At 42.6% G+C, this 122,156-nt stretch overlaps 13 protein-coding genes across 16 annotated transcripts in view; 9 read left to right on the plus strand and 4 right to left on the minus strand.

Annotated features, from left to right (window-relative positions):
• Positions 1-4,998, plus strand: part of LOC128765912 (ly6/PLAUR domain-containing protein 1-like) — a 6,889-nt gene extending 1,891 nt beyond the window's left edge. The window contains exon 3 of the mRNA XM_053877151.1: positions 3,491-4,998. Coding sequence (XP_053733126.1) covers positions 3,491-3,717 — 227 coding nt within the window. The 3' untranslated portion in view covers positions 3,718-4,998. The remainder of the gene's footprint in view (positions 1-3,490) is intronic.
• On the minus strand, positions 4,449-12,624 carry gpr39 (G protein-coupled receptor 39). Its single transcript, XM_053877150.1, has 2 exons — positions 11,580-12,624; positions 4,449-5,894 (listed from the first exon to the last, which is right to left on the minus strand). Exons 1-2 carry the CDS (start codon positions 12,352-12,354, stop codon positions 5,422-5,424), a joined length of 1,248 nt encoding a protein of 415 aa, XP_053733125.1. The 5' UTR covers positions 12,355-12,624; the 3' UTR covers positions 4,449-5,421.
• A 725-nt stretch (positions 12,625-13,349) lies between these two features.
• LOC128766378 (solute carrier family 35 member F5-like) lies at positions 13,350-27,015 on the minus strand. Of its 2 annotated transcripts, none has more exons than XM_053877957.1 (16): positions 26,871-27,015; positions 24,181-24,265; positions 23,686-23,827; positions 23,468-23,617; positions 22,951-23,010; positions 22,326-22,407; positions 21,582-21,772; positions 21,261-21,342; positions 20,960-21,047; positions 18,576-18,640; positions 18,400-18,504; positions 18,163-18,322; positions 17,887-17,977; positions 17,577-17,731; positions 16,808-16,897; positions 13,350-16,008 (listed from the first exon to the last, which is right to left on the minus strand). In XM_053877957.1, the coding sequence occupies exons 3-15, from the start codon at positions 23,818-23,820 to the stop codon at positions 16,819-16,821; spliced, it is 1,443 nt and encodes a 480-aa protein (XP_053733932.1). In that variant the 5' UTR covers positions 23,821-23,827; positions 24,181-24,265; positions 26,871-27,015; the 3' UTR covers positions 13,350-16,008; positions 16,808-16,818. The 2 variants fall into 2 exon arrangements, with proteins under 2 accessions (XP_053733932.1, XP_053733931.1); XM_053877956.1 differs by having other exon boundaries at positions 16,808-16,900.
• A 2,698-nt stretch (positions 27,016-29,713) lies between these two features.
• On the plus strand, positions 29,714-42,432 carry LOC128766133 (alpha-tectorin-like). Its single transcript, XM_053877543.1, has 19 exons — positions 29,714-29,770; positions 31,928-31,999; positions 32,506-32,603; positions 34,100-34,327; positions 34,399-34,482; positions 35,283-35,388; positions 35,454-35,583; positions 35,722-35,965; positions 36,240-36,396; positions 37,401-37,485; positions 37,556-37,618; positions 37,681-37,883; positions 38,883-39,020; positions 39,109-39,296; positions 40,439-40,593; positions 40,658-40,903; positions 40,965-41,127; positions 41,204-41,290; positions 42,311-42,432. The coding sequence occupies exons 2-18, from the start codon at positions 31,954-31,956 to the stop codon at positions 41,288-41,290; spliced, it is 2,421 nt and encodes an 806-aa protein (XP_053733518.1). The 5' UTR covers positions 29,714-29,770; positions 31,928-31,953; the 3' UTR covers positions 42,311-42,432.
• Positions 42,433-47,153: 4,721 nt separating this feature from the next.
• Positions 47,154-54,123, plus strand: LOC128766260 (alpha-tectorin-like). Its single transcript, XM_053877781.1, has 16 exons — positions 47,154-47,199; positions 47,674-47,771; positions 48,641-48,746; positions 48,821-48,950; positions 49,458-49,701; positions 49,779-49,935; positions 50,070-50,145; positions 50,207-50,269; positions 50,369-50,571; positions 51,071-51,208; positions 51,280-51,467; positions 52,644-52,798; positions 52,857-53,102; positions 53,413-53,575; positions 53,649-53,735; positions 53,977-54,123. The coding sequence occupies exons 1-15, from the start codon at positions 47,154-47,156 to the stop codon at positions 53,733-53,735; spliced, it is 2,100 nt and encodes a 699-aa protein (XP_053733756.1). The 3' UTR covers positions 53,977-54,123.
• A 2,210-nt stretch (positions 54,124-56,333) lies between these two features.
• Positions 56,334-63,460, plus strand: LOC128766261 (alpha-tectorin-like). Its single transcript, XM_053877782.1, has 17 exons — positions 56,334-56,451; positions 56,927-57,024; positions 57,170-57,352; positions 57,429-57,512; positions 57,953-58,058; positions 58,128-58,257; positions 58,689-58,932; positions 59,010-59,166; positions 59,919-59,994; positions 60,056-60,118; positions 60,218-60,420; positions 60,939-61,076; positions 61,150-61,337; positions 62,371-62,519; positions 62,563-62,829; positions 63,143-63,305; positions 63,374-63,460. The coding sequence occupies exons 1-17, from the start codon at positions 56,406-56,408 to the stop codon at positions 63,458-63,460; spliced, it is 2,382 nt and encodes a 793-aa protein (XP_053733757.1). The 5' UTR covers positions 56,334-56,405.
• Positions 63,461-66,184: 2,724 nt separating this feature from the next.
• Positions 66,185-74,278, plus strand: LOC128766262 (alpha-tectorin-like). The gene is made up of 15 exons (XM_053877783.1): positions 66,185-66,197; positions 67,594-67,727; positions 67,915-68,058; positions 68,135-68,218; positions 68,639-68,744; positions 68,811-68,940; positions 69,380-69,623; positions 69,701-69,857; positions 70,599-70,674; positions 70,736-70,798; positions 70,898-71,100; positions 71,681-71,818; positions 71,892-72,079; positions 72,763-73,226; positions 74,107-74,278. Exons 1-15 carry the CDS (start codon positions 66,185-66,187, stop codon positions 74,276-74,278), a joined length of 2,316 nt encoding a protein of 771 aa, XP_053733758.1.
• Positions 74,279-79,176: 4,898 nt separating this feature from the next.
• On the plus strand, positions 79,177-80,227 carry LOC128766020 (trace amine-associated receptor 1-like). The gene is made up of 2 exons (XM_053877350.1): positions 79,177-79,352; positions 79,414-80,227. Exons 1-2 carry the CDS (start codon positions 79,177-79,179, stop codon positions 80,225-80,227), a joined length of 990 nt encoding a protein of 329 aa, XP_053733325.1.
• Positions 80,228-84,120: 3,893 nt separating this feature from the next.
• LOC128766263 (translation initiation factor IF-2-like) lies at positions 84,121-85,335 on the plus strand. Its single transcript, XM_053877785.1, has 7 exons — positions 84,121-84,223; positions 84,288-84,362; positions 84,420-84,609; positions 84,720-84,890; positions 84,956-85,097; positions 85,161-85,266; positions 85,322-85,335. The coding sequence occupies exons 1-7, from the start codon at positions 84,121-84,123 to the stop codon at positions 85,333-85,335; spliced, it is 801 nt and encodes a 266-aa protein (XP_053733760.1).
• An 89-nt stretch (positions 85,336-85,424) lies between these two features.
• LOC128766264 (uncharacterized) lies at positions 85,425-87,535 on the plus strand. Its single transcript, XM_053877786.1, has 5 exons — positions 85,425-85,511; positions 85,597-85,873; positions 86,925-87,097; positions 87,166-87,307; positions 87,376-87,535. Exons 2-5 carry the CDS (start codon positions 85,614-85,616, stop codon positions 87,533-87,535), a joined length of 735 nt encoding a protein of 244 aa, XP_053733761.1. The 5' UTR covers positions 85,425-85,511; positions 85,597-85,613.
• Positions 87,536-87,981: 446 nt separating this feature from the next.
• si:ch211-67e16.4 (uncharacterized) lies at positions 87,982-92,813 on the plus strand. Of its 2 annotated transcripts, none has more exons than XM_053877671.1 (10): positions 87,982-88,144; positions 88,453-88,930; positions 89,396-89,488; positions 89,557-89,756; positions 90,676-90,798; positions 90,877-90,964; positions 91,034-91,215; positions 91,282-91,362; positions 91,941-92,016; positions 92,102-92,813. In XM_053877671.1, the coding sequence occupies exons 2-10, from the start codon at positions 88,489-88,491 to the stop codon at positions 92,251-92,253; spliced, it is 1,437 nt and encodes a 478-aa protein (XP_053733646.1). In that variant the 5' UTR covers positions 87,982-88,144; positions 88,453-88,488; the 3' UTR covers positions 92,254-92,813. The 2 variants fall into 2 exon arrangements, with proteins under 2 accessions (XP_053733646.1, XP_053733645.1); XM_053877670.1 differs by having other exon boundaries at positions 87,982-88,140; positions 92,102-92,812.
• fer1l6 (fer-1 like family member 6) lies at positions 92,302-111,675 on the minus strand. The gene is made up of 45 exons (XM_053877669.1): positions 111,562-111,675; positions 108,291-108,376; positions 108,020-108,131; positions 107,846-107,900; positions 107,571-107,702; positions 107,436-107,498; positions 106,631-106,709; positions 106,407-106,563; positions 106,095-106,281; positions 105,880-105,981; positions 105,628-105,718; positions 105,446-105,563; positions 105,141-105,375; positions 104,596-104,704; positions 104,137-104,368; positions 102,857-102,977; positions 102,678-102,778; positions 102,508-102,610; positions 102,306-102,425; positions 102,086-102,238; positions 101,851-102,022; positions 101,228-101,352; positions 100,999-101,133; positions 100,294-100,443; positions 100,110-100,217; positions 99,232-99,294; positions 99,060-99,158; positions 98,787-98,997; positions 98,075-98,184; positions 97,840-97,965; positions 97,684-97,720; positions 96,059-96,153; positions 95,851-95,979; positions 95,617-95,751; positions 95,406-95,533; positions 94,925-95,095; positions 94,698-94,852; positions 94,490-94,632; positions 94,339-94,427; positions 94,182-94,280; positions 93,981-94,101; positions 93,796-93,916; positions 93,567-93,724; positions 93,073-93,173; positions 92,302-92,759 (listed from the first exon to the last, which is right to left on the minus strand). The coding sequence occupies exons 1-45, from the start codon at positions 111,576-111,578 to the stop codon at positions 92,579-92,581; spliced, it is 5,535 nt and encodes a 1,844-aa protein (XP_053733644.1). The 5' UTR covers positions 111,579-111,675; the 3' UTR covers positions 92,302-92,578.
• Positions 111,676-112,582: 907 nt separating this feature from the next.
• prkag3b (protein kinase, AMP-activated, gamma 3b non-catalytic subunit) lies at positions 112,583-120,202 on the minus strand. 2 transcript variants are annotated; one of them, XM_053877238.1, is made up of 13 exons: positions 119,994-120,202; positions 119,127-119,190; positions 118,902-119,050; positions 117,977-118,058; positions 117,310-117,368; positions 116,947-116,992; positions 116,330-116,381; positions 116,118-116,244; positions 115,891-116,056; positions 115,777-115,814; positions 113,988-114,134; positions 113,719-113,812; positions 112,583-112,807 (listed from the first exon to the last, which is right to left on the minus strand). In XM_053877238.1, the coding sequence occupies exons 1-13, from the start codon at positions 120,009-120,011 to the stop codon at positions 112,716-112,718; spliced, it is 1,134 nt and encodes a 377-aa protein (XP_053733213.1). In that variant the 5' UTR covers positions 120,012-120,202; the 3' UTR covers positions 112,583-112,715. The 2 variants fall into 2 exon arrangements, with proteins under 2 accessions (XP_053733213.1, XP_053733214.1); XM_053877239.1 differs by having other exon boundaries at positions 118,902-118,967; positions 119,994-120,026.
• Between the last annotated feature and the right edge of the window lie 1,954 nt (positions 120,203-122,156).

Here is a 122,156-nt window from a genome sequence, read left to right on the forward strand (position 1 = left end):
TGCAGCACAGGTGCCATGATGGTAGCAGGAACAGCAGCAGGTGCTGGTTGCAGACACAGTCCCAGGTGTGTGCCATAAGCAGAACAAGCTCAGGTGGACAGAGCACAGGAAATGTGCAGAGAAAAGAAAACCAAAATAAAAGTGGATGACGACCAAAAGCAGGAATTAAAAGAAATTAATAAAAGTTCATTTTAAAGTTAAGTTCATTTGTTGATTTTGTCGCCCATTTTTCAATTTAGGCTTGTGTCAAAGTTCATTTTTAGTCATAGTCACATTTATTCATTGGCATTTACTTTTTATTAATCATGTTTTAGGCGACTAAGAGTTGCAACGTATTACTCTAGTTTTAGTCAAGAAAACACAAGATGTTTCAGTCAAAACATTTCAGTCTGTTTCTTTTGATTCCAGAGATTTGTTTATTCATTCCAGTCTGGAATAAAAACATGAGTGTGTTTAATTGAATGATTCTTCAATTAAACTTTGCTAAAAGCGTCTTGCTTGTTGATTCAATACACATTTACAAATAATGTACTTCCTCCCAACAGTACACACAACTTTATTTATATAACTGTATATATATAAAACATATATATATATATATATATATATATATATATATATATATATATATATATATATATATATATATATATATTACTATGAGGGTTATTATTATTTCTTATTAATAATAATCGAGTGACAGCATGTAGCATGCGCTTATTGTAAGCAGCCCATAAAGGTTGAGATTGACATTCGGATGAGCAGAGTCATGAGCAGAGTTATAGCTTGTCGGAAGGCCATGACAGAAGCAGAGTCCAGATAGATGGATCTCAGCCATGTTTCTCTTCCTTCCTCAACTATTTGCAGCTCCAGTGTTGTCCGTGTTCTTCCTGCATGCAGTTTAGTTTGGAAGCCACAGGGGCGGCGCTAGAGGATGCGTGACGTAGCCTACAGTAGAAGAACTGCTGGCATTAACACATGAAAGCTTTCTTTTGTTTCTCCTTGTCAGGGGTTTTTATTCTTGCACATTTTATTCTTGTTTTTATTCCTCAACAGTAATAAATATTTAGTCAGTGTTTCATTACATTGGTGCTGTCTTGTCATCGTCTCGTCTTAGTCAGGGGAAAGGGTCGTTGAATTTGTTTCATTTCATCTGACAAAATGATCACAATGAACAATGTGGCTTTGTGACACAAGTGACACCACTACAAATAATTGTGACACGACTTGCTTGCACATGTCAACAACTGATGTTTTGGTGAAGCTTCAGGAAACTGTCCTCATTTTCAGAGCTCAGTAGGTGGCGCTCTTGGTTGAAAAATGTGTGGTTACCTTGTTACGTGGGTGTTCAAATCCATGGATTCTAGAGCAAAGAGCGCCATCTAGTGGCCTCTAAAAATGACGACACTATTTTCTTCTTCAGTCACAGCATCATAGAACATATACAGGTCAAGTTTACACCTCACGTTTTCGTAGTTTGGTCACCTTCATACTGAAATACACAGCACTGTATTTCAGTATGAAATACAGTATGCTCTCAGACATACTACATATTCAAGAAGTTACTCAAGTACTTGAGTGAGTGGAACAAGTTACTGCCCATCTCTTCATGTTGTAGTACTCAAGATTGTTTTCACTTTTTATGGTCTCAAATGCATTTTCACTTGGTCTTGTCTTGGTGTCAGACTGGGTGGACTTCTATTCAAGACCAGTCGAGACCGACAGAGAAAACTGCCATAATAGGTAATAATAATTGGTAAAAGAAGGATTATGGCTTTTTGTTCAGGTTCATTGTTTGTTTTCTTTGGCTTCAAACTGGTCCACCATGGGGCCACAGTGGGTGCAGGTTTTTTACCAAACCAAACACCAATAAGGAGCCTGAAGACTGTTGTTTGTCAGACTGGTGCAGCTTGTCTTAGTCATGTCTCCGCCTCGACCTCCAAATATCTTGGTGTCCTCTTGGTCTTGATCTCCAAATGCCACATCCACACAAAGGACCTGGATCCAAGAGATGCCTGAAGCAGGTCAGGTCAAACCCGGTCGGTTGCTGGAGCAATGTGTGTTGGCTCTGGACTTGACTATGAGGACTCACTCACTCACTCGTGTAGAAAGTGATTCCATTTAAGTGGAGCTCTCGAGTGAGTCACATCCACAGACTCGCCAGGCTGCACAGCGACTCCAGTCACTTGAGTTTCTTTAAAACAAGCTTGTTGTTGGACATGACTCACCACATCTCCTGCCCATAAATGAAGACGGTGTCCTCCTCCAGCACTGCTGCAGCTGCTGAGCAGGAAAAGCTGTCTGTGTCCAAGAAAGTTAAAGGGCAGACTTGATGAACTCTGAAGGCGACAGCTCTTTAATAGGAGTTCTGCCCGAGTTCTCATGAAGGTCTGCGCCCTTATATCATGCAGGTGATGATGGGGAGGAACAGGAAGAAAGACCCCAATGCTGTTTTGCTCATCTACAATGTAAATAGTCGTGGAAATGAAGAAAACTTTAAGAAACATTTGGCCTGTATTGTACATGCATCAAGCGCAGGGCCTGGGGGCCACATCTGGTCGGTCAAGTCATTTGAAGTGGCCCGCCAGAGCTAAAATACATGTCACTAACTTAGAATAACAATGTGCAGTAAGAACTGGCATGTTGACATTATGATCTGTAGAGATTTGCTACAGATGGAAAGGAATTCAAACTATACAAGACGATTTGAAGAGGTAAAACTGAATCAGCTTCCAAGGAGTCACAGAGATATTAACATTGGAGTTGGACAATTCAATATAAGTCAGGAAAATTGTCCCCTTTAAGTGAGAGACTGTGAGGCGTCTCAGATGTGGAGATGGATGTAACTTTCCAATGAAAAACATCAGCATGCTCAGGGTCCTCACGGCTCGGAACTTTTCCGAATAGTTCTCTCTTGTCGCTCACTTGTTACGTAATGCCAATGACATATTACCACATGTTTGTTGCCACGTAACATTCACATCTACTTGAGCTGAAGTTCAACGTTTGTTATGGCGGAAACACTGGGTCTCACCCCCCCGATGGGACCTTGCCATTTGGAAGAATCTGGCTCCTCATAAATATTCACGGAGAGAGGAGACTCTTTTGTTGATGTCACTTCAGCGGCTGACAGCGTGAGAGCGACGCGGCCGCAGCGGCGCTCTGATTTAACGGCTTATCTAAATTAGCCGGCGGATCCCATCACGGCTAATTCGCGGTATCAGGCCAGAAGAATGAGGTTGTGATTAGTCTCCAAAGTTTGTTTGGGGAGGTGACGATGAGTCACTGAGGTTCCGCTGGAGGTGAAGTCTAAAACTATGATGGTTATTTATCTAGTGCCACAATGCTATGAAGCTAAATGCTAAGAGATAATTTTGGATTCCCGATTATCAGATGTAGCCTTTAAATTTCAGGCTTTTTGAGACCAGCCAGTGGAGAGGCTGATGCTAAAAGAGTACCTGACAATGACAACATCTCCTCCTGGTTCCAGGGATCCACTACCGTAAGTCGTGTGCCTCGTCTGGAGCCTGCCTCATCGCCTCCTCCGGTTACCAGCAGTTCTGCACAGGGAAGCTCTACTCAGTCTGCATCACCTGCTGCAACACTCCCCTCTGCAATGGACCTCGCCAAAAGAAACGCGGCCACCCGTCCGTGGCCCTGACCCTGGGCGCCTCCCCGCTAGCTCTCCTGCTGCCGCTAGTGACGGCGCTCTGCTGACGAAGACAAACACGGACACCGGTGGGAGGTTCGTTCTCTTGAGTGACGGAGTTCGAACTTGATATCAAGCTTTCTTGCAGTCAAGGACGGCCTGAGAGCATGAACCGTACTCAGTGTCGCTCCCTGGTGGCTGACTGCGAACAAACAGAAGTGCATTATGAAATAATGCTTGTCTTTTATTGTGTTCAAAACAGAATGTGTGAAGTGAAGAGGCCTCTTTTCTAATGAGTCATGAGGGCAGTTCAAACGTTCATTTAAGGCTGTTCTTGAGTGTAGTTCATGAAGAGTATATGGTCAATCTGTCCGGGGGAAACCATTGTTGTGATTCATCTGCTGAAATATGACAAGAGACAAGTGAACTCTGATTTAAGTTAGAGGTCATCTTAAAGATTTAACTAGGCTGACGAGGCTTCATGAAACAGAGTCAATATTTTCCGAGTTCAGTAGGTGGCGCTGTTGATTCAAAAACAATGCGTTAGTTCATGATGGTGGAGTTTCTCTTGTTCTATGATGGTTAAATCTAAAGATTTTAGAGCAGAGAGTGGACACTGAAAACACTGTTTCATGAAGCCTCATAAACCCATCACTTGCTCTGGTCTAACATCTTATGGTTTCAACTTTCTCTCATGAAATGTCACACCAGTTTAAAACCAGGAGCGCCACCTCACTGTCTCATGACGCCCCGACAGATTTAACACTGACTGGATTAAAGAAGGGCGTAGTATCACCTGGCCAGACACCGAAACATTAAAACTGTATCTGATAACTTGTTTAATATCAAGTCAGAAACATGTATACGACAACAATTACGATTTCACTGATACACTTTAGATGGCAACGATTTAAAACAGCGCATAAAATGTTACTTGTTTTCATGAATCGCACACAGCAGCTCTCTAGTGTTGAAAGTTTATACGGCATTAATCACGTGACCCCATTGTGGCCTGGCGATAGTGTTATAACGGTGAATTGTACGATGGCGATGACGTCCAAAAATATTATTGTAACAAACTGATTACTGACCCCTGGTGGTTTGTATTGGTATCACGTCAATATTGTTTTATTCAGACCAGATAAAACAACGAAAACCATTATAATAAAGAGTAGTTTTCTGCCCCTGTTCATAAGTGGCAGGGAACTGTAAGTTGAACATACAGAAACAATGTTGACTTTATTACAACCGATGCAGAGGAGCAACGTCAAGATTCCCTCTGTATGGGACACAGCAGAAAATAAAAGCTGATTTCACTACAATGTGTTTCTTTTTTTGTCTTACCACCACTGTCAAAGCTGCATTGTGTGGACAACATCAAGATTGTTCAAGGAAATATTCCTGGTGAGTTCATGTTTGTTGTGTGACATCATATTCATTGATCCTAAATCGCTCATATGAGGTTGACAGAGACTCAAAAGGTCCCATGTGGCTCTGAAACCAAACCTTGCATTGTTAACTGGAGATTTTGGATTTCACCGTGCGTAACTTGGCCCACAGTTAATGCGAGACGTTCCCTGACAGTCGGGTGATCTGAGGGTTTTTCCTAATTAGACAAGTGTTCCCAGTGCAGAGAAGCTCTCCGCTTCAATTGTGAGGAATCTGTGAACTTTCAAAGGCTGAGCAACATCTTTGTTTTATTTGCGCTTCTTCAAAAACCACTGTGTTGAAGGGAAATGATTTCATTTTGCTTTATTGTTGCAAGTAACTCTTCAAATTTCGCTCTCAGAAAATCCATCCTTAATTTTAAGAGTCTGATTTGAGTCATCAGTCCGACTCATCTGAGACTCGATGCCAGAGTCGCTTTGAAAGGCGGTGATTTTTGGAGGTTCTTCTTGTTCGGCCTCCGTCGTTCTAGCTCTGCTGCGGCGTAAAGAGCGTAACAGCGGCCGCAGGGATTGTCCCGCAGGGCGCGAGCTGACCACTGTGCGCTTGTTGACGTGCTGGATGGTGAGACGGCAGCGCAGGACCTGGGTGAAGACCTGACGGAACTGCCTGGAGGAGATGTTGTACATGAAAGGGTTGAGGACGGAGCTGAGATAGAAGAAGCTGTCGGCCACCGGATGGAGGATGAGGAAGCCGCGAAAGTAGGAGACGGTCCAGAGATGCTTTGGGACGGCGGCTAACATCAGACGTCGGATCTGGTTGGGAAGCCAGCAAACCATCAGTGATCCCACGATCAGTCCTGAGGAGAGAAATGGAGCAGATATCAGAATCGCCGAGTCCACTTTATCGTGGGGTTCTAGAGCTGTAGTCTGCTCTGGGGTCGGACTGTTTCCGTCCTGTGGGAGTGCATCATCACGTGGTGGCTGAAGCTCGATGACATCGGGGGGGAAAACAAATGGTCATTCAACCACAGATAATCCCGGTTAATAGGTAGAATCTATCCTCGTGTTTAGCCCTAAAACTAACCAAATCCTGGCGATCCTGGGGTGCATGTGTGTTGGAGATGGATGGATGGACCATCGTGAAAAAAAGAAAAAAGAAGGCACAACACACACAAAAAAGCAATTGACTTATACTGCTGTATAAGTCACTTGAGGTAAAACATGAAGAGTCAAAATACATAGATAAATAAAGCTGCTGTATAAATCTGGAAGTCTACTTCACATTCATTATTTATAGCATGTATATTTAACATTAATATTTAGCTCGCAATTTCCCTTCATTTTTTTTATTTTATATTGTTTCATATCTCTTATATCTTTGATAACCTGTGAGCAGCTGAACTATCCATTGCTCCTGGAATTGTAGTCTCCCCGATCGAGTCTACCCTAAGGATAAATAAAGTTCCATCCATCGATCTTACAAAAAAGAAAAGACAAAAAAAATGTTAAAAAATCTTGACACTTAAATGATAAGACCACATTTTTGCTACTAAAAACAAAATGAAAAACTGAAAAAGAAAAAAGAAAAAAAAACAAAGAAAACTACAAAAGATGAAACAGAAATGTACAAAGCAATAAGACACAAAAAAAGAAAAATTTGAAGCCAAAGAAAATAAATTTGACCCTATACAAAATCGTCTCTCCATGAAATAGAAATTAATGAGTTATAATAAATAAAACATAAACCTGGATTTATGTAGGTCTAGACATAATATAAATAAAATCAATCATGGAGGAAACAAGTGAAAGTCAACACTGTATAGGAATATAGAAATTAAAATAATAATAATGAGATTTTATTGTCGAAATACCGTGAGGACTTACGTCCACCTGTACTTACGACCACGGCCAGCAGATGCTTTTTTTTTTCTTTTATTCAATGTCTGGCACCGCAGCACGTAGCAGCCCGGCAACGCTTACGACAGTTACAGCAGCACAGTATCCCAGCATCTCACTCTCACACAGCCATCTACCACTACAGTAGCAGCTATAACCCTCGCCGGTTGGTCGGGACCGATCCCGGTCGTAAGTTGGATGTAACTTGTATATGGATAAATGAAAAACACAGCAGTTAACAACCAAAATAATGCGACAAATTGTCTCGAGGCCTCTCAGTAATTCTGACTAGAGCTTTAACATTGTGTTCTCCAGGAGCTAAAAACAAGTTGGTGGTGGAGACGTGGGGCTGCAGAGGAGAACGTCCCTCTTTGATCGTGTTTCACGTGGGCAAACGTGTCAACGGCAACTTGGATCTCATCATGCTCATCAGCTGAACCCCAGGAAGTCCACCAAGACTGCTCAGCACAGTGTGGCGCTGCAGAGCAGGAGCACGTGTGGAGGTCTGGAAATGACGGATCGATCAGAGAGCTGCTCGGAGCCTCAGCACCGGAGATTGATTCCGCACGTACGGGCGTGTGTGAGAGTGATGAATCAGCTCATTGATCCCCGGCTAGCTGGGAGGCGACTGGACACGGGGACTCAGAGTATGGCAGGAAGCAGATTGTTCGTCTTCATGTTCTCTGACTCAGGCAGAACATGGAGGGGAAGCTCTTCAGACTCAGGAATCCAGTCATGCTTATGAGATGGCCATATCTCACAGGCCCTGGAGTTTCTTGTGCTCTTCACATCTGACATGAGGTCATATGCTGCATAGACAGTGCTCCCTCAACCCCAGACACATGATGCTGAATTACGATTCCTAAACTCCACCGTATCAGCTCAGATGACTCAACAACAAATAGACCTCAGTCAAGACCTCAACTGAAAATAAGTACGACTCATGGAACCAGTGATCAAATGCATGTTCATGTTTGAGTCTGAATATGGGCGAGAAAGTACCTAGACAATCCAGTTTGATCTGACCGTTCCATGACCACAATTCGACTTCTGCGGTGCCCGGTGTGAGCGTCAGCAACATGACTTGTTGTTCTGAAATACCTGCTTAGATACCTGCAAATAAGTGATGGAGCAACTCCATCCTGACATGGACCTGACCTTTCTGGGGTCCCATCCAGATAGTAGAAGTGCAAAACACATTAACATTTTGAAACAAATTTAAAAACTCAAATTTAAGTGTTTCAAACTTCAAAAGAGTTAAAACCCCACACATTTACAAATAGCAAAACACATCTACAACATTTCAAATACATTTTGTAAGTGTATTTCCAAGTTTGTGAATATGTTTTCACATTTTATACATTTGTTTTCAAAGTATGTACATTTGTTTTCTGAGTTTTTAAACATGAGTTTGTAAATGTGTTTCCAAAGAATCATATGGAAAGCGACCAAATAGTATGGAATTTTCCACTTGTACCAATTGTGGGGGATGGCCATGGGGATTGTTCAAACAAACTCTACAAACTCTGGAAATACACTTTCAAAGTCAAAAAACGTGAATTTTGCAATGTTGTTTGAAATGTAAATGCGTTTTGCTATTGTTTTGTTTTGTTTATGTTTTATTTTTGTGTTTATGCTTCATAAGGAGGAAACCATTCAGCTGAGGTCAAGAGTCACAGTCAGGTAACTAGACTTATTATTCCCATCACAGACCTGGTCTCCTACCGACAGACCCGAACACGTCCCAAGTCATTAGCCTTCATGTCCTGGATGTGATGGAATCTTAACAAGCGAGTCTTTAATTATCCTCCAGAGTTTCTGGGCACAGCCGGGATTTAGACTTGATCAGGGGGAAGAGGAGGAGGAGGAGGAGGAGGAGAAGCGGGGATCAGCGGTGACTCACATCAGCGCTTCGAATCACAGAGGAACTTTCTGACTCTCCAAGAGAATGAACTGGAACACAGGTCACGTGACCACACAGAAACTTCAGACCGTTTGAATCGAGTGATAAACAGAGACAGAGAAACTCCCAATGACCCCAAAAACGAATGACAAGGGATTCAGAAGTCACCACATTTACTCATTTGAAGTCTGAACCCAAACACGTCGACAGCTTCCACAACTCTTCGCAAATGTTAAAAGCATGAAGAGTTACACCCAGTTCGCTCGAGCAACTTGAGCATTCAACCTTTTCTGTCAAAAAACTAGGCGACAATCCAACAGTAACAAACAACAATGGCTGCTTTAAAAAAGAAAATTACATATAAAAAAATAAAGATTGAAAACAGTTAGTAAAGAACAACTAAGCATACCAGACGGGTAATAAAAATAAAACAACCAATAAATAAATAAACTGCAGCAAGGCCTTATCTGCTGGACCTAACATAACCAGAAATCATGAACATATTTATGACATTCATTTTTGAGTAAAAAAGAATGTACTTTCCCAAAATATATGATATATAGTATAAAAACAAATAATCATGCTCATGTCATAATATATCCCAGTGTTGTTTTTCTAGGTTAGAGTTTTTATCCAGCCAGAAGTCTAAAATAAATTTCACTTTTAAAAGTGTAAATCAAACGGATATGGATAATTGGAAGGGGAGAGCAGTCGACAGAAAAAAAAATCTTCAATTTACAAAAAATATTTTTTTAAAGATAAAAAAACAACTAAAATTCATCAGGTAAAACAAAATAAACTACACAACCTTGAGAGTCAGCATTTCAAAAATGTGGTGTGGGGGAGGGGGGTAGGAGTTTCACGATAAAAGAAACTCCAATATCAGGAAAAAAAGAACATGAAACAAAATAAATCATAGTGTGAGACTTCCAATATGAGACCAGATGCACATTTTTACGTGAGAAAATTGGACTGAAAAGTAGGGAAAAGCATTGAAAATCAAAAGAAACTTGACAGAAGAAAAGTTCTTCAAGCCAACACATGTCATGGAGTCTTTATACTTTCCTAAAAAAAAAAAATCATTTTAACCGCTCTTAGAAATATCAAAGCCAAAGTCAGATCCTTCACAGATTTGTTCCTGCGGGACAGGAAGATTAAATGTCTCGGCTTGATAGACGACTGACCCGAGGACCTGGAGTCAAACTTTCGATACCAGAAAGGTCCGACGTTATAGATTTTGTCTGCGGCGAAAACATCCTGAAGAGATGAACTTTCCAACATTGCAGGATTATTGATGTTGCAGTGGCCTTTAAGAGCAATTCTCTCTCTCTCTGTCTCCCTCTCTGATTCCAGTCGCACTGCTGCCGAGTCGGTCCAGGTCAGAGGGAAGTCATAGAAAAGACCGACAATAGTTCTGAGTTGGGGGGACGCTGCTTTGAGAATTAAGGATGAGTCATAACCAGTGGGTCAGGTCAGGCAGGCCGTACCTGCACAGGCTGCAGTGTCGAGGTTTCTCTTTTACCTCCAAGAGACTGGAAAAACAGAGTTTGTCTAACCACAGGCTTGAATCAACCATGACCAAATCGATTTCCTGAAAGTGTGAATAAGAGCTGAGAGGAATTCCAATGTGGTGAGTCGGGAGGTTTGTCTGTACCAGGCTCACATCACAGGAGGAAAGGTCTTGGGTGGTCCACCACTCACCCTGACACAAACAGTTCACCCCGGTTCATACAGTCATGGAGTCAAGTTGTGGTCACGGAAGAGCTGTGGAAAATTCAGGTCGGAGGTCAACACTGCGACGTATAAACGGATGCTCTCGTCCAGTGATGGGTAGATGAGGTATCGTGAAACAGTATTGCTTGGTTAATGAAACAGTGCCGTGATTCTCAGCGGTGACTAGATGGTGCTCTTGGGTTAGAAATAATGTGTTTCATTGAGACAATTATTCAAGACAAAACATTTTGCAGCAGACGGTGCCATCTGGTGGCCGCTGAAAATCAGGACACTGTTTCATGAAACCTCATCTACCCTTCAATACCGTGTCGTGCTTTGACTACAGCCAGATATTTTATATATATATATATATATATATATATATATATATATATATATATATATATATATAGAGCTAACTTGGTTTGAAGAACTATCCTGAGTCGTAGTCGCTCTAGACCTGACCATGAACACAACATCCGATACGTGCATGTCAATGAGCTCCTCCCGCTACACCTAAAAAAAAGTCATGCAACTGATGCTTGCTAACGCTAATACATACCATATGATATTGTCATGTTTCACTGGAGGCTTTTGCGAGCTCGGGAGTCGAACCTCTATCAAGAACGGAGGAGAGCATTTCCAAAAATAGCCCGACTTATCGCAGCCCACAAAACGGAATCATTCAATTTGTGAAGTTAGAGAAGAAGAGAGAGTCAGTCGATTGTCGCTGTTTAAATGGGTTTAACGCAATTGTTAGCATTAGCTTCTGCTGATGAAAAGCTAGCTTGGTGAAATTACCCTCAAACACTGGAACATTGTGGTGTGAAACATAGATCAGCTTTCACAATATTTCCAACTGAGATCAATTTCCGGAACTGTCACCATTGTTACCATCTTATGAAGGTAAAAGGAGAAACTGCACTTCATCACAACTTGAGAGGAAACTTGATTTAGATGTGAATAAGTTCCATGAAGAAGTAAATGGCATTTCTCAAACCTCAACAGAAAGAGACTCAGGTTGTCTTACCTAAAAAGATGATAGTCTGCTTCCGGGCCGTCTTGACCTTCACACTCTCGTGCTTGGGTTTTGCGTTGACCTGGTTGTCCGTGGGCGCCATAGGCCGTCGCAGCACCAAGATCATGGCTCGACACATGAAGGCAACGCCTACTAGCACCAGCATGTAGAGGATGAAGGACACGAAGATGCTGGCCTGGTACATCACCCAGCGCTCACGCAGGTTGGTGCAGAAGGTCAGATTCTGGACCGGGTGGTCGGACCGGTCTGTGAAGACGCCCTGCGTCCCTGTGGCGAAGAGCAACGGCAAGGCCACCAGCACCGACACCACCCAGGCGACCGTGATCAAAGCGGTGGCGCGTTTCCCGCCAAATGTTTTGTATTTGAAGGGGTGGCAAATGGCCATGTAGCGCTCAAAACTCAGCGTGGCGACGTTGAGGACGGTGGCATAGCTGCAGGCCTCGAAGAGAAAGTTGTAGATCTTACACGAGACGTTGCCGGAAGCTGAGGTGAACGGGAACCAGATCGCACTGGAGAGTTCCACAGGCATCCCAATGAGAAGCACCAGCAGGTCAGAACAGGCCAGACTGACCATGTGGTCAGTCACATTCTTCTGCAGGTAGCCGTTCTGCCGCAGAACCTGCGTGACCCTGATCGTGACGGAGTTCCCCACAATTCCCACCACCAGCATCAGGCTGTAGAGGATGGTCAGGAAGATTTTGATGGGGTACGAAGGTTCCAGCTCCGTCCAGTCTTTCTCCTCAGGGTTCTCCATGTCCTGGCTCATGATCGAGCAGCGGCGAGAACAAACTCACCAGGTGTGATTTTGACCGTTTGAGCTTATCAGATTCAGGGCGGTCCACACTGATAAATCCAGAACTCAGAGGTGAACCGTCGTCTTCGATGCTGACAAGCGTCTCCGGGTCAAGTCAGACATTCCAGAAATCGGTACTCCAAAAAGGTCCGCCGGAAAACCCTCCATCAACGTCCTGCATGAAAGCTCATGATCAGGTCCTGAAAAAGCATCCGGGATCTCCAGTGCTCCTCACAGTTCTGGTTCCAGACACCACTTGAGTCTGAAGCAGCGTTGGCCAACACTCCCTCCCACGAAGGGAAGGGCAGTTAAACATTAAACTGTCAAACAGTGAGGCAAGTTCTGGTTTCAGTCTTATCAGCAGGAAATTGTTGACTAATGGCCTCTGTGATAGAGTTTTCTTTTCGATCAGATTTACGGTAAAAATCCACTAATGAGGAAAGAAACCGTTTTGATATTTAACCACACGGGTGAAAGATGAGAAGATTGTTTTACCGGCGGCAGGTTTTGGTTGGACGGTTGTTTATTAGACAGCAGGAGCCACAAGACAATTAAAGTGCACTTTAGACAGGCTCAGTACCGTAAAGTGAAACAGGCTATTTCAAATTCACAATAGAAACAGTGGAATCTTGACTTACAATGGTGTCGCCTGGTTTTGTCTCTACCCGCTGACATCATGCCTTTACACAGGGATGTTGTTCAGAAAACAGAAAAAAATAGTTTGGTATCATCCACTCGTGCTCACAATAACAGCAGAAACATCCCACCTCTAAATTCGCTTTCAAGTTACAGGACACAACCAGGACGCCCACATCAATGACCTTTTTTTATCGTTTATTTATAAACATATTTATAAACTGTATAAACTATTGGTATGTTGTTTGAATTGCTTGTACACGCTAGTCACGTTGTAATGATGTGGCATATGCGTTTCAATTCTAAATGTTCACACATCTGATCATCAAAAAAAATAAAATAAAAAAGGCCCAGCCCTTCAGAATAAAATACATTTTATTGTGTAGTGTGACAAGAGTAAAAACAGACTTCAGGAAAAGAAATACAAAAGCTTAAAATGGCACAAATATTACAGCTTTTTTTGGTCACTTTCCACAACCTTTCACAAATTAAGGGGGACAACAGAACCAATGTTCTTTGTTATTTGCGATATGCACCTGAGAAGGAAAATAAAACAAAACCATATGAACACCCATGCACTGAAAAATGTTGTCTTAAGTTTCAACTTCCTGTTGAGCCATGTGAAGTTGATGAAAGAACTGACCTGAACTGTGAACTTCTCTGAGCTTCTTCAGAGCTTCATGATCAATATCCTTCTGAACTGGCTTCAGACTGGAAGCTGAGAAGGTCGACTGGAGACTATTTCACAGCATGGCGAGGCACTGAGTGCTGATGTCGGGACTTTGTTCTGACCTCTAGTGGGTTTGCCAGTCATGTATCATTGGCAATTTCTACACAGGAACATGATTTCCCTCAGAAACACATTTCAATGACACAAAAATGAGTCCTAGAAGCTGGAATCCCACTAAATGTGGGAAATTTCTGAAGCTGGGAAATGGAATCAGACTCTCTCTCTCAGGTCCAGTTGCAGAACAAACCAACTACTAATCCAGGAACTTGATCTGAGGAGCCAGAACTGAGAGTTGGGCCTTGCAAATAAAGCTCAGGACATAAGAAAGTCGTGGATCTTACGCTTTTAAGTCCTCGAAAATATAAGGACCTTGAATGACCTCTGAGTGTGAGAATGGAAATAGATTTATTTGGTCGATCTTTTAAGAACAGAGCAGTTTTTGGAAGGTAATCTTCAAGGATTACCCGCATCGTAATCCCTTGTGAAACCTAACAAAGAAAGGCTAATATTTACACAACCAAGAATGTACCATATTAATACAGTCCCAAAAACTAGATGGTACATAGCACAGGAGGCTTGTTAGGTAGTGAAGCAAGAAGACCAGGTCCAGCAGGCTCATGGTCCAAGTCAGTGGGCTCAGAAGACAGAATCAAAGTTGACACATCTCCTTACTAATGTATGGCACCGTCGCATCAGCTTCAATGACCAGGCAACAGAACAGGGCACGAGGTGGAGCGGATGAGGAATGATCCAGCGAGATCACTTCTCACTGCTGTCAGCTTTGTTTACAACCAGCATCATTAAATGAAAGATTCCAACTACTTTTCTTCAGCATGAACCAAATTCAAACAAGGCTACAAGTGGAACACAACTGTTAACCCCGGACAGTTCTTCCTTTGACTTAAAGTGCTGCACTGTTGAAATCTTCTTCATACCCGGCGCGAGTGTTCGAGACGCAAACCTAAGTCCACCTGTTTGAGACGGCCTGGAGCTGAAGAGGCTCCACTGCAAGAGCAAATGCACTGATGTCATTTCAAGCTTAGATGTGATGATCACAGTTTGTTGCCCGTGTTTAGTGTCCTTCCTTTTTTAGGGCGTCAGGTCAAGTCTGACTCTTGAACAGCATAAGCAGCATCTTTAATCTGGAGTTGCAAATAACCGCTTATTGAATGTGACTCAGCTGACACCCGCATTGACCAACTTCAATTCTTTCTTGCTCAATACTGTCACTTTGCATTATTTAATATGTAATGTCATAGATTTGCATCACGCAATTGCAACAGTAATGGAGCACTAAACACAACGCAACATTATTATGTCATATTGTCTGTAGTCCAAACACAACAGAAATGTTCAATAAGGATGAAGCTTTAAGTAACACATTTGCAGGTATGTAATGCAGAAGTATATGTAACTCGTTGCAAAAGCACTGAGAAGTGAAGAGACCATGTTGCGTAAACACAGCTGAAGGTCTCATCTTCAGTAATAACGTCTCAGAGATGCCTCTGAAAAATGTGTAATAACTGTAGAATGACTGACCAAGCCTACACAGAGTGAGCCAACGCTGTTGAAACAAATATTTTTTAGCACAGCATCATTATGAAATATTATTGTTATTATTATTATAGGCCTTTTGTCTGTGTAAAACATCAGATTATGCATGATAACTACAGGTTTATTACCCATTGTGGCGTATGATGCCTGAGGAATCGAACATGAGTCACATTCAGGAGCTGATTATTTGTAAATCCAGTTCAACTTCATGAAAACGACGACTACACAGATAAAAAAAACGGGAAAAGGAGCAGGCAACCATCAGATCATTAATGTTAAACATGCGTCTGGCTCCGCCCCCTTTCTTCCTTAAGCTTACTTTCCTTTTTCTACACACGGTGTCCGTAACGTAAACAAGTGTGCTCCTCAGCATGAGTGGCTTTTTAGTCAAGACAAGTTCAGCTCCAGTCCGGTGAGTTCAGTGTTTCTCTAAAAGTATTCACAAATGTTGACCTCTGATGATGAGGCGGTACAATTCTCTTGTGGCCAGGCAGGATGCCACGTTGCATCTGTGTCACATGGCCAGATGAAAATCTCAAAGCATTGTGGAGTACCGTAAAAGTGTTTTTTAAGACACAATAAATGAGAAAGTAGTCAATAAAAAAAAGTGGACGGCTGTCGGTGAACAATAAATACTTTCAACAGAAGGCACTAGGGGGCGCTCATTGTCTCTTCAAACGTCAATTCATTCAATGATATTCTTTCACCTGGATGGAGATATGAAAAAGAAAGCAAAAATTAGAAAGCCACTGTGAGTGAATTGATAGACACACAGCTGAAAGCAATAAGTAAAGTAGCTGTTAAGAGAATTTAAGACCTAAATTTAGGGCCTTGAGCTAATTCATTGTTCTCTTTTGGATTGTCATTCTTTAGCCTTGCTACTCATAGATATGGCAACAGCCTTGAGTGTGCAAATCTCAGCATCAAGTTGGTGCCACAGCATCTTGAAGTTCTTGTGTTCATCATACACAGGGATTGAGTGAAGATTCTCCGGCTGGTGAAGGGGCAATACAATATTTAGGTCCAAGGTTTTGGGGGAACCTTTAGTCAGACTGTTGTGTTGACATCAGTGACTCTCCCTGAGAAAATCCAAAAGGGATTTTTACCCATCCTTAAAGGGTCGGCATCAAGTCAACCAAGACACAAAAAGAATGCTTTGTTTCCGCTGTAAAAATGCAACCACGAATTACAATGTGATTCAGATGACTTTGATGCTGGAGCCTCAATACCGTCACCAGAGGAGGTCAGTTGTCACGGGCAATACCAGCAAAAATGTGAGTGATTTGGATTTCTTGAGAAGATATATAATGCATGTCATAAACAAAGGAATGAACTATTCTGTTGCGAGAAGGAAAATAAAGCAACCATCCTCAGAGTGTAATCTGAGCACTGCACACTTCTTTAGGTAAATATACATGACACAGGCACAGTGGTGAGTTTTAAATATTTCAGCGACGATCAGCCCCATTTCCTCATCTTGTACATCACAACAGAAACAATCATCACCTGGTTTTGGGTCATGAGAAGAAGTTCCCTTCGCTGGAGACAGTGTGGAGAGGAATGAGACTCTCACACAGCTCGCTGTCTTCTGGAAGTCTGCTGAGGAAGTCGTGTCTCAGTCACCATCAGAGTGCTCATCTCATTCATCACCATTGAAGTCAAGGGCTTCACAAACAACTGCACTAACTCAAACCAATAGTATTAATGAGGATTCATACACCAGTTCCCATGTCATATTCAAGCACTTTTCCCAGCATCGACTTCACTTCTCTCTACACATTTCATTTATGTCGTTTTACATATAGATTTATGAAATATCAGTCTAAAGAACTTACGCACTATATAATATATAATATATTGAAATTTGAAGGCTCTGGATATGAAGAACCTGAAATAACATAAATATTTATATAAACAGATGACTTAATATCATGAGATGTGGTCCTTTTGTTGAAATTCCTGAATTTCTGCCTGAATTTCAACATGTCTTCGCCAAGCCAGCGCTGGTTGTAACAGCAAACTCCTGGCATGTTTGCAGTCCTCCTCTTCTGATGGGGGACAGGGCAAACACATCAACAGACAGGTGTCGGTCAGACACACTGGGAGTGTGAGAAGCAGTGTAAGTGCTTCCACGTGCAAACTAAATGAACTGTTTGGACAGTCAGCTAACTATCCTCAGTGAAAGATTATCATTATTTCCAGCATTTCATGAGAAATTCAAGCACTTTCATACAAACGCTGTACTAAAGTATAGCACAGCTGTCAGCAAATGTACCTCTGGATACGGTGTTTTCTGCAAATGAAGGCGTACAGTCTCCTCAGTCCCACCATCACAGGGTCCCAGTTGTTATAGTGGCATAAAAGCGTTGTGATGAAGAAGGAGAAGAAGACGGGAATGGCACCAGCAAAAAACAGCCATGAGAACCGGACCTATAGTACAAAACATGTCTTAAGTTATGGACGGAGTTGTAAATCTCGAAGTGAAGATGAGGAAAAACAGCACGACAGTTGCAGGACTCGATCCCAGAAAGAAAAAAAGATTCTGGAATGCAGATTAGTTGCAGCGTGAAGCAGAGAAAACCCACCTTGTGCATACATATATCTGCCATGATGGACAGAGGGATGGTGAGGCTCAGAGCCAGAGTTCCGATCAGAGACGACGTCAGGAAACATCCCCTGTGGAGAGGCAAAGGGGGAGGAGGGATCAGTGACACTGAACTGAAAACCTTTTAGGTTCTAAAGTCGCCAGCGAAGTCACACAGCAGGTACAACACAAATATTCGATAACATTTCACTGACACTGCGGGTGAGTACTGTTTTGAATATCTCAACAAAAGGAAGAAGCTGAGTGAGTTCCCCACCACAGCCAGAGGAACTCTGAGAGGACAGTTCCGATGAGTCCATTGATGAGAATGTATGGCCACACCAGCTGACTGGGCAGCTCGAACGCCTCGAACCCGGTGTAGTGAAGCACCAAAAAGCCGGGCCACAGGAGCAGCAGGTTGAACAGGCCCACGAAACCTGGGAGCCAAAGCAAAGCAGTCCTTTAAAGACGCTCATAGCCTCTGTGCACCAGGAGTAAAGGTGGCTGCACCTACCGAAGAACATGGGAATGTCCAGCTTGTCCTCTCGGTCCACTCGTCTCTTGATCATGACGATGTAGATGGCGTAGAGAATGGCTCCAGCCAGCGACCACAGAGTTCCTACAGATGACCTCATTACGTTTAGACCATAAAAGAAGTGTTGAGGAGGAGCTCAAGAATCGATGGCTTACCTACGACGCCTTTCTCATCAGGGCTGTCCATTCTGGAGAAACTTACTAAAGCGACACCCCCCATGCTGCAGAGGGACAAACAGCATTAAGAAACAGAGGTTTATGCAGCTCAATTGTGTAGATTGTGTGGAGCAGTGAGGATCTGAGGATGATGTATAGCAGTGTTCATGACACCTCTGAGCAAGAATGTACTTCCACCCTGCTGTTTTCAGACATGTCAGTTAAAAGAAGTTATTTCATAGCAACAACGTCTGAGAACAAACTGAACAGTCGACCGAGTTCATTAATAGCTGGATTATTGACTCGAGGATGTGCCAAATAACAAACCATGTGTGTCAGTACTGAGTAAATAAACAATATATTTTGTTGGATAAAAAAAAAAAAAAAACATGGAGGTGATTGAAATAGCACTGAAATGCTCGGGGGGACGGAGCGCCGACAAAACAACATTTATTGAAGCCGAGTGAATCTTTCAATACAGAACTAAACGATTCAGACCGAGCGTGAAGTGGCTCATCGCTGATTATTGATGCGGGAAATTGTTGTGAGGAAACAAATCACAACATTTGGAACAAAGGTCTGATCAGCATGAGGGTTATGGAAATTCATTCTGCTCATGCTAGCAACACAACATGCCATCTGGCCGACAAACTTTTTGCAGCAAATCCTTGGTTTACAGCAGCAGGTGTTTCCCACACTGGTCGACTGCTGATGCTGAGTTTAATGAGGTGCATGAAGGCAAAGATATGAGAGATGGCAAGTCACCAGGGATGTGAACACACCCAGGTGTGACACAGGAATGATTTATGATAAATACAGTCACATATTTAACAGTACGATACTCATTATTATTTGATTGATCCCCTTTGGTCAAACACTGACTTGTAGTAAACACACTTCCTGTCATATTGAGAAGGGTAGCGCTGCTTAAATGATCGGAAACCATGCTGGTGGGAGGGAAGGGAGTCATGTAGGAAAGCAGCAGCGGAAAGTGAAAATGAACTGAAATGAGCGATATTAAGTTCTCTTGGCAAGATTTATGCGTAAATAATATTCACTTTTTACTGCAGGACACACATAAACAAACAACTACACACACACTAGCACTAGACACTTTGTAATGTGCATGTTTTTGGACAGTAGAAGGAAGCCAGATACATAAATGCCACACTGGAAGGATGAAGGTTCACTACAAACCAAAAAACGCAGGCTCAATTAAAATCCAGGACTTGGCTATGATAATGTTATAATTTAAAGAATTAAAAGTAGGGACCTTCCAATCAGCATTTTTGCTGCCGATCACTGATACCAATCACATAGATTGACAATGAATTTATAATTAAAATGATGGGATCTTCTGTGTACATGATGTGAAAAAACATGCTTTAATTCAGACACATTTTTATATACCTCTTCAAGGTGACAAAAAAAGAACAACCTTGCTGAATACAGCAATTATTCTGTCAGAAAGACAACTGAAAAATAATATATTAGATGTTATTATTATTATGTTATTGTAATATTTACATACTGTAGTGAAACAGAGAGCACTGCATTTCTGAAAATTTCCACCACAGATTTCACAAAAGTTTCAGATTCAGGTCGCTGACAAACGCTGACTCCAAAACGGGGATGGATCCGGTCGTTTCCGTTTCCATCTCCGCGTAAACAACACCTGAGAAAGGCTGCTCATCTAGCTCGGTGAAATTAATAAGTATTTCTAATCATTCGGAATGTCATGCTCGGACCCGCGGGTGTTGCTAAGTGTCAGCTGTGCTCACAGCCTGCTGCTGAGGAACCAGCCCAGAAAACTCTCCGTGCTCTGTCAAGTGCTGGTGCTTTAAATGGCGCGTTTAGTTTGAGGGCTCTTCCTTGCACAGCATTTTCCAGTGCATGTGCTGCAGGACACTTTCCAAACTTTAGATGACAGATTGAAAGACGCTCCACACCAGTCATGCGAGTAGTGAGGAGCAGACGGCTCACAACCCACAGGGCATCATCAGAGCGCCGGCTGTCACACGTGATCACTTGTTGTGAGCGGCAATGACAGGAAGTGATCCGCATTCATCAATCACGCTGAAATCGGCCGATCACGATGGGTGACCGATCGATCGGAGCATCGCTAATAAATGGACATCTTTGCGATACTTAAAAATAGGTCTCAGAACAAAACATCTCAGCAGTGCAGTCCAGGACCTGCTCAGGCGCTAGGAAGCGTGCACCCAACGCTGCTTTCACTAACATTAATGAAGATTACAGACCATTAATTGATCACTTGATCACTTTTTGTTTGACTGATCAACATGGAGTCTCCATCACAACCATTTCCTGGAGTCAGTGTAAACAAAAACCGAAGAGAGTGGCCCATGATGACACCCACTCACCTCAGAGCGACAGCTAACAACTTGGACAGGGTGAAGCGGTCGCTGCTGTTGCTGGGGAAAATGGCGGCCAAGATCAGCGTGAACAAGCCTGTGGAGGGAGAACAACTGAATTTCATTTAAACATCTAGTTGTTTTGAATTCTCAGTCCTTCAGCATTAACTCGGGATGTTGGGGGGATTCCTAACTCAGAGTTGAGGCGTAAACTCTTCACCTGGTCAGAGGTCTGTTGTGTCCCTTAAGCTTGTGAAGTAAACCACCAGACCCTTCAATGTGTAGACGTTTATCTTATGGGGCCACTGACCTGAAGTGGATGACAGGACATTGACGATGGCCACCTGCGTGTCGGACAGAGCCTCCTGATAGGACAGGTTAGCCAGGAACCACTGCAGGAAAGGAAGCGGGACGGGACATCGTAAACAAGAAGATAACTTATACGGTGAATAAAAAGGCTGGCTATACAGGCTAAAAGCTCTTCCACAGTATTTGTTTGTAAAGTTTCTCTGTACCACAATTTAAATTATAAAACAGTGAAATATTTATGAAGAGCATTAACGTTCCTTATACTACGTTTTTATTAAAGTTGAATATGAACAATGAGAAGCCCAAATAAAGTGACACTCACCACAAAGCAGAAGAAAAAGCTAATTTTGGCCACGTCGGTGATGGTCAGCTTGGCCACGGTGCGCAGCATGGCCTCATGGTCTTTGGCCGCCGGGTAGGACATTCGAGACAGTTTGGCCTCCAGAGCCTGAGTGGAAGGCAGGTGGCGCACCTCCATGACATTACTGAAGCGCACGCGGTGCTTTTTAGATGCTGCAGAGAGGTGCAGAAGCTGTAATGAAGTAACATGTACAAAGCCTGCACCATATATTAGAGCTGTTATTGCAACAGTTTAGTTAAATCTCAATGATTAAACAGGTTATGCTTACCATGTACACCGTACCATATAATGATATGAAAGTGAAAGACCATAAGAATAAAAATCACAAAATAATTAAATACATTTTTTATATTATTTTGTATTTTATTTTTATTATCTTTAATCATGTCATCAACTATAAAGTTGCAAAAACGGCAATAAATATTTGGCTGAATATACTGTACATGCATAAAACTTTATATTCACTTTTGTGCGCAAACTTTAATCAATTATTTTATAAAGTAATAAAGGATGGTGACTGTGGAACAGAAATCAAAAATGCTGTGCGAAACCTTTGCAGAGCCAAAGCGTTTCACTTTGAAGGTCGGCATGTGGGAGACATCCTCCACATGCGCGATATTAGACTGACACACCGCCAACTAGTGGACAGGGAGCAACATTACAAAAACAACATGATTTTCTGAACGTTTTCAGATTGCTACTCACTAGATTCACAGTCTGGGATTAAACAGTTGGCGGGATCGTCTGGAACATCCTGGAACTTGACAGGAACGTAGAGCGGTTCACTCTGCAAATGTGGGGATCACAGAAACACTACATAAGTTGGAGCAATTCAGATCTCAGTTTACCAGCTTGGGAGTTTGTACAATTGTTCAACATATGATTTAATTTAAAGGGTTAAAGGATGAAAAATGCAAATTAAAATACCACTTTTATGTTATTATTTATCTTCCTTTGAACTACTTTCAGTGATTCATTGTAGCACAACTATTTGTAAAATAATCTTTCAGTTAAAAAAAAAACATGGCAACCTTGGCAACATGGAGGACAGACTTAGCTGTCTGCACAGAACAGTATCAGAAAACACTGTTTCACGTTTTGTTTTGGTACTTCACCAACAGGATTAAAGAACAAACAAACCATTTATTGCTATTCTGTAACCAAAAAGGGAAACAATTTCAAAAAGTATGTATAATACATTATCACACTGCTCTTGCAAAACTGAGGAGAACACATTTGATGTTACGATTTAAGCAATTCTTCCTGCCGAATGAAAACAGAAAAAAAGCTGTTTCAAAATGTACACGCTGAATCCACATGTCGTACTTACCAAACAGTGGTTGATGTTGTCGTTGTTGCAGGGAGCTAGATAGGCCTCTGCATCTGCAAACTAAAAAAAGGAAAGGGGAAAAAAATGATGAAACTGTGTTTTTATTGAAAAAAATTGAAAATGATTGTAATATCAATGAGGAATTAAAGTAAAGTGGGTCTCCTTTTAACAACCAAGCAGCAAACAAACAACAAAAAAAGAATGATCATGGACTTATTTGGTTAGTATCATTTAAAAGGCCAAAAATTATGAGTAAAATAATGAATCAGTTAGAGCAGGAAAACACTTTATGTTGACATCTTTATTACATCACAAAAAACAGAGATGGCCTTGTAAAAAAGAGCATTAAAATGACTAATTCCTCAATGAAACAATAACAGGTTTAAAAGCATATTTACTCACATGCAAGTCATTATCAGAGAAATATAGAAATTCACAACTACAATTCATTTTTAGAGCCACATTAAGCAGCACTGGAAAATAACATCTCAGGCATGCACTCAAAGTTGCGACTCACAAAAGAGGAGCGTTGGCGTTGCCCAGTCCCAGTGCACTGCTGCCTCCATGGCCGCCACAGCAGGAAGCCCATCAAGTAGAGGACGAACATGGAGGTCTTGATGAAGGTGCTGAAGAACGGCTTGTTGTATTCCTGCTGTTTGAAAATGTACTGGGGAGCAGGGAGAGCAGACGCGGTTAGTAACCGACACGGAGCAGCAAGAGCCTGTCGCTCCTTACAGCTGTGAGCTCAGAGGAGACCACCCAGATGACGTCCACCAGCAGGAGGATCACAACTCCGAGGAACATGCGTCTGCGCTGAGACGCCGCACTGCCCTGAGAGCTCATCCGGTTCATGATGAACACACACTCCATCGGGACGCTGCCACCAAGAAATAAGCAAATACAGTTAACTTTCATTCATGACTGATCAGGTCACACTTGTTTCAGAAATGAATCTTTTTTTTTAAAGGCCACTGTAAAGTGTAGTCGATCAAATGTAAAGACTGAATTGGTTCTCACCAAACATAAAAACTTTATAGTAAATGTATCAATGTATCAATGAACAATATCAACAATCAATTCATTCAACGTCAGCTTTCATGTTGAATGCATTTTGAGCAATATTTGCATTATTTTAATTGTTTCTGAACTTACATAAGTGGAAGAAAGACTGGAGTGAGTCCAACAAATACATTTACATATAACTGAATATTTACGTAAGAACGCACACACCTCCTTTACCAACACAGTGAGCGCTCTTCAAATGTCAGCTCTGATTGACAGCAAGTGTCACCAGCCACGAGGCTTCGTCGTCAACCTGCAACAGACAGTCAAGGCTTCTTAATGCCATTTTAAGACAACATTTTGTAATGTTGGATCCTGAAAATACAAATTAATTATGTTTTGTTACTGTGTGATGAAGCCAGCAGAGAAGCATGTGAGGGTTGTTCGGGATATGTATGAGGTCAGCGGTGAGGTGCGCTGAGAGAATGACGAAAGGCTTCAAGGTGAGAGTGGGATCACATCAGGGATCTACTCTGAGCCCATTCTTCTTTGTCATTGTTAAGTTGGTGAGGAGTCTCTGTGGACCACGATGATGGTGGGCAATATCGTGAACTGCAGTAAGAGTAAGGAGGAGGTGGTAGACAGAGTAGATGTGAATAAGAGAGAGGCAGGGGGACCAGAGAAGATGAGGGGGTAGAGGTAGTGAAAACAGTGTAGTTTAGTGGGATTTTGGAGGGGAGTTAGTGAAGGGAGTGCAGGGCAGCTTTACATGGCAGAAGTGAGACCTGCCACATAGTTTAGACACAGTAGGTTTCAGCAATGTAACAAGTGACAAGTGATTTGTTGAAATTTATGACTTTATCATTATATACTGTTTTAATTCTTTTTCATTAAATACGTTGTCAAATAAAATGACGACAATAGTTTCCACAGGTTCAATTCCCACAATTATTTGGATTATTTGGATCAATGATTTTGATGGTAAAATACCAACTCAAATTGGGACAGAACATCAGATCAGCTACTTGCAGCTCTTACCATACGACTTTTCAATTCATTTAAGGAATAAATAAACACATGACAGTTGTGATCATTAATTCACTGTGACATCCTGCTCACCTCGCGTTCAGGTCCTGTTTGACAAACATGTCGACAAGTACACCTAGATCCAACCCCACAAAAGTGTTTATCTATGTGCAAATGTGTAGTCTCGCCGTCAAATCAATGAGTGTGACACACAAGCATTTCTTGAAGTTAAAAAAAAAGAGACTCTGGCAATACTTGAACTCCACCTTTCCTCAAAAACAACATGGCGACGCTATACAAGAGCAGGTGAACATCAACCCACTGATGCTTGCGTATCCTCAAAGGCAACAAAGGTGAGCTGTTGATCTTTGCTTTCCCTAAGTACGTTAACTTAGAGCTTTATACATCTTAACAGTTTCTGCCTGCAGACATGCTCCATTTCATTTACTACTCCAGCTACTCTTGACTTAAAGGACAAACAGCTTCTATCAACCATTTGTCTGGAATGTTGATATTGACTCTTTTGTTAAGCGACCATGTTTTAAGATACTGACATCACACTGGGCGAACAAGGAGATACTTTTGTCATCTAAAATTATAATTGCTTTACTTTTGTGCAAAACCCTGTGTTGGTACAACATTTTGTTCTGTTTTGAAATTTGAAATCAAAATTGTGGTTAACTGATCTACGCAATAGCTTCTTTTTCCACTCAAAAGTTAAAAAAATATCTATTTTATTATTACCATTCTGTTTTACATCTTTGGTTTGCTTTTTATGCTAGATATTTATCAGAAAAACAAGTCTGCACACAAACAGAAATAGATTTTTGTCAGAATGTTTTTTTCTTAAATTAATAAATTCAGCGACTGAAGGTAATGCAAGCTATTTTCTTGACATCCATGGAACCAGGTAAGAAATCACGGTGTTTTCAAACGACTCTACTTATTCTTCATTTTAACACAATGCACCGATGCCAGGCTTTTAGCTCGGAGGATGTCTGAGCGTCCGCAAAACATAAAAAAATGGACGCCTGATTCTCGACCGTAGTCTGGCCGCCAGATTACGCTGGTATATGCCGTCCATTTTTTCACGTTTTGCAGACGCCCCGACACCCTCCTTGCTAATAGCCTGACCGATACATATTAATTCACAGAGTGGAGATCGAAAATAACAGGCCACACTATTTTTTAATCCAATTTCCAGCTTTCTTTTGATGATTTATTTTTGTTTTTTAATAGATGAGCCTCAAATACGTCACAAATAAAACACAAACATTTGAGTTCACAATAAAACCACATGATGACACAAACAAACACAATATGGATAATATATTTGTGACTTAAGAGGAAGAAAAAAAAGTACTGGACGAGACTAGAAAACCTATCCTCAACCCTGTACTTGGTTCTAAACGTTTATTTGTAGAAGAACGTCTTCTGTAAATTCATATTCGGTGAACGTATAACAGTAGGACTTAATAGAAATAGTAAAGATAGAGATAGTAACGATGACTGTAATTACATCGTTGTCACATGGAGGTTTACTTTGCACACACAATGACACAAAGGCTCAGTGTTTAAATGTATAAGATACTTTTCAGCAGGTTATGACTCACGCCAGGCTATGATCATGTACAGGTGACGACTCCCTACACCCGGCTAGCACAAATGCAACCGCGTTGAATTAAAATGGAACAGTAAATGTTTTTCCATTTACAGTTTAGACTCGACCTTGCGTTGCGTCCCAAAGCTGTAAAGTGAAGCCAGCACAAGTCCATATCGCTGAGCAAAACTTGAGCGCTGTTAAAGATCTAACGCTGACGTGCTACAGTAGCTAACGAGTAACTGGCGCTCGGATAACGCTCGAAAAATGCCTAAAAACGGAATATAGTTACCTGACTGGGGCTTGGAGACCTCATTTACTTGCTTTCCGCATTGATGTGACTCTACCCGCGTTGAAATAAGTCCAAAATCCGCCGTTATCACGGTAAAGTTCTTGACAGTTTAACGTTGTAAACATGAGCACACCCTCCGACGGGTCAGGTGACACCACTTAAAGGGGCGCGAAGGATTGTGGGACATGTAGTTTAGGAGCATACACTGCGATAACATAAAATGAAATTAATGTCGGCGTGAAAATCGCGTCTTTATCTCATTGCATTTTCATATATAGTTTGGTATGTACGACGGACGGCCAAATATACACAAAAGAAATAAAAATAACATCACGTGATTACAATCGTGCTATAACGAGATTAATTCAGTAATATTACGACTTTAATAACGTAATATTGTGATTATTATTAATGTGTGGTCCAAATCCTCCGTCATGCATATGGTCAGCATGGGTTAGATTTATTTTTTTATTTTTTTAATTTGGCCATATCTTCAGCTTTATTGCCATGGTCAGTGAGGATCCCACCAACTAGGAAAGTGCTTTGGAATAACAACTAATTGCACAACAACAATAACAATAAAATGAAATGAAGATGAATACAAATAAACTGGAGTAAAAAGATGTAACTAATAAATAATCCACAATTATTAACAATTTCATTTAAGAAGCTCTGCCTCTGTCTGTTTTATTGAAAAAAAAAAGTGAAGTTATCATTTATTATGAATAAATATAAAGTGTATCGGACTTGATTTTTGTACTCTCGGCCAAAACTATGATGTAAATGGACAGAAGAGGGAGCCATCTTCCGTCTCGTTTTAATTTAAATTTGTCCCGTATTTATTTTATTTGATTCAGAAAAATCTAGATTTTACCGTTTTTATTCACATTTTACTGACATTGATTTCTCTATACTCGGAAACGATCTTGACCAGATCTATAAAGTTAATTCATTGAACTTATTCCACCCCTAAAAAAAAAAGGGTAATAAACACTCAATGGCAGGGAAAAAATTCTAACCTATCAGATAAAGGTTGAGCAAAAGACAGAAAAAATAACTAAAATAAATAACTAGATGAAAGAATTATACAACAATAATATACTAATAAAACAAAAAATATTCTGAAAAATCTGAAACTTTGAGATTTTAAAAACAAAACAAAACAACAAAAAAATATCGTCTGGATTGCGGTTAAAAAAAAAAGGGGATGGGTTTCTTCACACCTAATGTCTAATATACTGTAAATATACAAAGAAAATCCACATTCATCATCTAGCCCTTCCAGTTATTCTTGCTTTTCTTTTCTTAAACATTTGTTCACACACGCGATCAAAAAGCAGACGCCGCTGTATCTCACAGGGATTAAGAAAGATGTGCGGTTTGACAATGACAACAAAAGACAGAACCTGTAATCAGAGCTGAAGTGTTGATCTGAGAGATCAGAAACGCATGAGGCTGCTAGAGGGTGTCGATCATCGCATGACAGATTCGGCATGAAAACATTCCAGCTGTCATTTTTAAATACTTATTGTTCCGAGACCTTCAACATTTCTATTCATCTCCTTCAGCGAGCATAGAAGTCATGCTTCTCTGAATCCAGGCAGAGCAGCGAGCCAAACTTGATCTTCTGCAAAGGTCACTGAAATAAAGCATTTCACCTGTTTGAGAACTTCACTTGCCCATCTTCATTCTTCATTGAATTGGAATTTTCAGGTCCTTCATGTTTGACTATATTGTTTTGTTCTTGAAAGGTTTGATAGTTTTACGTTTCTGAAATTTCCTAATGGGGAGGTTTCCTTTTCTTGAGCCATAAAGTTTGCACAAAACTGGCCCAGACTCAAGTAGGACTGCAGCTTGAGAGAAGCCAGTTGACATGGGCCAGAGGTAAACGTCTCCCGGACGCCTCCCTAGTCAGATGTCCAACTGGGAAGAAGCCAGAGATCATTGGAATGAGATTGCTTCACAATTGATCCTGTGTTGAGGGAGGTTGTGGGGGAGATGGAAGGCTGGTTTCTGTTCAGTAGAAAAGCAAATGAAGCTCCTCTCCTAGGCTAAACAAGATGCACCAAAGTGGTGCAGACAGGGTGGAACAGGAGATGACTGACAGGAACAACATGTGACAGGAGAGGATCAGCAAGAGTGAAAAGGAAGCTTCATTTGGCAGCAGAGAGCTTTAAAGACTGACAAACAGAAAGGATGGAAAGTGAAGGCTTTGACACAGCATGACAATCCCAGTTCGACCTGGGTCATCCAGACACTTGGAATGTTCATTTCCATTGATGAACATGTGGCATGACCATAGTTCCACTTCTCTTGTGTATTAAAAACATTATTGGAACACACTGCAGCTGACAAACAAATAAGGGATAAAGACCTCACCTTTTATCATGCTGTGAGTTAAGCGCTTTCACTGAGAGGTCTAGTCCGTGCAGGAGAGATGGGGATGAGTGAGGGCCTGCCAGTCCTCTCACTTCTCATCCCAGTGATGCCATTAATAAATCAAATATGTGCGATAGAATTGTGGGAGGAAAGAGAAAGGACAACATCACAAATTAGTGTATCAGAGGGGCGACTCGTGTGGAGCTCTGGACACGATGTCACTGAGGCCAGCTCAGGTCATTCGGACCCGTGGGGAGGGTAACCTGGGGAAGCGTATTCTCTTCGTGCTTGTTCTTTTGTTAAATTTCCAAAATACTCTGTGTAATTATAGGGCTAATGGCAGCTGGAATGTTCTATTGCAAGATCCAGTTTGAAAAGAGAAGTGCTCTTCTCAGTAAGGGAGGGGACACCTGTAGGGGGTGTATAAATGTGACTTCACAAGGGTGAAGCAAACCAAACCGGCCCATGCAAAAGCTACCAACTGCTGTTTTCATACAGTAGAGCATCTTCAACCTGAGAGGGTAAGAGACCTTGAATCCTGTTTCATTGATCACCTGCTGCGCTTGTTGAAAATATTGAAAATACACCTGACTGACTCAAAAAATCATGGCTGCTCTATTTAACTCCCTTAGTCATAAAAAACTATCATCGATGAGCATATTTTGACTGCAGGGCCAGTGAAAATAATACTCCTTACTCACCCTGTCTTTCATACTTTTTGATTTTAACCCATATGTTAAAAATGTATTTTAACAACTGGAATGATAATTCTTAGTTTATAGATTTTTTTTTCCCTTCAGACTCCAAATCCAATTATTCTGTTTCTTAAAAATGAATATATTTTCCTCTATATTTTGACACTACATTTTTTATCTAATTTTTTTTCTTCTTCTTTTATTGAGACAAGTCATTAAACAGGACACATATGTATATTATAAATAAAAAAAACGTATTTACCTGGTAGTTTGCCCTTCACAGTTGTATGATCTGGCATATCGTCGTTGTATCACACCAGCAAGATTTGAAGCCATGACTTTCTTTTTAGAACTTGTTTTGTTCGCACAAGCTTAGATTATTATTATTATTCACTGTTTGATATTATACATACATATATATGATCCAAGTTTTGTGAAATGATATTATGTGCTCTTTTATTAATTGCAATTTAGTGAATTAGACTTTTTTTTATTTTAATTATTGAAGCATGATCAAAAATGACAGAAAAATATTTGCCAGTTGTCATTATTATGTTCTTTTATCATGGATGGATTTGATCAAGTTTTAAAGTCTTGAGTGACTGAGCAGGATCTGGTTCAGAATGCTGAGTGAATGGTTCTGTTTGGCTCAGCACTGTTATTGCTCTAGACTCCTCTAATACTGGATTCCAATACACACAGAGTGCTGCATCTTCTTGTTTCATATTGGAATAGTCGACAAGTGTAGAGGAAAAAGATCTGCATGCGTTCCAAATACTATTCTTTTGTAAGCTTCAGAACTCATACTACTCAGAATCTGTATCAAGCAAGAGGAATTGCATATCACTTAAAAAATATAAAGCTTAAAACAACGTTTTCCAATATTAGAACAATGCCATCACTACTTGCATAACTCGGCAGTGCTTTTATCTCAATTCCCCATCAGCAGCTGAAGGTTTCACACAATCCATTTTGAGGCAAAGTAGTTTTAAGTTGTCGCTAATGCCTGTCAGGAATTTAACAGCTGTCACTTTCAAAGCTGCAGCTCATGTGTAACAGGTAAATGGCAGCTTATAAATAGAACCCAACAGGTTTTCGCTTAGGAGTATCAGCGACAAAAAGGAAAAGAAAAAAAACATTCATTCTCATTTTTGGAATGGTAATTTGTTTAAAAAAAAAGGCCCAATTGTTTTGTAAATGATTCATTTCACGCAAAAAAAAAAATATTGCTGACATATCAAACAAATCAATGTTTACCATGACATGAGTGTATCTACGATAGGGATATTTCAAGGAATTTTCTTGGGCTCCAGGCAAAACGGCAAGCGTAGCAGAGAGCCCACGCCACTGACATCAAAAGCAAAGTTAACAACGTGAGGCTTGCGTTATTAGGAGTGAATCTGGAACACATCTGTATTATGCTTATAATTGATAACAGGAATGAGCTGAAATGAACATTTGTGGCTTTCACCAGTTTTATTTATTTATTTTCATATATGTTTAAGAAACATACTGGGATAAGTATTAAGTATAAATATAATATAAGTAAATAGTACTGAAAGGCATTTAATTTTTTGACATTTTATACAGTATATGTATTCCAGTAGCCTTTGCTTAAAAAAAAAAAAAAAGCACAACAGTTTTATTTATTTATTTATTTATGGTTACACCTTCAGACTAAACATGCATTCCAAAAATCTAGATTCCAGTTAGGTAGACACCAAATGATTGAATGAATTATTGTTCTTTTGGCAGATGTCTGATGAGCCACCGTAAATAGGCAAACAATGTAAACAGAAGGCTCTAGATAGTTTGGTTGAATACTTGTTGCAAACTGCAATGTTTCAAACCTTTGATCTTTATGTGAAAGTATTTGACGGAGCAAAACCTCTAAGACGATTCTTTTGTCCTGTAATAGGGTGGATACTAGGGTGTCTAATAATAAAAGCAACTTCACATCTTACAATTCTACTTGTCTTTCAGCTGTTCGCCAAGAGAGGACCTGTCAAATGTTATGGTGGCTGAACCTCCTGGCCGCTGCAGGCCTGCTGGCAGGTACAGTGATATAGCGCAGTCCATTTGAAGTTATTTTGACACTCTAATTTAAAGCCTTAAATTGAACAGTTAGCACATGAGCTGAAGTCAATATGTCTTTTTAAATTAATATTTAAGTTTTTTCTTCTGTTGATCTTGTTCGGCTGCAACTTTAATGCACACAAATACAAAGTGTTTGGTGTTTGGTAATGATCTTGTAAGTAAGGGACACCATGCCATTAGACACTAAAAAGGCTTCAATTATAACATGAGTGGTGGTTGGGCCAGAACAAGTATCATTTTTAAACGGAGAGCGCCACCTACTGACCTCTTGTAGACCCACCAATTCACCATTTTCTCAGTCTATTTCTCTATTGCGTTGTTTTTCTGCAAAAAAAAAAATCCTTAAATCTCAATTGGATTTCACTTTGACCCACATGCAGCAGCTCCAAAGTGTTCATAAGATGTTTTTTTTTTTTTTTTTTTAATTTTATCTTGACTGATGTAAAGTGTGGCTGCCTCTTCAGATTTGGGAGCAGAAAGTCTGGAATTCACCAATTTTGGAGTGAGGAACATCAACTCCTGTCCCATCACCTATTACGGAGAGAAATATGACACAATTTATGTGAGTGAACGTGGACTGTTTCATCCTGACTTTAGCGCTTACAATAAACAGTTGCAGCTGCTCAGTACTCTGTGTAAATCACTGTGTCATACCTGTCAACCTCTGCCCATAACTCCCCTTATAAAGCGGTGCAATTCCCCTTATTGAAAATAAACCTTACAAACACAATCACGGCGCATTTTAATATTTTAGCATTACTATTTACATCACAGCAAGACAGACAATCTACTGGAAACTGATAACAAAGACAACATATATAAAAGCTCTTGTGTTACATTTATCATGTGTAGCATGTTTTAAAATAAATAATTCTTCCTTGTACTCTTCTCTTCTTACTAGGTGGTAATTCCGATTCTTCCAGGCTTACTTCTACGATTTTTCTCTGAATGATTCCTCTTGCAACACAATTCAAAACAACAGATGTGGGCTGCAGTGCAACGCGCATGCGCTCACAACATAAATGCGCGATTGAGGATAACTTTTGCTAGTATGATTGTGCCGACCGTCGTCAGCTACCAGAGAGAAGAGATGATCAGTTTTGGATCTGAAATTGGCAAGTAGATATCGGTCTGCCGTGAAACATCAATGGGATTTTTTTTTTGGTTCTAATTTATTTTTCCATGTACAAAAGTCGTTATATGACGTACATCATTTCGAACGAAAATCCAGAACCCGAAAAAAGCCGGAAAAAACATAACGTGCGCGGACCGATCAGCTGACCCACAACACGCTTTGTTATTGTGTATAACGCAGCCTCTGTATGCAGACGTGTCCCGTTAGCTACCTTTACTGACTGTTTTTTCTTGAGGTGTAACGTTTCCTGTCTCCGCACTGGACCGTGGTAGAGTGTCACGGGGGAGGTGCAGGAGCGCGCACGCCAGGGTTTGATGTCCTGTTGTGGGCTGGAGCTGGGACAGGGATGAGGCGAGTCTGGGACAGAGCGTGACTTGGTTTATGACTTTGTCACAGCCAAACTGCACAGAAGCGCACATTCAGAGCTGGACACGCACCGGGCACCTCTTCACTTCTGGAGAGACGTCACTCACTCGGCAACCCCTCCCACATGCAGCGGCCACACACATAGAGGAACAGCCACCTGCAGCACACACTCTACATTCACTCCTACAAAAGACTGTTTTAAGGCTTGAAACGCATTATTTCTTTTTCCATTCATTGGAATGGGAATAATTTGCTTCTCGAACGGCCTTCTCGAATGGATTGTGGTAGAGAACCGAGGTACCTCTGTACTCGCCCAACACGTCTTATGGAATGGTGATGACGTCACGTATTCAAAAACGACTTCAATTGAGCGCTACTGTCTTGAGAACGGTTCACTTAGACGAAAAGAAGAATGAAGATGTCATTGATTAAGGTTAAAAAAAATATTTCAGAGGTGTGTTTCTTTTTCTGATAGCGTGTGAACCACGAACACTTGAGTCTGCGTGTGTGACTCAGCAGTGGGCGCTCTCATCTTCTCCTCTCTTGTTTGTGAGCAGGTCGACTTCCTGGGCTCCAAGCTGTCGGTCTGCTTCAAGGGCAGATACAAGCCTGCAACCAAGAACGACTGCATCATGATGTCCAGGGGAACGGCCAGCAGCGGAGACCTGACCGTGCTGACCAGGGAGATACCCACCAGCTCTGGCGTCCATAAAATGTTCCCCGACCTGAAATATCCCGGGAGATGTGTGAATGTGATTCCACTGGCCGACCATGCTCAGTCGCCAGTGAGTTTGAATTCAGTGTCAAAAGATCGAACTGAATTACGGCAGAAAAATAAGATTATAATCATTTGCAGATTAAACAAATTGAACTTGGCAACTTCGGGTCTCAAGCTATTCTGGCAATCAAGACCTTTTCTGGCTACACCAACAACTGGCTCGTGAGTATAAAAGAACATTTTTGAATTCATATGGGGGAGCACTTCACCCATCAAATATACTGTGCTTCACTTCAAACAGACTCGTGTTACTATCGTACATATGACACCTTTTGACGGTGCAGAAAACATGTGCTAACTCCTGTGACAGAAGACTGAAAGGCATTTAATGTTTTGACATCTAAATATATATATATATATATATATATATATATATATATATAGTGGCTGAACTGTCAAGCCTCAAATGTCTCAACTGTCAAGTCTCAAATTGAACAGTTATCACATGAGCTTAAGTCAATTTAGTCTTTTTTAATTGATATTTAAGTTTTTTCTTCTGTTGATCTTCTTCGGCTGCAACTTTTTCGGATATAAACACAAAGTGTTTGGTGTTTGGTAATGATCTAGTGAGTAAGGGACACCATGTCATAACAACTAGACTAGAACACTCCGGTTTAGGCTCCATAAGATTCGCCAGTTAGCAGCGTTGGAGATGGTACTCCAGCTTGCTTCAGACTGGTAAAATTGGACGCACAAACCCTATTCTCTCATTACCTCTGAGAGAACATTGTGTCCAAGTAGACTAGTCAATCCTGATAATCTTGTTCCAGATAATAATAAGTTTGTCGGCTTTAACCGATCGGACTTCATCATTCAATCTGTCTAGATCAGGGTGTGGAGAAGTAGTTGAAGAATGCATGAAATTATAAAATACTGTAAAATATTTATTGTGAAAATTGAAGGTATATCAACAATTGAGTTGAACTGAAAATCAACTCACTTTTTTGTTTCACTGATTTTAGATGGCAGACACTCTGGTTGATGGTCATTCGGTCGACACACACAGATTCCCGAGAAACGACACAAGTGTGGGAGTTATTGCTGACATGAGTGGTTGCCGACTGTCAGGTGAAGGTCGATAACGCCAGAAGCAGTCTGCAGTAGAAGCTGTAACCACACCGCTCTCCTGGCAGGTTTCGTATACAAGTCCAACACAACACTGTTTGACGCCAGAATCTGCTCCACGGTGAGCTGCGATGTGGACGGAAACGCTTCAGCTGTCAGTGGGTGTGGCCCGATGGAGAACTGTGACGGTGCCGGGAGGTGAGTGATGGGTCATGCTTCCAGTCTGCTGCAGAATTTAGTCGCTTCAGAACAGAAACGGAGGACAACAGATTTACTTTTTCCCAGTGTGCTAGCCAAAGTTAGTGGGTAACAAACGTTCTCTGTCTAACCATCCAGCTGCTTCCTGAACACCGTGTGCACCATCAGCGCCTCGAACGTGATAGACTTCAGCGGCCAGTCCCACTCGGCCCCTGACCGCTGCGGATACTCTCTCTTCCAGTCTCCTTCACTCCCCAACCTGCAGGTGTGGGGGGTTTTTAAGGAGCGTTGGCGCGCAGATGTCAGCATGTTGGACCATATCATCATCCACCTGGTTCAAGAAGATGTGGACATCACTCTGGAGCAAGGAGGAAGGGTTTTGGTGAGCAGCAAATGGAATCATGAATAAAAAGTAGTGAAGGGTAGGTGAGGTTTCATGAAACAGTGTGCAGGTTGGCACTGTCTGCTGTAAAATGTTTGGACTTGAACAACCAATGCCATGAAACCTCACATCATTTCTAAACCAAGAGCGCCATCTAGTGGCCTCTGAAAATTCATCAAACCTGCAGTACTGTTTCATGACACCTCATCTACTCATCTCGAATAAAAAAGCATTTCTGTCCTGATGACTCATCTTTGGTCTCTCTCTGATGAAGCTGGGTGACACTGAGCTGACCCTCAGCTCAGCTGCAACAGTCGTCCACGGGGTGGAGCTTTACAGGAACCAGTTCGGCGTGACCGCGATGGCCGCTACTGCCGATTATGACGTCTCCATTTTCTTTGATGGCAACACTGCGCAGATTAACATGGAAGGTAAACCCCAACAGATCATGGAACACAACAGCAAATGAAGGGAAGAAAAATACAAAACAACCAGCATATTGCTACATAAACCAGACCCATGAAAGTACTGAACACATGTATGAAGGATGACAAATGACATGATCGAAAAAAAAAATAGATGGAAAATATCATAATAACAAAAATGAATAAATGAAATCTCACTTTATTTTTTATTTCTTAATGCATTTATTCACTTAGCTTTTTATTTATTCCATTTTTTCTATCTGTCTGACCTCTGTCTGAGGTCTTACATAAGCAGAAAGAAAAGACAAAGCAAGTTTTTTGGAACAAACACCTACTCCACTCATAAATAATAGAACGCCAATTATTGACGCAACAAAGAAAAAAAAGTTTTTAAAAAAACTCTATCTCAACACAACCAGTGACAAGCATGAACACGAAATGTGAATTACAAGGAAATTGTCGAAAAAAATAAATTCAAAATAAATAAAAATACCTAACAACTAACTGCAAAAAAGTCAACAACAAATAAAAATATTTGTTGTGTGTGTGTGTATATATATATATATATATATATATATATATATATATACAAAAAAAAAACAATAATCATCAATTACTAGCTTCCAGACAAATAATGTTGGGGCATGAGTGGGAACTCAATGAACAACAATGTTATGGATGTAATGTAATCATTAAATAATAATAAGAATAATCAATGAATTATTAAAAAGAAAAAAAAAAACTAAAAACACAGTAATAAATACTTAGGCAAACTTAAAAAATACAATAAAATACAGCACAACAAAATACTAACAAAAATTAATGCACACATGCACCAAGGAAATTACTGTATATATACACAATAAATACAGATAAATCCCTGGATTCAACCACAAACCAACATCAATGAAACGCAAACTAATTGTAATAAAGGAAACACACAACAAATGGAGTATTTCTATGAAAAGCTCCCCGAATCTTCCACCGCATGGATCTTCTCTTCCACTCAGGGCCAAGTGGGGAACCAGAGATTCACGGATTATGTGCTGAAGGGAACTTTGTGGCGGAGAAAGTTGCTGCCCTCAGCGAGTCTGGGTAAGAAAACCATCATGGGACTTGGTGAATCCTTGTCTTCTGTTTTGTCATTCTGATATTCGACCGGCAGATGCGAGATCCAACACATGGAAGAGGACAACAGCACCATCGACTGTGCTGCCGGAACTGACTGGTAAACAACTTTGAAAAAGCTCTTTCTCCTCTGTGGAGGAGTGAACAATGTGCGTTCCTTAGGTGCAACCAACTGACTCGCGGCCCCTTCACTCCCTGCCACCGTCACGTTGATCCGACGCCGTTCGTCTCCATCTGCAAGGACACGCTGTGTTCGCACCCATCTGTAGGCAACCTGAAGTGTCAGTTCATGGAGGCCTACAGCCGGGCCTGCCAGCTCCGTGGCAACTTCACCGTCAACAACTGGAGGGCCGACACCATCTGCGGTGAGGGGTCAAGTTTGAGCAGCGCTGCGCCCGCTAGGTGGCACTATTGTCTCTTAAATCGTTTGCTCCAGACAACTATTTCCATGAAACCTCCTTTCATTTTTAAACAGAGTGCGCCACGTTCTGACCTCTAACCATGAGGAACACAAATAATGCGGTTACTCACTTTACAATTTTAGTATTTTGTCCTAAATTCATTCACATTTTACCATTTAAGTGATAAAAAAAAACATTTACTCTGCTTCATAACTTCATGAACTCACTGATTTAAATTTTTATTTTTTAAGTTTTCAAATTTAATCCCAAATTGTGTGTTCTTGAATTTCCATTCCATTAATTTCCTTTTGTTGTGATAATTGATAGGGTTCAGAAGCCTTCTTTTTTTTTTTTTTTACAGTTATAATAGTGTGCTTTAAATAAAACATAAGTGACAAATTCTCTCTGTCAATCAAGGCATTTATTAATAAAATATTAATGTAAAACAATAAATAAATGCCACTTGCTTTAACATATTTCATTTTAACTCTGGAGTACAAGAAATTATTGAAATTCCATTCTTTAGCATTTCATTCATCATCAACGCTGGTATTGGTGACAGGCGAACAGCCAATACAATGCTTCGGTTATAGAAGCTGTGTGATTGTTTTTATGAAGAGGTTTGCACTGAGTCTGTGCTCTTACCCTATTGAGGTATACTCAATGGTTATTTTATGTTTTGTTTTTACCTTGAGCTTATCATTGATTATTGTTGTATGTATTTTTCTCCCTTTATTATTCACTTTTTATCTTTAATATTTTGTCATTGCTGTCTTTGAAGCCAAATGTTGTCCATAATATTTCTAAATATTTTCTTGAATGGCATAGTTGTAACATCCAGAAAATATTTATTTGGACCCTAACTTCCACTCATTATTTTATGACTAATTATAGGCTATTTTTTCTGTGGGGAATAAAAGGGATTAAAGGCGATAATTCCTGACTTCCCACTGTAATCCACAGTTGCTGCTCCAGAGCCGTTCTGCCCGGACAAATACTGCAGTAGTCATGAGTTCTGTGGTGAGAGACACAGTGGCGATGAGAAGATCTGCCTCTGTCGAGCCATTTTCGCTTCCAAGTACAGACCAACCAGGTCCTTCGGTAAGATTCTGTTACACTGGCATCGAGGCTGATGCTAGTTTTGCAGTGTGGCAGAGATCATTGTTTTTTTCTGAACGTGTACTCTCAGGAGAACCGACAGAATGTGAGCGACAGTCTGGTCAGGTGAATATGGCGCGTTGTCTTCTGGAGGAGAGAAGCATCAACTTCAAAACTTTGCACCTCAACGACCAAAACTGCAGAGGAGTTTTGAACAAAAAGACCCACATGGTGACGTTTGGCTTCAATAGCAGCAACGCTTGCGGAACTGTTGTCAAGGTAGGTTCACTTGGAACTACTGCAGTCTATCTATACAATTCCATGGAAATAGGCTTCACTGGGGAGGCACTGTATCTTGTGTGTGCCAACAAGCAACCTTAGAATCCCTGGAAAAAAAAAGTCTTGCCAGATACAGACACATTCCAGTGAAGGCTGGAATAAGGATATGATCTTTTGGAAAACAGAAAAGAGCCATTGTTAAATGTAAAGGTCTCGTACACTGGACAATATTGCACTGCAAAGCCCACTCGCATATCTTGAGTGTGATTGGCTGAAAGCATGCCACATGACAACTGATGACTTCATGGTTCACAGGGAGTCAGATAGACTACTGGTCATTCTTAGTACTGAGGGCCAAATGACCGCACAAAGATGACAGTTACGGTACAGCTTCAACATTATTGCACCAACAACTTGGGCCACTGATTTCAAAAGAAGCGGCACAGAGGACCACACCATGGATTAAACTGCTCCATAGTGCCACTTCAATTTGATGTCCTCCAGCAAGGATATTCCAAATAGGACATTTGTTAGCAATGGGCTGGTGAGGCTTCATGAAACAGTGTCTTCACTTTCAGTGTACTTTCAGAAGGTGGCGCTCTTGGTTTAAAAAAGATGTGAGGTTTCGATGCAAACATCGCTCAAAAGAAGATTTTAGAGCAGACAGTACCATCTCGTGGGCTCAGAGAATGAGGACACTGTTTCATGGAGCCTCACCATTCCATCGCTACTATTTGTCATGACTGCCATCAAGCGTGTCAGTTTGTTTTTGACAATTAATGAGTTTTAATGAGTTTTACTATAGATCAGGCTTGTATAAAAGCATCGCCGACATAGGCTTATTATATGTTGTTATTGAAATATCTTTTTTTTTTACTTCGATAAATATTTATCTGTTCTTACGAATCCCTTGTAAGTGATACATATTTTTGTCCACTTGTGGCCGCTGCAGATGAAGGTATTAGTGCTGTCTGCTTGGGCTGATTAGGCTTAAAATAAACAACAAAAACACAGGGAGTATGGCTGAAAAGTGGTTGCTAGGATGGAGGTATTTCACCTTGTGAATATAACAGGACAAACTGAATTGTGTTTTCTTTTTTTTGTGCGTCGCTGACACACTTTTTGTATCACTGCACCTGAAGACCAAGGGCAATCAAATCATCTACAAGAATTCTATCATGACACGGAACGTCACGGCGCCCGGGAAAATCATCCGCCACAACTACTTAGAGGTGGACTTCTCCTGTTTCCTCACTCAGCCTGACGTCCAGACCTGGGCCATCAAAGTCAAAGAGAAGTGAGTGTTTGGATTCCTGATGGTTTACCCATGGCAGCTCATCCATGGTATTTGTCCCTCACAGCTCAGCCTTCCACATGCTCTCGGCTGGAGAGTTCGATTATTCTCTGACCATGACTTTGTACACCGACCCTCAAAGAAAGAAACCTTATCAGAAGGATGAGGATATTGGGCTGGATGAGAAGGTCTGGGTGGAGCTGAAAACCAACGGCCTGGATGAGAAACTGATTTCTGTGGTGACTGAGAACTGCTGGGCGACAGCTGAGCCTTTGTCAAACGCGACTCTGAGATACGACCTCATCATCCACGGGTAAGGGACATTGATGACTCTTCAATAGCAAATGAAGGACTTGCTGACCTTGGTTCAACAGCTGCCCAAATCCTGATGACTGGACTGTGAAGACGCATGGGAATGGAGACGGAACATCCAACTATTTCTCTTTCGATGTCTTCCGATTCACTGGCTATGACAGCGCTGTTTTCTTGCACTGTATCGTCGAGCTGTGTGTCAAGAGCGGCAACAACTGCATCCCGGTATTCAATTGCACAAGAACATAGGAGGACCTCGCTGAGTCGTCATGATAACACGTCAAACTGTTTTCTTTTCCAGCAATGCAACCATGGCAACAGGGAGCGCAGATCTGTCGATGAACCCAGTTATGATCCGGCTTTGATCACCATGGCCTTGATTCATTAGGTGAGTGTTGTCCTCAACCAAAGCGAACCTGTCCACACCTGTGTCCTGAGTCACTACAGCCATCTCTCCATTTGCACTGACATGGTTTCGTGAAGGATTTAGCCGCTCCATTTCAAAACAGTCTTCGGATATCACGTGTCACTCAAAACCTAAAGTGAATCGTCCCCCAAACAGACCCCCATGAATAAATCCCCCTGAACCACAAACAATGACAAATGGATATCCAAGAAGTCCAGCTCTTATTCTCGATAAAATAATCCAACAAAGGAAGCCGCCAGAACGCTTTTGTGATGCATCCATAATCCAAAAGAAAAAAAAAAAGGTTTATGCATCTCACTGGATCCGTGTGCATGACAGTCTTCCTTTGTTAATAATAAAGATTTTCCTGGACGCCAGATGCCACACACCGACCAGAATGAACGCCTGTAGGCTTACAATCCATCTTCTTAAAAGGAGATGATCACCCACATATAATGTGTAAATATACACATATACATACAACAATGCGGTGCTTTTTAATAATGGCTTCACAAGGCACGGATAAATAAGCGCACACATGTTGCCCAGGCAACAAAATAAACCCTGCGAACAAATATCTGTCAAGACGTGACAACTCCATCAGTCCATGAACGTATGGTTCCAGTAATGTTCAGAACTGGGAAGTTCCCAGCTTTGCCCCCGCTGATATCACATATCTACTGAAAACAGGAAGTAGAAGTTCTGAATGAATGAATATGGCAAAAGAAATAAACACTGTCAAATGCAAATGTTCATGCATGTTTCCTAGTTCCCAACAGAAGATATTTTTATTAGGAAGAATTTTTATTAAGAAGTTTCTTCATGCACACTATTGAATTTATTTTTGCGCTTACAATAAGCATTTAAAGTTATAATGGGCCACATAAAAAGACTTGCCCTGTTTCCCTGAACTTTGAGATTCACACCTGAGTTACACAACATAACATGTAATATATTTGCCCATCTGCCCATCCTCAATTGCTTCCTTGTTTCCTTCCATAGACGTTCGCAGATGGATGTGAAGCGAACCCACTGCTGCTGTCACTGGTGTTGGAATAAAATCATTCTCCTTCTGGAACGAAAGTGCTACTTTTCCTGTCAACAAAGCAAATAAACATTGACTTGTCAAGTAGTGCAGAATTCTTTTTGTGTCGTCCTACAAATGATATTTAAAGCATCAGTTTGTGACGTCTGTGAATGCAAGAGTTGAATGTGTTGGTCATAGTACATTGTGTGACAAAGTCATCATGTAATTATCTCCGATGTCAGCCTTGTGAAAATGTCACAATAAAATCTCATGCTTCAATTGTAAAGTATCTAATTATGATAGGTTTCTTTAAACAAGCTTTACGAGCTGTCAGTGCCTCTGTTGATAAAAACTTGTGAAAACTCAGTGTCACAGAATACTTTGAAAAAACTCAAGGTGCAGGTCATGAGAATGTTCAGACAGTGATGTCAGACTGGCCTCAGCCACAAGAGCTGCAGGACCATTCCATCATTCCAGACCTCTGTGGTGTGTCTGTAATGCAGACTCTTTGCTTTGGTTGCCGCTACTTAACAGTAATACTTTCCTGAGCTTAAACGTATTATCAAACTTCTGACCACTTTTACAGACTGAGGAAGGGAAGCGAGGCTGGTCGCAGTATCGGTCAGTGTGCAATGCATTGTACAGTGGTACGGTGGTGAATCCAGAATGTCGCAGATCAGCTCTGACATCATCACCGACACTGCCACCCACTGTTGAGAGATCACGATTATTCATCACAATTTTGCCATCACTGAACTTCCAAACTTTATTGAACAATGAACTTCAATAAAATGATGCATCACGTATAAATAACAATGTAAAAGTTTATTTAACCTTCATCTTGTAGGCTAAATGTTCCTCTCTGGAGACACCAATCTGTAGGGTCGCGCTTAAGAGTTGGAGACGATATTTCAAGCTGAGCAGACAAATGGCTTGAATGCATAGATTTTTTGTGGTTCTGTTGGAAGATGTGATTTCACATTCCAAGCTTTTTTTTTGTCAGTTTTCATGAGATCATGAGAGAACTAGTCACACCTTCAATTATAAAGTTTTATATATTTGCGCGGTCTTCTTGCGTGTCTGCAGCGTGATGAATGACAAGGAGCGCTTGATTTTTTCAGCCCTGTCTCAGGTTGAGCGCGAGCGATTGTTCTTATGCAATTACCCATTTCCAAATTGGTTTTCAAAACATCTCCAACAAGCAGCTAGCACTGCTGCTCTGACTCAGATCGCTGGATGAGCGTACACTCCTCGAAGGATCTCACACAGAAAACCTTGCCGCTGCTGAAAAGACGACCGAGTCGGTTGCTAATACTGGCTAATTTTAGCACCCCTGGCGCCTCATCCTCAGACTGCATAGAGTCCCTGAGACATCCACAAGTCGCAAAACTGTGAACTGGCTAAGCTGAAAATACGGTGCCTGGACACGTACTACTTTAGACAGCCAGATAGCAGACACCTGTCACTTCAATCTGAACTACATTTGTGGGTGTGCATCAAAGTCTTACAGCAAATCGAGTTTGAAAAACCACTCCTATTAGAGGAGAAGAGGGAGGTTGTAGTTACGTAGTAGTAGCATCACAACAGAGAGCAAGGGAGGGAAATTGACTGCCTCAGGATATGATGAACAATATGTATCCTCTGATGAAGACATTAAGTTGTATAGTGAGACAGAAGGTGAGCAAGTCCATGAAGAAGAGGATAGGTGTGACATGGGAGGATGAGCAAGATAGGCTCAGGTGGGAGGAAACTCACTTGCTGTGGCAACTAGCATGAGGTGAAGAACAAGGGTGTCCCCAGTGTGCTGCTCCAATAGCCAATAGACACGTGCTCACGGGTAGCAAAGACACCTACAATCAGTAGTGATGGGTTGGTGAGGTATCATGAAACAGTGACCCAGTGGCCCATCAGATGGCACTGTCTGCTATGTTTGGACTTGAACAACTAATTCACTGAAACCTCACATCATTTCTAAGAAATTCTAAGTGCGCCATCTAGTGGCCTCTGAAAAATAGGTCACAGTTTCATCAGCCCTGCAATACTGTTTCATGACACCTCATCTACCCATCATAAACACAAAACACCCAGGTTTTCATTACGGAGGTGGGCTGCAGAGGCTTTGTAGCTTGTTCTTGTTCTACTCTAAGGCTGGTAAAAAAAAAAAAATAAATAAATAAATAAATATATATATATTTATATATATATATATTTTTTTTTTTGTTTTTGTTTTGTTTGACTCGTCCACACACGAGTCAAACAAAGTAGTTACCATAGTAGTAGCAGTTGATCAAACGTTTTTCAAGTTAAAGTTTAAACAAAAAAAAAATATATATATATATATATATATATTAAAAATATATCACGTCCCGATTTTTCTCCTTCCCGACCAAGGATGGTCGTAATGTAGAGACTCATTGATGGGCGGTGTAGCGCACATGCGTCCCCTCTAAGCATTTTCACTTGATCACAGCAGATCAAACGTGATGCGCAAAAACCATTAACCAACATTGTAAGGTCCACACACGAGTCAAACAAAGTAGTTACCATAGTAGTAGCAGTTGATCAAACGTTTTTCAAGTTAAAGTTTAAACAAAAAAAAAAATATATATATATATATATTAAAAATATATCACGTCCCGATTTTTCTCCTTCCCGACCAAGGATGGTCGTAATGTAGAGACTCATTGATGGGCGGTGTAGCGCACATGCGTCCCCTCTAAGCATTTTCACTTGATCACAGCAGATCAAACGTGATGCGCAAAAACCATTAACCAACATTGTAAGGTCCACACACGAGTCAAACAAAGTAGTTACCATAGTAGTAGCAGTTGATCAAACGTTTTTCAAGTTAAAGTTTAAACAAAAAAAAAAAAATATATATATATATATATATATATTAAAAATATATAATATATAATATATAATATAAAAAAAATATATATATATATATATTAAAAATATATATATATATATATATTTTTTGTTTAAACTTTAACTTGAAAAACGTTTGATCAACTGCTACTACTATGGTAACTACTTTGTTTGACTCGTGTGTGGACCTTACAATGTTGGTTAATGGTTTTTGCGCATCACGTTTGATCTGCTGTGATCAAGTGAAAATGCTTAGAGGGGACGCATGTGCGCTACACCGCCCATCAATGAGTCTCTACATTACGACCATCCTTGGTCGGGAAGGAGAAAAATCGGGACGGAAACATACAGATTGTCATTACGTACCCTCAACAAAAGTTTGGATAGCAAGTTTGTATCACAATAGACTTGATGGTTACACATTCGAGGACTTGACTTTGACCTCTTCAGTCTTGCACTTGACTCGGCCTTGGTCTTGACTCGACCTCAGGTTTCAACTACAACACCACCCTAAGGTAAAGTACAAGACTTGGTTTTATCTAACGTGTGATCAACAAAAAGTAAGAAACTTTGTAAGAAACTTAATTATCACTGAAAAACAACTGTGAAATAAGTACGTTTTCAGGAGTGTTACGACACAAACACGTTTGTTTAGTTCTGTAAAATGTATGGTATTTTTGGGACTTCATCGGATCAACCTTTAGGCAAATATTTGGTGACAGCAGCAGTAACAAGACAAGGACGATGCTGGTCTGAGGCATCAGTGTACACCTGCTGCATCAGAAGGTAGGAGTGAACTGAATCTTCCTGTTTTGTGGATAAAATTGCTGCTGTTGAATTGAGTTGAATTTGAAGGCAAAAATGGGAAACAAGAAAGCAGGCTTTGTTCATGGACATGTGGACGGTGTGGGAGCAGCAACTGTGTTTTGGGTTGAGAGGTTATTCACTGGTTGTGTGACTGGGTGTGTACGGGAGAGTCAAATTGTTTCTTCACCTCCAAATCTAAGGTAGTTATATTCAGCATTAAACTGAGGGGAATAGTGCATTACGTTGGAGGCCAGATTCAGTCTTCGAAAGCTGTGTTTATTTCTGGAATGTGATTGCTCGGTAGCTTGGTGGCTCTTGGTTGCTTTCGTTGGGGTGTGCTTGTTCAGACTATTTCTAACTGGCACCAGTCTTAACTTCACATGTAATAGGGTCAAGTGAAACTTTATTTTATTTTATTTTATTTATTTTATCTTATTTTATTTTATGTGCCTCAACATTTAACACCTTGTGTGTGAGTCTCTTGCAGTGGTTACATGGGATCATATATAAGTTAAGTGGGCGGGGAAGGTTATCATGTGTCCCATTACCACCTTGAAGAAACAAGATGCTCACTTCTTGGTTATCCTCCAGCAACACATTCTCACTCATAAAGCATTAAATAACGATAATTTGGAGTTCAAGAACATCTCAGAAGTCAGGCGTCTGCATTGCATGTTGGTGCATTAGGTGTTCAAATGAAGTGCGTTGACCTTTGCGCCACGTTTCCCGACACGGTCGGCACAGTTAGGGTTAAAGTCAGTGTAGCGCTCCTTTTGCTCTGCAACCCCTCCTGTTTGAGAACATGCTCATGTTATGAGACAGAAGGCTGACTCTTACGTCAGATACAACCTAAGAAGACGCACAAGTCTTGTGATGCTTTGGGAGTCAGAATGTGTTGCCTCTGCTAAAGATTGTAGAGAAGGTGTATCATACAGTGCTGCTTGCTGGTGACAAAATAAAAGCAGTGTTCACCGGGAGATACTGGTTCCTTGTAGCTTCAGTTACATTGAGACCTATGTCCCATTTGAAACATAGGCCTCAAACACACCGCGACACCCCAGCAGTGTTCCAGTAACTACTTAGTAGCTTTTAGTCTAAGTGTTGTTTAACATCTAGATCTACTTGTGTTGCAGTTGGAATATGTTCTGGTCCATGAAAATCCTGGCTGCTCTCAGCCTGCTAGCAGGTAGGTATTAATAGCACAAGTCAGAATTTCATTTATCTCTACTTCATTTTTAGTGTTTGAGAATTGAATGTACACACTTTATTATTGTTAAGAGCAAGCTGAACCTGTTCACCACCCATATTTTTCAATTTGAATGAATTTGGTGTATTGCTGATTCAAATGATGGGCCCATACATACATTTCAATTTATTTTGCATCAGTTTGACAATAGCACCATAATTCACAATGGTGGTTATATTCAAGGTTTTATGTAACCTTATCTCAACTAAAGCTCTTTTAATGTATTGAAAATATTTGTATAAGAATTTCAATTTTATAAGCATTTCTATGAAATTAAATTAAATTATTTTTTGTTGTATTTTTTTTCCAGCTAACATGCCAAACAATTAATTGCAAATAGACTCAACAAACTTGAATGTTTTAATAATAAATCACTTGATTTCTTTTTAACAATTCATTGCAATGTGTCTAAAGGCTTTGGAGTTGAAGGTAAAACGTTTACCAAAAAGGCTGTGATGGATATCACCTCCTGCCCCTTCACCTACTACGGGGAGATATACAACACACTGCATGTGAGTAACAATAAACAGATGTTTTTCAACAAGATACTGTGTACGTCGTGAAATCAGACAGCAGTTCCAGACCAAACCAAGAATACAGTTTTGATGTAAAGTAAGCTATTGGCAAACTGCCTTGAGTTGTGATGAATGATCCACTTTAGGAGGTCTGTAGTACCAGACCCAGGCTCTCCTGACTAGCCATGACTTCCCTGACACTTTGGGGAGACCATTACCTGTATCTCTTCCCTGTAGTTGCAAATGAGACGTTCAACAGCCTGTAGAGAGGTACAAGAGAAAGAGACGTATCTCATCTCTCAACAGCTGAGCCTCCAGCGGGGAAAGTTTTCCATTTGCTTCAAGGGCTATTACAAGGTTGTGTCAAACAACGACTGCATCCTGACAAACAAAGGGACCATTAGAACAGGACGCTACTCAATCCAGACCAGTGCGACGTCCTCTCAGTGTACCATCACTCTCCTGCTATCTGACGGAAACGCTGATCTGGTGCGTTTTTTGTTTTGTTTTGTTTTTTTATTCAATATTTTTAGCATATTTGAAAACATAACAAGTAGTCTCAATTACTTCTATTGGCAGGTTTTCAAAGCGGAACTCAGCACATTTGACTTCAAGTCGACAATGTCGATTGACACAGATGTCGGCTACAAGAACAATTGGATGGTGAGACACTCAAGCGCAAACTCAAAATCACTGAGCAGTGATTCATGATTCTCCCTTGAACTGGATGAGAGGAGGTGTGTGTCTTGGTGTTTTAAGTGTGTGGTGCAGTTGGTGACCATCAGGTTGTGCCACCATCCAGATAAGGAGTGAACACTCATCCTATGGCTTCATTGACCAACACTATATGAATGTCTTTACTCCAGGTTGTGCAGAGTCTAGTCGATGACAGGCTTGTGAGAAAATTCACATACAAGAAGGCCGACCTGAGCGGTGTGGTCGTCGCTGACTTGAGTGGATGTCGCTTCTCAGGTCGGTCCCACACACGGCCTGGACTCTTCAAGGGTCCAGGATACAAAGTCTAAATGGCGAAATCTTCCCGGCAGATATTGTGCTTGAGGACAGTGCGACATTTTTGGATCCAAGAATCTGTTCCAATCTCTTCTGCGACCAAGATGCTATACCTCACATTGAGAGCACTTGTGGACCGTTGGGCCAATGTGACGGACATGGAAGGTAACGTCCTTTGACTATTACGTTTTTTCCCCTGGGATGACAATAGTGAGGACTTTGAGGCAGCCATTTGATCGAGGCTGCATCTAATCTGTCACCAATATTAGCTACTTTTATTCGCCAGTTGCAAAGTTGTCTGGTTCCTGCAGCCATCTGGAAAGTTCTCAGTCACCACAAGTCTAAAAGAGAGATTGTGTCTGAAAACAAAAATCTAAACAATGTGTGAGCGTGACAGACCTGCATCAATTCTCTGCCGTCACACTCCGACATTCCAGAGTTTATGAGAAGACACTGAGCACATATGCACGTTGGCAAATGCACATCCAATTTTGGTGTCATTTTCTGTCTGTCATTCATCTCATTGTCCCGTCTCCACCTGTTCCATGCTGCGTTACATCTCAGTGGCATTCGCTTTCACGCAACTTCAATCCTCAACTAAAAAAAAAAAAACAGTGGTGACTAACATGTGGAATCATCTAACTTTGCAGTTTGTCCCCCTCACTCCAACAGCTGCTTAGTCAACGCCACCTGCACCATCGCAGCCTCCACCGTCATCGATTACTATGGCGGGGTCCACGCCGCCCCTGATCGCTGCGCATACTCCCTGTTCAGCTCCTACTGGTTCCCAGGCTTTCAAGTTCTGGGGGTCTTCCGGGAGCGGAGACGTTTGGATGTGAGCTTGCTGGATCACGTGATCCTGCAGTTGAGCCACAAAGGTCCTCTGATCACCCTGGAGCAAGGAGGGAGAGTTCTGGTACGAACGCCATATTGGACTGAGAGTTTGGATTTGAGGTCAATTTGGTGACCCTTGACCTTCCATCTCACCTACAGCTGGATGGCTCTGAGCTGGCGGTCAACAGCACCTCTCTAGACGTCTATGGGGTGGAGCTGTACAAGGATGAGACAGGAGTGACGGCATCAGTGACAATGTATGTACATAACATCACCGTTTTCTTCGATGGCAACACTGCACAGATCTTCCTTGAAGGTGAGACAGTTTGGTCCCCACCTGCTTATTTTGAATGTACACATCTCTGTTAGTTATGTTGCCTAAGCAGTTCTATATTTGGGAACACTGCTGAACACGCTGATGGTAACTTCGTATTTCTCCTGCTCCTGTAGGAATTGAACCAGTGACTGGTTTATGTTCAGAGGGGAATTTTACCTTGGACTTCAACCCTCAATTCAGTGAGGCTGGGTAAGAACTCCAGAAGAGGAGAAGGTGTCAGGACTGTTTATTTACACTTGTGTCCTGGTAGATGTGAGGTTCAATATGAGGAGGCGAAGGACAGAACCATTGACTGTGAGGACGCAGCAGACTGGTGAGGAGCTCCACGAAATCACGTCCAAATCGAAGTTGGAGACTCTTGAACTAGTGCTATAACAACATTGCTAATGTATCTATTAATGTCCGTGTGCAGGTGTAACCTCCTGCTAGAAGCTCCATTCACTTCCTGCCACGACCTGGTCGACCCACAGCCCTTCATCTCTGCCTGCAACATGACGCTGTGCTCCTATCCGTCTGTGGACGACATCAAGTGCCAGTTCATGGAGGCCTACACCCGAGTCTGCGAGCAGCAAGGCGACATTGTAGAGGACAGCTGGAGGCTCGACACTGTCTGTCGTGAGTTAGACTCTTTATTTGATCTGGAGCACCCTTTGGATTCGACTGAGTGTCGGACTGTATTCAGGTTTTGTCTTTACTTTACATACAGGTCATACAAAATGATGCAATCTGTGTCAGTCTCTGTGTAAAGTAACTCAAAAAAGGATGTTGGGATGTCAAAAAAAAAAAAGAAGCGAATGTTGGTATTTTAGAGGTGGTCTGGATCACCATCTGCATACACAAACCTCTCGACGATTCGCAGCACTCTGAGAAATAGCTTCTATTTTCAGAATAATAATTGATGTTTATTCCAAAGATATGACTATTATTCTCAGTTCAATATATGTTTAAGAATTTAACCAATCATTTTTAAGGTGGAAGAAGATAAAATAATCAAAAAAATCAAAATGACAGTAAAATGTTTATGATACAGTTATTTTAAGAAAACTCAATGAACTATTTAGAGGAATTTAATTTTTTTTTGACTGACTCATATCAAGCCATTACGTTCCAACAGCTGCTGTTCCTGAAGCCTTCTGTCAGGATCTACACTGCAGCCATCACGAGTTCTGTGGCGAGAGGTTCGTGGACGGTGGGAAGTTCTGTCTCTGCCGAGCCTTGTTTTCTTCAAAGTACAGCTTGGAGCAAACGTTTGGTACGACCGTTTCAGGTTTGAAAAGAACCAGCCAAACATTCACAGGTCTCACTCTTGATCTGGACTTTCAGGAGAACCAACACAGTGTGAGCACAACACTGCTCAAGTGACTCTGGCTCGTTGTCTCCTGGATGGGAAAAACATCGACTTCCACATGTTGCACCTCAACGATGAAACCTGTCGGGGAGTCTTAGACAACCAGACCCACATGGTGACGTTTGGCTTCGACAGCAGCAACACTTGTGGGACCGTTGTCACGGTGGGTTCACTTCACATTGATATGATTCCGAACTTTGGTTTGCGAAAGACAAAGATCGTGTTCCAAACAAGGCTTCTCAACAGGGTGGGTGGACTCTCACTTTGAGTTAAGATGAGGTGCTCAGTCATGCGGGTCAGACTGGAAATCTCCTGTCTACCTGTCCAGACAAATGCAAGCCACAGTTCCACAAACAAATGGAGCTTGCTCAACCTCCCTCTTCAGCTTCATGGCAGTCACAACCACAGGTTTTATCATCAAGCTCTTGCGTTGCTGCCATAACAAGCACTGGTCACCCCCCTCATGAAATTCAAGCTGATAACTCCTGGTGGTGCCGATGGAGCAGCTAAAAACACAAGTCTCTCTCATGTTGCTGACGCGTGAAATAAAAGCTGAACCGCATCTGTAAACACCAGCGTCTCTTTTAGCAACCGATTGGTTACTCTCTAGTGTGAATTTTAGCTCACAAGCTACATTTGGGCATATGGTGTCTTCTTATTTGTTGATAAAGCATTATAGCGCCTCTAGCGCTTTAGATCGGATCTGTGAGATGGCGGAGAGAGCTTCGTTTTTAAGGAGCACTTTTTTTTTAATCGGCAGAGACAATGATCGGATGGGAAAATGTGCAGCTCCGTATGGGTATAACCTAGTGGGAAACAATGAAAAATGTCAGCTGAGTGAGGCATTTGTTTTGAGACACTCTTTGATGACATCATCTCACGGCGCTCTCTCCTCTCAATAAGCACAAAATGATAACAAATGGAAACGGGCAAAACTCACTAAATTCACCAAGAAAACTTCCAAATATGTGGATGGAAACCTGACTAATGTCAAGGCCCACATGAGTGTTGAAGTCTCTCAACTGAACAACAGAGTCACCAATAGGGGCACTTTCCAATCCAGGGATCCTACCTCCTATAGTAGATACTTCACTATTGTGAACAAACTTAAAGTACTTGTCCACTAGAAAAAAAATATTCTACAGATCCAACATACATGTAAATAAAGGGGCCTCCCCTTGATAAACCGGTATTTTATTTAAATCTCAATTGACCTTGCTATTGATTTCCTCTGTGAAATATGGTGCCTTTGTGAGTCGTGGATCATGCATAGTTCCAACAAGAATAGTTAACAGAGTTATGCACAGAGACATCTGTAATGATGGTATCATTTCTGCAGATGAAAGACAATCAAATCGTCTACAAGAATTCCATCATGACTCGGAACATGTCCAAATCCGAAACAATTTTCCACCACAACAACTTGGACGTGGACCTCTCCTGCTTCCTCACTCAGCCGAGCGTCAGGGCTATGACCTTCAATGTCCAACAAAAGTGAGTTTTCAAGTGTATAAATCCTCCTCCGAGCACTGGACTGGTCTGTCGCCCGCAGCCCGGAGTACTACCTGTTTTCGGCTGGAGAGTGGCAGTATTCCCTGTCTATGATGCTGTTCACCGACCCCGAGAGGAAGCACATGTACAAGAGTAATGCAGGGATCGAGCTGAATCAGAAACTGTGGGTGGAGTTGAAGAGCAGCGGCCTGGATGACAAACTGACCTCAGTGGTGACCAAGGACTGCTGGGCAACAGATCAGCCGGCGTCGAATGCCAGTCTCAGATATGACATCATCATCAATGGGTAAACAAAATGTCCCAGTGCTTTTATGGCTCTCATATTTTTTAATTCTTTTATGTAGATGTACTTCCATCCATGCACCGGTGATCCATTCGTCTTTCCTTCCATCATCTATATTTGTATCGATGGGCTCATTGAGCTTTGATATTCATCATGTGTTTCCACTTATCCTTTCATTTCCTCAACCTCATCATCCACTTCCATCAGTCTCCGCTCTCATGTCTTTGTCTGTCTGTCCTTCCCCCTTGATTTTTTTTTTCTATATCATGATGTTCATCCATTCTGTCATCTGTTATTTAATTTTCTCGAACAGCTGCCCAAATCCAGACGACCCAACAGTGCAGATAACTGGAAATGGTTTGGGAACATCCAACTACTTCTCCTTCCAAGGCTTCCAGTTTGTTGGCGGGACCCTGGATATTTTCTTGCACTGCTTGGTCGACCTGTGTGACAAGGCCAGCGGCGACTGTGCCCCGGTAATTTGAATCCAACCCTCAAAATTGAAATTGTTCAGACTTGACTGGTGACTTTCTGTTATATGTTTTTCAGAGTTGTGACCAAAAGAGCAGGGTGACCAGATCAGTCAAGTCGTACTACAATGAGCCCAACTTGGTCACCATTACTTTCATCCATTAGGTAGTTACAACTACACACATTCACAGTTGCTGTCGGCCAAACTGTTACCATTGAACAAGGTCTTTGTATTATTATAATAATACAATAATAATTAGCAAAGAAGGGGAACCATAGACAGAGTGAGTGACCTGGTGCTGATATAATTTCTCGGATTACAAATACATGTACAAGTAATGGCTTCAGTTTGTTCTGAGACGTGGGTTGTTCAAAAGATTGTAATGAAACTGTTTTTTCTTTCCAGAACGTCTCAAACCGAACGACACAGCTGCATTGAAATACTAACCATGAACAAAAGCTGTAAACTCTTTGTTTTATTCATGCATTTTCTAAATCGGTGGTCTGTGTTTTCATTCTCCCTGTCACTAAATAAATAAAAGGGTGTCTCCATCAAAAAGGTGTGCTACTTTTCATTAGACCAAACCAATATTAGACCAATATTTGCCTCTTAAGAGCCAGAGATTCATGTCCACAAATCTTTACATTTATGGCCTCCCGCTCATTTATTCAACTGCTGTCACTTTTCTATACACATGACGACATTCTGACGCACAGGTGCCAAAAAATCTGACACAGGAGCCAAACCCAGGGGCTAAAGGGAGACGTGAGTTCAAGCTTAAATTCCAAAATTCCAATATCCGACCGACAAATTGAGTCATGTTTGAAAGTAGCCTGATAATGGCTGGCCACAGACTAAGAAGGAGAGGATTAAAAGAAATAGGAGTAGTGAGTCAAAGAAGATTTCTACTCAACAAAGTATAAATGCATATCAATTGTTCTGAAACATATATTTCCAAAAATGTGAGTCATGAGTAATGGCAGGAAGAACACAATGTTCGCTGTTCAGTCACGCACGTGTCCTGCATTAGCCTCAGGCAGAGTGGTACACCTGCGACACATGTTGTCCTCCTGCAGAGGCACTTGAAGTTGGGGAACTGGAACCCGCCGGCGGACACACCTATGCAGAGCATCCTAAAGGTTTTCGATAGGCGACATGTCTGGTATATACCGTGGCCAGTTGAGGGCAGGAATACACTTCTGTTCAAGGAAGTCGCTGCAGATCCTGGCAATGAACATGCGAGCATTTTCTTGTTGAAGGTCAGATGATGGAGTTCAACAAAGGGCGTGACAACTGGTCTCAGGATTTCAGTGAAATAGAGCTGTGGATTTAGATCACCCTTGTTACCGCTGCTTCCTGAAGCCTGTCCCAGGTGTTCCACAGTCTATGACCAATCGTGAGAAAGATGATCGCATCAGGATTCAAAAATCGCCAACAGAGGGACCTGAAACACCCACTGACTTCATAGTTCAGTGTGTCTTAAGCGAATTCACAGTCATCTGTGTGAAACTGCAACCACAACGTGATGAGAGGAGGTCACACCAGAATGTTCAGGGCATCCGTTTGTTCTCGCTCCAGCTCAGAAAGAATGGAGCAAATTAGTTTCTGAGGGCTGGTGTTGACAGCAAGCTAACAGCATCGTAAACGCACAGCAAAAACGTGAGTGAAGTCCTTAAACAGCCACAGGGACATTGTGAGATCTTGCGCAACAGCAATTTTGAGCAGCAATTTGGAAATTAGCTCATTTGTTTTTGCCTTGATATAAATGAAATTCAGTGCACAAAATTTTAAAAAGGAAAAGTAAAAGAAACCCCTTTCCATGTCTCAGGGATTCTATGTAGTTTATATATGTAGTTTTTGACTTATTTATTTCCACTCTGGAGGATCCAGGAAAGGTCTCTAGACAAGATGTTTTTAAGGCACAAGATCCACATTTAGACATGATGCATTTACGAGGTACGAACTGGTGGACAGAGCTGTCCAGACCCACTGTTCTGCACTCAAGATTTTTTTATTTCTGAGTTAAAAAGGGCCCTTAGAAGGAATACTAGCGTTTCCACGTTGAAAAGGGTGTTATAAAAATATTTTTTAAAAATATTAAGCTCATATTTTCTGCAGAATCAGGATGCACTTTTGGATGATCATGATGAGAATTACATTTTACAAGTGAAAAAAGTGATGGTCTAGTGAGGGTCCAGCATTTGAGGAGCAACCCCTTTATGGATTTGGTTACAAGTTGAAGGACAGACTACCAGAGTTTGGGGAAGCAAGTGAAAATCTGAAGATGAGGTTCCACATGTGAGGATTGAGGGCCTCATATAAGCTTCTTGATCTGCTTACGTTTTCATGACAGTACAAGAGCTGGAATCTGCAGGTGACAGAGAGGAACTGAACATGACATTACATGAACTGTTAATGACATTAAAAACATTCATGTCTGTGAGCGGCAGATCTGTCACGCAAGAACAGCTTTGTGTAATAACATCTTCAGGAATGTTTCCACGTTTGTTTTGTTCTGAAAATTTGAGCTATACTTGAGACATAATCAAAGAGAACACACCTTTAGGCAAATTTTTTGATGCTGCTGCAGCGATAAAAGCAGACCGTACATCTCAGGAGTCAGTACACACCTGCAGCATGAGGAGGTAGGAGGATCTTTTCTCTGAATTCAGTCTCATCCAAAAACTGCTGGTTTTGAGGATGAAACTGTGTTTGCAACTACTGGATTTTTTTGTAGATAAAGTACTAGTGGACAGGGTGCATTGCTTTACTTGGACCTTAATTCTGTGTGTTTGTGTTGCAGCGCCTGGAAAACCACCATTGGAAGTTCTGAAATGCTCTGGTTTCTGAAAGTCCTGGGCGCGCTCAGCCTACTGACAGGTAAATAGTCAATATTTCCACTCCAATAGTATTAATAACACAAACAAGAGTTCGTAAAGGAATGAAAATGCATTTGAAATCCATTTAGGCACCATTTACAGGAGAGTCACATAAATCTGAAGCTCCTGACTGAGATGACGTTTTTCTCACAGCTACGTAGTAACGTGGTGGCACTTTTAGTCAGTTACTGCTTCCTATCCACCTTCTTCTTCTTCTATACTTTGACGACAGTATCTAAATCCCAACATCTCTTTCAGCGATGGCTGCTTGGCTTGTCATTCCTCCTTAAATTGAAGGAAAGGCAGAGACTGAGTTCAAAATTGTACTGAAATATTTGCGGTCAACCCAAAGATTTGTCTCAGTTTCGGTTCTGCCTTTGTTTGGTTAGAATGGAATTTAATATTTGGTCATGTATAAGTTCAAATTTGGATATCAATTGCCATTTTTTTAATGGACGGATACAATGTGTCGTCAGGTTTTGGAGTTCAAGGTCAAACGCTAACCGAGAAAGCAGTGGTGGACATTACTGCCTGCCCCTTCACCTACTTCGGGCAGCAATACAACAATCTACACGTGAGTAACAACAAATGTTGATGTTTCAATCCAGAGATTTTAGTGCAGAGAGGGCTCTGAAAAGAGGTTTTATCAAGCCTCTGAAGTCCGTGGAAACCAAAGCATTTGACATGGATTGTGAATTTTCTTTTTTATTTCCAAACAGATGTTCCTCCAAACGACAGAGTTTTCCATTTGCTTCAAGGGAATTTACAATGATGTGGCAAATAATGACTGCATCCTACTGACGGAGATGACCGTTCCGGGAGGAAGCTACACGGTCCAGACCGCTCAGTTGCCCTCTCAATGTGCCAACACAATCTTCATCAATAACAACAATGGTGTTACTGTACGCATCTTGCTTTGTTAACATTTATTTTTATTCTTTATTTTAACAACGTGGCCTTAACAATTTGTGTCTGCAGGTTCTAGGAATAACACTCAGCACAACTGGCTCCAAATCTAGTGTGGGAATAAGCTCGGACACCGGCTTTACCGACGATCTACTGGTGAGTGTGTCGAGAAATATGAGTGGTTCCTGAGCTGGGTAACATTGTGTGTTTAGCTGAGAACCTTCAACTTGTCGCCTTTCCAACAAGCTGCAACATGGCGAATGCAACTGTGCTGTAGTTCATCGTGGCAAGTAAATATTTATCTTAGCGTTATTATAATTATTATATAATCACACAGAATCATCCGGAACAAAACATCTCCTCTGTTCCCTTCATCTTCAAGACAACTGAAGTCTGCACCTCTCTGTTCTCTTTCTTTTCTTGCCACGTCCTACCTGTGGAGTGTATATTTATACTTCAGTTTCAATCCAATATCCATCAGCAACTGACGTCTGTCCCCAAGAAAACATTGTTTTTTTGTTTCCAGAGATGGTAGAGTCACGATGGAGCGTGCAACACACCTCGACTTAACAGCTTCACATCTCTCTTCATCGCAGATTGTGAGCAGTCTGATCAATGATATGAAACTCGTCGAATTTACATTCCTCTCGGTGGACTTGATTGATGGGGCCACTGCTGATTTTAGTGGATGTCGCTTCTCAGGTCAGTCCCACACAAGTCCAGGACTATTCTGCAGAATAGAAACTTTAACTGTTGAAATCTTCCCGGCAGATATTGTGCTTCCAGGCAGCTTTACGCTTTGGGATCCAAGAATCTGTTCCAATCTCGTATGCGACAAAGATGCTATACCTCACATCGAGAGCACTTGTGGACCGTTGGGCCAATGTGACGGACTTGGACGGTAACGTCTGTGGTCTTCAATCATGACCACCTGTTTCCATACAGTCGTTTCTGTCTGAAGTTGACCAAGAGCTGAAAAAAGGTCTTGAAACCTGGGCTCCACTAAGGCTCACTATATGTGTATGGTCTTCATCAATAGGGCTCATGTAGATAATAACATTGGTTCTTTACAATGAAGTCGACTGGTGTCTACAAAAATCTGAACAATGGGTGGGCGTGACAGGCAATGGCAATGGTACAATGAAGTCGACTGATGTCTACATTCCTGAGTTTATGAGAACACGCTGTGCATGAATTTGCGAAACCAAATATTTTTGACTTTTTATTGATCCCCATCATCACTTGCCACTTGTCCACATCGCTCAAGACGTCAATCCTTAACTGATAAATGACTTGTGGCATCATGTGACTTCCTCCCTCTCACGCCAACAGCTGCTTAGTCAACGTCACCTGCACCATCGCAGCCTCCACCGTCATCGATTACTATGGCGGGGTCCACGCCGCCCCTGATCGCTGCGCATACTCGCTGTTCAGCTCCTACTGGTTCCCAGGCTTTCAAGTTCTGGGGGTCTTCCGGGAGCGGAGACGTTTGGATGTGAGCTTGCTGGATCACGTGATCCTGCAGTTGAGCCACAAAGGTCCTCTGATCACTCTGGAGCAAGGAGGGAGAGTTCTGGTACGAACGCCATATTGGACTGAGAGTTTGGATTTGAGGTCAATTTGGTGACCCTTGACCTTCCATCTCACCTACAGCTGAATGACACTGAGCTGACGGTCAACAGCACCTCTCTCGGTGTCTATGGGGTGGAGCTGTACAAGGATGAGACAGGAGTGACAGCATCAGTGACAATGTATGTACATAACATCACCGTTTTCTTCGATGGCAACACTGCACAGATCTTCCTTGAAGGTGAGTCAGATTTAAAGGTTATATTTTTCATTTTAATAATGTGTTAATATGGTTATTATATTATTGTTATTATGTTATTATATAATTGAATTACCTTAACCAGAGGTTATGTACATGCATGGTCTCTGGCCACTTGCCAAGTTATCTAATAGAATATGTTTGTCGAACACAAAAATACACCTCTGCGCTGAAGCAAGTCTGGCAACCCTATCCATCACTTCAGCAGTTTCCCCAGCTCACTGCGCCGTCTGACCCAGGAGGACTAGTTCAACACCAATTGAAACTATGTGTACTGTACAACCCGTGTTGAGATTGCTCTTTCGTTGTCATGGTGATGGTTCAACATAAAGCGTTATTCTCAGTCTGCATACAGTGTGGATATAAAGTAAGTCCCATATTAATAGAAAAAAAATATCGTTCTGGAACCGATATTGAAGTGAAAGTATCGGTGTTGGTACTGGTGTCGAAATATGTGAACAATACCCAGCCCTACTCACAGAGTGTCTCTGAGTAGTATTGGGCTGTTGACGCTTCATGAAACAGTGACCTCATGTTGAGAATCCACTTGATGGCACTCTGTGCTATAAAATCCTTTGAAGAGCTATTTCAGCTTCACATCATCCCACAGAGAGCGCCACCTGCCATACTTGGAAATAAGGACATGAAGTCATGTTCAACTCATTACTATCGTGATCATTTAAAGGGTTTGAAAGTCAAGAAACTAACGAGGATACTTTCTTTTTCCACTGTAGGATTTGAACCAGCGATTGGTTTATGTTCAGATGGGAATTTTACCTTGGACTTCAACCCTCAATTCAGTGAGGCTGGGTAAGAACTCCAGAGGAGGAGAAGCTGTCAGGACTGTTTATTTACACTTGTGTCCTGGTAGATGTGAGGTGCAACACGAGGAGCTGGACGACAAAACCATCGACTGTGAGGGCGCAGCAGACTGGTGAGACACTCCATGAAATCACCTCCAAATCGAAGTTGGAGACTCTTGAACTAGTGCTATAACAACATTGCTAATGTATCTATTAATGTCGGTGTGCAGGTGTAACCTCCTGCTAGAAGCTCCGTTCACTTCCTGCCACGACCTGGTCGACCCACAGCCCTTCATCTCTGCCTGCAACATGACGCTGTGCTCCTATCCGTCTGTGGACGACATCAAGTGCCAGTTCATGGAGGCCTACACCCGAGTCTGCGAGCAGCAAGGCGACATTGTAGAGGACAGCTGGAGGCTCGACACCGTCTGTCGTGAGTTAGACTCTTTATTTGATCTGGAGCATCCTTTGGATTCGACTGAGTGTCGGACTGTATTCAGGTTTTGTCTTTACTTTACATACAGGTCATACAAAATGATGCAATCTCTTTCTGTCAGTCTGTGTGCAAAGTAACTCAAAAAAGGATGTTGGGATGTCAAAAAAAAATGAAGCAAATGTTGGTCATGGGACGAACCATTTTAGAGGTGGTCTGGATCACCATCTGCATACACAAAACTCTCGACGATTTGTAGTGCTCTGTAAAAGAGAGTGAGCTCTTATTTGCATTTTTAGAAAAATAATTGATGTTTATTCCAAAGATATGACTATTATTCTCAGTTTAATATATTTTTATGTCATCGAACCAATAATTCTTAAGATGGAAGAAGATAAAATAATCAAAATAATAGTAAAATGTTTTTGATGCTGTTATTTTAAGAAAACTCACTGAACTATTTTGTGTAATTCAATTTTATTTTATGTGACTGATATCAAGTGATTACGTTCCAACAGCTACTGTTCCTGAAGCCTTCTGTCAGGATCTACACTGCAGCCATCACGAGTTCTGTGGCGAGAGGTTCGTGGACGGTGGGAAGTTCTGTCTCTGCCGAGCCTTGTTTTCATCAAAGTACAGCTTGGAGCAAACGTTTGGTACGACCGTTTGAAAGGTTTGAAAAGAACCAGCCGAACATTCACAGGTCTCACTCTTGATCTGGACTTTCAGGAGAACCAACACAGTGTGAGCACAACACTGCTCAAGTGACTCTGGCTCGTTGTCTCCTGGATGGGAAAAACATCGACTTCCACATGTTGCACCTCAACGATGAAACCTGTCGGGGAGTCTTAGACAACCAGACCCACATGGTGACGTTTGGCTTCGACAGCAGCAACACTTGTGGGACCGTTATCACGGTGGGTTCACTTCACATTGATATGATTCCGAACTTTGGTCGTGAAAGACAAAGATTGCGTTCCCAACAAGGCTTCTCGACAGGGTGGGTGGACTCTCACTTTGAGTTAAGATGAGGTGCTCAGTCATGCAGGTCAGACTAATAAAAGCTGAACCCCATCTGTTAACATCAGCGTCTCTTTTAGCGACCAATTTCTTCCAATGCGAATTTCAGTTCACAAGCTTCACTTGAGCAAGCGTCATCTTCTTATCTGTTGCTAGAGCGTTGTAGCGCCTCTGTAGTCCTGGCATTGGAACTAGGTTGCTGTAGATCGGATCCATGTGGACGGCATAGGCAGCTTTGTTTTTAGGCATCACTTTTTTGAAATCGGAATTTGACAATGATCGGATAGGAAAACGTGCAGCTCCGTATGGGTATAGCCTAGTTCGATTCTGGATGGGAAACAACGAAAAACGCCAGCTGAGTGGGTGATTTGCTTTACGGCAGAGACACTCTTTGATGACATCATCTCACGGCGCTCTCTCCTCTCAATAAGCACAAAATGATAACAAATGGAAACGGGCAAAACTCACTAAATTTACACCAAAAAAAAAAAAACATGGATGGAAACCTTACTATTGTCGAGGCCCACAGGAGTGTGTCTCACAGCTGAACAACAGAGTCATCAGTAGGAGCACGTTCCAGTGTTTGAATCCAGGGATCATACCCTAATAGGCTTCCGCTCCTGACTATAACTATATTCCACTATCATGAACAAACTTAAAGTACCTGTTCAGTAGAAAGACAATATTCTACAGATCCAGCATAAATAGGGGCATCAAAACCAGTCATTAAAATAGAGAGGAACCCAGACTTTCATAACCTTGAATACATTTAAATCTCAATTGACATTGCTATTGATTTCCTCTGAGAAATATGGTGCCTTATTAAACCTGTAAGAAATCTGTGAGCCATGGATCATGCAGTCTTATAGTAGAGTAGAAAAGTGAACAGAGTGATGGACAGAGACGTCTGTAATGTCTGTAACCCTGCAGATGAAAGACAATCAAGTCATCTACAAGAATTCCATCATGACGCGGAACATGTCCCAATCCGAAACAATTTTCCGCCACAACAACTTGGACGTGGACCTCTCCTGTTTCCTCACTCAGCCCAGCATCCAGACCCTGACCTTCAATGTCAAAGAAAGGTGAGTTTTCAAGCCTATATATCCTCCTCCGAGCACTGGACTGGTCTGTCGCCCGCAGCCCGGAGTACTACCTGTTTTCGGCTGGAGAGTGGGAGTACTCCCTGTCGGTCATGCTGTTCACCGACCCTGAGAGGAAGCACATGTACAAGAGTAATGCAGGGATCGAGCTGAATCAGAGACTGTGGGTGGAGCTGAAGAGCAGCGGCCTGGATGACAAACTGACCTCAGTGGTGACCAAGGACTGCTGGGCAACAGATCAGCCGGCGTCGAATGCCAGTCTCAGATATGACATCATCATCAATGGGTAAACAAAATGTCCCAGTGCTTTTATGGCTCTCATATTTTTAATTCTTTTATGTAGATGTACTTCCATCCATGCACCGGTGATCCATTCGTCTTTCCTACCATCATCAGTATTTGTATCCATGGGCTCATTGAGCTTTGATATTCATCATGTGTTTCCACTTATCCTTTCATTTCCTCAACCTCATCATCTACTTCCATCAGTCTCCGCTCTCATGTCTTTGTCTGTCTGTCCTTCCCCCTTGATTTTTTTTTTTTTTCTATATCATGATGTTCATCCATTCTGTCATCTGTTATTTAATTTTCTCGAACAGCTGCCCAAATCCAGACGACCCAACAGTGCAGATAACTGGAAATGGTTTGGGAACATCCAACTACTTCTCCTTCCCAGCGTTCCAGTTTGTTGGCGGGACCCTGGATATTTTCTTGCACTGCTTGGTCGACCTGTGTGACAAGGCCAGCGGCGACTGTGCCCCGGTAATTTGAATCCAACCCTCAAAATTGAAATTGTTCAGACTTGTGACTTTCTGTTATATGTTTTTCAGAGTTGTGACCAAAAGAGCAGGGTGACCAGATCAGTCAAGTCGTACTACAATGAGCCCAACTTGATCACCATGACTTTCATCCATTAGGTAGTCACAACTACACACATTCACAGTTGCTGTCGGCCAAACTGTAACTATTGAACAAGGCGTTTGTATTATTATAATTGAAGATTATGAACATGAAAATGTCTTAATCATTCAGTTTATCAATTCATAAAAAAATAATATACATTAGCAAAGAAGGGGAACCATGGACAGAGTGAGTGCCCTGCTGCAAATATAATTTCTCGGATTACAAATACATGTACAAGTAATGGTTTCAGTTTGTTCTGACAAGTGGGGAGCAAAAGAGACTTTTGAGAAGTGGTGTGGACGAAGATTCTAATGGGTTTCAACTATAAAGGCATTTGTGACTCAGGCTTATTACGTTGTAAGTGAAATATAATTATTTTTCAACTCTAAAAATTCATCCTTTCTCAACTCTAAACCCTCTTTGGTGAGACATTATTTTTGTCCATTTGGGGCTACCGTCGTACCTCTTTTACAGGTGATCTCGCAACTCATAGCTCCTGCTTTTCTTCCTTTCTTTTGACCATTCGTGGATGCTGATGATGCGTTGATGGATATCCGAATTTTTTATTGTACGAAAAGTAAACCGATTTTTACTGAAGTTTTGTGTGGTGGGAACAAAAAAGTCAATAATGTAGTCTCCAGCAGAACGACACAGCTGCATTGAAATACTAACCATGAACAAAAGCTGTAAACTCTCTGTTTTATTCATGCATTTTCTAAATCGGTGGTCTGTGTTTTCATTCTCCCTGTCACTAAATAAATAAAAGGGTGTCTCCATCAAAAAAGTGTGCTACTTTTCATTAGACCATTGGCTTTGCTGGAACACAGTTGCAATATTCAAGCTAGATATGCCAATATTTGCCTCTTAAGATCCAGAGATTCATGTCCACAAGTCTTTACATTTTTAGCCTCCCACTCATTTATTCAACTGCTGTCACCTTTCTACACACATGACGACATTCTGACGCACAGGTGCCAAAAAATCTGACACAGGAGCCAAATCGAAGGGCTAAAGGGAGGCGTTATGCATTAGACTCCACCTAAACTCTTCCATTTAATACACTCAACAAAAATATAAATGCATGTAGTTTGTTCTGAAACAAATATTTCCAAAAATGTGAGTCATGAGTAATTGCAGGAAGAACACAATGTTCGCAGTTCAGTCACTGCATTAGCCTCAGGCAGAGTGGTACACCTGCGACACATGTTGTCCTCCTGCAGAGGCACTTGAAGTTGGGGAACTGGAACCCGCCGGCGGACACACCTATGCAGAGCATCCCAAAGGTTTTCGATAGGCGACATGTCTGGTATATACCGTGGCCAGTTGAGGACAGGAATACACTTCTGTTCAAGGAAGTCGCTGCAGATCCTGGCAATGAACATGCGAGCATTTTCTTGTTGAAGGTCAGATGATGGAGTTCAACAAAGGGCGCGACAACTGGTCTCAGGATTTCAGTGAAATAGAGCTGTGGATTTAGATCACGCTTGTTACCGCTGCTTCCTGAAGCCTGTCCCAGGTGTTCCACAGTCTATGACAAATCTCGAGAAAGACGATCGAATCAGGATTCAAAAATCGCCAACAGAGGGACCTGAAACACCCACTGACTTCATAGTTCAGTGTGTCGTAAGCGAATTCACAGTCATCTGTGTGAAACTGCAACCACAACGTGATGAGAGGAGGTCACACCAGAATGTTCTGGGCATCCGTTTGTTCTCGCTCCAGCTCAGAAAGAATGGAGCAAATTAGTTTCTGAGGGCTGGTGTTGACAGCAAGCTAACAGCATCGTAAACGCACAGCAAAAACGTGAGTGAAGTCCTTAAACAGCCACAGGGACATTGTGAGATCTTGCTCAACAGCTATTTTGAGCAGCAATTTGGAAATTAGCTCATTTGTTTTAGCCTTGATATATATGAAATTCAATGCACAAAATTTTAAAAAGGAAAAGTAAAGGAAACCCCCTTTCCATGTCTCAGGGATTCTATGTAGTTTATATATGTAGTTTTTGACTTATTTATTTCCACTCTGGAGGATCCGGCAAAGGTCTCTAGACCAGATGTTTTAAGGCACAAGTTCAACATTTGCCGCAAGACCCTGCAGCGTGTGGCGAGGACTGCTGAGAAGATCATCAGGGTCCCCCACCCTCCTGGACATCTACAAGACTCGCCTCACTCGGAGAGCCCTGAGAATTGCAGGAGACCCCACCCACCCGTCACACAGCCTCATCACCCTGCTGCCATCAGGGCGATGGTCACCGTGCACGAACTAGCAGACTGAACGACAGCTTCGTCCACCAGGCTGTCATGATGCTGAACTGTCTTCCTGCTCTGCCCCCGGGTCTGCACCATGCACTTTTGGCCCCATCCATTGCACGTCTGCCTCTCCTGGGTGGGGGAACCACTCCTCTGACGCTCACCCTGAGGCTTCTCTGTTTTCCTCCCGATAGGGTTTTTTTTTTCAGAGTTTTTCCTTAGCCGATGCGAGGGTTCGGGGAAGAGGATGTTGCCATGCTCCTCATGCCGTCATGAGCTAGGTGCTCCCCCCGGTGGCTGATGTGATGATGATTCTGTTGCCATGTATCTTGCAGCGTCTATTTATCCAATATTTATTAGTTGTTCCTGTCTGTTGATTTTTATGTCATGCCAGGTCTGAGAGAACAGATATTTCATCCATGCTATATATCTTGTACTGTAGCATATTTGACAATAAAGCTACCTAACCTAACCTAACATTTAGACATGATGCATTTACCAGGTACGAACTGGTGGACAGAGCTGTCCAAACCCACTGTTCTGCTCTCAGGATTTTTGGATTTCAGAGCTAAAAAAGGGCCCTTAGAAGGAATACTACCGTTTCCACACTGAAAAGGATGTTGTAAAAAAATTTTTAAATATTAAGCTCATATTTTCTGCAGAATCAGGATGCACTTTTGGATGATCATGATGAGAATTACATTTTACAAGTGAAAAAAGTGATGGTCTAGTGAGGGTCCAGCATTTGAGGAGCAACCTCTTTATGGATTTGGTTAGAAGTTCAAGGACAGACTACCAGAGTTTGGGGAAGCAAGTGAAAATGTGAAGATGAGGTTCCACATGTGAGGATTGAGGGCCTCATATAAGTTTCCTGATTTGCTTACTTTTTCATGACAGTACAAGAGCTGGAATCTGCAGGTGACAGAGAGAAACTGAACTTGTTAATGACATTGAAAACGTTCATGTCTGCGAGCTGCAGATCTGTCACGCAAGAACACCTTTGTGTAATAACTAAGTCTTCTGGAATGTTTCCACATGCAGTCCTGTTTGTTTTGTTCTGAAAATTTGAGCTATTTTTTCAGACATAATCACAGAGAACACACCTTTAGGCAAAATTTTTGATGCTGCTGCAGTGACAAAAGCAGACAGTACATCTCCGAGGTGTCAGTACGCACCTGCCGCATGAGTAGGTAGGAGGATCTTTTCTCTGAATTCTCTGTTGGTTTTGAGGATGAAAGTGTGTTTTCAACTACTGGATTTTTTTTTTTGTAGATAAAGTACTAGTGGACAGGATGCATTGCTTTACTTGGACCTTAATTCACGCCACAGTTCATGTTCATGAAGTTGAACTTGTGTTGCAGCGCCTGGAAAACCACCATTGGAAGTTCTGAAATGCTCTGGTTTCTGAAAGTCCTGGGCGCTCTCAGCCTACTGACAGGTAAATAGTCAATATTTCCACTCCAATAGTATTAATAACACAAACAAGAGTTCGTAAAGAACTGAAAATGCATTTGAAATTTACTGGAGAGCCACAGAAATCTGAAGCTCTTGACTGAGATGACGTTTTTCTCACAGCTACGTAGTAACGTGGTGGCACTTTTAGTCAGTTACTGCTTCCTATCCACCTTCTTCTCCTTCTATACTTTGACGACAGTATCTAAATCCCAACGTCTCTTTCGCCGACAGCTGCTTGGCTTGTCATTCCTCCTTAAATTGAAGGAAAGGCAGAGACTGAGTTCAAAATTGTACTGAAATATTTGCGGTCAACCCAAAGATTTGTCTCAGTTTCGGTTCTGCCTTTGTTTGGTTAGAATGGAATTTAATATTTGGTCATGTATAAGTTCAAAGTTGCATATCAATTGCCATTTTTTTAATGAACGGATACAATGTGTCGTCAGGTTTTGGAGTTCAAAGTCAAACACTAACCAAGAAAGCAGTGGTGGACATTACTGCCTGCCCCTTCACCTACTTCGGGCAGCAATACAACAAGCTACACGTGAGTAACACTAGACAATGTTCAGTTGATGTTTCAGTCAGAGATTTTAGTGCAGAGAGGGCTCTGAAAAGAGGTTTTGTCAAGCCTCTGAAATCCATAACCACTGAACACAGAGCTTTGAAACCAAACCATTTGGCATGGATTGTTAATGTTACGACACTATTTTTCTTTTTATTCCAAACAGATGTTGCTCCAAACGAAAAGGTTTTCCATTTGCTTCAAGGGAATTTACAAAGATGTGGCAAATAATGACTGCATCCTACTGACCAAGATGACCGTTCCGGGAGGAAGCTACACGGTCCAGACCACTCAGTTGCCCTCTCTATGTGTCAACACACTCTTCGTCTATAACAACAATGGTGTTGCTGTACGCATCTTGCTTTGTTAACATTTATTTTTATTCTTTATTTTAACAACGTGTCCTTAACAATTTGTGTCTGCAGGTTCTAGGAATAACACTCAGCACAACTGGCTTCAAATCTAGTGTGGGAATAAGCTCGGACACCGGCTTTACCGACGATCTACTGGTGAGTGTGTCGAGAAATATGAGTGGTTCCTGAGCTGGGTAACATTGTGTGTTTAGCTGAGAACCTTCAACTTGTCGCCTTTCCAACAAGCTGCAACATGGCGAATGCAACTGTGCTGTAGTTCATCGTGGCAAGTAAATATTTATCTTAGTGTTATTATAATTATTATATAATCACACAGAATCATCCAGAACAAAACATCTCCTCTGTTCCCTTCATCTTCAAGACAACTGAAGTCTGCACCTCTCTGTTCTCTTTCTTTTCTTGCCACGTCCTACCTGTGGAGTGTATATTTATACTTCACTTTCAATCCAATATCCATCAGCAACTGACGTCTGTCCCCAAGAAAACATTGGTTTTTTGTTGATGGAGCGTGCAACACACCTCGACTGAACAGCTTCACATCTCTCTTCATTGCAGGTTGTGAGCAGTCTGGTCAATGATGTTCTAATCTCCAAATTGAAATTCAAGTCTCTGGAACTGATTAATGGGGTCACTGTTGATTTGAGTGGATGTCGCTTCTCAGGTCAGTCCCACACAAGTCCAGGACTATTCTGCAGAATGCAAACTTTAACTGAAATCTTCCCGGCAGATATTGTGCTTGAGGACAGTGCGACATTTTTGGATCCAAGAATCTGTTCCAATCTCGTATGCGACAAAGATGCTATACCTCACATCGAGAGCACTTGTGGACCGTTGGGCCAATGTGACGGACTTGGACGGTAACGTCTGTGGTCTTAAATCATGACCACCTGTTTCCATACAGTCATTTCTATCTGAAGTTGAGCAAGAGCTGAAAAAAGGTCTTGAAACCTGGGCTCCACTGAGGCTCACTATATGTGTATGGTCTTCATCAATAGGGCTCATGTAGATAATAACATTGGTTCTTTACAATGAAGTCGACTGGTGTCTACAAAAATCTGAACAATGGGTGGGCGTGACAGGCTCGCAGCGATATTCTGTGTCACACTCCGACATTCCTGAGTTTATGAGAACACGCTGTGCATGAATTTGCGTTTGCAAGCGAAAACCAAATATTTTTCACTTTCTATTGATCCCCATCGTCACTTACCACTTGTTGTCCACATCATTCAAGACGTCAATCCTTAACTGATAAATGACTTGTGGCATCATGTGACTTCCTCTCTCTCACGCCAACAGCTGCTTAGTCAACGTCACCTGCACCATCGCAGCCTCCACCGTCATCGATTACTATGGCGGGGTCCACGCCGCCCCTGATCGCTGCGCATACTCGCTGTTCAGCTCCTACTGGTTCCCAGGCTTTCAGGTTCTGGGGGTCTTCCGGGAGCGGAGACGTTTGGATGTGAGCTTGCTGGATCACGTGATCCTGCAGTTGAGCCACAAAGGTCCTCTGATCACCCTGGAGCAAGGAGGGAGAGTTCTGGTACGAACGCCATATTGGACTGAGAGTGTGAATTTGAGGTCAATTTGGTGACCCTTGACCTTCCATCTCACCTACAGCTGGATGGCACTGAGCTGGCGGTCAACAGCACCTCTCTAGGCGTCTATGGGGTGGAGCTGTACAAGGATGAGACAGGAGTGACGGCATCAGTGACAATGTATGTACATAACATCACCGTTTTCTTCGATGGCAACACTGCACAGATCTTCCTTGAAGGTGAGTCAGATTTAAAGGTTATATTTTTCATATTAATAATGTGTTAATATGGTTATTATATTATTGCTATCATGTTATTATATAATTGAATTACCTTAACCAGAGGTTATGTACATGCATGGTCTGTGGCCACTTGCTTGCTTGTGTGTTGTAAGCCGAATAATTCCAAAATTGTAATTGTTAACTGTGGTTTTATGAAGAGTGGGAATAGGCACAGTCTCAGTGCCTTTCTAGTTTTATGGTTTTATATTGTTTAACTGTGTTAATGACACTGTTGCCCTTGGAGATGTGATATTTGGGAAACTACTCTTGAGCATTTTTTTTTTTATCATTTCACACGTGAGGGGCATTTCTCATGAAAATACCGTTCATGCTGTGACAAATGCAGCGGAATGTTGAGCAAGTAGAGGCTCTAGAGTTGGGTGACCCCCGCTCACGTTTTGGAGCTGGTTTCTCTCTTTTTATTTCTTGTATTCCCTGTTGGAAGTCGCACGTGGTTGGTCAGAATGTAAGAGGTAGGGTGTGACCAGGGCCGTCGCAACGAGGCAGACTAACAGTGGCCCCCAGACTGGTGAGGAACTGGATGCAGCGACAAATTGTCTTCGCCATTTTAAATTCTGTCATGGCCATAAAAGTAGGGACATGAAGTCATGTTCAGCTCATTACTATCTCTCAGTCGTGATCATTTAAAGGGTTTGAAAGTCTAGAAACTAACGAGGATACTTTCTTTTTCCACTGTAGGATTTGAACCAGCGATTGGTTTATGTTCAGATGGGAATTTTACCTTGGACTTCAACCCTCAATTCAGTGAGGCTGGGTAAGAACTCCAGAGGAGGAGAAGGTGTCAGGACTGTTTATTTACACTTGTGTCCTGGTAGATGTGAGGTTCAATATGAGGAGGCGAAGGACAGAACCATTGACTGTGAGGACGCAGCAGACTGGTGAGGAGCTCCATGAAATCACCTCCAAATCGAAGTTGGAGACTCTTGAACTAGTGCTATAACAACATTGCTAATGTATCTATTAATGTCCGTGTGCAGGTGTAACCTCCTGCTAGAAGCTCCGTTCACTTCCTGCCACGACCTGGTCGACCCACAGCCCTTCATCTCTGCCTGCAACATGACGCTGTGCTCCTATCCGTCTGTGGACGACATCAAGTGCCAGTTCATGGAGGCCTACACCCGAGTCTGCGAGCAGCAAGGCGACATTGTAGAGGACAGCTGGAGGTTCGACACTGTCTGTCGTGAGTTAGACTCTTTGTCTTTGCAAAGTGACTCAGTTTTGCAGAAAATGTGAGTTCGCTTTCTCATTAATGTCGTGTGAGTGCATGTGCTACTTCCCCCTGCTGACTGATTCTGCCCATTGTAATATTTCAAATACACAAAAAATGTATTAAAGTTATATAGATCAACATGGAGCAATATTGAGTGACACAATATGAGCTGAATATGAGCTGCATGACAGAGGTCCGTCCTCTCTGGGTGCTTATGTAGTTTGAATTGTGTTTAAATTAAATTGTGCTTATGTTTTTATTATTATTTTGGGGTTGAACATAGTTTCAAGAAATTTTCATTCTTTATTATTCCTTATCATTGTGTTCCATTTTCTATGAGTTTACTCGATGCTTATGTTATTAGAATATTTTGTCCTTTTTTCATTGCCCATGTCAATACTATATTTCTTGTTCTTAAATATCAAATTAATATTTACAAACTATCTTACAGTATGTGTAATGTTGTAAGAAAACTCAACATACGCGTGAAAATGTTGTTTTATTTTATTTTATTTTATGTGACTGATATCAAGTGATTACGTTCCAACAGCTGCTTTTCCTGAAGCCTTCTGTCAGGATCTACACTGCAGCCATCACGAGTTCTGTGGCGAGAGGTTTGTGGACAGTGGGAAGTTCTGTCTCTGCCGAGCCTTGTTTTCTTCAAAGTACAGCTTGGAGCAAACGTTTGGTACAACCGTTTGAAAGGTTTGAAAAGAACCAGCCGAACATTCACGGGTCTCACTCTTGATCTGGACTTTCAGGAGAACCAACACAGTGTGAGCACAACACTGCTCAAGTGACTCTGGCTCGTTGTCTCCTGGAGGGGAAAAACATCGACTTCCACATGTTGCACCTCAACGACGAAAACTGTCGGGGAGTCTTAGACAACCAGACCCACATGGTGACGTTTGGCTTCAACAGCAGCAACACTTGTGGAACCATTGTCACGGTGGGTTCACTTCACATGGTGTTATATTGCCAGTACAACGAAGTCAAATGGTCAGCTATTCTACTTTGTTAATTCTACTTGAGTAGTAATTATATTATGTATTCATATTAGACTGCTATGAATGAAGCTGATACAAACTTACTGATCCAGAAGCATCAAAGTATCTGCTATTCTAGAAAACCATCTCAAACTTTTAAATGTCAAATCTATTTCAAGATGGAATAGTTAGACAACTTAGTTGAACTTAACTTAAACATATTCCACACACATTCTTGACTCCTTTTAAGACCCTTGTTCCTCCTGGCAAGACTCAATCTGATAACACGAAATGAAATGAGGTTTCATTCACTTCGTCCAAACACTTTACAGCAGATAGTGCCATCTGGTGGCCTCTGAAAATCAGGACACTGTCTCATGAAACCTCATCAGCTCTACAGTACTGTGTCATGAAACCTCATGTACCCATCACCACAGTCCGATCCTGAGATTCAGGGGAAATAATTAACCTTGTTTGTCTGAATATTTCATCACTAAGATCAGAGACGTTTATAATACAGGTGCCATCTTTGTAGTTTTCGGCTGGTAAAGCCTTAAGAAACAGCGTGATGGCACTCTCTGCTCTAAATCATATAATTTAAAAGTGACAGCGCCACTGACTGACCTCACTGCTTGTGACCCTGCAGATGAAAGACAATCACATTGTGTACAAGAATTCCATCATGACTCGGAACATGACTCAATCCGAAACAATTTTCCGCCACAACAACTTGGACGTGGACCTCTCCTGTTTCCTCACTCAGCCCAGCATCCAGACCCTGACCTTCAATGTCAAACACAGGTGGGTTTTCAAGTGTGTAAATCCTCCTCCGAGACCGAGACTGGACTGGTCTGTCCCCCGCAGCTCGGAGTACCACCTGTTCTCAGCGAGAGAGTGGCAGTATTCCCTGTCTATGATGCTGTTCACCGACCCTGAGAGGAAGCACATGTACAAGAGTAATGCAGGGATCGAGCTGAATCAGAGACTGTGGGTGGAGCTGAAGAGCAGCGGCCTGGATGACAAACTGACCTCAGTGGTGACCAAGGACTGCTGGGCAACAGATCAGGCGGCGTCGAATGCCAGTCTCAGATACGACATCATCATCAATGGGTGAGGAAAAGTTCAAATTAAACTCCTTGAATCAGTGCATCACTTTATCTCTTCCACCTTTCATTATCAATCATTCGGTAATGGTGTGTAGATGAGGCTTCATAAAACACTGTCCATCAACTGCCCTGTGAAAATGAGGACACTGTTTCATGAAGCGTCATCTACCTAGTGATGTAATTTCATTTATTCTCTGGTGTAACTTTCTGTTTCTTCCTGGTCATTCCTCCACTGTCCTTCGCATCCTTTATTCCATCTTCTTAAAGTTTATTTTTCTCTCTTTATATCCATCTGTTCTAACTGAGCTCTCATGATTACTTCTCCATTTTTTTTCATCTGCTATATTCGACATCCTCAAATGATATTGATATTTAACATTTTTATCAACCTTCCTCTGCTCTTCTGTTACATCTTTATTTATTCCTCACAATTTCATTTTGTCAAATATCCATCCAACCCATAAGGTTGGTGTGTGTGTTCCTGTCATGCAAAGCAATGGGCTGGTGAAGCTTCGTGAGACAGTGTCCCCTGTTTCAGAGCATCTTGTTCAGTTACACTGAAATAGTTGCTCATATTTAGTGATGGGTGTTTGAGGTATCATGAAACAGTATTGGAGGGTTAATGAAACAGTGTCCTAATTTTCAGAGGCCACTAGATGGCACTCCTGATTTAGAAATGACGGCGTCTGAAAATCAGGACACTGTTCCATGAAACCTCATCAGCCGTCAGTACTGTATCGTGAAACCTCACGGAACCAAGAGTGCCATCTAGTGGGCTCTGAATATGAGGACAATGTTTCATGAAGCCTCACCAGCCCATCAGTAGTGTGTGTATATATATATATATACATATATTAGCTAAATAAACACGTCTCCTGTAACAGCTGCCCAAATCCTGACGACCCAACAGTGACGACAAATGGGAACGGACTGGGAACGTCCAACTACTTCTCCTTCCAAGGCTTCCAGTTTGTTGGCGGGACCCTGGATATTTTCTTGCACTGCTTGGTCGACCTGTGTGACAAGGCCAGGGGCGACTGTGCCCCGGTAATTTGAATCCAACCCTCAGTACCGTTTAAGATTATTTAAAAAGTAAAATTCTGGTGTTGTTGTGCAAAAACAACATTGTGTGTTTTTCAGAGTTGTGGCCACAAGAAGAGAGTGACCAGATCTCTCAACTATAATGAGCCCATCTTGGTCACCATTACAGTCGTCCATTAAGTAAGTATAACTGTACACATCCGCAGTGTGTCCTCAGTGTAATTGTTGCTGAGAGTGTTGGTAATATTACAATGTTTCCATGTTCTAGAATAATACACAAACATTTTTCATCAGTGTTTGTACATCCACCCAAGGTGGCAGTTCAGTGTGAAGATTTGTATCCAGTTCTACTGAAGAGAACATATTTGTGTCAAGCATTTTATGCATACATGAGTCGGAAATATTATTGGATCAAAATCACACAAAATTTGTACGCAGTAGCGCAGGTGGGTAACTGTAACTATGATTAAATTTATGATTGTCTCTCTCGTCTACAGGACCATGTGCACTCTCCTGCAGAAGCAACGTTGACAAGAACAACAACAAAAACATAAAGAACTAACAGTAAAATCTTGCTTTTGTTTGGGCTACTTTACTTAAACTGGGTTTCTTATACGTCATATTCCCTAATATGAGATATAGTATTGCAAGGTTGATGAAACAGTGTCCAAATTTTCAGAGACCATTAGATGGCGCTCTTCTTTTAGAGATGAAGTGAGGTTTCGTTGAATTCATTGGTCAAGTCCAAATATTTTACAGCAGACAGGACACTGTTTCATGTCGACCCATCACTCAGGAGAGTATACAGGCGTTGGACCAACACATATATGTCATGCGTCATCTTATACGTCATGTGTCTTTTTTCCCCCTGTAATCATGCGGCAGAAATGTATTGTTGGCTGCTTATCCTTTCAATAATATTTCTCTCAATAAAATCATCAAAGAGTGTTTCGGCCTAAGAATGTTTTCACTCGATGGGCCAAATGATGAAGATACCCAACATGTCCTCAAGGTATTTCCTGCATAACATATGTTTAGCTATGGTAAGTCCGTTGCCCTGTATTTGAATATGTCACTGAATTCACAATTGCAACATACAACAAAAACATATTGTCCATTAATTTGCCAGTCACTGACCATTGTTTTAATCCCCAATGAGTCCTATTTCAGCGAGTCATATTTCAGCATCATGGAAAGCCACAAATCTCAGTCTTGAGTCTGCAGTGATCTTCAAGTCTTTATAGATCGATATGGATAGTTTCTTTTTTATTGACGCATTTTACTACCTTTAGACAAGTGTTTTGTGACTTATTGTGCAACAAGATTCATCAATACTTTCCGCCTTGATCAACTGTTTTTAAACAGCATGTTTCTGCAAACATTTTTTAACTTCTTTTACCTCAATCCACTGGTGTGAAGCTTCGTGCACACATGCAACTCACACTATAAAATGTCAAAACTGATAAAAACACATTTTCCACTGTATATTCCTTATTGTTTTTTTTTCTTTTTTTTAATCCACAAATATTTATCTTCATCCTGCATCTGTATCTCTAAAGTTGTTAGCACTGTCTTCACAGATAAGGAACATTCTCCAAATATTAAACAGTGATGTCAAGGATGGAAAAAACTTTAGAGCAAAACACTCGCACAAACACACAAGGCAGTGACAATAACACCACGCAAGCCTTTCACACCTGCAGATGGACGGCACCTGCGCGGCAATTAAAGGTGCGAAACCAAACCGCTTGTGTGGCGATTGATCCTTCTGTAAACAAGCGTCACCAGAGGATCATCGTGCTACTTGTAAAGGATTGTTTTTCAGGTGTTGTTTATCTGATCTTTCCCTGTGAAGACCAGCCAGTCTGATGCTCGCATGGCAGCACCTGGGGTTCGACAGTAAACATGAGTCAATAAGTGAATTTGCAATGATGTTTCTGAAAGAATTTGTGGGCATGACATACATTTGCAACTCTACTGCACATTGTTCCATGTTTCCATTCCATGTTTCAGCGTTTGCAAACTCAACGAATAAGAGACAAATTGAAATGATCTCATTGAGACACAGGTGGCAGTTGTGTGGCAGAAATCACTCGCACAACTAACATGAAGAAGAGGGTCGGTCTGGAAGCTTAGATTTGTGGAACCAGATTGTCGTCCTGCATATATAGACTGTCCATTGTTGTCCAGAAGCAATGTAAGAAAGAAATAATATACCAATATTTATGAGGTAATGAGCTTCAGAATGTAAGTTTAATAATAGTTTCATTACAATGATGCTGAAGGCCAGTGAATTTATTGTTTATTGTTTATTGTAGTTTTCTACTTAAAGTGCTCATTTTTTGTGTGTTTTAAAGAGGCCAAGTCGTGATATTTTCTTCTCCAGTAATCAAATATAGCACACGAAGAGAATATCTTTACATGAAATTTAGTCATTTCAAAGTTTACAAAATGGCTGCCTCACTCTGTTTTACACTGACAACGAAAATATAAACGCCCCACGTCAGACATTAGAGTTTTTACACAATACAGCTAGAAGTGGGATTCCTCTGTGAACATCACTCTGGAACATGTGGTGGCGGACAACGGTAAGTTCCAGACCACGGTGGGGACGGTGAGAAAGCAAGTTAGGTTTTCGCAAGCGGTTACGGACGGTTTGCAGTGTGACGCGTCTGTTGTGGAGACCAAAGGTTTCATCTGCTGCACGTGTTGCAGGTCTCAGACGAAGTCCCGCAAGTGAATAAGCCGGATGTGGCTTATAAAGAGTGAATAATACTCTTTATAAACACACCAATACAACCATGACTGTGGAAAACTGTGATGTACATATATATATATGATGGCGATATGAATGGAATCGTACAAATAATCGCAATATAAACTACAATTTTGATATAAATCAAACCAGCTCCCAAGTGTTTTCATGAGGTCAGTCAGTGCCGTTTATCCAATGTGGTGCACCATCACTCCCATGGTCCTGTGTGAGTTACATGAAACAACTTCCTGGACATCAGGACTGATGATGTTATGAGTTGTGAAGGCAAAATGAATTAGTGAAACTCAAGAACTTTTGTTGAGCGTGTTCACAAACGCATTATTTTTCAATTTCAATAACTTCTTAATAAAGTGTTTTTTTTTCGTCTCGTTTTGGATAACAATGTTTGACCTCAGAAAACTGTCTCACGCAATGTAGTTCAGTACTTGACAACAAAGTGGAAATACATTTCTCTGGGTGCAAAACAACAGCAGGGTGACTCCCTGAAGGAGGTTTCTTCACATCAGCAGCTGAAAATGATGATAATGATGAGACGTGTGAAGAAAACACACGGTGACAGTCAAGGTGCGACTTCCATGATGCAACCGGAGAAGTCAAAACAAACATAAACAAACATGCAGTTATTATTACATCATCATTTAATGTTGAGCAAGTACCACGTTAAAATACTGATAGGAAAGAAGGCTTTTCATTGACATGCCACTCAACATGTCTTATGAAGTGGCAATATGTTTTCGACCTTGTCTTTCATTGCATCAAAAATAAGCACAAGGAAATAGATGGAGGACATCGGAGGTATCACAGCAGGGGTCACCTACAGCTCTGATAACAGAGGTGAGCAAACGTACAGCAATGGTGTTGTTCCAAGCAGAAACATCAAGTCAGTCATTCAGTCATTTGGGCTGGAAAACCTATAAAGTGATCGGCTTGGAGAAGAAGGGGAAACACGTGCTATGTTAGCAGGGGTTTAATTTGTTTCTGTGTTGTTTCAAGTTACAGTGGGAAGTGTACCAGAATGTGTGTGTGCACTGGTGACCTTTCCAGGGTGTCCTCCACCTCTAGCCCCAAGGTTACGCAGATATCGATCAACTATTTTCGAGGCTACTCGAATTTTCTCGATGCGGAGAGTATTTCCACCAACAACTGATGACATCGAATACGTGCATTTTATTCAGTTACAGTTTTTTAAAAAATGGAACTCGAAACTCACCATTGATGTAATATACACACAAAAAGCTAAATAAAACATGCTCAAGACGTGTTGCTTTTCCAATGTTGTCACTGTAAAAGATAGGATCTGAATATAAAACACTGTTGATGTTGTTAATGCAAAGCACTCGAGCAGATTAGATTAGATTTAGGTGACTGAGAACCAGCACGGGTCTCGCAGCCCTGTCTTGGATGGCAGAAAACATGGAGTTGAACCTGTCGAGCATCTCAGAAAACTGGTTCTGGCTCGATCACCTCTCTGTCCTTAGGAACAAGCATGTGCCTCCATAAACCATTTATGCTGAACGTTACATACAGATCCAGATATGGACGGCTCCTTCTATCGGTCCTCTGCGTTTGTTTCTTCCATATTACTGGTCGTGTCCTCAAAGCTTATGGCTACGGACCAAACGGAGCATGGGGCCAGTGTTGCTGTTACAACCCGATTCATAGGTGTAGGCGTATGACGGAAATTCTCTGTGTCTGGAGTCGCGCTATATTTAACAGCATCACCCACCAGCATCACCGCTGCCTACATGATCAATACTGCTTGCACAGTTGGCATATTTGTTTTGGAGTGTGTTGTTGTCATAAATGATTGACTCTGGGCTGCGCCCCCTGGTGAGCATATTGGTGAACAGCAATACCAATGTAAAGAACGCAAATGTGTCAAATGTGTTTAGAGAGTAGATATGGTAGAGAAAAGTCCAGTTCATTTGTAGTATTGGAAGATCATGTTTGTTTTCCATTGTGATGGAAAGACAACCCATGACCTTCTATCACCCGTAACACAGGAGCCACACCTGGTGAGGGTCTCAGAGGTGGCATGTCAGAAGGAGGAGACATGCCATCGCAGCAGCATAAATAGAGGAGTGAGACAGGTCGGTGTCGGTTTGGGGGGTTCAGCTCCCTCAAGCTGATCTAGATGATGATGGTGATGCAGGGTGGTGGAGCTGACTTCTGCTTCCCTGACGTGAACACCTCCTGCAGGAGACCTTCACACCCCTACGCTGCAGCCGTGGCCTCGTACGTCCTCCTCTCAGCCGTCTCCATCATCACTGTGACGCTCAACCTTCTGGTCATCATCTCCATCTCCCACTTCAAGTAGGTAGAACCTTCTGACATCATCTGCAGTGTTTGTGACGGCAGTGTCCCTCCTCTCCAGGCAGCTTCATACTCCCACCAACCTGCTCCTGCTGTCTCTGGCTGTGTCGGACCTCCTGGTCGGCGTCCTGCTGATGCCCGTGGAGATCATTCACATAGAGCACTGCTGGTTCCTGGGAGACCTGGTCTGCTCTCTGTATTACCTAGTGGACTACGTCATCACCTCGGCATCTGTGGCCAACATGGTGATCATATCCATCGATCGCTACATCGCCGTGTGCGACCCACTGAACTACAACAAGACGGTCACAAAGAAAACCGCGCAGCTCTTCATCTGCTTGTGTTGGCTTTGCTCTGTCATCTACAGGATTCTGCTCTTGAATGACCACCTGCGGATGCCGGGCAGCTCCAACCACTGCATGGGCGAGTGCGTGGTGGTCATCAGTTACATCGCAGGCATAATAGATCTCATCTGCACATTCATTTTGCCCATCACCATCATCATTGTGCTGTACTTGCGTGTGTTCGCGGTGGCTCTGTCTCAGGCGCGAGCCATGAGGTCATGCGTCACTGCTGGAGTGGGGCAACAGACAGGGATACTAAAGATGAAAGAGTTGAAGGCGGCCAGGGCTCTGGGCTTGGTGGTGATCGTGTTTCTCATTTGCTTTTGTCCCTATTACTTTCCCACGCTGACAGGCGAGGACACATCTGTGGACGCCGCCGATGCTGCGTTTGAGATCTGGTTGGCTCATTTTAACTCCTGTCTTAATCCTGTCATCTACGCTTTCTTCTACCCCTGGTTCAGGAGAGCGGTCAAGATGATCTTCAACTTACAGGTGCTGCAGCCGGGGTCATGCAACAGCCAAATATTATAAGGAGATGCCTTCCTTTGCAGCACAGAGCTGACAAAGCTGACACTGTGAGCTCAAAAACTCAAGCACACTTCCACTTTATATGAAACCCATCAAGTTAAATGCTCAACGGCATAAGCTCCTGTTTAGCTTTGTTGCTTCAGTGTTTCAAAGCTGGGACAAAACAAGCTCCTATGATGCATTCAGGTGCAGAAGAAAGTCGCGGTTTTGAATGATCTTTCAGCAAACTGTAGACATTTGTTGTTTTGTTTTCCACCATTGCTGATTATTATATTTTGTTTTGTCTACAAATAACACTATTTTTTATGTTTTATTTTGGAATTTCACCAGGCAAAATGCATTAAAGCCACAATAAAGTGTGAAGTTTAAAAGTTTTAAATGGTTTGTTAACAGCCATATAACTCATATCTTTATTCACTTTATCCTTTATTTTCTCACTCAATATTATGTGGTCACTTGTCACCTGACGTGAACAAAAAAATTCAGAATGTTCACTTGAAATTTAATGTGTTAAAATGCAACATGCAAAAACGAGGTTTGTTGATTTCACTTGAATGGCTTTCAGATTTTTACAGTGTGTTATGCTCTACTTTTTTTTTTATCACAGTTGTTATGCAGAGAAAATGAAATGCTGATGTATGTGAAAGTTTATTGATAGAAGCTATATTTATCTGTGTAATGTATGAAAACAAAAATGTACACTTGCATGTCTGTAATCTGCAGGAGGCAAAATAAAAAAAAAAGTGCAATAAATATTTTCCTTCAGTGGACATATGTTTGTTTATTCCTATGAATGCCTATGTAAATATATCAAGACATGCAGGGCAAAAATTATTCACATTGATGCTTGAAATCATTTTAAAAATCTATTTGCCTATGTAATCTGTAGCCAGAAATAGGTGTTTACCTTGAATGTATATTCATTTTCACATTTACCTTCCTTTATTTAGTTCCACATTAGTATTTCCAAATTATTTTCCTTTTATTTTTATTATGTATTTCACAATAATGACACAAATGTAAAAAAAAAAAACCCTCACAAATAAAAGATAACTTTATAAAATGTATTCACAAATTCAACTATTTTTAAATTGAAAAACAAAAGTTCATCTATTGTTTTCATGTCTAACATTGTAATTTCATGTTTTTCTGCATAGCATTTCTTCTTTTAATAGTGAATAACTTATGAGATTTATAACTAACTAAGATTTCATAAAGGTTTGTTTAAGAAAAGAAGAAGAGTAAACATCTGATCTTCCAGCATGAGTTATAGTGAATAACATTGCAACATTTTAGAAGTAAAAGCTTTCACTGCACATTATTGAACCACTCTAATAGTTTTTTTTCCACTGTACAGCATGTTACAGGCTCCAATAGAAGAAGAAGCTACATTCATTTTCTTCATTGACTTCCAAACTGAGGCTGTCTGAGGGACAGCTCAGGAGTTTGGGGACAAAAAAAAAAAAACTTTCAGATGCTTTGGAGGAATGAAGAGGAGAGACAGGAACGTACCAGGGTCAAGATGAAGAGGAAGACAACCACTGAGTTTCATCAGGGTGATCAAAGTACAGTGTGTCAGCTGTGTGTTAGATACCAACACTTTTGCCAAGGCAACAGAAACACAGTACCAACTTAAAGGCCTAGCAACCAGAGCTAAACACCCACACCCACACACACACACACACACACACGCACACATACACACACACACCGAGAGCTCTTTTCGAGCGACTACAGGTATGTCCAACATTTGTTTACTATTTACTTCAGTAAGTTTCAATGTTCAGTAGATGTCTGCTGTTCTGTTTCAATGCTGGTCTGTAAAATATGTTCCATGAGAGATCACGCTCTTGATCACTCAGCTTGTGCTCTGATTTCCGACAGGCAATGTTTCTGTCATCGCTGAGCCGAGGCTGCGCCCGTGTTATCGCACCTGACAATAGTGGAGGAGTTTACAGCGGACGCTTGGACGTCTGCTTCACACCTCATGTACTTGCGGACGCTCTCAAATAAACCAGACAAATCCTGCCGTTCAAATGTTTACTCAGTGTTTTGTCAACGAAAAAACAGGATTATTTCCTCTGGAAGACCCAGGATTCTCTGCTGCATCTGTCCAAAAGTGGTCATCTGACTGGGGAGGACGAGACAGCGATTCCCAAAACATATAGCAGTTGCAGAGGTCCACTTCTGCTTTACGCACAGGTACGTCAGACGGAAGACTGTGATGTCACTATGATGTCTGCTGATGATATAGTGATTTGGAGTGACAGCCAAGATGAGTTGAAGGGGAAGCTGGAGAGGCGCAGGTGGAAGCCGTAGACAAGAAAGACAGAACAAATGTGAGGTGAAGAGGAGAGTGCGGGCAGAGTGGAAGAGGTGGAGAGGACGGTTAGGGGTGTTCGGTGGCAGGAGAGCAGCAGCTAGAGTGGAAGGGTAGTTCTATAGGAGAGACCCACCATGGTGAATGGTTAAAGGACAGTAGCTCTGACACAGAGAAAAGAAGCAGAGGTAGAGCTGTCAGCGTTGAAGATGAACGTTGAAGGTTTGCTTTCTCATCTGTTTATAAGACTTCAGTCACAATAAAGATTTACTGAATTGGCTTCACTGGGTCCTCCAGGACTTGGTGACCATAGAAAGTCAGCATGAGTCAGCAGAAGTTTCAGATGGAAAACTTGGCCTGGTGCAGAGTGGTAATTCGGCGGCGGCCATTTTGACCTGCAAAAACAAACAGGTATTGAAATGCAATGTTTGGGTTTATTAGTAGTAGTAGTAGTGGCAGTAGAAGCAGTAATTATAATAATAATGATGATGATGATAATAATGTAAATAAGATACTTTTCAAATGTATTTTTATATAGCCAGTTTGTGGATATTAAATAACACGTGAATCTTCCGACCGTAACTGTATGTCATCTGAAGTCGAACATCCTTGTCGCAGTCACTAACTTCAGTTTTCATCTCTCCTCTAGACGGACGTCCCACTTCTACCACCCATCTTATCCTCTCTTCGCCTCCATCACACACTACACCATCAATGTTTAGGAGCTTCAGTCCCGTGGAACCATGGGAAGGTGCAGCTACAGCTTCCAGACCGACAGGTGCAGGTCACCTTGGAGGGAAACTATCAAAAAAGAGACACCACAGATGAAGGCGGAAGTAAGAAAATGTTTGTGTGTTTTACTTATAGTCACTTATAACTTGACTGTGGCTCTAATGTGATGATAGAATTGTGGTGTTTCTTTTTTTTTTTTTTTACCAAAAAATAATGTTCACTAATAACTGTTGTGTATAACACACAGACACCATCTTTCCTCGTCTGAGACAGAACCCTTCAGTTGGATCCAAGCATCATGTGAGTGCGTGTGTACCAGTTTCAAATTGCTCTGAGAGAACATGTGATCACTTCTTATCTGTCGTAGGTGAGTTATGCCGGTAAGGTGCAACCAATGCCTTCAATTGAGGAAAGAAAATCTCCTCTAGCTGTTCATGGGAACCAGACACAGGATCACCACTCCTTTTCGGAGAATTCACAATCTCAAGGACCAAAAAATAGTTCTCACCTTTGTCTCCCGCTACTGGCTTGTCTGGAGAAAGACGGTGAGTCCAGTCAGATCATTTCTATTCTGAAACAGACTCAGTGCAAGACATCATAATGTACTTTCATCTCTTTGTGTGAAAAGAGCAGCCACACCAGTTGTTGGGCAAAGTTGGACACAGATCACAGAGTTCCTTGCAGAAAGTTCAGGATTTAAATAAGTCAAGTGGAGGAGCAGTCAGAGGTCTTCTTCCACTGGAGCTGAGAGGTTTGCACGACACATGTGGACTATTATGTATTAGCATGTGAGTCTGCCATGTTGCCTGATGATCACTGGTCAGATTTGCAGAGCAGCAGAGCGATGGGCTGCTTCATTCTGGGTCCTGGTGGCAAAGTCATTCCGCTGTCCCTGTATGAGGAGCATCGAAGCACCTCAGTGGAGGACGAGGGGTCGGTCGGCAGCAGTATGTGGAAGTCCAGAAGGATTAGTCAGGACGACATGCTCTGTTATTAAACCATCTGTTGCAGGTCGCCAGGTTCAGTCTGAAGAAGAAGAAACATTTCCATGGATGGTTGTGTTGCAGCCGGACAAGTCACTCTCTGGTGAGTCCGAATGAGTTGGCGCACTTGGACTGCTGAAGGTCATTCACATGTTCCCAGAAATGAAGGCGACCTTAAGTGAGGTATCTGCAGAGGAATACATGAACAAGGAGAGCGTTCATATGGCTCCACTCTTGGAGGCTGTGGAGCTCACACCATCAGCTGCTGATGTCCATGAGGAGGAAGGAAAGCAGATCCCCAACAGCCAACATCATGAACAGGATGTGGAGTCAAGATTTCAGCAGGCAGGGTTGGTACTTCAGCAGCTCTCCATGGAAACACCATACAGCATGCTGTGAATATCTATCTCTTGCTTGAGCTCTCCTGGTTCTACTCTGGTTTCATGTGTTGAATTTGGAGCTGGAAGGAAACTTCAGTGAAAGAAAACACGGAGAAGCCAGGAAAGAGCGAGAGCCAGGCGGGTACAGTAGAGCAAGAAGAACCAGTGGACCCAGATGACGGCCCAAAGAAGTGGAGCAGAGACAGTGACTCAAGAAGGTTGAACAATGAAGAAGATACAGATGCTACAAGGTGACCTGAAGATAGCAATGTTTATCAACCAACACATGGACCAATTCCAGTTTGTATGTTTTTAGGGAAGAATTGGAGGCCAATGAGAAGCTCTGGGAGATGGTTGGTGAAATGAGGCAGCAGGCTGAAGGGGAAACTCAACCACTGAGGAACCAGAAGACTGACAGACGGCCTGAGAAGGAAACCTTTGTCCTTCCTGCTCCAACAGTGAGTATTATCTAAGCACTTTGTCAGAGCACCACTGTGCTGCAGCGCTCTGTGTTCATGCAGGAGAAGATGGTGAGCAAGCAGGGTCTAACACCAGGAGACACAGGGCCAGAAAAACAAGAGCCACGTGGCAGAAGGTTAGAAAGAAAACCGAGGGGAGAGACTGAAGGTAGATTTTTCTTCCATTGTAATATGGGTGCTGAAGCTGTCCCTACCACTTAAAGATTTTATCTCATAGGAAAGACACAAGTGGAGGAGTCAGAAGTGGAGATGAAGAAGGGGGTGGAGCATAAGAAACCTCAGAAACATGCGTCCCGTCAACGCCAAGCTCATGACAGCGACACCACTGCATCAACTGGTTCTTCTGCTGGAGTTGAACTGGTCCAACCTGGTCCAGTCAAGCCTGTAGCTAAGGTCAGCTCGAATACATCTCTGGACAAGGCGTCAACACCCATCGGCAGCATGCAACTCTCTTGGTCTCGTGGGCGTCTCTCTTCAGCCTGCTCCACCGTCACGATGAAGGAGGAGCAGCTGATGCTGGATCCAGTGAGCGGCCATCATTCAGACCGAGTGGTGTCTCAGTCCTCCAGGAACAGTCTGCATGAAGACATGAAAGAGACTGAAACTCTGAATCTGGCAAATGAGACCATGACAGCGAAGCAAGAGGAGAAGGAGAAGAAAGCACAAGAAGAGGAGCAGGAGCAAAAGAAGAAGAGGGAGGAGGGGTTGAGGAAGATGCTGGAGGATGAAAGGAAGAAGAGAGTGGAGGAGAAAAGGTGGGAAATACCACCTTTACCAAAACTCATGGCCCATGCGCCACCAACAGTCTAGGACATCTTGTTGCTAATGTTGGTGGACCAAGTGCAGTGGTACCTCGGTTCTTGACCACAATCCGTTCCAGAAGGCCGTTCCAGAAGCGATTTGTTCGAAATCTGAATCGATTTTCCCCATAACAATTAACAGAAAAAGAAATAATGCGTTCCCAGCCTTAAAATAGTCTTTTGTAGGAGTGAATGTAGAGTGTCTGCTGCAGGTGCGCTGTTCCTCTATGTGTGTGGCCGCTGCATGTGGGAGGGGTTGCCGAGTGAGTGACGTCTCTCCAGAAGTGAAGAGGTGCCCGGTGCGTGTCCAGCTCTGAATGTGCGCTTCTGTGCAGTTTGGCTGTGACAAAGTCATAAACCAAGTCACGCTCTGTCCCAGACTCGCCTCATCCCTGTCCCAGCTCCAGCCCACAACAGGACATCAAACCCTGGAGTGAGCGCTCCAGCCTCGGAGGTGTGGAGAGTGAGCACCTCCCCTGTGACACTCTACCACGGTCCAGTGCGGAGACAGGAAAGATTTGACACCTCAATATGAAGAAAAAACAGTCAGTAAATGTAGCTAACGGGACACGTCTGCATACTGAGGCTGCGTTATACACAATAACAAAGCGCGTCGTGGGTCAGCTGATCGGTCCGCGCACGTTATGTTTTTTCCGGCTTTTTTTGGGGCGTTCGAGTTCTGGATTTTCGCTCGAAATCCAAAGCAAAAAAATCTCGAAATATTGGTTTGAACTCCGATTTGTTCAAAGTCCGGGACGTTCAAAAACCGAGGTACCACTGTACTTGGAATTATAAGCCTCAGTTTTAAAATATCCATGGTATCAATGTTCCATATATATATATATATATATATATATATATATATATATATATTTATATATATATATATATATATGAATTGCAATCAGATTTTTAAAAACTTTCTCATGAGTAAATGCAACTTCGATGGCACTGTTCTACTTCCTGGACGACGAAGCATCATAATTGGCTGGCATTCGTTCTCCAGGCAGAAGAAGCAGGCAGAGGAAGAGGAAGAGAGGAGGCGTGAAGAAATGGACCAGGAGCAAACCAGACTGAAACGAGCAGAACGTGCGCGAGAGAAGAAGCGGCGAGAGCAGAAGATGCTGCAGATGGAGGGGATTCTCAGGAGGAGAGAGGAAGAGGAGCAGAGGAGGAGAGGTGGTGAATGGTCTAAAAATAAGTTTCACGATGACAAGTTTGTTATGACTGACTATGAATGGCTTTAGCTGAGATGGAGCGTTCACTTCTGGAGGAGGAGAGAACAGAAGCGATGGATGAGAGACAGAGGAGCACAGAGAGGAGGAAGGAAGAGGAGGTGGATCTGTGGTCAGCGGAGCAGACTAGGACGCAGGCGGAGCTACTCACTAGGTGTGTGGGACTCTGACAAGAAATGAATAAAAAATAAAAAATAAGAAACTTGGCACCTTTTCTCTCAGTCAGGAGGTGGAGCGGTTGCAGCAGCAGTTGTGCTTCAGACATGGTCTACTATTGGAGGCAGAAGGTCTGGACAGAACTCAAGGGATCTCCAGAGCCTGGGTTTACTCGTATTTCAATGTACCTCAAATACTAGGTCAAGGTCCTGACCATGACCCCTGACTGAGGAAATCCAAGGCCGCGGACCAAGCTGCAACTCAGTTATATGTTGTGTTAAATATACTTCACGTGTATTAGATGTGATACTTCAAACGAAAAGCATTTAGTCCACATTGCTATAACTTTTGAATTGCCTTGCTAAGCTCGTAGATTCATGAGCTTAATTAAAGTTTCTTCCCAAAAATAGCAGTCTTTCTCGTTTTATTTTTTGTGTCATTTAATTGGTGTGAGTATGTTACCTTCATTCTGAAGAAACTATGTACAGCATAGTGCAGTTACCCTAATTTCGCGTTGTGTTTCCAGTTTAATAAATTAAAGTTTAAAATGGTCTGATTTTGATATCAGTCGAATATGCTGTGCTGTAACGCTTACTTCTACTCCGCACCGACAGGTGGCAGCAGTTCCCCTTTTTTCCTATTGAGCGCACCATGTGATCCATACAACAGCGAAGAAAACCAACAAGCGGAAGAATCGGGTGTTTGTCAATAATAGTACGAAAGACAAATGTGCTGTTGGTCACCGTTCTTTACCATAAGAGCGTTTTTCTCGCTTTTACCGGCACTGCGGGATTTTTAGCGTCTTCAAAACAAGAACGTCGCCATCATAACGCAAGTATATCCTGATAACGGTGGAACTACAGACCGTCAGTCTTGTTTGTCGTTGTCCGGATGCAAAACGCTACACCAATGATTTTTAATTTTTTTAAGCGTAATACATGTTAAGAGGGAAAGGGATGCGAATTCGATATTATGGTGCATTTCGCTTTTACATTGTCTGTTACTGTGTTGTTTTCATGTTAGTTGTACACGTTTCTAAGGTGTATTCAGTCTTAAGGTTTTTAATTTGACTTCAGTGACTGTAGACATTTGAAGACATGATTTATTTACCGAATGTTGTGTATTTGTTAATGTATGTTCCAGGTCCAAGTGTGATCGACTGTCTTCGGGTCAAAGGCCATGGACGTCAGCATTGCTGTGTCGCTGATCCGGGGTCAGATGGGCACAGTGGTGGAGCGGGCGGTGAACGGTGCGGTGGAGACCGTGCTGGCGGAGATGCTGAAGGTCGTGGGAGTCAAGTTTGAGGAGCTGAAGGCACAAGTGGCCCTGATGAAGAGAGACATGCTCACGCTGCAGAGGGAGAAGGTTCTGAAGGAGAAGGAGAACGAAAACGTCCGGGCCAAGCTGCGATACACTGAGCTCAAGCTGAAGTACTACAGACAAGGAGTGGAGGAGGAGCTGCAGCAGAGGGCCTCATCCGCCAACCTGGTCCGAGTACAGCAGCCCCTGTTCCCCCTGGTGCACATAGACGGAGCCGGACAGTCCTCCACCGATGCATCGCCCTCTTGTTCAACTCACACCACGAATGCTGCAGAGGAACTAGAAGCAAGAAAACACCAACGTAATGGCATCATCAAGTTAACTTGAGGCCAAAATATCAATGTATATAAACTTATTTTTTAGAAACAATGTAGTGGGACAAGTCTAAGTTTTTCATATCATGTTTTCTTTTCTGAATCAGAATCAGAAAAACTTTATTTATTCCGATGGAAAGTTTGTTTGTGACTCGACAAAAATATAGATAAATAAAATACATAAAATGTAAAATATAAATTACAAAATACCTAATTTAATAGTGTAGGAAAGAGGAAAAGAAGGCTATGCACTTAGTGCACATTAAAACAGACAATGGAAGCGGGCTATGTACAATGTGCAAAAAATAAAAACTGATTGAGATGAAGAAAATGTGCCCAAAAAAATCTTTCATGTTTTTTTTTGTTTTATGTGAAAAATCCATTATTATAGTCATGGTGACTAATCATTTGACACGTCCACCTCTGACTTTTCTTTGTGTCCCTACTCCCAGAATGCATCTCTCCTGCAAGCCGACATGTTGTCCAAGTTGGCAGTCGTTCAGAGGAGAGAGTGGAGGTCTCCGACTCAAGTGACGCCCAGACAGGTTGTTAACTGGAGAAGAGATAGTGATGAAGAGGTCTTGATGGAGCTGAACTGTCTGTGTGTCTGTAGATGTGACGTGTTCCTCGCAGCCCGTGGTTGTACTGAGCAACGATGCGGAGCAGGATGACGACTGTGAGTGGACCCTCACAGAGCAGCCGCACACTGGCAACGTGAACGTCAGGGTGGTTCCTCTGACTGTCCAGAACCAGCAGCCCATCGCTGATGGTCCTTCTCTAGCTGAGAGCCCTCAAACATTCTCAACCTCTCAGGTGAACAGTCTTGTGCATGGGTCACATCTAGTGATGGGGCGTCATATGAGCATTTGGACACAATGACACACTGTGTCGATACTGTGTCACTGAATACTGACTATGAAACGTGATGGAAAAAAATCTCAAGTAACAAGGACGAAATGAACCATAAAATGTTCAGTGGAAGCAAGGATATTAGGAAGTGCAGATGTGGCATGAACCCCATAAAAAATCCTTTTACATGCATTTTATTTGAATAGATATCATCATAAAACTATGGACCAAACATCGAAGATGAAAAGGCAATTCATTTCTAAATATGTTTTGAATTTTCTTTCAACAAATTTTGAGGAAAATACAAAAATGACAAATGAAAAGAAGAAACACACGGTCGCACTTAATTTAAGCCCTTGCATCCATATTGTGTTATTCCATATCTTTAAATCATGTGAACATGTATCATATGAAAATGTAAGTGAAAACGATGTGAATGAGGATGCGTGTGGACTTTTTATTTATTTATTTATTTTTTATTCAAAATTTTCTAAATTAAGTCTGTTGCGTGTCTCGCAAAAAATAATGTGAAGCGTGAACTAAGTGTTACCTTAAAATTAATTTGAATTCAAATGGACCAAGACAAGTCGAAAATCTGAGACAAACTGGGTAAAAGAGATTGAAAGAAAAACATTATTCTCCGATAAGACATCTAAATGGTCCCACACGGCAGACGACTTGCGTTTCCCTTGGAGCTGCCTGCTAGATCCACAAACTATAAGGAACTGTGAGGTTAGATTGTTTCAGTACTTGCATCCTGTGGTTCCTTATAAACACAGTTTGCTGAGTCAACAGTTCATGGATACAACCGGCGCATCGCTGTTGTGGTCAGTCACATCTCTCAGTGTTGTTTATCAAGTGCCTTTCTGTGGATGCGCTGCAGGTGAAGCAGGAGGAGGACGACCAGGTCATCTGCATCAAGGAGGAGCCGGAGGAGGAGCAGGAGGTGATGTCCTCGGTGTTGCTGGACCCTCAGCTCCGACAGAGCCACGTGTCCGACCCTGAGGTCCGGTGGGATGTCGACATACGGGCTTACGATTAACTTGACAGTCAAAGAGTGATCTTTTTTTTTTTTCTTTCCCAGAATCAGATATCGGTCCCCGACTGGTGCGGCCCTCCATCAAATCAGAGGAATCGAACCACCGTCTTCAACGCACCAGCTCAGACCTCAGGTGAGCACAGAGACAATCTGCTTGTTCTTTGAAACCAAGGTTTGATTCCTGAACCTATTTTTCTGGTAGAGTCCTCTGCCGTCTTCCCTCCAGGGCACCCGGCCCCTCCCCGGCAGATGGTGCGTTCGTGGCCCAAAGACCTGACTCTTTACGAGGAGTACAAGCTGCGCAGGAACGAGCTTCGCCGGAGGAACCTGAACAGACGACGAGAGCTGGAAAAGACGCTGCCGCAGCCGCTGCTCGCCGACATGGTCAGTGGCGCTGCTCGCCTCAACGTACAGGAGGAAGTGACCCCAGCTGACGTGTCTGTCTTGCAGCTGCGGGACCGCAGAGAGAAGACCCGCCTCAGGGTCGCCCGCTGGAGGGCGAAAAGGAAACTGCAGGCGTGTCTTGACCAGGTCCGTCATTGACCGCGGTGACATGGCGGCGCCGAATTATGAACCAACCAACCAACCAATGAGTCTGTTTATATAACATTTTTGTCCTGGTGAATGAACTGATCCTCTCACAAGTGAACAGGACAGTCATGTCATGTCTTGTCAACAATTTTTAAAGATTATTTTCTGAATGCCTCACCTATTTAATTTCAGTTTGTTTGGTATGAAGACGTGTTTGTTTTTCCAGTCTAGCTAATAAAAAATGTTTTTTTAGTTTAGTTTTTTTTTTAAAAGCTTTCCACTAAAATGCTTTTGTTTTTCATTACTAAACATATGATTTATTTTCCCTTTGTCAGGTGTTTGTCTGACTATCTATACGTGTTGTTTAAATTATGATATTATTTGTCCAACACTCAGATGCTTCCATGGTTAATTGATGACCCGAACAAGCACAGGATTGTTTACATGGTGTTGTGTAAATAATTGAGCAAGAAGCTGCAGCTCGTGAAGCTCATTCACAAGAAGAGTCTGTTAAATACTGGATCAGTTTCTCAGGAAGATACCATGTCGCTCATCTCCTTGTCCCTCTGTGTTTGTAGGCTCAAGGTGGCGCTGCAGCTCTGTCTCAGACGGGTTTTCCCACCAGCACCCAGCAGCCAATAAAATCACCTGGCGGTAAGAAACCACCCAACACAACCGGAACAATACAACCACCTGGACTGAGAGTTCTGTCAAAATAAATCCTTATTCTCCGTTCCAGCCTCCACTTCCTCTGCACCGCTCGCCTTCATCAGCCCTTCCACTTCACAGCAGAGAGGCATAAACGTGACTCAGGTCAACCAGCACACAGTGACGTCATCGTCCTACCAACACATCAACACTTTCCCCAACGCGGACACGGTCTTGCAGTGACGGTGCTTGACTGAAGAAAAAAAAAATCATCCTATTTAAGTGTTTTAATATTGAACTCACGTTACAAACAACAATGTGTAAATATTTCTGATAATATTAAACATACAACAGAGAGACAGGACAGTTTTTCTTTGCATAAATAGACAAGAAAATGTGACAAAGTTGTGCAAGACTATGTTGTTGTGAGGACTCTTGGCTGCTCAGTCTTGTCAGAATTAAAAGCAAATTCAATGCTGATAAATATTATGTCCCCATCTTGGGACAAATAAAGGAGTATTGCATCTTATCTTGTTTTATATAAGCGTGACTCCTGGTGGTGTGTGTGTTACCCGCTGACCATCTTCTGAGAGATGGCGCCGGGCAGTGTGTAGAAGAGTAGAACCAGGAAGAGCGCTGTGATGAGCAGCAGCAGACCGATGATGATGTACTTCTTGTAGTTCTTCCACAGCAGGTTTAGGAAACACTTCAAGGGGTTTGTGAACCAGGAGAAGGAGGTGTCCGGGCGACTGTGGGGGAGGGACACAAGTCCATGTCAACACATACCGTCCGCAGTAAAAAGATAAAATGGCTTACTTGTACAGTCCGAAACCCACATGTAACATTGATAACCAAAGTGAGATGCAGCATTTGCCAAAACATACCTTTGATAATCTATCAACATTAAACGCTCAACAAATACACTCTACAAAAATGCACCTGTTATATATTGTCTATTTTTGATGACTATTCACCTCATAACAATCTGACATGTACCACTCAACTAAACATCAACATGATAGTGTCAGCCCCAAACACCACTGCCTCAGAATCATGACTTACTTTGGTGGGGGCAGCGGCTCGGGCTCTTTCCGTGCTCTTCCCACAGGTTGCTTCTCTGCTTCCTCGGCTGTCACCAGATGGAACTCTGCTTCCACTTTCCCCTGAACACACGCACACAGAAGGTATAGGGGGCGCTCTCACATGTAGTGGATTATAAAACCTAATGTAGTAAATGTTTGTTCTGTATTATTTGATTGTATTGAAATAATATTTAAATATTGGGGGGATATGTCAAAGACATGTGTGTGTGTACATGCATTAATAATTTTGTGTGGACCAATATCTGACAGGACACTGATCTTAGCAGGACATTTTGTTTTGCGCTGACATTTTGGCCGGCCCATATTTTGAGGGTAAAAATGCTATCATTGGGTTTCAGTTTGGTTCAGAGTCCTGGTTGAGGTTTAGGGTGAGAGGCTGGGGAAAGGGTCATGGCAATGAGGAACCGGCAAAAGTCCTAACGCGGATAGACGAGAACGTGGGTGTGTGCACACCGTCAGCTCTCCAGACTTGACGAAGGGCCACCATCCTCTGGCTCTCTTCTGCTGGAAGATGGAGATTCTCTCTGTGCCGTCGGTGAACATCTCAGGGTTACAGAACTTCACTGTTTTAGCTCCTCGTGGGAAACTGTGAAGGTCCAGCTCCACCGTGCCTGAATGGAAACACGGTGTTGAACACAACAAATTCACAACTACACACTCTGGCGCAGGAGGGGTCACGTACCCAGGAAGTCGTCAGCAGACAGAGTGTCGTAGTCCCACACCTGTAGCATGAGGATGGCTGGAAGCTTCTGCTCCGACTTGTCTAGACAGAAGATGCTCTCCCTCTTGGTGACCACCACCACCTGAGTGGACAGAGAGTGTTTACAGAGACTGGAGATGATCTGGTGACCAGAGTGAGTGGAGGACCTTCTCAGCAGGGAGGTAGAAGAAGGGGAAGACGAAGCGCCAGTTGAAGTTCCCTTCTCCAGTCAGGGAATTGTGGTGGACATCTGTCTCCTGCCGGTCGTCCTCCAGACCTTTCAACCACCTGGAGGCCAGAAGGTCAGTCAAACACAAGGCTACATTTGGAACATCTAGACTGTGCTGAGCGGCATCTGTGGTGCTTGCCCTTTGACGTAGATGTCACTGTAGGGCTGGTTGGTCAGGATGCTGGTGTCCTCCAGAATCACATCCTCCGTGTTCCAGATGATGATCCGGAGCTCGTACCTGCACGTGTGACGTTACCATCTTCTCGCATTTCCTGCCTGGAAAGCTGGCCACTCACCCTTTCGGTTTCCTGGGCGAGATGTCCGCTGCAGGTCCAGGCAGAGGAAGGTCCATGGGAAACATCTCCACCCACATCTGAACTTGACCCTAGAGACGAATGTGGAGGTGAGAATGTTGCAGTCAACCAACACCTCCGGTGCTGGGGTCACCTGGTCCATCCCGGGACGTGTCTTGTTGAAAAGAGTTCGGGTCTCGATGTGTTCCGGCACTAGTTTGCAGCCCACAACAGGTATCTCAGACCAGCGGTGGAGGATCTTCAGAGACAGCTGCTCGTACGACTCCACTGGCTGGTCTGACCGAGACGAGCGCAACATTACGACCATCTGAAGCAACATCTCGCTGCACTCATTGTTCTACCTTCGTTCATGAAGAGCGTCTTGCCCGTGAAGACCTTGTCGGCCACGGTGATCCTCCCTGGGCTGAAGTCCGGTGGGTCCAGGTTGTTGTCCTTGCAGAGCTTGGCCAGCAGCTCAGACGGCTTCAGACAATCTCTCCAGGCGTTGTAGCCCTCGCTGAGAGGAGAAGCACCAGGCTGAAGCGGCGTTCTTCACCAACACGGAAGGTCAGCGCCGGGAGAAACTCACAGGCTGTACTCGGTCGGCAGTCCACACGTGGCCCTGTGGCGGCTGTAGAACCGGTTCTCCAGGTCAATGCGAGTCTCTCCGATCAGGTCGTCGCCCCCCACCAAGTCGAAATCATAGATCAGCAAGGTCAGCAGAGATTCTTTGGGGAACGTCACTTGCATCTCAAAGGACCTGAAACAAAAGCAAACTGCGTAAACTACCCAGCCGTATCAAGACAGGGTTGGCGGCTCATCCATTCATCATCAGCGGCTGGTCCCAGTGCGCCAGGTTTAGCGAGAGCAGCAGCCAATCCCAGCTGACTACGGGCCAGAAACAATGTGTGTCAAATACTACTGTGGTTAGTTAACTTGTGTTCTGCAATAGAGTTTAAAATGGGGTCACATGACTTCTTGGAAGATACAGTGACAGTGAGATGAATGAAACACAACTAGCCAAAACAGTTTTTTTAGGTTTTGCATTGAGGGATATTTCCTGGTTTTACCTTCCAAAAACTGGGTTGAGCTGTTTGGGGATGTAGTTGTCTCTGTCCTTGATTTCATTCTTGCCTACTCGTATCACTATGTAAGGATCCGCCTTCCCGTCTGGGTCAGCCGGGTGGAGGTTGGTGGCCTGGAAATGCATTTGTGAGAAGCCATAGAGTAAAGAGACATGAAGGTAGGAAGGAAATGTTTGCAGGAGGAAGCGGTACTCACCGAAACTATGTAAATTCGGAGCAGAACTTGCATTGGCGTGTTGGAGGGGATCCCGCGGCTGACCCTGTAGCTGCCCAGCACCCGGTCATGAGTCCACTTCCGTTCGTCGCTCAGCTTGTAGAGGCAGAAGCGACCCTGAGCAAATCCAATAGCACCGACAAAGTTAACGCTAGGTTCAGGTTTCACATCTTTTCGAAACACGCAAGAACTAATTCGTGAGATGATCCTACACACCTTAAACTTTCCGACAAATCTCTCTGCCGCCCCGTGGTCTTGGTCGTTGGCTCTCCCCCTGAAAAGCTCATACGTGCTGACCCAGTCATCGAAGGGAGAAAACTCAGCCTCCAGCTCTTTGTTGTACAGCTGAACAGGATGGCAGTCAGAAAAAATAGACACAAAACAAGCAACACAAAACTCTGTAGTTCACTTATCAAGTGTGTACCTGCAACGTGGCCAGTTTGGGCAGCTGAGGCAGGGTCGCCGCCGGGATTATCTTCTTGCTTTTCTTCTTCTTATCTACATCAGATGAGCTGCGGACTGCAGAGATACACAACACAGACATAAGAACGCATCATGTTGTGCTACAATCACAGTCCCTACTGCAGGCTGGGATTTCAAAACCCAACATGCCTGTAAAACCCCCATATATCACAGTTCTGTTCTTCTCAAACACGCCGCCACCCAGGAGCTTCCTGACAACAGGTCATGCTTCCATTGAACCCGGACAAACACACAACCTGAACCCGGGAGGTCGCACAGTCCTTACCCAGAGACTTTATTCCAACGTTGAGCAAACCTTGGATCGACGAAGCTGCAATATACACAACAGTGTGTTTGTGGGTCAGGGTGGGACCCGCTTTGCCTCCCAGAGCTTAAATGAGTCATGAAACGCCTTCCAGGACTTTTGCTTCATTCTCACCTCTCAGGTGGCAAATTAAGGTATGACGCTTTCACAAAGTGACGTCAAATAATGTAAATTTGAGGTGAAAAAAAAAAATGGAATTCTGGCACATTTGAATTAGAGGTGGAGAAATGTTGGGCATCACATGAGGATTGTTCACACCAATCCTTCCCTTCACTGCTTCTTTTACCTGGTACTAGTGATGGGCCGGTGAGGCTTCATGAAACAGTGTCATAATCCTCAGAGCACACTCTCCCTCTTATATCTGTGGTGTCGAACAGCCATTTAAAAAGATGTGTGCGCCCCCTTCTGAACACTGACTCATGAAGACTCACTACCTGGTACCACCATCTCCAATAGTATTAGTCCAGCATACGCCCTGTTTCTCCTCCCAATACATCGAAATATGGGTCTCACTTCTGTGAATTGGTCACCGAACCTCTCGACAAAAAATGTTCCGCTGATATACCTGTTCTCCTTTGACCTCACCCCTGATGAAAACCTGAGCATCTTCAACAGATCCCCTCCGTCAGTCACCTGCCCCCTATTCTACCCTGCCTGCACTCTCCTCTTCACCTTCATCTAGTACTCGGCAACAAGTAGTAGTATACTTGAACTCACCAGCTTTCACTTCATCCACCCCTACATCTTCACTGTTCCTCACAAAAACATTCACCATAAAAAAAAAAGACTTAAATGCATTTGTTATGGAGAAAGATGTAAAACTGTTGAACCATCTAAAGTTTTAACATTAACAAATCAACAGTCAAACAAAAAAACAGGCATGAAAACCGATCGACAAAGAAAAAATAATTGACTCAAAAGAGAAAATAAATAATATATAAAAATAATAATAATAATTCAGCTTTAAGGATTTCATTTTTAACTCAAAGACTCGAGAAGATGAATAGAAATCAGTCTAAGAGCTCTGATCCAGGAGGTTTCTACAGTTGTGAGTGGTACAGATCTCCTGCAAAATGAGTCCCTGACACATTGGGGCACATCTCTGTTGAGAATATGGAGGCCAAGAAATGTAATAACCCTTTAGCAAGACTGAAGGAATGGTGGAAAACAGAAGTGCCGGTGATCAGAACAGCACAGGGGTTTGTGAAAGTGACTTTGTTGAGCACCAACTCTCGGCAAGTTGCACCAATTCCACTGCTTACCTTTATCATCGGAGGACGGTTCCTCTGTCAGTTTGGTCTGCAAGAAACACAATCTCAATTTTAAAACAAAAAAAATGGAGGAGGAGACTGAAGCACTTATTCTCTGCCTTACTTTTACTAAACAGATGATAAATGTTAGAATCACCGAAACCCAACCTTCTGTTTCTCCACTGATGCGTAGTACTTTGACCACCAGTCGATGACGCACTCTGCTGACTCATCCACGATGGTCCGCCGTCTCCTCTTGGTGGAGCGGGAATGTTCCCTCTTCGAATGCTTGGACTGACAAACCACACACAGTAGAGTTTTATTAAAGAGCACCAGCCTGAAAAAGGTCTTCACTGGCTCATTCGCTTTGAGACGTGACGCCAGATTATGACTTGCAATTCACCTTTCTGCCTTCAGTGTCTGATTTTTGACGTGGAGCAAGGGGGTCGGGGGCAGGGTCAGGGTCCACAGTGACCAGGAAATCCTGACTTGTTCCTGCTTGCTGAGACGTGCCTGTCAGTGGAAAGACAAACAAGAAGATGCTTCAGTCTAAGTTGGGTTAGACAGACCCCAGACATATTGACACACAGAGTCCAGAGTATCTAGTGGTCTTGTCTGCATCCCTCAAGTCTTGTCTAGTCTGAGCACTTAAAGCCCTGCTCCTGTCTGTGTTGCAAATGTTCATGCAGATCTTGGTTTCCATAAGGATATTTTGGCGTCTGCTTGATCTTTTGTCGTCCATCTGCTGCCTCTTATAACATCTGATCATGTGTTTAGTCTCAGCAATAGAATGTCTTGTTGCTAAGTCCGATTTAAATGCAAAGGTCTTCATTGAATTCTTCCCCTGACCCTAATACCCTTTTACCTTCACTCCAAAAAGTCGTCCCTTGTTTTCTTCTTCAGCCTTGTTTTAAGTCTATCAATTGGGTAAAGGTTCCGGTCTTGGCCTCCTAAAAATGTGGACTATTCTAGACCTCTTCACAACCAAACCTCTTGGCTGTCTAGCAAGGAAACATGTCTTTATTCCAAGTCTTTGCTTCAGTCTTGTGCTGAAGTCCAGCATTCGTCCTGGTCTTGAGTTTAGAAACACATGACAAACACCACTAGAAACAGACCTGCCACTTTGAGCTGCTCCTCTTTCACAGGTGGCACAGTAGCTGTCGGCTTGGGCTTCAGCGATTGAGGAAGAGGCGGCGGTGGCGTGTACTTGAAGCCCTTCAGGTTGTTCAGTATGTGATTGCCAACCAGCGTGCTGCGACCGAAGGCCCGCCAGTCCACCACCGTGATGCTGAGTGGAGGATGGAGGTGCTCGTTCTCTGGCAGCTCCTGCAAGCACAGCGTTTAATCCTTCTCCTGCCATAGTTCTCTCCTGAGCAAGTACAAGTTACCAGCTCGATGGTGTCGACCAGCGTCGGGAAGTTGGGATTGGACTTGTACTTCTGGATGACGGACGAGCGGAGCGTTTTGCCTGCACACTCGATAAACACCTGAGAGCCCAAGTGGACAAGATGAAACAGCCAGGCCTCACACGCCTCTAAGCTTGGAGGTATTGGTGAGCACCTGAGGTCGATCGACCGTGAGCAGCTGGACCTTCTTCAGTTCTCTGAGTCCCCAGAACAAAACCTGGTTCAAGGTGAAAGACAGAGATTAGAGTTCGCTCACACCAAAGTCTGAGCCTCGGTGACAAACATTTCAATGTTCACATGGTTCTTTTTGATGTCGGGGCCCAACTTTCCCAGAACAAATGGGCCCGGGGCCCATTCAAGTAATAGAACTGATTCATTACTTTTCATTTCATTTGTGATCCATAACCATATTTAGTCTACTGACACGTAAACAAACCAAAACCTTGTGAAATTATATGATCATCACAAACATATTCATCAAATTTAGTTAAAAAAAAAAAAATTATATATATGTATATATATATATATATATATATATATATATATATATATATATATATATATATATATATATATATATATATATATATATATATATATATATATATGTATATATATATATATATATATATATATATATATATATATATATCCTCAATGCAAACTGTTGAAAAAAAATAGAATAACTGAATACAATTCTCAATAAATAATTATAATAACACCATGTATAAATATCAGAAAATAAAATTTGTATATTTTATTTAAACTCCAAACAAGATACAAATGAAGTGTAAATAAAAGTATTGCCACATAAATTTTCCAAACTGCTTCAACAGATGCTTTCATGAACAGTTTTTAAAGTTGGGGTCACTTTCTTTATCATTTTTGCTTTTCACAAACTTCTCCATCGTTGTGAACTATCACAGATTTGCAGCTGTCAAGTCAATTCAGTGACACACTAGCGTCACCATATGTGGCTCATGTAGTAAAACTGAGCGTGGAAAACACTAACACAAACAAAGAGGTAAAGACCTCGAGTCTGTAGGTGCTCAGGACTGGCCGGATGTTTCTCGGGACTGCATAGATTCCTCCATCTCTCGGCTCTAACGGAGGCAAAATCTGCTGCCCGGATTTTGGAACCTGCATTAAAGTGGAGTGTCAGAAAACATGGTAATCACGGACGCTCAGTGGCACCTGCTGTCACGGTGCCGCTCACCTCCACCAGCTCAAAAGCAGCCAGCAAGTCTCCGCCTGACTGGCTGCCGAGGTGTAGCGGACTGTACTTGAGTGTTGGAGGACGATATGACTCGGAGCTCAGCACCACCTCCGGGATCGTCACTGTGGAGCCCAGGTACTCTGACTTACCCTGGGTGAAATAAAACAACAAAGCTTTATAAAGTCATGGTGTGATAGTTATTTAGAAGCAAATTTTGATTCTGCCTTCTATAAGATCTGCATTTGAATCTCTAACACTCCATTGTCACGTTCTTCAATGTCTTGGTCCAGACTCCTGAGGGTCAAGACCAAGACTTGATCTTCCTTCCTTCTAAAATGAGTTGAAAAGTCGTTCTGCGGTCTCCCCTGATTCTTATTTTCAATTGCCAGGAAAGCCCGGGGTGACATTTGGCGCAGAGAAGAAGTCCAGGGACTTGGAGGACTTGCTTGGACTCGTTCATGAACCCAGACATCCACCAAGTTACTTGGAGAGAATGAAATTTCCAGACCCACTGATGTGACTCTTCTGATCAATGCGACTTCTGTGTGTTCAAACTATTCCAATGAAACCTCAAATCATTTTTAAAGAGCGCCACCTAGAAAGCTTTTTATCTTCCCTGACTATCTCTATCAAATCTTAAAGCCTTGGTCTCACTTTCGTATGTGAGTCAGGGACATTGGCGTCAGAGACAACAGGAAACCGTACCAGAGCATCATCGTCGTAAACTTCGATGAGGATTCGTGGAGGCTCTTCCTTGATGAACTGCGGATCGCCGCTGATGCAGATCCGACTCATGGACAAACACTGGTTCCACGTTGGGCTGAGCGTCTGGTTAATGATCTGAAAGACACCAGCGGTACCAACAGACTGTTTCCATCCACGATGCGACCAAAACGTATATCAAACCAAGGAGCTGCTGACTGTTTCCACTTACGTTTGTGGTCAGACTATGAGATAAGAAAGTGACCCGCGCAAAGGGGTCCGACAGACCGCTGGCGTCGGCTGCAATCAGACCACGGGCCTGGTACATGTGACACCGGAGCTGGAACTGCCGTTGCTCTAGAGAGACACAGCATGAAGCATTTGTGACACAGCTGTGTGAGTCCAGCAGATCGGTTCAGCCCACCGTTTTTATGGACGACCTAAGTGGATTTTCAGACACAGAATGGTTCATGGTCCATGACTTGAGTTACAGTTAAAAAGTAGACTTTTTAACTGTCTAAAAATCTTTTTTTTCCGATTTGCCTGGGCGTAATGACCCCTGACTATTTCATGACACTCATGAAAGAAAAGCACTGAGAAAGCACAGACCTCTGCCAAGCAGCTTCATTCCACCCACAACGCAAACTTGCTATGTTAAGGAATGCTGTAACAAAATTCCTGGATCGGTGATCTGGATCGGTCCCAAATTTAAATTAGTTCCCTATCCTGTTTCACATATTTCCTGGTCAAAATCCTTACATTACTTTTCATGTCATTTTGAACACAGCCGAACTAACAGACGTACACCAAACGTAACCTTCTTGGCGGACAAAAAAGTTGAAGGCAGAAAGTCACCTGCGCAGACCAGGTGAGTGGGGGGATTGTTGGGGTCGCCCCCTGCAGTGGTGGGCGTGAAGCCGGGAGGCAGGTCGTCCAGCACGTGTATGGCATCTTCACAAGTGCCCAACCACAGGAAGGCGTCCACCACCGCCTGCACAGCCAAACCGGAGCTGCGCTTCCCTGAAGGCTGAACACAACCAGGTTGCTTCTCCCGTAGTTGGCAAATTTGTTGTTTCTGCAGTTCCCTCACCCTCAAGAAAAGTGTCATGACCTTCCCGCAGTGGACCCCTCTGGCCTCCTCGTTCTCACAGTAGAGCAGGTCCCGGGCCCGGATGCGAGCGTGAGCGATGCGCTTGTTGTTGCTCAGCAGCCACACAAAGACGTCGGGGATGGTGTGCTGGGGCTGCGGAGGCACACCACCAGTCAAGTCACCTCTCAACTTATCTGTCCAGGCAAGGTGGGCTCTGTACCTCCTCCACCAAGAAGCGGAGCTTTTGCGTGAGTTTCCTGGCCTCCTGCATCATTTTCTTCATGGCAGCAGCTTTTCTCTTCCTGGTCATCAGAGTGTGCCCTTCCTCAATCAAGCTCTCCTACAAATATCACCGTATTAGACCTCAGTGGCGGAGAGCACTGATCCCAACAGGAGTCCTTTATTTGTGTGGTGTCTCTCACCAGTTCTTGTTTGCACATGATGATGCGTTTCTTGTCCAGCTGCGTCATGTAAGTGGACTTCTGCTGGGCCCTCAGCTCTTCCTCTGCTTCCTCAATGATGAGCCTGAGGACACACACACCTCTCAACTCTCCCGTCGAGAAGATCAGGCTGAAGCTCTGAGTCAGGTTACTTGGCGTCAGCGGTGAATTCCTTGATGGCCCTCTTGATCATCTCCTCGGCGCCTGGTTCTCCCTTCTGGTTCAGCTCCTCTGCCTTTGCTATACTCTCTTCCTGAAATTCCCAAAAAGGCACCGCACAAATGAGGTTGACTGATGTTGTTGAAGGAAGAGTAGAGAGAAGTTTGCCGACCAGCAGAGAGGCAATGTCCTCCAGCATGTTGGCCGTATGCAGTCGGTAGGTTCGGTCTTCCCACTGACTCAAAATGCTGATGCAGGGCTTTTGCTTCTCCAGTGGCAAATACATGAAGTACCTGTCATCAAACAAATGGATTCTTAAAAAATAAATGCTTTCTTGGTGGATGTTTCATGCTGTTTTTCTAATAAAATTCATTCATGGAAGTGTCTTGTCTTTTTAATGCATGTCCAATTTTAACCCTATGATGCCATGCTAAGTGATTTATGAGCAATTCCTTTTGTTTTTGGTGTAGTTTGTCTCCTGATATTCATAAATAAAGCGCCCTGTTTTTGTTTTCTGTTGCTTTTTCAAGGTAGTTTGTCTTTGACACTGTGACTTGTTTGTTTCAAATAAGTTTTCCCCATTATATTCTTTAATTAAGTCTCTTGTTTCTTTTGTATTTGTTGTTGTTTTATGTTTATTTTCTTCATTTTTTAATGTAGTTTTCTCCTAATATGCTTCAATGAAGTGGTTTTAATTAGTTTGTTTTAATGTAGTTTTTCCAACTGATGTTCTTTTATAAAACAACTTGTTTGTTAGTTCTTCATTTGGCTTCAATTATAGTTTTGTCCTAATATTCTTTCATAAAATGTCTAGTTTCTTTTATGTTTTGGATTATTTTTCTTGCTTTTTTTAATGTAGTTTTCTCCTAATATTCTTTCATACAGTGTATTGTTTCTTCTTTGTTTTGGATTTTTTCTTGCTTTTTAATGTAGTTTTCTCTGCATATCTTCAATAACGCGACTTGTTTGTTTTGTTAGTTTGTTTTTGTGAAAGTGTCTTGTTTTTTTTTTTCTTTTGTTAATTAGGCGGGGTATGTTGCTTTCATAATGCGTTTTTTCCCACTGATATTCTTTAACAAAGCAACTTGTTTTTCTTGTTTTTTAATGTAGTTTTCCCCTAATATTCTAAGTGTCTTGTTTCTTCTTTGTTTTGGATTTTTTTTTTTTTTTTTTTGCTTTTTAAATGTAGTTTTCTCCTAATATTTTTTCATACAGTGTCTTGTGTCTTCTTTGTTTTGGATTTTTTCTTGCTTTTTTTAATGAATTTTTGTTGGATATCTTCAATAAAGTGACTTGTTTCTTTTGTGAGTTTTGTTTGTTTTAGTGAAAGCGTCTTTTTTGTTTTGTTTTTTTGGTGGGGTCATTGGGCCCACTGATATTCTTTCATAAAGCAACTTGTTTTTTTCAATGTACTTTTCTCCTATTGTTCTTCAATAAAGCGTTCTAACTCACCTGTTCCCGCTAACGGTGACAGGTCTCTCGGGAGGCGTAGTCGACTTGGAGGTCCAGCTAGTGTCACCAGTCTCTCTGCTCAAAAGCGGGGAGGATGGGTTGGACGGCGACAGATTGGGAGAGAGACCGTCATCGGAGTCCGTTACATCCAGGACTTTCCTCCTGATGGCCGGACTAGTCACAGGCAAGTTGGTCTGCTGACCCGTGGGCTCGTGCACGTTACCATAGTTACCTAAGAGCAGAAAAGAGCGTGAAAGATAATCTGTCAGGTACTGATGGAGGAGGTTCATGAAACAGTGTTGTAATATTAACAGCACGCCAGATGAAATGTTTAAACCCAGAGCGCCACCTTGTGAGCTGAGAAGATGAGCACGCCGTTTCATGAAGCCCCAACGCCCCATTGTGACTGTGGGGGGGGGGGAGAAGAGCAAGAACAGAAGAACAAATTCAGCCACTCACCGATTGAGAACTCGAAGCTGATGGGTTTGTCCCCGATCTTTCTGTCAATCATCGTGGCTTCAAACAGGGCACCGAACAGCAGGTAGCTTGTTATGTTGTTGCTCGTGGCCTGGATAAAGCACAATAATAAAGTTTTTACTCATTTTAAACAGGTTGTTGTTTAGATTGTGCTAGTTCACAGGACCACTGGTCCTATTCTGGTAGGTCTGAGAGAGGAGGTCTACTTGTCTATATTTCAAAAATCTAAATATCACTCAGAACCAAACAGTCGCACCACGTTAATCTTTAATATATGGTGCTTGAATAATGGTAAAGAACAAGAACAAGAACAAGAACAAGAACAAGAACAAGAACAAGAACAAGAACAAGAATAAGAACAAGAACAAGAACAAGAACTATATCTATAATATATATATATATATATATATATATATATATATATATATATATATATATATATATATATATATATATATATATACTTTATAGCAGCTAGTTCATCTCGACTTCTTCGAGAATTCATTTTTTTGTCTCATGAATCTCACCACCGAGGAAGGCTCCACAGGCAGAACCTCTGGGGCTACGACTCCTTTTCCTTTGTCGTCATCTGGACTTCCTCCTGCTGATCCTCCGGCTCCTCCAGCTGGAGCTTTACCGTCCTTCCCACCAGGTTTCCCTGGTTTGTCCTTTGCACTTTTCATCAAGGGGCTCGCTTTGGACACTGAGGCGGTCCCTCCTCCAGACATGATTTCTACCGACAGCTCAATGAAGAGTCGACCCCTGGCGACACCAACATCATCAGGGTGGTCATAATACATCCTTTTTTTTTCAATTTTCTCACACCACTCACCTGTAGGAGACGCCTCGTCTGATTCCTTCGTTCAGCTCAGCTGTATCGTCGCCCAGAGAAGCGTTCCTGGAGGAACCATAAAGGTTGATCCAGGCTGGGCCGAAGGTCGGCAAAAAACCTGCAACGCACAGAAACAAGAAAGTGTGAACCGCAGTAAACTTCATTTCATCAAACCTTCTTACCCTTGTCTCCATCTTGTTCATTGGAGATGCATTTCAGGTCAATGTAGTGAGTCCCTATGGCAACATCGTTCATGCTGCCCTCATCCCAAACCTGAGGAGGAGTCCAGTTGTACTTGTGAACAACATTTCCGATACTTTGCCGATACAGTCACAACCTAATGTAGTATTCTTACGGAACATAACAAAGGAGACTACTGATCGGCAAAAACTCCATAAAGAGAACTGCACATTTGTGGGTGAAAACTTTCATACTTGGATCTTTAGGCGCCGGCACAGAGGAGGAAACATCTCGGTGAAGACAATCTGTTCGTTCCACACTGGATCTGCGCTGGACTTCTGCGTGGATGTGCGACCCTGAGAAGTGAGCGTCATTTAGCCCAGCAGATGCACACAAGGTTGCCGTAGCTAGAAAAAGGTTGAAAAACACTGGCCTAATGGACTGAATCAGCAGGTTGTCACCGACTCACCACTTGTTTGAAGAAGCTGACCACTACGTACGGGTCCACGAGCGCCGTGTTGTCACCGATGAATGCTTTGGTGACATTGGCCATGAGGCCGGAGTTGTTGCGGGGCAGACTCTCGGCCTTGTACACCTTCACTGAGAACCGAGCCCAGGGCCGCTCGGAGGGAAACCCCTCCGGTATCAGCAGGTTCCTTTGGGAAGTCACAAACATTGGTCAAGCTTTGGTTCCAATGGAAACTATCAGCTGGTCATAATGTTATGTCCAATCAGTGTTTTTTGTTACAGAGATAACGTTAGACATGAAACGCTGCTGTACTTGTCGATCTGCTCCTCAGAGTCATGAGTCTTTGCGCCCGGTTGCACGGCGTCGCCCTTCGCCGTCACTGAGATGTCACACTTGACGTAACCTTTGATGCCGGTGCTGATGTCGGCCGGGTTGGTCAGCATGGCCCACTTATTCACAAACTGCCGACCTGACGGAGAGAGGGCGTCACAGAAGGAGTTGGAGGACGACCCTGCTGAGTCATCAAAGAAAGTCACCAGGCTGTCTGTAGACAGTCCAGACGTCCAGCTTGAAGGAGCCGATGGTGTAACTCTTCAGTATCTTGGAGTGGATCACCTGGGGAGGAACACAAGTCTGAAATACACACTTCATCTCAGTCCTTCAGGGCTGTGTGAGGTTACTATTGGATGGACGAATGAAGCTCCAAGCAAACGTGACTTGAACTGCATTTCAGTGGAACAAAAATGGCTCTGAGAGCATAGTATTTGTACCAATAACTGAGTCAGTAAATTTGCAGTCTCATCTATAAATAGTGCAAAACTTTCTTTCTTTCTACCGTAGACATCCATCTATTTTGGAACTTGAAGAAGAAACCAAGTAAAATGATCCTTGAAGGCTGAGCCTCTCTGGTACCTTTCTGCCAAAGATCGTCTTGTTTTCAGTACAAAAATGTGTGGCTGTTACTGGGTTCACTCTGGGTACAAACGCCTGACAGGTTGGAGTTGAAATCTACCTTCAAATGTGTTGCTCAATCGTGTTTGTATTGGTGAAGCAAACATCATTTTCACATATTTATGAAAGTGTACTCTGTCTTTCTTTCTTCCTGTGGCAATAAAAACACAATTCATCCCCGAAAAAATAACAATGAAGGATTCTTCTTGAACTGCATTTTTCTTGCACATTATTTCTAAGCTCTCTTGTATGGCTTCTTTGCACTTTATAGTATTATTTCTTTTGTAATTTATTGTGATATGTTGTGTACAGAGCATGTTACGAACACAATTTCCTTTGGGTTTAATAAAGTTTTCTGTTCTGTTCTGTGTTATTTTTGATGCCACTCACCGTCAGTTTGATAACTTTGTCGAAGAACAGCTCTTTGATGGCAAAGAAGTCAAAAACAAAATACTGAGAAGGGAGAAAGACAGAGAGTCAACAGCGTTCATGGGTGAGTCGAGGGAAAAGATTCCCATCTGGGACCTCATTATAAAACGGAGCATTGGTTCCTTCTTTGACGGACGTCTGCTTCTTCTCGTCCCCGATCTCGATGACGACACTCGGGTCGATGTTCTCGCCCACCAGCTGCCTCGCCTCCGTGATGTTGATGGCGATCTGGAGACGGGGGAAGATACCGACAAACCACCGATTATTCATTTAGTTCATAATTTTCATTCTTTAACTCGGAAACAATTCATAGGATTAAAAAAAAATAAGATCTTTTGGTAATAATTCAGCGACGTCACAGAGCCACTTACTTGAAAACTTTGTGGTTTCGGTTCATCTGCCTGGATGCAGGTTTTCAGTTTGGACCTGTGACAGAGGCACAGAACACTTCTCCACTGAGATGCAGTTTGTTACAAACATTATTTCCGATATTTGTAACGTGGCACAACTCATTTGTTGGACTCCATCAAAGCGTGACCACTTGCCTCCTCGTGTTTGGGACGACTGGGGACTCTTCTGCCGCGCTCTCCTGAGGACCCTCCAGGGAGTCGCCTTTCAGCAGCGGCACAACTTCACGTGGAACCTCTGGATCTGTTTCTGTGGAGACATTTTTAGTGGAGGTGGGATTCATTCAGGTCACCTGTATAGATCTGGAGCCACATCATAGTGACTTTGCTCAGGACGAATATAGACATATAGAGAATGATGTCCATATCCTCGTGTGTCCGCCTGCATGCATGAGTGCACGAGTCTCACCTCGAGCTCCTGCGTTCTCCAGCACCAGGCCCTGTTTCCCTTTCTTCTTCCTCTTCAGCTTCAGACCGAGCACGATCTTGGCCTTCCTGCGGACCAAACACGCTCAGAAACGTTAAAAACGAAAAGTCGGTTCTCTGCCGAGAACCATGGACTGTGACGAAGTTGAACAGAGACGATACAGATACAAAATACAAATAAAAATACTTCACTCAGGTGCAAAGCCATATACATTTATCCCTTTACTACAGCACATTTTCAGTGTCCTTTTTTTGTTTCTGTAAATTTTAACATGGATTTATTGTGTAGATTTTTGTTGTTAAATTTTGTAGCTACATTTTAATGATGTTTTTCAGAGAACCAATATCAGGTGTGCCACATTATATACAATGTGATGTCATAACCAAAACATCCATGATGAAGAAAAAGTGATGGAGATGGATGGAAAAGTGAAAAACTTCAGGATGGAATTTGAGTTGGTGCATCACTGGAACACTTCCACTTTGCAATCCAAATCAAAGTAATGCCTTAGTTCCACTTTCTCTCTTTACGTCACTCACGTCGACCAAGAGCTGGAGACTGTTTCAACAGTTTGGCTTAAGAATGACTTCAAAACATGAGGATTTGCTCCACTGTTTGGTTGAGCAGGCAGTGAAGGGGGGCAGCAGCTCTGCTGCTGAATATCGTGGAGTTTCACTCTTGCATCCAGAGACTCATCACCCCTGGATCAATATCACTTGTGCTTCACAACCACAATGACTGACTCCCAAAATCCCAAGATCAAAGTCGTGTTTCAACTTGTTGATCAACAATGAGAGCAGCTGCCATCATGTCTCCAGATTAATACACAGGAAGGTTAAGTTGAGAGCAAACAGAGGAGAGATGGAAGCGAATGTTGACGCCTCAAAGTTCAGTCACTTAATAACCCCAGTTAAAATGAAACTTCTACATCAGAAAAGGCAGCAATAGTAGCTCAATTTATTTTAAACAATTAATGCATCTTAATGTTGGATGTCTTTTTTTGTCATACAATTTTATCATTTATGTACCATTAATAAACTACACCTTGAAAACCAAACTTTGCTGCTCACATACGGAATATAAAAATAAAAATATAGTTGATTTTAAAGAAACAACTGAAGTTAACTTTAATTTTTTTAAAGTGTGCAACCAAACATGAATAAATACTTAAAATAAAATAAAAGTTAAAGAGAATGAAAATACTGCATGCGTTTGACCAATATGAATGAAGGACATATTTTAATCTTTGTTGCTTGTTCATTTTTACAATAATATCCCAGGATAGATGATAATACCAGTACACACATAATTATTTAATTACTGCTTTTGACTCACATAAAAAGAGTCACGATCTCAGACACAACCGCAGGTTGACCTAAAGTGCTAAATACCGATTTAGCTGATGTTAGCGATGAATTGCGAAGTCGAAGGATGGTCTCACCGGGGGTTGGCTGGCTCCATTTCGTTCCCGTAAGTGACCCGTGGCCTGTCGAGAGCTAATCCTTCTGGGAGGCCCGGTGACCCACTAAGTTCAGAATCTACCGGGTGCCCTGCAGCAGCTCCCATCTTTTTTTTTTTTTGAAAAAAAAAACTCCTCCCGCTGTCATGTAGCAGGACGGAACAGTAAACAAGCATGTACAAACATCCACGCCTGTGTATAAAACCATTTCCAAATACAAGAACCGATGCTTTCGTCCTCGTGTTGAGCTACTGACTGGTTCGGCTGCTTCCTCAGGGACTGGAGAGGAAGTCGGATGCCTTTAGTGGTGCCGTTTTATCGGGGAATATTAGACAGAATTAAGGACACCTGGAATGGAACGTTGGAATAAACAATCTTTAAGTTGCCGCGGATTTTAGGATTCACTAACCAATAAGCTTGATATTTGTTGGACTTGTTTAGTGTTTCTAAATGTGCTTCAAATCATCCAGTTTCCAAATAAATGCCGTAAGAATTATTGTTGAATTTTCCCGCTGTCGGACAAATAATCTAAAAATAAAGTGACTAGAGTTCAGTTTCTGCATCTTCTTTTTAGAAAAAAATCGAACTAAGCATCAGACGCTTAAAATACAAAGCACCTTATTATACACTTCTTCTCGACCTGACGAACTCCAGGCGACTGTGTTTCCACTGTGCGGTTTCTGTTGCTCGACAGTTTCGAGGTGGGGTTTAGAAGATTCCTTGACGGCACTTGTTAGTGTTTTCTAGTTGAGTTGTGTCCTTGGTTTCTGTCAATACAGGTTTCTTCCCACCATTCAATACGTGACATAAGTGGACGTGTGGTGCAGCTACGTGTGCTAATGTGTTAGCAACACCTCAGTGAAGTCAGCACAACCTTATTAAACATAAAGTGAACAGCAAATGTGACAATAACCTGTTGAGTGTGTGAACGCCGCCAACACACACGTGAAAACATGTTTGAGGAGAGTCATGTCACTCAGTAAAGTTTAATCACACAGACATGCTAACAAGGAGCCACGCGAGAGCAGATGTAACAAGACCAAGATTTTTTTTTTTTATTTTAGATCATGTTTCACATTCAGAAATACTTTTACATAAACGTTTGACAACTATTTAACGTGTGACTTTTTCTTTGTCACTACACTTGTAGGAGTTTTAGCACGTTTTCCTCTGAATTTTAGCGAGTTACATAGCCAGTGTCTGATAGCATTTTCAAGCGTTAGCTTAGCAACAAATATCTAAAGCTGAGACGTCGAGCTAACTTTATTTTTAGCACAAAAGATTTGAGAGATATGTTTTTTATTCAATATATTTTGAACAAAATATGTCATATTTTCCTCCGAGATTATTCTGTGATGAAAAGCTTTATGGATTTAGAATCGGAAACAAAGATACACACTACTCAATACATATTTTTTGAAAATGAAAATTTTGTTCTACCTCAAAATATGGGATTTCAGGGAGCCCCTTAAGGGCTGCTATATGATATGACCCTTGTTTGCCTCATGGGGTCATATTAAAAAAAAACAAAAAACTTCCTATTCGAAAATGTTTTTAATTTTATTTTTTATTTAGAACTGTATTTTTTTCTCTTCCAAGCACATCAATTTCCCCAAAATGTGACATCAGCTTGCTCTATTGATAAATGAGTTTGTTGTTTGTCTGATCAGATTTTTTTCGGCAATAATCCCAAACTCACACAGCAGCGAAACTGGTTCCAGTTTGAAGAAAGAAGAGCAATAATCCTGTTGACTGAGCGTCTAGAAAAACAGCCGTACGTCGTCAGGTTCTTACCGGAATGCGGGGTCCATCGTGGCAGACGGCGCTCACTGCTCGGCTCCACCGGCGTTTGCTTCACCTCTCCGTCTACATGCGATGACTCAGAGAGTCCACAGTGATGCAGAGAGGCCTCCACTGACTGGAAGTCTGGCTGTTTGCTCAGAGAAGATGCAGACGGAGGATTGTGTAACACATTCACCATCACCATAAAATATCGGCTCGACTATTTGCGAGGACCCGGAATGTGGCGCGAAAGTGAAGCCATTTGCTCGACACAACAGAAGCAACTGGAAAAAGTGAAATGGAAAAGTGAACATTAAGATGTGCGGCGTGTACTTGTGCGTGAGAGCTCATGTGACCAGGATGTGAGAAAGTGGCAGAGTTAACAAATCCACCTCAAGTCAACACGGCAGTCAAGCCAGGGTCACACCCAGACTGGCTTCCTCTCATTCAACAGTGACGACGCTCAAACGTTGTCATGTCAAACTGACATCCAGAGATCATAAAAACAATGTCACCACAGTCGACCTCGAGCAGCTGAGGTGATGAGAAACTCGAAATCTGTTGGCTACCTACCGTTCCAAAACGTCTTGATCAGTCAGGTTTTAAGTAAATCACTGGCAAGTTAGGATTTTTATTTAGATAGATAGAAAAATTACTGGATATTCAACACCCCTTGTAATGGGTTTAAGTGTAAAATATTCATGTACATTGAGAATTTTTGGGAGACGATCCATGGTAAACCCGGGTGTATCTTTTATTTTTTTCAAGCCTTTATCAAAAAAAAAGTTAAAAAGTATTAATAAAATGCATAAGATGACAGAACAATTATATAAAGTCACTAATATTAAAGTGAATTGTCCATAAACTAAGGCAGAATATCTTGAGAAAAATTAATACAGTTTAACTAAATAATAAATATTATTATTATTTTTTTTTTTATAGGGACCAAATCACTATGGAAAAAACCAAATGTGTTTTATTCAGATGAAAACCGACATTAAAGCATTCATTTCAATTGTCACATAAGGTAAAAAAGAGCATTTTTATCATCATATTTTAGGGGATTAAGTGCAATAATTTCGTACACAGATTTGACCAGGAGTTACAGAAGTGTATGCATTTCAACGTCCATCACTGCTCGGTCCAGTTCCAGCACCATTCTGTTGTTAATTCACTGATTCTCCTTCGAAACCAACTGGGTCTTGCTTTGCTCCACACTCCTCCTCTTCCTTGTTGAACGCTAGATTCCTCGGAATATCTGGAATGATGGCACGAGAAAAGGTGCTGCCATGATTGATTGAAAATACAAGAAAAAAAAAATCAATGTATATTTAGTGAGAAAAGTATTGGATGGTTTGCCAGTGCGATAAAACATTATGGTAAAATGTAACGTATTACTTGAAAAATGGAGAATAACAGTCATGTTTTGTTGGGTATTTTATTTGTGGTGTGGTGAAGGTGTGAAGATCATGTTACCAATAATGAATGAATGTATGAATGAAGCGCTAAGAACTATCACCACCAGATGCACATTCCAAGCACAGCGCCATCTTGCAGTCCTGAGAGAAGCAGCTCCAGTGACGAGTCAGTCACATGCACTCGAGGATTCAGCAGTGAAAGTGGAATGGTACCATATTTGAATGGGAATCGTGGCTGAAGTTATGCTCACGATCTGGACTCTGGTTTTTGTTTAACGTGACATCTATGAGTACCAGTTCCCCCTCGTGTTATTGGCAGCAGTGCTGGATTCTGAAAGTCAAAGCTCAGACGCCAGGCAGCCTTCAGAGCTTCCTACCTGCCAGGAGATTGGTGAGGGACTCAGATAAGTGCTGCTGAAGCTTTCTGAGGACAGACTGCAGGATGAGTGAGGGACGTTTGGGAGAAGGAATGGAAGTGCCTTTTTGGAATGTCGGGAATGGCTATGAAAAGATACTTCCACAACGTCCGAGCTGAGGATCCATCTTATAGTTTAAGACAAATTTTCAAGGGTTGCTGAAGGATCCGGGAAGATGGCGGGCTGGAGGAAAGACTATGAGAATTTAAGCTCTGAAGAACAGAAGCTTTGGTTGCTAGTGTTGAAGGTCTGCTGGATGGGCAGATGTCCCGAGGACTGAGGGGAAGCACAGGACAGATGGGAGTGGAGGAGTCAGGAGTACAGAGCGTCAATACCTGCAGGGGTCAGGACCAGCGCTTGAAGGAGGTCAGAGAGGGAGACAATTCCTCTCACTACATCACTGCTGTCCACCAAGACCAGACGATGCACCTTGACACAGGAACAGAAGTGAAACGAAAGTCAAATCCAGAATAAGGCGTGATGAGTTGATAACCAACTCATCCAACTGTCCAACCAACTGTCTTCGCAAAACTGCCCCAGGTTTGGACATGGACACTGAACCTTTCCACCAACAAAGCTAAAAAAACATCAGGATGAGAGTCACCTCTGCCTTGGCGATCCGGTCTATGATGGTCTCCAGGGTTTCATTGGGGTAACACTTCAGAACTCCCTCCATCCAGCACGCTCTGCTCAAGATGGCCTCTCTCATGGTCATGTTCAGGTTGTTGTAGTTCTTCTGGGCAGCAAGGTTCTGCATCAAAATAACCCATCATCCATATTGTGGTAAACAGGTTTGACATAGTAGTAGTGGTCACAATGAACGGCGTATCAGAGGTATTAGACATGTGCTGCTACTTCATTGATGCTTTCCTACAACAGAAACATTGGAGCTAAAACAAGCAGCAACAATTTGTGCGGGTCCAGGCGTATGAGCCCTGATGCCAGAGCCTCTCTATCCTAGGGCTGGTTGACCCAGTAAGAACTGTCGGGATGGACCGGTTGTCACATTGATGTAATATGTGAGATCAACGGAAATACAGTGGTACCTCGGTTCTCGACCACAATCCGTTCCAGACGGCCGTTCAAGAAGTGATTTGTTCAAAATCAGAAACGATTTTTCCCATTACAGTGAATGGAAAAAGAAATAATGCGTTCCGAGCCTTAAAGTAGGCTTTTGTAGGAGTGAATGTAGAGTGTCTGCTGCAGGTGCGCTGTTCCTCTATGTGTGTGGCCGCTGCATGTGGGAGGGGTTGCTGAGTGAGTGAGGTCTCTCCAGAAGTGAAGAGGTGCCCGGTGCGTGTCCAGCTCTGAATGTGCGCTTCTGTGCAGTTTGGCTGTGACAAAGTCATAAACCAAGTCACGCTCTGTCCCAGACTCGCCTCATCCCTGTCCCAGCTCCAGCCCACAACAGGACATCAAACCCTGGAGTGTGTGTGGAGAGCGAGCACCTCCCCTGTGACACTCTACCACGGTCCAGTGCGGAGACAGGAAAGGTTTTACACCTCAATATGAAGAAACAACAGTCAGTAAATGTAGCTAACGGGACACATCTGCATACAGAGGCTGCGTTATACACAATAACAAAGCGCGTCGTGGGTCAGCGGATCGGGCCGCGCGCGTTATGTTTTTTCCGGCTTTTTTCGGATGCGTTTGAGTTCTGGATTTTCGTTCGAAATCCGAAGCAAAAAAATCTCAAAATTTTTGTTCGAAGTCAGGGATGGTCGACAACCGAGGTACCACTGTAACTCAACAACTTTCAAGAGTTCATCTTGATGTTCCACTGCAGGTACCAAATCTGCCCGCGTACCAAATGTGTCCTACCTGCCGCGGGGTGGAGACATCACATCCAGCAGGTACAATAGTTTTTTTTTCCCCAATGTTTTAATGAGCCATAGAACATTGAAATGAAGGGTTTGATGGCACTTTGTACTTCATGCGTAATATGTATATCCGCAAAATACGATGTTTGTCATCGGGTTGTGAAGTACGTCATGTACTTCATGTGACGGCTGTCATCCCACAGCAGGTCGGACATATTTTGTAAGTGGACACCGCTAGTAATACACCTACGGAGTGCACCCTCGATGACATCATCAACATGCGACAGCCTCTAGATATTTGACAGGTCGGTTTCAAATGGAAATGTTTGATTTCTTTTCAATGACTAAATAAAAGAACCTTCTCATCTTGTGTCTTGGCATCATTCCTCGTGATGGGATGGTGAGGCTTCATGAAACAGAGAGTAGATTCCCCTGAAAAAGTTATTCAAGCCAAAGATATTAGAGCAGGGAGCGCCCCCCAGAGGGCACTGAAAAAGTGGGCACTGTTTCATGAAGCCTCACCAGCCCGTACCATGTTAATGAGAAAGAGCAAGCCAAATTAAAAACACTTACGATGACATCAAACCTGGAGTACAGCGCCACCACTTTACCTGGAAAGGAGGGAGCAGTTCATAGGCAGAAGACAGAGAGGAGTTTCGCGAAACAAGCCAGAAAAGACCAGGCTACCTTGCTCATTGACAACAGGCAGAGCGGACACTCTCCTCTCCACAAACACGGTGAGCGCGTCATAGACTGTGGCTGTCTCCTGGACTGTTGCGATCTCTCGGAAAGTCCCGATCGCCACTTCACAAATCTTCTTTTGCAGAAATCGCGGCTTAGGGATCACAGAGCCCTGAAAGAGAGAGGACATGTGGCCCTTCCGCAGAGAAAAAAACAGAGAAAAGTGGACTCACAAATATATGCAGAAACTTGAGGATGCGTTTGTGAGTCAGGATGTGGAGCACGTTTCCAGATATGGGATCGATGACAGGCAGACGGTGGATCTTGTTCTTCAGCAGAGAGTAGATGGCATCGAACAGACTGAAATAAATGTGGGATTCAACATGTGTTGAAACACATAAGTAGAAATTCAGTGACGTCTATCTACAAACACAGGGAGGTTCACCTGGCATCTGGAGTGATGCTGATGAGTCTGTCGATAGAATGAAGGTAGATTTCTGTCAGAAAGAGCAGCGACACAAGAAATGTCAAGAGGGACGGGCAGTTAGATACTGTGACTGCTGTGGGGGACGTCGACTGAAGGACTGTAGAAATTAAAAAAGAGTCTTAAATTTCACTTGATTTATTGTAAAATGTTATAAAACAAGGTGAAAAATAGGAGGAGAATAGTAGTTACACCATGTCACCACATGTAGTTTCATTATATTTACTTTTGTTTAATATAGATTTCATTTGAAGTGTTGAATAACGTGCGTTTTTTTAAGTATGATTTATTTATTTTGAGGAAAAAAAACTGTTTAAGTCAACATGAATAATGTAATTACGTATTGCTTTCAATGTAGCAATTGATAATTACAGTTAAAGACAGTGGGGGAGTGAAAAAATAAAATAAAAGAATAAAAGAAAAAGAGTGATTAGATTTTAAATGCCAATTATTGGTTTAAAAAAGCTCAATTTTCTTCAGTTGTTTTGCTCAGAACTCATGTATAACTGCAAGCAAAGGGCCCGAAGTGGCCCCCGGGCCGCACTTTTCCCACATCTGTGTTAGAAGTGGGTACTGACCTCTCCACGTCTCGATCTTGTGCTCTTCCAGCTCGTAGATCTGGACCTGATCACGACAGAGATTTGAAGTGGCACAGTTGACAAACAGCGACGTCATCATAGCTCTCACACAAAGATGGATTCCGAACTACTGAGGGATGTTGTGTATTTGTACAGTAATCTGCGCTCAGTCAGCTACATTCCTCCGCAGCACTCAACTTATACTGTGACAGTCCCGACTAGTGACTGCGTTTCCTGGTGTCAGCTGGTGTCATAGAGAGTTATGTTAAAAACAAAGAGGCAAGCGCTCTTGAGTCAGGACAAAGGAGTGATCTGAGGTCGGGTATCAAATACGACGGGGGACATGACTCTGCAATGACTCACCAGAGGAGACTTGTAGTAACGGTGCAGAATGTTTATGAAGTCAGTGATGGTCAGCATACCTGCGGGACATGGAATCGAATGAATGAATGTGGCAGAGAAATAGAGGGGTCAACATCAGAGGGTTGGGGGGAAGTAGAGGGGGGCAAAGGGGGACACACTTGACAGTGTTTTGGCAGCATCTCTTTCAGGCTGATGCTGTTAACTGATCTAATAAAGAAGCGGCCGACAGTAAGCAGTAAAGCAACAGGATTGGAGTTGACCTGCTTTGACTCATTCAGAGTCAGCATCATTTAAAACCCTCTGGTCCTCGACACGGAAACCTGAACCCCACGGTTTCAAAACTGCATGGTAGCAGACAAAGTAGGTCATGTAGGGAGTTCAGCACGTAACCGAACACCACCTCTATTTTGATTGTTGTGACCCATTTCTATTTGTAAAACCTTTCACACTTTCTGTTCCTCTTTGACTTGATGCTGCCCCTGCAGTTTAGGAAACAAAAACACCATCAATAAATATGGAAAATTCTCCTCATACAGTCGAGGGCCCTATCAGGTTTCAGAGCGTGGACTGGACCTACTCTCAGTTCGCTGTGGATCCAGGAAGCAGAAGATATGGGAAGCAGTATATAGCTGAGATGACTGCTGCTGTCGGGGTTCGCTACACTCACCCACAAAACACTTGAGCTTGTTGTCCCACAGCGGTGCCGCTCTCACACCGTTAGCCACCAGGGCGAAGAACGCTTTTTTCACCTGCAGAGATGAAATTTAGGAAGAGAAATGAATGTTGAAGTTATGGGTAGTGATGGGCTGGTGAGGCTTCATGAAACAGTGTCCTTATGTTCAGAGTTTAGTAGGTTAAAGTGGTTAAAGAAAGTGAGGTTTCATTGTTCAAATGAAAAGATGTTTGAGCAGAGTGCGCCACCTATTAAGCTCTGAACAAGATCACTGTTTCATGAAACCTCACCAGCCCATCACTTGTTATAGGAGCCTTGGAGGTATTACAGGGTCTTCAACAGGGAGTGAATGGCAAATGAGGCTTCATGAAACAGTATCCTTGTTTTCAGATGTCAGTAGGTGGCGTGCTGGTAAAAAAATGACGTGAGGTTTCGTTAAAACTGTTGTTCAAATGCAAATATTATAGAGGAATGAATGCCATCTAGTGGGACGCTGTTTCGCGAAGCCTCATCGACCCATAACTACCGACAGGTGTGTCAGATTCAGTCATGCTGAGGGCACATTATTTGATAAGGGAAAAAGGAAACAGAATTCCAGGTGCATAGTTTGAAAAAGCATCCTCCTTCACCGCTGACTGACAACACAGGAGCCTGGTTTTGTTCTTGAAGCGCTAACAGTCATCCACCTCACCATCTTTCACCAACTTCTCCTTTACCCGCCTCAATTTTAGGGAGTTTCCAATGAAAATCTGGAAATTTATGATCGAATGTTTGAAGGTTATAATGTCAACATACTTTGTTGGAGATCGATCATATTATATAACTATATGAGATGCCATAGAATACTTTGCCTCGTGGAAGAGCCTTCTGGACTCGCTGATGTGAGCCATGATGTTTTTACATCAAGAAGAAGACATACCTGTAGCGTGGTGTCAAAAATGACAAGTTTGGAGCTGGTGGGAATTGCATCATAGCAGCAGTGACGCTTCATGAAGTTCATGTAGATAAAAGCATCAGGATCAGTGTCAGGAGAGGGCGCTAGCACGTCTCTCGCACAGGAATATGCACCTTTGATTGTAAGTACATTATTTGACTTGGTTACCAAGTAAATAGCAGTACTTCATGACTGTCACTCGAAAGCTACCTTTGCTCTGCAAAAAGAAAAGGTCTTCGTCTTCTTCTTCTTCGTCCATTTTAAACAGCGCAACCTGAGCAAGGAAGGACAGATGGTTAGAGAAGTGCTGAAGGCTCCACCCAGAGGTACAGAAGTCCAGCAGAACTATGATAATAACGGTCACATCTTTGAATCATGCACTCCGGTTTCCTCCCACCGTCCAGCTAAATTGATTGGGACAATTGAAGCTAGCTTCAGACCATAGATGGATACCGTCTGGTCCGACAAATTTCAGCTAGCAACGCGTCACTTGTCGCTCCACCTGCCTCCATATATACTGTGCATTCACAGCTTAGCTGCAGCCATTGTGCCCAAGTGTGGCCCAGACCTAAAGCATTTCAACATGTTCCAGACAGACAAACCACTTTCTTGGACCTTTTGGAGTCCTACAGGTCTGGGTGAGCTTGTAAGGTGTCAGGGTTGAGGGCCGCTACTGACCTGCCCCAAACCACCAGTCACACCACGGTGGTCCCCTGAAATCTCCCCCAGAATGTTGGGTTATCCCCAGGTCACTAAAGGGACAGTGAGTCTTGAATGCGCCCCCTGTTGGACACCTTAACACCCTCAGGTTCCTGAACCATGCAGACTGGTTTCTCTTCCAGTGGAGGAGCAGAAGAAGACCGTCATCTCTGAGCGTGCATCGCACAATATTGACAGAGTCTCCATGCTACAAATATGTTGTGTCGCTCAGAATCTATGTTTGCATCGCTCACAAGGCCATTATTAAATACACAACTCCAGGACGGCGAGAGAAGCCGTGTTCGAGCACTCGCTGGTTGCCAACACAAACAAGCAGAGGGAAGAGCCATCTGAGCAGGAGGAGGGAGCGAGTCCTACCTCTGACAGCGGCTCCATGGCCGGCCGAGAGGAGCCACAGGTTGTCAAGCCTCGGGGGGCGGTAAAGCTGAGCTCAACCTGTGCTCCAACAAGACCATCTGCAGCTGTGGAGCTGAAGCATGTTAGAAGCAGGCAGGATGGTACAGGACAGTCATGGCAGAGGTCGGGCTGCAGGGAAAGAAGAGAAGAAGAAATGGGGCGCCGCCGAGCTTCAGCCAGCTGGGTCTGCCAGTGTGGGAAAAGGTCTAAATCTGGACTGAGGGGCGAGAGGCCTGCGGCATTCGCAAGGAGAGAGAGAGAGAGAGAGAGAGAGAGGGAGGGGGCTGCAGGAAAAACAGGCAGTGTACTGCTGAGGAAACTGGTTAGTTCATAGTGGAGTCAGTCGGGAGGTGGATTTTGGGTTGTTAGTTTAGCAGGTGGTAGTTTGGGAGGACTGGTTAGTAGCATCAGATGTGGATGAGCGGGTTCTAACTGTAGCTGTTGTTCTGGTAAGACCTTGTGTTCACAGCAGGAGTTTAGGGATTTAACCCGCTTGTTGCTACATCACTCCAGTAGTGGGGGCAACAACATGGAACACAAATGTCAGTCGGCATGGTGGAAACTTCGCCTGGCTTCGTCTCGCTTGGTTGTGATTTTTGCTTTTGTCAACACTGTTAAATAGTTTTATTGACAGAGGTGCATTCAAACTTTTTAACATAATTATATGGCGAAAACAAGGAGTATTAAAACACAAATGACGCTTGGAGACGGAATAACCGCAACTAAATAAAGGAATGCAAATGCAGCAATAATAATAATAGTGATAAACCCATTGGATCGGTGTGATTTGAACGTCAGGTTAAATATTGGCGCCTCGACTGAGCAGCGTCCTAGGGTTGAAACTAGGAAACTAGGGTTGGACACCGCAGGCTTGCAGTCCCTGGATGGATTTCTGGGGCGTTGGCAATACTACACTTGTCAAAAATGATGACCATTTCCTGAGCAGCTGTGAGCAGTAGATGTCTTGGTGCTCAGTGATCTCCGGTGGTGGAAGGGTGCCTTGCTTCCCTCTAGCTTTCAGTGGCAGTGTTGAGCGGCATCGAGCATCTCAGGCCAATAAATCCAGTCTGACTCCCGACTGTTGCCAAGTGAAGAGTGGGACGGTGGTGGATCCAAGTCATAAAATTCACAGGTGTTTACTTCTCTACTCGCTCTGACACATTGGGTCCTAGTAAGTATCACTCTGGTCAAGGAAACCATCAGCAACTACACGATCCTGCTTGCTGATGTTCAACAGATGACTGTGAGGTGGAAGATCTGAGCTTCTTCTCATCTGCATTCACACAACTCGCATCCCACAAACAGAGCTGAAGTCTCTCAAGTCTCGACTTGCTTCTCTGGTTTGGCCTCAACAGACTCTTGAAGCAGCTACGTGCCTCTTTAACAGCTTGACTTCTTCTGAGGGATCAGTTTAAGTTTCATCCGGACATGTTGGGCTATTTATACCAGCGCAGCGCAAGCACACCACCAACGCCTTCTTTGTCCTGCAATGCTTAACAGATTCATCACGCTCGGGACATTTAGAGGCCATAGGCCATACAGTGTCTCAGGTGAATAAAGTTAAAGGTTGTCACTCGACAACAACTGGCTCATGAATGCCAAACAAGAGCGACAGCAGTCAGAACGACATACACTCCACCGGAGTGTCAATAGTGGCACCGGTGAAATCCTTTTACAGCACCTGTAAAAACATTAAATGGGATTATCCAAACAGCCCCGCTGCCTCTGCCGAGAGTGACAGGCGCTGATATTAATAGTTTACAACAGTTTACAGTGCTGACACACATCCAGAATAGCACACGGCACAATGTGTTTCATACAGACGGAGCTTCCAGTGCTTTCCCTCCACAGTATGTGAAGCAGAGGAAACATAACTGGACTGAAGTGTTGACAAGGATCTGGAATCAGACACCAGGAAAGCTGATCTGCTTCTGACTGCATGAGTGTTATCCTCGTCCCCTGCCTCTTATTTGGGGAGCAGTTTTATCAGGGACCTCCCAGATCCCCATTTCCCTGCTGTGCTAGTGACAAGCTTAGTGACCCGGACACAGCCGTAAACTGTGTAAAATGTGTAGGTGTGGCAGACAAGGTGTGACGTGACTTAGCGGCAGTCTTGCGGTTAAA

Source organism: Synchiropus splendidus, chromosome 10, assembly GCF_027744825.2.
Source record: "Synchiropus splendidus isolate RoL2022-P1 chromosome 10, RoL_Sspl_1.0, whole genome shotgun sequence".
Taxonomy (NCBI): Eukaryota; Metazoa; Chordata; class Actinopteri; order Syngnathiformes; family Callionymidae; genus Synchiropus; species Synchiropus splendidus.

Coding starts and splice junctions, on each gene's coding strand:
- gpr39 (XM_053877150.1), bottom strand. CDS start 12,354: ATGAGCCAGGACATGGAGAACCCTGAGGAGAAAGACTGGACGGAGCTG. Junction 5,895..11,579: donor GCAGACTATCATCTTTTTAG/GTAAGACAACCT, acceptor TTCTCTCCTCAG/GACTGATCGTGGGATCACTG.
- LOC128766378 (XM_053877956.1), bottom strand. CDS start 23,820: ATGGAGTGTGTGTTCATCATGAACCGGATGAGCTCTCAGGGCAGTGCG. Junction 18,505..18,575: donor TGATGAGAAAGGCGTCGTAG/GTAAGCCATCGA, acceptor GGTCATCTGTAG/GAACTCTGTGGTCGCTGGCT. Junction 17,732..17,886: donor CAGATATATGTATGCACAAG/GTGGGTTTTCTC, acceptor TTTGTACTATAG/GTCCGGTTCTCATGGCTGTT.
- LOC128766133 (XM_053877543.1), top strand. CDS start 31,954: ATGTTATGGTGGCTGAACCTCCTGGCCGCTGCAGGCCTGCTGGCAG. Junction 32,604..34,099: donor AGAAATATGACACAATTTAT/GTGAGTGAACGT, acceptor GTTTGTGAGCAG/GTCGACTTCCTGGGCTCCAA. Junction 40,904..40,964: donor TACGACCTCATCATCCACGG/GTAAGGGACATT, acceptor TTGGTTCAACAG/CTGCCCAAATCCTGATGACT.
- LOC128766260 (XM_053877781.1), top strand. CDS start 47,154: ATGTTCTGGTCCATGAAAATCCTGGCTGCTCTCAGCCTGCTAGCAG. Junction 50,146..50,206: donor CCTCAATTCAGTGAGGCTGG/GTAAGAACTCCA, acceptor GTGTCCTGGTAG/ATGTGAGGTTCAATATGAGG. Junction 50,270..50,368: donor TGTGAGGACGCAGCAGACTG/GTGAGGAGCTCC, acceptor GTCCGTGTGCAG/GTGTAACCTCCTGCTAGAAG.
- LOC128766261 (XM_053877782.1), top strand. CDS start 56,406: ATGCTCTGGTTTCTGAAAGTCCTGGGCGCGCTCAGCCTACTGACAG. Junction 59,167..59,918: donor TGCACAGATCTTCCTTGAAG/GTGAGTCAGATT, acceptor TTTCCACTGTAG/GATTTGAACCAGCGATTGGT. Junction 60,421..60,938: donor GAGGCTCGACACCGTCTGTC/GTGAGTTAGACT, acceptor ACGTTCCAACAG/CTACTGTTCCTGAAGCCTTC.
- LOC128766262 (XM_053877783.1), top strand. Junction 68,219..68,638: donor GCTTTACCGACGATCTACTG/GTGAGTGTGTCG, acceptor TCTTCATTGCAG/GTTGTGAGCAGTCTGGTCAA. Junction 72,080..72,762: donor CTTGTGGAACCATTGTCACG/GTGGGTTCACTT, acceptor GTGACCCTGCAG/ATGAAAGACAATCACATTGT.
- LOC128766020 (XM_053877350.1), top strand. CDS start 79,177: ATGATGGTGATGCAGGGTGGTGGAGCTGACTTCTGCTTCCCTGACGTG. Junction 79,353..79,413: donor ATCTCCATCTCCCACTTCAA/GTAGGTAGAACC, acceptor CCTCCTCTCCAG/GCAGCTTCATACTCCCACCA.
- LOC128766263 (XM_053877785.1), top strand. CDS start 84,121: ATGGGCTGCTTCATTCTGGGTCCTGGTGGCAAAGTCATTCCGCTGTCC. Junction 84,363..84,419: donor GCCGGACAAGTCACTCTCTG/GTGAGTCCGAAT, acceptor ACATGTTCCCAG/AAATGAAGGCGACCTTAAGT. Junction 84,891..84,955: donor GAAGATACAGATGCTACAAG/GTGACCTGAAGA, acceptor GTATGTTTTTAG/GGAAGAATTGGAGGCCAATG.
- LOC128766264 (XM_053877786.1), top strand. CDS start 85,614: ATGAAGGAGGAGCAGCTGATGCTGGATCCAGTGAGCGGCCATCATTCA. Junction 85,874..86,924: donor AAGAGAGTGGAGGAGAAAAG/GTGGGAAATACC, acceptor TTCGTTCTCCAG/GCAGAAGAAGCAGGCAGAGG. Junction 87,308..87,375: donor CAGGCGGAGCTACTCACTAG/GTGTGTGGGACT, acceptor CTTTTCTCTCAG/TCAGGAGGTGGAGCGGTTGC.
- si:ch211-67e16.4 (XM_053877671.1), top strand. CDS start 88,489: ATGGACGTCAGCATTGCTGTGTCGCTGATCCGGGGTCAGATGGGCACA. Junction 88,931..89,395: donor AGAAGCAAGAAAACACCAAC/GTAATGGCATCA, acceptor CCCTACTCCCAG/AATGCATCTCTCCTGCAAGC. Junction 89,489..89,556: donor CTCAAGTGACGCCCAGACAG/GTTGTTAACTGG, acceptor GTGTGTCTGTAG/ATGTGACGTGTTCCTCGCAG.
- fer1l6 (XM_053877669.1), bottom strand. Junction 105,719..105,879: donor GCCGGCGCCTAAAGATCCAA/GTATGAAAGTTT, acceptor ACTCCTCCTCAG/GTTTGGGATGAGGGCAGCAT. Junction 92,760..93,072: donor GAGCCGCTGCCCCCACCAAA/GTAAGTCATGAT, acceptor CCTCCCCCACAG/TCGCCCGGACACCTCCTTCT.
- prkag3b (XM_053877238.1), bottom strand. Junction 116,382..116,946: donor CAAGATCGAGACGTGGAGAG/GTCAGTACCCAC, acceptor TCTTTCTGACAG/AAATCTACCTTCATTCTATC. Junction 116,245..116,329: donor AGCATCACTCCAGATGCCAG/GTGAACCTCCCT, acceptor CATTTATTTCAG/TCTGTTCGATGCCATCTACT.